This window comes from Narcine bancroftii, chromosome 2 (assembly GCF_036971445.1).
Source record: "Narcine bancroftii isolate sNarBan1 chromosome 2, sNarBan1.hap1, whole genome shotgun sequence".
Classification (NCBI taxonomy): domain Eukaryota; kingdom Metazoa; phylum Chordata; class Chondrichthyes; order Torpediniformes; family Narcinidae; genus Narcine; species Narcine bancroftii.
The window spans coordinates 42451390-42575014 of record NC_091470.1 but is presented as its reverse complement, the minus strand read 5'-3'; the positions used below and the strand labels follow the sequence as shown (position 1 = coordinate 42575014).

Sequence of the window (123625 nt, the reverse complement as noted above, 5' to 3'; positions counted from 1 at the left end):
ACAACCGATGAAGCGAGCATGGTGTCAGGGTCCCCTGGAAAATAAAGGAGCTTGTCTTTAGAGCCAACAATACTTCCTGAGGGTTTGCAGATTGTCCCAAGGTTAACAAAGCAGAAGGCCTTCCCCAGTTGCCAAGACCAATACTCTGTGCATCAATTCAGTGATTGTGTATTTTGATTAAATTTAATTGCTTGACACAAAAATATTCCGTTACACAGATAAATTTTGAAGCATGCAGGATGGAAATTTGTTATCCCTAGCAGATAGCATTTTTCTTAAGTGACATCTAAAAGAAAGTGGTGTCTTATAAATCTGACCCCAGAGGCTGACGGTTTGAAAACTGTCATACAAATAAAGAACTTTTCAAAAACAATGAATTTAAGTACCTTTTAAGAATAAATATACAGTATCTGGCACCAACGGGGATTAGAATATGCTGGATAAGTATTTTCCGGTTGCTTGAGATTTACTCTTTGAAAGCTTAACTGATATACCTGCATTAACAATAAACATTTTGAAAGACAAAAAAAACTATTCTGTACTTACACTGAACAAAATTCACTTTCATGAATATACTGTATAAACTTTAAGGTTTACTTTATATGACATTAATTTTTAAAATTTAGACATATAGCATGGTAACAGGCCCTTTTGGTCCACGAGCCCATGCTGCCCATTTACACCCAATTGACCTACACCTCTGGAACATTTTTGAACAGTGGAAGGAAATGCATGGAGGCACGGGGAGAATGTACAAACTCCTCACAGACAGTGCAGGATTCAAACCCCATTCCCGGATGATAACGCTGTAACAGCATACTGTTAAACACTACGCTACTGGGCCGCCATTTTCAGTCACATTCTTTGAAAATATTTAATTGTTGCCACATTTGCAGATTCCTCCCCCTCCATGGAACTGCCCAAAAGATGAACATAACATTATAGATAATTAACCCCACCCACCCCCAAGTCTATCCAGGGCGACTCTTACAGAGCAGGGATAAGGAGACACTTTAAGAGAGTCATCCCAATGGTGAGTGACATCAACCAGCTCTTCATCCTGGGCGACGCCACTGCTGTTTCACACAACTTTATTCGAACAGCTGCTACGAGCAAAACACGACCACAGCAGTCTGCCAGCTGAATATTTGCTTCCATCTTCAAAGGTTTATGTGTTACTTCAGAGAACATTTACTTTTACTATTTTAAACTTGCATATTTTTTATCTATTATATTATTCTTATTTATTTTAATTTTAAAAATTTATTCTCGTTTTTTTTTGCCAGTTGCTCGAGGCTGTCAATTGCTTGAATTTTGGACACCAGGGATTTTATTATATTTTCATTCTGGGAACTTTTGACTTTGCTGTTTTTTTTTAAAGATTAGGCCATTGGAGTGACTTCATCACCAATATCGAAGTACTCGAGCTGGCAGAGTCCACAAGCATCGAATCCATGCTGCTGAAGACCCAACTGCACTGGGTGGGTCACGTCTCCAGAATGGAGGACCATCGCCTTCCCAAGATCGTGTTCTATGGTGAGCTCTCCACTGGCCACCGAGACAGAGGTGCACGAAAGAAGAGGTACAAGGACTGCTTAAAGAAATCTCTTGGTGCCTGCCATATTGACCACCGCCAATGGGGTGATATCGCCTCCAACCGTGCATCTTGGCGCCTCACAGTTTGGCGGGCAGCAACCTCCTTTGAAGAAGACCGCAGAGCCCACCTCACTGACAAAAGACAAAGGAGGAAAAACCCAACACCCAACCCACCAATTTTCTCCTGCAACCGCTGCAACCGTGCCTGCCTGTCCCGCATCGGACTTGTCAGCCACAAACGAGCCTGCAGCAGACGTGGACATACCCCTCCATAAATCTTCGTCCGCGAAGCCAAGCCAAAGAAAAAAAAATAAAAAGGCCGAAGACTAGCTATGATACTCACAGTTCTTAATTATAAAACATGAAAAAAAAAAGTTATGTGATTTTTTTTGAATTAGCAGTAAGTGCAAATTGTTAAAAGGGCTTAGACGAAATCACATCATGTTGTACTATCTTTCACAAGAGTGATTAAACACAATTATCTCTACTCCTCTGGAAATAATAATTATAACTTAGTGACATTTATTATGTTCTGAATCATGTGTATCATCATGTTACACATAATTCCATTATGTTAACATTTTTATGAATAAAATCTGACAGGATTCTCCATTATGCAATGTGAATTCCAAAACAAGTCATTAAAAGTCATATGCCAGCTTCCGAGGAGTCATGAACTGTCGTACCACTTCATTAGTCACCTGCTTGCGTCGTGCTTGGTGTTCTGCTATGATAGGTTGTAGTGTTTCAATGAGAATTTTCTTTAGTTCTCCTGTGAGAAGTTTTCCACTTGAATAGTCCTAAAGATGAGAATTCTTAGATGTAATTTGGTTGATTACATATCAGGCCAATTTGTAAATCACTAAAATAATTATACATGATGTAGACCTGAAATCTCACTTCAATTATTAATTCAGAAAAATCACGAGATCCATTTATTGTATTATCCAATTGTTTCTTAAATCCAGAATTCTTTACCTCCAATGCTTACTTAAAAATTATTTCTCCAATGCCTGTTTCATAAAATTGCCAACTCTCTCTGCAACAATGTATGCTGTCACAAAAGACATATCACAACACAAACTATTGAAGCAGAGACTTTTTCTGCATTGCCCCTGCAAATAATTAACCAGAAATGGAAGTAGCATTTAAGGAATGCTCTGAACACATTAATCTGACAAGATTTTAACCTGCAACACTGTAGGTGAAGAACTTGACCAATTACAGCCTTAAAATAGCATTATTAAAATATACAATTTACTTGGTCACTCCCACATTGCAGCAGGTGTGAGCTTGTTCTGGGTGTCTTGGCTGCTACTTTTCCTGCATTACCACAGAGAATAATTTTCAAAGCCATTTGTTGGCAGAAAAACTCCTGGGGTTTCTTGAAGTTTTTGATATGTAGGGCTTTTTGCAAGTAATTCATTTAGTGCACTGACCAGGACCTTCTCTGATGTATATTGTACCACGTTGGTAAGATAGTGCAATTAAAACAAGCTGTAAATGTTCTACTGGCATTTCAAGTTGCTACTCCTATTGTATTTTAAGATGATGGTATGACTGCAAAAGAGACAGAAGCATTTAGGTAACAAGATTTAGCTAGGTTGAGTGACTGGGCACAAAGTTAGTAAATAGAGAGTCGATGCGTGCATTTTGGAAAGATGAATTAAAAGGCAAACTATTACCTAAATAGAGGGTGGCTGTAAATGATTGGAGTTCAGGAATCTAGATGTCCTTGAGCATGAAACACAAGTAGCCTGTAGTGTATCAATTACCGGTAATTAAGGCAAATGGCAAAGGGTATGGAATTGGGGAAATATTTTGATGTTTTACTGTGTATTGATGGTTCACTTGGAATACCAGGTACAATTTTGCTCTTTGTATTTAAGAAAGGATTGTAGTGGGCCGAGTGGCCGCATAGCGCAGTGGGCTGAACCATAGCCCGTGCTGAGCAGCTGCGTGGCACCGTGGGCCTGGTCGCCACTCACTCTCCTGGCTGGGAGGCCGTGCGCAGCACTGCAGGCTGGGTCGCGGCACACTGAGGAGTTGAGTACTCTCCTTCAAGATGGCACAGGGTTTCACCGTCTTTACATTAAGATGTGCGCCTGCAGGTGAGTTGTAGGCACGGGATAATGTCACTTCCAGTCCTGGGAGTCCAGGGGCCAGAAGGGATTTAAAAGAGGAGGCAAATTTAAATAGAGGTGTTTTTGCTGACTAACTACTGGAGTAGTCGCTACAGGATATACAAATACTGGAGCAATCCAAAAGAAACTCATTAGGCTAATTTCTGGATTCTACTATCATAACAGTTATAAGATTAGATTGGCAATTTTTGATGTTTGGAAAAGGGGATCTAATTGAAACATAAAAAATCCGAAGGGAACATGACAGGGCAGATATTGAGATGTTCTAACTTGTGGGTGAGTCTTGAATGAAGAGACAAAATTATAACCAGTCATTCAAAATTGAGGTGGATAAGAATTTCTCATTCAGGGTGGTGAATCTCTGGAGTTGGTATTTAAAGAGTAGATACATACTCTTGGTGCCTGCCACATTGACCACCGCCAGTGGGCTGATCTCGCCTCCAACCGTGCATCTTGGCGCCTCACAGTTCGGCGGGCAGCCACCTCCTTTGAAGAAGACTGCAGAGCCCAGCTCACTGACAAAAGACAAAGGAGGAAAAACCTAACACCCAACCCCAACCCACCAATTTTCTCCTGCAACCGCTGCAACCGTGCCTGCCTGTCCCGCATTGGACGTCAGCAAAAAACGAGCCTGCAGCTGATGTGGACATTTACCCCTCCATAAATCTTCGTCCGCGAAGCCAAGCCAAAGAGAGAGATACATTTTTGAAAGATTAAGGAACTGAGGACTATGTGGAACTGGCACAGAAAAATCGAGGCCTGTAGTAGTTCAGCCCTGATCACATTGAATGGTGAGCACGCCTGAGGGCTCAGCTGTCTTGCATTTATTTCTCTTTTTTGTGATGCTATACTGTATCTCAGTGAAAATTAGTCCTAGAGATACAGTAGAGGAACAGACCCTTCAGTCCAAGCCAATCATCAACACTTCATTAACAGGGCAAATGGATACAGATTCAAACTGCAATTACCCGCTTTATCTTGTCCAGTGTCTCATCATCTTCTAGGAAAAAGCTCAAGTACATACAAGACACATCCACTTCACAGTTGCCACCAAAGCGTTGATGTTCTTCAATAGTATCTTTACCCCCTGAAAATGCATGCTTGTTGATCTGAGGAAATATCATTAAAATTAAATTAAGGACATTAATGTTGTACATTTGTATATTTTGAATTCCTAACTTCAAAGAAATGTAACACTATGTATATTTCTACTAAATCTTACTTGTATGCAAGGTAAATATACACACCCCAGATCGACCAGCAAATATGGGAATGAATTATTACGTATACATGATGTACATTACCTTTGTTTTTATCTGCTTTGGGGTATCTGTGAGGAAGATGGAAGAGTTAGGGTCACTAGCACTCATCTTTGTCTGTGCTCCTTGCAGAGCAGGAAAGAAGACCGAATGTAACAATGCTGGTTTTGGGTAACCAATTCTTGGAGCAACATCCCTTGTCATCCTAAAATAAGGGTCCTATGAAAAAGTCATACATACAAATGATAAAACTTAAGTATATTTCCCAAAAATTGATTTGATAGAGTCAAATGTAAACAATTAGAAGTTTAACTATACAGTAAGAGAAATTACCAATAAAAGCATAGATTTTACATAGCTTATTTACAATTATTTATGTACCTATATTTAACTAATTAGGAACTATTACAACTAATTTGATTTTACATGTAGCAATATTTACGGTTTAAGTGCAAATTGAGAACAATATATTCAATCCTGCTGTATCTAAATTATTAGTCTCAGCTGTGTAACTGAACATTTGTGGCCTTACTGTATGTAATTTCTAAATGGTGAGATAGAATCCATAGATGATACCATTTACAAACTTGAGCTCAGGTGCTTTTCTTTGGATTTGTTAAGAATCTGGCAGGTTCTTCAATGTGAAGAGCTCCAAAACAAAGAGCAACTGCCAAACTGATCTTCAAACAAATTTTAATGAAAGGCCATGCATTTATATGGATGTAAATACAAATCTCTTCTCTATGATGTTTGGAACATCAGCCTTTTTGTGGTCAGTTGGTATTACAGCATGTTTTATGGCCAATTACTTACTCTGAACAACAAATATTTTGTTTCCTGAACATTTTCGGACGTATTTTATGGATTTTGAGCTGCTAATTATGAAAATCACCTTAAAGTTTTCCTATCATGTACTTTTTAAAAAAGATATAACATATTTTGTGATTTCCTTTCATATTTTGACTACTAGTATAATCCCCACAAAACAAGCCATTTTGGTTGGTCCTGGGCATGCACACAGTGCAGATGCTATGCAAATGTTGTCTTAGGCCTGGATATGCTTAGTCAAATAGGCTATAAAAGCAGCTCACATATACAGATGCTGTGGTCTAGATTGAACACATGTTGATGCACATGCTCTTCAGGCAATAGCATAGTGAGTGTACGTAACAATAGCATTTATTGTTTTCAAGAAGAATCAGTACACCAAAAATGTCTTGTCAATGTTGCAACTGTTGCAATACATTATTTTACATTTGCGGTGAGTAAACGATCAAGGCTCAAAGATACAGCATGACTGCACTTAATAAGAAAGCCTATAAGCTCTACTTTGGTTGTAAAATTGGTGACCAAGACAAATGCTGGGCTCATTAGTGCAAAACATTTTTAGATCAGTTGAACTAAAGTAATGTGTCAGTATCATTATGCAATTAAACATGTTAAATTTAATAAAAGTTAATTTAATGTTTCTTCAACTTCCTACGTGATTCAGCAAATTTGAAATTATCCTTGTGTTCAGCTTAAAGTTGTCCATCATAATCCCCAATTTAATTTCCGAAAGTAAACCTTTTGAAAATAATTGTGATCCAGTATTATTTTTGAAATGCACTTAAATATGTAATAAAGTGCAACAGCCAACCCTTTTAGAGAAAAATCCCACAAACAAAATTGGCAGCAAGACTAAAGGCAAAATAATTCTGTTTTATTTGTGTTAGCTTAGAAATAATTAGTCCTGGGCAAAGGGACTCTCTATTCCCCTTAAAAGAAACATTTTAGTTGACACTTACTCAGGTTGTGGAACAACAATCGCTCTGCTTTTTTAGCTGACAATAGTGTACAAAAGTGACATAGAGAAAACAAAATCACATTCCATACAGGCTAAAATGAAATACCGTGGCAATCTCTGCAATTTATAATTTTTAAAAATTGGTACTTTTCAAGCATGTGTTTTTTTTTGATGATACTGTACTTAGCTCTGACCTGGTCAATGGCACAAGGAATAAGACACTGAATATCCTTTCGGCCGCTGAAGATTTGTGGAAATGAGGAGCTGAATGATGGAGCAGCCTGTATTGCAGGGAAACTGATCTTTCCTGCCAATTAAAAATAACGTGAAGAATTTTAAATGTTTCTTAAAGAGAGCAGGCAAATATCTAAAAGATTTTAAAATAGTACAGTATAGCTGTTGGAAAAAATATCTTGTATAATAGTTTTCCATTGTTCCCTCAAATGTTGTCAGAACATTCTCACTGAAATGCACTCAGTTTTCCTCTCTCAGCCTCTTATCTGCTTATCCTTTGGTTTAAATCCCACTTCAGGTACTTTTATACAGCCACTGACATGCAGAAAATTTCCCGTAAAAATGTCAAGATGGATTTTTTTGGAAATATTTTATTTTGATTTTATCAACAAACAGCACCATGATTACCATCACAAATAGATAGAATAAATGTGAATTAATCATTGATTCATGTCTCCAAATATAACCCCTATTCCCCCCTCCCCCAAACTGAATAAGAGGATAAAAAGAAAAAGACAGAAAAGAGAAAAAAGAGAAAAAAGGAAGAAGAGAGGAGCTGTCAAGATCAGGAATCTGATTAAAAAAAGCCCAATTACTTTTGTCTAAATCTCAATAAAGTGAAGAAAAATAAATAGAATAAATGTCTTATTTATTAACTATTACACTTTATCCTTAAATTGTAAGTAATCTTTTCCAGGGGAACACAACTATGCATTTCAGTATTCCATTGGGAATTCCAGAAGGGAATCAGATTTCCAGGTAACTGCAATAGATTTCCTGGCCACTGCCAATGCAATTTTAAGAAATTCTAATTGGTACGAAGACAGCCTCATTTTTGAGACAGAATTTATTATGCAAATTCCATCCCATAATTTTTCAACTGGAATCCCTATACCTTTTAACGAAACGGATGCAGTGTAAAATGACCACAGCCACTCCGTAAGAAACAGGTCTAATGAATAAGATGTTCCCCCTCCAACAACTCCTCAACATAGGGAAGCTGTGTAAAAGTGCCCCTACATAAACGACCATATATAGACATCTCAGAGGTAAGTGTGCTAATTTTTTGCGGGAATAATTCCAAAGTTCCTGTGTAAAAATGCCAAGTAATTCACTTTGCCCTCTGCCTGAATTCATTCCTCTTCCATACTCTCTTATTCTCTCTCTCCATATAATGCAGTCAAACCTAACAAAGTGTGGCAGCCCACAACCACAATTGGTTGCGAGACAGAGGGCCAGAAATCCACTTTTGGCGGTGCTAACTTAGTAGCAAAGGGAAATTCTTGTACCCTCCAAGATTTTGGTTGTTACCTTCACTTATGCAATGGATCAGGCTGATCCCTTCTCTGTGTACTTTCGATGAAAACAGTACACATGTGGTGAGGTTTCAAGTTGATCACCTTTCATTAGAACCAATTCTTTGGCTAGTATTTCATAGATGGTACCTGGCCTGCTGCACATATCCAGCAATTTGTATTTTTCTCTCAAATTTTTCAGGATCTAAAGCTCTTTTACTTTTCCACTTGAAACATTAACGTAGTACAAGAAACAATAAACGATCAAGCCACTATTCTTGTGGCGCACTACTGGTTCAGGTCTCCAATCTGAAAAGCAACCCTTCACTACCACCTATCACCAAGAAAAAATTCTGACTCGCTAATTCTTCCTTAATGATGGCTTCAACCACTTTCCCAACGACAGATGTTAAGCTTACTGGCCAATAGTTATTTACATTTTGCCTACATGCTTTTTTTAAAATATAAATAGTGGCAATGACATTTGCCACCTTCCAATCTGCTGAGAGTCCAGAGAATATTTGTAAATGATCACAAACGCCTCTATTGAAATGTCCACCATTTCTTTCAGTATCCTGGGATGCATTCCATCAAGTCCAGGGACCTTCAGACACACTAGTTTGCTCAGCCATACCCCTTTAGCAATTGCACTGAGATCATCACTTCCCAAACGACATTTTTCATATGTTAGATTATCTTTCACGACAAAGATGGACACATAATAGTGGTTCAAAGCTTCAGCTTTGTTATCCAATGTTATCTCATCTTCCAAGGATTCACTTTGACCACCCTGAATCTCAACATGGACAAGACAAAGGAGATGACTATGGACTTCAGGAGGACCAGGGTCGACCACCCTCCACTACACATTAATAGCTGGGTAGTGGAGAGAGTAGAGTTCCTCGGAGTCTATTTAAGATGTGACCTATCAATGGCATATCTCATCTCTTGTCAGAAAGGCGCAACAATGAATGCACTTCCTGAAAAGACTAAAGCAGGCCAGGCTACCAGCCACCATGATGTTAATTTTCTACAGGAGATCTATCGAAAGTGTCCTGGCCAGCTACATCACAGTGTGGTACAATTGCTGTAGAGAATCAGATAGGAAGTCAATCTATAGGACCATAAAAGCAGTAGAGGATCACTGGTTCCCCCCCCCCCCCCCACCCCCCCACCTTCCCCACGCCACCAATGGGATTTATTGGGATCATTGTCTAAAGAGGGCTCGCAAATAATGAGGATCCCTATCACCCTGTACATAGTATCTTTCAGCTACTCCCTTTGGAAAAGAGACACTGGCGTATCAGAGGCAGAACTACCAGGCTAAGGAACAGCTTCTTCCCACAGGCAGAGAGACTGCTGAATGACCAATGAACTGTTCATACAAACCTGCTGTGACTCAACTATTTATTCAACAATAATATTTATTTATTTTAATATCTGCATGCACAAGTACTGTGCATATGTATCATTGGTCTGTCTGTGTGTTATGTCTCTGTGTGTTTGCAGTGTGTTGCACCTAAGAATGCTATTTCATCGGTTGTACTTGGATGATGAACTTTTCCATTAAAAAAATGTACTATGTTTTTCATATTTTGTGCTAGTCTACATTTATAATGTCTTTCCTTTCTTTACTGCTTACTTTGTGGTTCTTTGATGCTTTTTAAAGTTTCCCCAATCTCTTAGTTTCCCCGCTGCTCTTGGCAACTTTGTATGCATGAGCTTTTACTTCGATGTCTTCCTTTATTTCCTCAGTTATCCAAAGGCCAGAAACTCTAGGTTCAAGAACAGTTTATTTCCAACAGAACTCTACCCCGCCCTCTCCCCTGTAACGCTAATTATGGAGGGCTTTGACACTTTTAAAAGTACAGTTTACACTATTGTCATACCACTTTTTTTGGATTACTATAGTAACTAGGAATATTTATTAACTTTTATATTTAATATCTCTTTTTAATTTAACAGCAGATGTACCATTGTATTTTTTTTAAGTACCTGCAGCAAGCAAGAATTTTGATCCACATGCACATTGTAGAATGAACATAATAATAAACTCATTGTCGTCTAAAATGTCACCTCCTCCTTTGGTACATTCAAAAGCTTCCTTGTTCAATTCTCTGCAAACCTGAGGCCATCCAAAACTACTGCTCACGCGCTAAGTTTCATCAAGTCCCTCACTAACCCGGAAGGGCGTGGCAAGATGGCGTAGAGTCTAGGCGTGTAATCTCGACCTCTCTGGCCAGACTTTTAAGAACCCGTTTTTAACTTTTTGTTTTTAAGTTTAAACTTTTTAAAAACTTAGTTTAAAGTATCAAGGAACTGTTATGGCCATTAATGGTAAAAAGATTAAACTTCAAGTGCAGAAAAAAATACATTTTCGGAGTGTTGAAGATTTAAAGCCTAAAAAAACCTGCTACAGCTTCAGATTTATTGCCTGTGGGAGCTGGAAAAAAAATGACCACTACTCATCAGGAGAAGGATATTCTCCTAGAATTACTCGCTGGAATTACTCGTTCTCAAGAGGAGGGTGCGTGTTCCCAAAAAGTGGATTCTGATTCTGGCAGCCTGCCAACTTTAACAGAGAGAATTCGTAGGAAAATGACTCCATTGTTTGAAACCACTCAGGCAGTACTCCAACCTGAAGACTTAAACTTGTCCGTGAGTTCTTGAAACAACTGCGATTTGTGGGGGGAGATCAGCATCAACCTCCTGAGGAGGCCGGGGTGCCATCGCTGGGGGTTCAAACGCAGTAAATCTGTTAAAAAATCTGTTGGAATGCCTGCTGTTGAGCTGCAGCAGGAGGTGCAGTTATCTGGTTTTGACACTACATTAAAGAAAACAGGGTTGAGTCTTTCTGAACTACAAGTTAACCTGTTAAATATTGTTACTCAGCCGATTATGCAAGAATTGGCTCAAATGAAAGAGTACGAGGTCAGAATTCACTACAGTTAATGCACGTGTGGAAGTATTTTCTGAAGATTTAAAAAAATTTCAGTCTGCTTTTTTGGAATGTAAACAGCAAGTGGCCTCTAATACAGAAAAAGTGATGGAGGTGGAAAAATCAGTTAAAGAATTGCGAGAATGTGAGAAGGAGTTAGAGAGGAAAATAGATTATTTGGAGAATCAAAGTAGAAGGAACAATGTGAAGATTGTTGGTTTGCCAGAAGGTATGGAAGAACAAGATCCTCTTCGTTTTTTTACAGAATGGATCCCACAAATATTGGGGCAAGAATTTTTCTTCGGAGGCTTGGTATTGGAAAGAGCTCATCGAGCCTTAAGAAGAAGGCCTCTGCCTGGTCAATCACCGAGACCCGTGATAATTCGATGCTTGAATTATTTGGTCAGAGATACAATACTTCGTCTAGCAGTGCAAAATGCGAGACAACGACAAGCTTCGTTATTGATTCAGAATAGTAGAGTTTTTTTTAATCCTGATTTGAGTCAAGAGGTTATTCAGCGTCGGTGTCGATTTAATTCAGTTAAAGAAGTTTTGTGGCGTAAAAGCTATAAGTCTACTTTTCGCTAACCGGCAGTGTTGAAGGTGTTTTGTGGAGACTTTCAATCTCGGTTTTTTGAGAATGAGCGTGAAGCAATGATTTTTGCTGATTCGTTGCCAGATGTACGAGGACAAAGACAGTCAACCATTGTCTCCTAAAGAAAAATCTGGTTGTTCTGGAAATGGTAGAAATGGGAATGGAAAGAGTCTAATTTCTCCTGAAATGGGGTCGCCGAGTTTGGAATCTCTTGGATGAATAGAAGAACTTTCTTATTCTTACTTTATTTTTATGTTATTATGATATTTTGATGTTATTCTTTGTTAGGCTGGGGAGGGAGAGATTTGCTCTATGTTCTATTAGTCATCAGCCACTGGTGGGTGATCCACACCCAAGATTGGTTTAGGGATTTTGGTAGTTTTTTTTAGGGTTTTTTTTTAAACTTTTTTTTTCATTTTTATTTTATTTAGCCTTTAATTTGTGGTTTCTTTTTCTCCTATTGGAGGGCCTATTTAGATTGTTTTGAGTTTTTATACATAGATATTATTAGTTCTTAGTGATATTAGTAGATATGTCAAAGTTGAGGTTTGCTACTTTTAATGTTCGAGGTTTAAATACATCAGTTTTTGTTTAGATAGAATGTAAATTTGTTACAGCAATATAATGTGCCTATATTAAAACATTTAATGAAGTTATGGACAAATAAAAAGAAAATTATAGATATTAGTGGTGAATTGTCGGCCTTGACTCCGTTGTATAATAATCAACTTATTTCTTTCTCAATACATAATCGAAGTTTATTACATTGGAGATTTAAAGGTGTGGAAAATTTGGGAGATTGTTTTAAAGAAGGTAATTTTTTTATCTTTTGATCAGATGAGGGACAATTATGATATTGATAAGAATTCTTTGTTTCTTTATTATCAAATTTGATTTTGGTAAAGCATGTGTTTGGTAGAGATATGATTTTACCTGAAGGGTTATATTTCAGTTATGTATTAAATATTACAGGATATAAATTTAAACTTGCTTTTGTACATTTAGCATTATCTGTAGTGAAAAAATGTATTGCTAGTACGTGGAAAGATACGAATATGATTGATATTAATAGATGGCATAATGAGATGAAATATTGTTTAATAATGAAAAAAAATCACCAATGTTTTGCGTGATAATTATAGTTTTTTTTATCAATAAGTGGTTGTTATATTCAGAATATTTACATTTTGATTTACATTGACTAGATCTTAATATGTATGCTTAATTTTTCTTTATTTTTTCTTTTTTTTATGGCTCTCCTTAGGAGAGTTGGCTGTAGGGGGGGGGGGTTCTCTTTTTTATCTTCTTTCTTTTTTTTCCTTTCTTTTTTCTTTTATATATAAAATATATCGTTCATGTTTATGTTTATTGTTATGTATGTTACTTATTATTTGTATTTTGAACGAATAAAAAAAGTTTAAAAAAAAAAGTCCCTCACTAACCCATTGTTTGTTGACCTGAAAACCTGCAGTTGCAGCCAAACCACATTTTCATACTATTTTTCAAATTTCTCCAAGGTCTTTCTCCATCCTATCACAGTAATCACAGTCATACATCCCTCTGATACAACTTTAACAAAGGTACCACCAGCTGACACGTTTCTTCACCCCTCCCCTTCCAGCATTCCAAAGGGACCATTCTCTTTGTGAATCTATGATTGGCACAAATCACTCTCATTACATTGCACTTTACTATTCAACTGTAGGAGATACAACACATCCTTTTACCTTTTCCTTTCCTACCAACCACTGACTTATTTGATGAAGCAGAGATTCACTTGTACCTTTTTCAATCTAATGTACAGCATTCATTGCTCACAATATGGTCTCCTTTACTTCGGATAAACTAAACACATATTGCGTGAGTTACTTGCCCTGCACATTGTCTAACTGGGAAGATTCAAGATAAGGTAGGAATCCCGAGCTTCCAATTCTATCTCACTTTAATTCTTTGCTCCACTTGCACTATGTACATCTGTATGTGGCTTTCTGCATTGTGCTAACAAGGCTCAAGACAAGTTTAAGGAGAGCCCATCATCTTGCATACCCCAGGCACATTGCAGATTTCGTGACTCAATATTGAATACAACATATTTTTTTCCCGGGGGGGTGGAGAAATGGCCAATACCAGAGGACATCTGGACAAGGTGAGAGGAGGAAAATTGAGAGGAGACATTAGAGACAAGTTTAAAAAAAAAAGAGTGGTGGGTGCCTGGAATGCATTTCTGGGGTGGTGGGGAAGCTGGTGAAATAGGACATTTAAAAGACTCTTAGATGGGCACATAGATGTAAAAAAAAAAGAGGGTTATGGCTTTGAGGTTGGGAATAGGTTAAATTAATGGTAGAGTAGTTTTATATAGGTCAGCACAACATAATAGCTGAAGGGCCCATACAGTGCATTACTCTTCTATGTTCAGAAAATTTGTTTTTCGTTTATACCCAAAACTGGCCAGTTCTATTAGAAATTATCATCTGGAATTTTAACTTTGACTTTCTTTCTCCAATAACATTATCTGGTCTGATGGGCATCTCCCAAGACTCTGATCTGCATGGCACAGCTTTTACGTTCTTTTGTTTGTTTGCTTTTTCCCTCTCACTCAATGTTTGGAATGGTTAGTGGAGATCAAATGAGAATCAATCATGATGTAAACTGTCCATTTGGGATGCTGGAAGAGGAGGGGAGAAGTAGTTTGTCAGTTGCTGGAATCTCTTTAAAGTTATGTAAATTGGAAAGAAAGGCTATAAATGATAATAATGGTGATCAAAGCCTCAATCGATCAGTGATTCTCATTGTCCTATCATCCCTTCTTCACCCATTCCACAACTCATCTCTTACGCTGCTCTGACAAAGAGCCTTCAACCTGAATATGTTAACTTTGATGCTTCCCTCAGATGTTGTCTGACTTGCTGAGTGTTTCCAGCATTTTCTGATTTTAAACCATTAGAAACAATATTTACATGAACATTAAATGAAAATTATGGACTCGATCCTCTTATCAATCTTTCACCTTTGAAAGTAGGCAATGTTAATCTTACCTATACAATCACTATCTCCAAATCCGAAGATTCCCTTCACTTGATTAAAAGTAACATGTTTCTGGATTTTAACCACATTTTGGTAGAAACCTGGGGTCTGTCTGCAGCCAAAACAGGAATTAAAATAATAAATGTTATCTCTTTGGAGGAAAAGAGTGATTTATAATTAATGAGTATTCTCCTAAATTTCCTCCACAATAATTTCATAATTTACCTGACGATATCAATTGATGATGTTATCTTCCAAGCTGTGTCATAAGCGCAATAGACAGTTATTAAAGGCAAATAGAATGTTAACATTCATTGCACGAGTACATAAATATAGAGGAGAGGTCATCTTGCTACAGCTGTGTAGGGTCTTGCTGAGAATCCAAATATGTGGTGTCATTATTTGAGGGATGTTCTCTTTCCATAAACCCAGAACTTATTTTTATTGTCATGATGAGAATGCACAGAAAAGGAAACTAGATTGTGCTGACTACTTCCAAAAGCTAAAGTGGGTGAAAGAAAGACTGGAGAAAAGGACCATTTCAGCAGCGTCACAGATGTGGGGTGCCAAATTCATTGAACAAACTAAAAGGCACAATGGTACATACTGCTGCTGTCTTAGTCTCCAGAAATTTGGGTTTGACCTTAACCTCCCCTTTTGGCTGTGTGGAATTTGCTAATCTCCCTACGATGACGTGATTTCCCCCCCAGGTGCTCTGACTTCCCCCCAGGTGCTCTGACTTCCCCCCCAGGTGCTCTGACTTCCCCCCCAGGTGCTCTGACTTCCCCCCAGGTGCTCTGACTTCCCCCCAGGTGCTCTGACTTCCCCCCAGGTGCTCTGACTTCCCCCCAGGTGCTCTGACTTCCCCCCCAGGTGCTCTGACTTCCCCCCAGGTGCTCTGACTTCCCCCCAGGTGCTCTGACTTCCCCCCAGGTGCTCTGACTTCCCCCCAGGTGCTCTGACTTCCCCCCAGGTGCTCTGACTTCCCCCCAGGTGCTCTGACTTCCCCCCCAGGTGCTCTGACTTCCCCCCAGGTGCTCTGACTTCCCCCCAGGTGCTCTGACTTCCCCCCAGGTGCTCTGACTTCCCCCCAGGTGCTCTGACTTCCCCCCAGGTGCTCTGACTTCCCCCCCAGGTGCTCTGACTTCCCCCCAGGTGCTCTGACTTCCCCCCAGGTGCTCTGACTTCCCCCCAGGTGCTCTGACTTCCCCCCCAGGTGCTCTGACTTCCCCCCCAGGTGCTCTGACTTCCCCCCCAGGTGCTCTGACTTCCCCCCCAGGTGCTCTGACTTCCCCCCAGGTGCTCTGACTTCCCCCCAGGTGCTCTGACTTCCCCCCAGGTGCTCTGACTTCCCCCCAGGTGCTCTGACTTCCCCCCAGGTGCACTGACTTCCCCCCACAACCCAAGTATGCTGACTGGCAAGTTAAAAGGCAGCTGAAAATTGCTCCTAAAGTATGTGGCAGTATGGAGAATTAGGGAAGAGTTAATGAGCATGTGAGAGAGAAAAGGTTATAGGGAGAATGAAGCTTAGGCACCATGAGCTCTGTGGCCTCCTTGTGATCCATAAAAAATAAGATTTGTGAGACACATTAGAATTTACAGCAGGTAGAGCATGTCTTCCCACTACTGCTCTTGCTCAATGAATCATGAAAAGTAACGTGTCCAGCTTATAGCCACATATTTATTAGAATTAATTTTAATATTAACAGGACCACATATGGAAGTTTTGATCATTAACAAATCACTTTCATAAATAAATGATCTTTTGCATTTGGCCTATTGAGTCAGAACTGGCTTTATGGAAGAGCAATCCAATCATGTTTAGTCCCCTGATTGCAATAGTGGATCTGCAGTTAGAAGAAAAAGAAATCACTTCAGTGATTTTTTTTGAGTGAATCATCCTTCCATATTTTTTTCAGTTTACCAAATTACAAATAACAAGTTTTTAGACCAAATTCCCCCTCTGCAGTGACTTGTTAGTCTGTTGCAGGAAATGCTGTCTGATCATTTCTACTCCTGGATGCTGTATGACCTGCTGAGATTCTGCAGCAATTCTTTGTCTGCTCAAGATTTCAGTACAGTATCTACAACCTTTGTATTGCCCTATTCAATCGTCTACTTATCAGTTTGATCAATGACTGCAACATTTTAGTGGAAGAAACTCAGTTGAAATCCAATTATACTTCCCATTATGTTTCTATCACAGGTGCCTAACCTTTTATATGGAATCATCAGGATTGGACACCTGCTGTTGTTCAGAAACTTCTGGATTTTGGAATCATTTTGATTTTGGTCCCTTTAAGTAAATGCCTCAGACCTAGCCTCCGCCGACTGCTGCCCCACTGGCTGTCCATCACGCCCCCCTCCCCCCCCCCCGCCCCCAACCCTGGCAGTCAGTCTGTCGATCCCCACAGGGCCGATGCCAGACTATTTTGCTCCTTAGGCCAGGCTAAGCATGGTGGGGGGTAATGCTGGCTGAGCTGAACAGTGGTCCAACATACACCATACAAGAGGCTCTCAACCAGCACGTTGGTGGAGCACGACCAGGCGGAGGTCGGAGGTGACGGGATGACCCGGGAGCTCAGCCAAAAGGCGGATAGCATTGGCTGCTCGGAGCTGGTGGCAAAACAGAACAGCAGGCTGGACATAAGGTGCATAGCTTCAGGAGGAGCGGGCCATTCGGGAGGTGGAGCTGAGCACTGACGGCTTTAAGGGCCAGCCCTCATGCACACTCCAGCAGCTCAGTGCCATCCATCGCCCCTCTCCCCCAACCAAATCTAACTCCTTACACTGCAGCAGGGGTGAAGTGCCAGAGTGGTTCCAGTTGCGTGGGGGATTATGGGCAAGGAAGACTGCCATTGCTCCCACATTGAGCCAGCCTCCACCTGCTTCTCTCTCACTGGGTGTTGAGGGCCAAGAGTCACCTTTCTATCGGGGACGATGGGGACTGGGACTATGGTGAATGGTGGGGACCTCCCTCTGAAAACAAAATTTATTACAGGAAATTAATGTTACTTATAAAAGTGCCGGTTTTTGGAGGTTGCTTGTTTTTGGAATTCCGGATAAAGGTTAGGCACCTGCATTACAACTTTTTTTTATACAAAGGCCAGACATCATCATATGTACCTGTTAAACACAAAAAAATCTGCAGATGTTGGGTTCTAGTGCAAACACAAATGTGCTGGAGAAACTCAGCAGATCATGTAGAATCCATAGGAAGTAAAAGGAAATCAATATTTCAAGCCCTTCATTGGGAATGTAGAAAAATAGGTAGAGCATTTGTAGGACTCTGACCCCAAACATTGATTGCCTTTCACTTCGCATGGATGCTGTGTGACCTGGTGATTTTTGTGTATCACACGTACTTGTATATTTAGATTAAAGCTATTGTTCCTAAGAAAAATATCAATAAAGTCACGGTTGCAATAGTGCTATGAACATACCCCATGTAATCCAGATCGGAGAAAATAAAGGTCTTATTCACATCAAAGCCGCAAGCAATAATATCTTTAGCATTCTCAACAGCATATTTATAGGCTTGTTCTAGTGTTATGTCTTTCCACAGGTATTTCTCATCATCGGTCAATTGAATTACAAGAGGTACGTTGAAAACATCTTGTAGCCACCTATTTAACAGAAATAGCTGGTATGAATAAGCTATATGCTTTCAATTGAAAATGTGATACATATTGAAAAGGCAATGGATAAATTGTAGAACAGTGTGGAAATACTTGCAAGTATTGAGAACAAAAAGCAAACATTTAAAATAACACACACCTTACACACCATAAAAATGGAAATGTCGATTCCACAATGTTTCATAAAATTATGTGTACGATGCACTCAATTAAATAAAGGATTTCACCCATACAACGTGCATATTTTCTGACTTTTGGATAAAATTTAATGGGCAACAGTTATAACGTTGCCTTTCAATTTCTGGAATCAGAATAGTATGCAAGTAATGATTTTAACTGGGAGACACTAGGCGACACTAGGTATTATTCTATTTAGGAGAATCCTAGTGAAGATTTTGCCTGCAATGGAGAGCAGCGTGATTCCCCTGTAGTTTGAGCAGTCTGATTTCTCGCCTTTGTTTTTGTACAGGGTGATGATGATGGCATCACGAAGGTCCTGAGGCAGGTTTCCTTGGTCCCAGCAGAGCTTGAAAAACTCATGCAGTTTGGCATGCAGAGTAAAACTACTGACATGGTCTTTGCCCTCAGACAGCTCCAAGAAAAGTGCAGAGAACAAAACAAAGGACTCTACATCACCTTTGTTGACCTCACCAAAGCCTTCGACACCGTGAGCAGGAAAGGACTTTGGCAAATACTAGAGCGCCTCGGATGCCCCCCAAAGTTCCTCAACATGGTTATCCAACTGCACGAAAACCAACAAGGTCGGGTCAGATACAGCAATGAGCTCTCTGAAACCTTCTCCATTAACAATGGCGTGAAGCAAGGCTGCATTCTCGCACCAACCCTCTTTTCAATCTTCTTCAGCATGATGCTGAAACAAGCCATGAAAGACCTCAAAAATGAAGACGCTGTTTACATCCGGTACCGCACGGATGGCAGTCTCTTCAATCTGAGGTGCCTGCAAGCTCACACCAAGACACAAGAGCAACTTGTCCTTGCTGCTTTAGTTGTCCATTCAGAGCCAGCTCTTCAGCGCTTGACGTCCTGTTTTGCGGAAACTGCCAAAATGTTTGGCCTGGAAGTCAGTCTGAAGAAAACTGAGGTCCTCCATCAGCCAGCTCCCCACCATGACTACCAGCACCCCCACATCTCCATCGGGCACACAAAACTCAAAACGGTCAACCAGTTTACCTATCTCGGCTGCACCATTTCATCGGATGCAAGGATCGACAACGAGGTAGACAACAGACTCGCCAAGGCAAATAGCGCCTTTGGAAGACTACACAAAAGAGTCTGGGAAAACAACCAACTGAAAAACCTCACAAAGATTAGCGTCTACAGAGCCGTTGTCATACCCACACTCTTGTTTGGCTCCGAATCATGGTTCTGTACCGGCATCACCTACAGCTCCTAGAACGCTTCCACCAGTGTTGTCTCCGCTCCATCCTCAACATTTATTGGAGCGACTTCATCCCTAACATCGAAGTACTCGAGATGGCAGAGGCCGACAGCATCGAATCCACGCTGCTGAAGATCCAACTGCACTGGTTGCGCTGGGTAGGTCACGTCTCCAGAATGGAGGACCATCACCTTCCCAAGATCGTGTTATATGGCGAGCTCTCCACTGGCCACCATGACAGAGGTGCACCAAAGAAGAGGTACAAGGACTGCCTAAAGAAATCTCTTGGTGCCTGCCACATTGACCACCGCCAGTGGGCTGATATCGCCTCAAACCGTGCATCTTGGCGCCACACAGTTCGGCGGGCAGCAACCTCCTTTGAAGAAGACCGCAGAGCCCACCTCACTGACAAAAGACAAAGGAGGAAAAACCCAACACCCAACCCCAACCCACCAATTTTCCCTTGCAACCACTGCAACCGTGTCTGCCTGTCCCGCATCGGACTTGTCAGCCACAAACGAGCCTGCAGCTGACGTGGACATTACCCCTCCATAAATCTTCGTCCGCGAAGCCAAGCCAAAGAGATAAAGAGATTTTAACTTCTGTCTCATTCTCTAGCTGAGTGCACCAGTAACACCAGTTCCAACAGCTAAGAGGATAGTTATTCTGAGGTCTTGATTTAAATTGAACAGAACCAGAGGAATGGCAAATAAGCACCTGACCTGTATGGGTGACCATATTCAGACCACGCAACATAGCAGATCTCGTTTCTCCAGATCACACTAAAATAAGGTAAATTGAACCTTGTGTACGTATTCAGTTGAATCTAGTCAGCAGCATTGCTTGCCAAGTCACAAGAGTACAAATTTAAATTTCATCCCAGAGTCTCCAGCACAAAAAATCTAGGATGTTACTCTGGTGTAGGGCTGGGAGTGTATCGCTGTGCCAGAGGATGCAGGTTTCAGATGTTAAACCAATGGCCTGCACATGTCCCAGCTTGAATCAGTCTTATTCAATAATGATCTCCAACTGAACATTTCTGAAACCTATTTTTGGTCGTTATCACAGTGCTCATTCTAATATCTTGCTGAGGACATACTGACATCTGCATTTCCTACATTGTAAAAGTGATTGCACCTCCAAATTATTTAACGGTTGTTGAAAAAAAAACACACACACACATTGGGTTTGAAAGGATTATGAGTGGTGCAACATAGATGCAAATGTTTTTTTACATGCAACCACTTGAAAAACTGGCTTTAAAGCCGATGGTGGACACTCTCACTAATTTGGCACAAGCTCTTATGGCAAAAAGTCAAATGTTTTGCTGCCTTTTGATAGATCTGTAAAGGTGTCACCAAGGTGAGCATTGGAGTTAATGCTGCTTCCAAGTTAATTCAAGTCAAAATAGAATGCAATAAGGTTAAGAAGCATACTCGGGGGTTATTATCTCACATACTTACTTTGTGAAGATGAATGGGATAAGATGACCCATATGCATAGCCTCTGATGAAGGACCACGCCCTGTATACAGGTAAAAGGATTTCTTTGTTTCAAATGCATCAAGGATTTGCTGCATATCCCTTTAAAACAGATAATCAAAAGAATATCAAAAATACAACTGACACAGCTTTGCAACACAGGTTTACAAGTGTTTGGGATATTTGAGAACCAATTTTATTGGAATGGAAATATCTAGATAAGCCCACTTTTAAATTGATTCACGTCACATCGTAAATATTTCAATTAACAATTAGGACTCAATAAAGCACAACAAATTTGAATAAGATTTTACTAATCAATTCTTCAAAAATTGATTTTTAGAATCATCATTATCTTATGAAATCTCCATTGTTTTTCATTCCTTGTTTTGATATAAATATTCACTACAAAACAAAGATTCAGCAGTGATTATCTACAAAAATATGCACAATCTTTAAATAAATCTTAACTTTAGAAATGTAGCAACTGTGTCACAGTGCACAATGAGAAAATGATCAGACGTAGTCAAGTCAAAGTTCAGTAAAAGTTGTTTACTCAGTCACACGCAGCTTTTTAAAACCCTGCGTGTTCCAAATGACGTCATCACATCGTGACGTCATGATGTCACTCGGAACCTCCCGAGCCGGTTCGATTAAACCTTCGGTGAGCTGCTACAAAAGCATAATATATGGTGAGAGAAATAGTTAGCCTGCACAAGAACAATTACATTTCATAGATGTTGCCCAATCTGGTTTTAAATCTGGAAATATAGTTCAGTATTTATAAAATCTACTGTATGTACCAAGCTTAGAAAATGTAATTTCAATATATTTCTATATTTGAAGAAAATCCAAACTTTTGAAAAATAATTTACAATGAATACAGAAAGTTTAAAATTTTGCCAACCGATGAGAGAAGAAGATTCCTCTGTGAAGAAAGTGATGAGCCTTTTGCCCAGTGAGCTGTTCTAATCGATCAATCAATGTCTGATCAATTTTGCTGCTTCCAAACCGAACTGAAAACAATGAAGTTCTCACAATTAGTATGCTGGAGCAATGCAGCATTCCTGAGTTATGACATAATAGAGATATTAAATCATTCAATTACTAATCCAAATAAAAGTGAAATGCGGTTTATCTATAAATGCCTACAATGAAGTTGCACATCGTCACCAAAAAAGATCCCCCAAAACAATCTCAGATTCCCATTAGAATGAAATATTTAACCGTATTGCCATAACTTCAAGTGCTTTGAGATAGTTTTGCTTTCTTTCCATGGAGTACTTTCTATTTATCAAAGGACATTTCATACAAAAGCAATGTGTTCCTGTTACACACCATTGTTCATTCTAACCTATCCAATTATTTCTACAAATATTTAGTCCAGGTAATCAGGTACTTTGGGAAAAAAAACATTCTTGGGTTGCAATTGCTATTTGAGTCGCATTTTAGCCAATCCATTGCTGTCCTGACAATTTAGTTAGGCACCAACTTGTCTGTGTGGTGGTGAAGCACTGCAATATTTACTATGATAAAATGTAGTAGTTTGATGAAACTCAATGGTTTGTTAGGCCAATTCAAATGCTAGTTAAGAATCAAAAATTCAGTTTGACTCTAAGGGTGGCAAGTTTCCTTCACACAAGCACAGCAGTTGTAATTTTCCAATTATCAGTAATTTCATGCTACCTAATTTTAAATATTCTTATAATAAAATGCTTTTTTTGGGCTACATTTTTAATTTCAAGTAATGCAAAATATTTCTCTAATCTTTATTCTACTAAACGGAAATAGGCAAATTTGTATATTACATTTAAGATTAAAAAAAAAAGGGATATTCACCAATCAACTTGTCATAGTCCACCCCTTTGGCACTGGACGTCTGCACTGTCCATGGATCAACATAGTCTCCATCTTCTGCAACAGCTTGGCTATTACTATTAATCGTTGTGCAGTTAGTGGGTGGGTTGCCAACCTTGTATTCCTGACCTGTCAATGTTTTATAATTCAGCTTCAGTGCCAACAGTTCCTTTACTGCAGCATCAATTTCCTCCTGAATAAAAAAAAAGTGGTAGCTTGTAAAAGGACTACTCTTTTATGAATATAAATCACAAAATTCTGTAGACACCGTGATTAAAGTAAAAAACACCCAATGCTGGAAACATTCAGCAGGTCAAACAATAGCCTTTATGTAGCAAAGGCAAAGATACAAAATTGACGTTTTGGGCTTGAGTGCTTCGTCAAAGTATGAGAAAATGCAGGCAAGCGTCCAAACAAAAAGTGTCAGGGGGCAGGTGGCAAAGGCAGGAGATGATAGGTGGAGAAAGGAGGGAGGGGACAGCAGCAATGAGGGGGAGAAGGGATGACTGGATGGATGGAGGAACTTGAAAGCAGGAAAAGGAGGAGGGGAAAGAAAAGGCAGGCAGGTTTAGTGGAAGGCAGTAATTCAATGTTAATGCCATCTGGCTGAGGATGCCCAGACAGAAAATAAGGTCTTGTTCCTCCCATCTGTGGTTATCAGGGTGGGATAGTACACAAGGCCAGGGACAGACATGTGAGCATGGGAGTGTGACTTACAATTTAAGTGATTGGTCACTGTGGTTGCAAATGGAGCGGAGGTACTGAGCGAAGTGATCTCCCAGTCTGTGACCAGTCTCTCCGATGTAGAGAATCCCACAATGGGTGCACTGAATGCAGAAAATAAATCCTCTGTATGTACAAGTGTTGCTTCATGTGAAAGGCCTGTTTGGGGCCCCCGGACCGTGGTGAGGGAGGAGGTGTGGGCACAAGTGTTGCACCTCCTTCGGGCACAGGGGAAGGTGCTAGGGGTGTGATGGGTGGGGAGGGATGAGTGCTCAAGAGAATCGGAGAGGGAGCAGTCCCTGCGGAAGGCCAAGAGGGGAGGAGAAGGAAAAATGTGTCTGGTGGTGGGATCCTATAGAAAGTGCCAACATTTTCTCATACTTTGATGAAGGGCTCAAGCCCAAAACATTGGTTATGTACATAAAAGACACTGTTTGACCTTCTGAGCTTCTCCAGCATGGTGTGTCTTCTACTCTTTTATGAATGACTGAAATGAAGGAAAGAGTCAGATTTAATTATTTTTCTCCATTTCTCCCTATTCAATGCTGCATACTATTGTCTAGTAAGGTGGTTATTCTGCAACTTTATAGAATATTCATAAAATATTTTAATACAAATTAATTGCAATGTAATAACTTTAATTTTGAAAAGTTAACTGATAAAATTTCAGAATAATGATGCCCACTGTGGAATAAATCTTAAAATATTGTTTAAAATAATGTAAACTCGGTCAACATTCAGTTTTAATTCCATTAAAAATCAGTTTCAGTCCCCAACAATTTTACAATAAAGCTAAATTATGACTCGTGCCATGCAAGCAACGAAAAACTGAAAAGAAGTTTCAGATGACTCTGTAACATAGTATTTCTACTCAACTCTGCAGATACCACAAGATGCACAATTTATAAACAGTTCAATATCTTTAACTATGGGCCTCCAATATTCTTAATGTGAAATCTTGAGTATTATGCTGCAGCACAAATGTCACACGATCTGGAAATTGGTTAATCCTGTTCCAAAACTACCGTGGGAATCAGACAAATATGTGTGATATTCCAAGTATTACCAGTTGACCTGTAAAAGGCAGCATTGGTCTTATTAGAAGTTAGAGCAAGTACAAACAAAGTTATTAAATACCATGGTGGTGGACTGAAAATACAAAATATTTTAAAAAAAATTATAACACATTTAAAAAAAACATATTAACCCGAGGTTATAAACACCTTAAACATGTAATTGAACAGACTTGGATAGCAATAGTTTTATAATCTGTTCAACAAATCAAAGTTATATACAGGTAGTCAACTTACAATGTATATTATATGTATCTGAATCCATCAGAAGACCAGTCAGTACAAATCGGAAACAAAGTCTCCTCCTCACTGATTATCAACACAGGCGCACCCCAAGGATGAGCGCTTAGCTCACTGCTCTACTCGTTATACACCCACGACTGTGTGGTCAGGCACAATTCCAATGCTATCTACAAGACTGCCGATGACACTATAGTTGTCGGCAGAATCGCAAGCGGCATCGAGGAAGCATATAGGAGGGAGATAGATCAGCTCGTTGAAAGGTGTAACGACAACAACCTTGCACTCAAAGTCAGCACAACCAAGGAGATGATTGTGAACTTCAGGAGGAAGTCAGGGGAATACACCCAGTCCTCAACAAGGGTTAAGAACGTCAAATTCCTGGGTGTCAACATCTCCGAGGAACTGTCCTGGAGCCTCCACATCAATGCAATCACAAAGAAGGCTTGCGAGCTGCCATATTTTGTGAGGTGCCATGCCAGCTGCTATATTTTGTGAGGTGCCTGAAGAGATTCGGTATGTCACCGAAGATTCTCATAAACTTCTACAGGTGTACCGCGGAGAGCATTCTGGCAGGTTGCATCACTGCCTGGTATGGAGGCAGCAACTCTCAGGATATGAATAAATTCCAGAGGGTCGTGAACTCAGCCTGCGACATCACAGACACCAGATTTCGCTCTAGAGGACACCTACATGAGGCGGTGTCTTAAAAAAGCAGCCTCTATCCTCAGAGACCCCCACCACCCAGGCCATGCCCTCTTCGCTCTGCTACCATCAGGAAAAAGGTACAGGTGCCGAAAGGTGAGCAATCAGCGGCATAAGGACAGCTTCTTCCCCACTGCCATCAGATTCCTGAATAATCAATGAACCAAAGACACGGCCTCACCTTTCGTGCACTATTATTATTTTATTTTTTGTAATGTTGTAAGATGGTTATTATATGTATGTTTACATTGTAATGCTGCCATAAAACACTGAATTTCATAACTTGTTTATGACAATAATTATCATAATATAGAATGTATTATAGAAATCTATTGCTCGCTAAAAGACTGCTGCATTTCTGTCATAATAATGCATAGACTAACATAATATTAAACCGAAATGTGAAGGTTTCTAGAAATATGGTTAAAACATCTTTGTTATGTTATAAAAATTTCAAGGGTACAAATAATTAGATTTGGAACAGAGTTGGATGAGAAATAATAAAGATTCTTGTTTTTAAATAATTTGGGAAAAAAAGATAACGGAAGCATTAAAGATAATGAATCTAAAATACTCAAAGTGAAGAAAGATTCTACAAAATGTGGTCAAGTTAAAAATCATTACAAGATAACCAAGAAATATCACCCAGAAATATTACCTTTGGTGCTTTGTTTGACTTTAGCAATCTGACAGTGTCTCCTTGCACAATCACTTTTGCATACAAATCCGACGGAGATGTGGATATTTCGCAGTTACTAGATGACATTTTTAATGACAGTTGTTCACCTGTAAATAAACCAGATATAAACTCGCCGCAGGATGCCGGTGCCTAGAACATTAGTCGCCCTCGCGGAGCCGGATCCATGTCCACGATAAAACTCGTTCTCCAGTCTTTAAGCCCTCTGGAATACGATGCTCATCCGCGACTTTTTCCTCTTCTCCTCCTCCTCCACCACCCTTCGGGCCCTCAGGTTAGCCTCGCCCCTTCTTCTTTCCTGTTCTCTCCCTTCCTGGGCCTCGAGGGGTGGAAGGAGGTGGATGCAGCCAGCCGGCCTCCTTTCTTCCCCAGGATCTCATGCAGCCCAATTCCTGCCTCTCGCCGCGTCCTAGTCCCCATCCTCCGCCCTCCCCGCCCTCAGCCAGGCCAGTTCTCGCCCCTCACCTTCCCTTCCCGACCGGTTGCATCAGCAACGCGCTGTCGCCCGCAGGCTCTGCAGAGCCAACAGCTGCGGCGTTCCCCCCACCCCACCTTCTCCCTCTCTTCCTCCTCACCCCCAACCCCTTCCCTTTCTCTGTCTTCGAGTAAACGGAACGTTTCTCTGTTTTCTTCAACCTCAGAGCGGACACGTAACGATGGAAACTCCACTAACCCGAGAGCACGGATGAACCCGCGGCCGGAACGAAACGCAAGCCGCCTTGTGGTGGGGGAGCCCGAATAGTGCGGACCCGGGAGGGGGGGGGAAGGGAGGAGAGCCCGAATAGTGCGGACCTGGGGGGACCCGAATAGTGCGGACCCGGGAGGGGGGGGGGAAGGGAGGAGAGCCCGAATAGTGCGGACCCGGGAGGGGGGGGGGAAGGGAGGAGAGCCCGAATAGTGCGGACCTGGGGGGACCCGAATAGTGCGGACCCGGGGGAACCCGAATAATGAGGACCCGGGGGGAGGGGAGCCCGAATAGTGCGGACCCGGGGGGAGGGGAGCCCGAATAGTGCGGACCCGGGGTGGGGGGGGACCCGAATAGTGCGGACCCGTGGGGAGGGGAGCCCGAATAGTGCGGACCCGGGGGAGGGGAGCCCGAATAGTGCGGACCCGGGGTGGGGGGGACCCGAATAGTGCGGACCTGGGGGACCCGAATAGTGCGGACCTGGGGGGAGGGGAGCCCAAATAGTGCGGACCCGGGGTGGGGGGGACCCGAATAGTGCGGACCCGGGGGGAGGGGAGCCCGAATATTGCGGACCCGGGGGGAGGGGAGCCCGAATAGTGCGGACCCGGGGGGAGGGGAGCCCGAATAGTGCGGACCCGGGGGGAGGGGAGCCCGAATATTGCGGACCCTGGGGGAGGGGAGCCCGAATAGTGCGGACCTGGGGGACCCGAATAGTGCGGACCTGGGGGGACCCGAATAGTGCGGACCCGGGGGGAGCCCGAAGCTGGTGAATCCGCCTCGGAGTGAGGGCAGTGAGAAAGGAGATGCTTTTGTTCATAGCGTAGCTTGAGAGGAGGTCTATTCTATTTCTGTCAACAGGTAAGTGAGTTTCCATGGCCAATGGGCGGGTAATTTGTTTTGTCGAAGTGCTGCGTATGTTGTAAAATTGCTCTCCCTTCACCGACTGTCCTACAGAGTTTGCTGCTCTTCCGCAAATATTGCTTCTTCAGTGAAAGATTCCCCTAGTTCCGGACAGAGATGTAGCAAATTTACTTAGATGGAAGCCTTGATCATTAATCTACTTTCTTGTTTGTCCTTGTCTGATCGCCAGGAAAATATTGTATTTACTCTTTAAAAACCACATAGATTTATTTTTAATCCCATGTTTCTGGAAGCCCTTGCAGTTAAAAAATTAATTCTTAATTTTCTTCATTTTGGGGATAAATGTATGCATATGTTACCAATTTTTGTTGGTGTGATCAGTATTTTGCCTAGTGTGTGTTTATTATTGAATGACAAATTAAGCATCATGAGCAATTTTACACAAAATCTTAAGCATTGACCCCATGGGTAAACTACCCTCATAATGGCACATTAGACCAACCATTCATTGGTTTAATGAATTTGTATTTATGTAAAATGATCAATTTTAAAAGTGGGATGTACTTGTAATATAAGCATAATTTGTCCTTTTCTATTGGCTCAAAACATATAATCAATTTTTTTTTGTCTCTGTCATGAGGCAGCCAGTTTACAAACTCCACTTTTTCAATTCTTTTCACATACTTGTTATCCAGCTGTATCCCCAAATCTAAATAGTATCAGTAGCTTTAACAATGTTCATTTAATTTGCACATGACAAGTTATGACTTGTTGAATATTATCTTCAGATAAAGTAAAACAAGGAGGATAATTAGCTAGGTTAAAATTACAGATGTCATTTATAATCTTGTCACAATTGGAGAAGGGTGAATTGCAGGATTTAGGTTTCATCTTAAATATAAAAATCAAGTTTACCATTACTAAAATGTAAGTGTGCACAACTAAAATATTTTTGCTAGGAGTTATAGTGTGGGTCTGATGCCTCTCTATTGTGTTTTTTCTCCAATTAAATTGTTTCTCTCATTATCCCCCTTGGGTGAATATTTTTATGCTTATTGGAAGGAAAGATTAAGTTTTGTATACTATGATGTAAATAGTGAATTATTATTTTTACATGCAGACACACTAATCTCTCTGACATGACCTAAACATTTTCAAAATTGTATAAGAATCCTCTTCTATTTTATCAAGCCATGTTTTGGAAAACTATATTTGTAATGTCCACAGTATTTCGTTTAGCAGGGCTCTTGAAATATTTATTTTTCAAAATTATTTAAGAAACATATTGTGGTATTTCATCGTTATATTTCCTTTATCAATGTACTTTAAAAATTGTTATAGAAGAAATATTTTTTCTCGTTTGTTAAATCAATAACATTTTCCAGGTGAATATTAATTTTATCTATATTTTTGCCCCCAAAGCTTCCCTATAATGGAGTTGGACAGAAGCCAATTTTCATGTGGATTTTTCCAATCTCTCTTTTTGGAATATATTTAAATAAGAGATCTGCAAATATTTTAATATAGCCATGTCTTTCTTTGATCCTATAACAACTCAGCAATTGAGTATTGTTTCAGGGGGGACATTCTGATTGCTGAACCATAATTGCTTGATATTGCAAATATTTTTTGGCCTTCAATTAACTTCAGATATTTTTTTACATTGGGGAGAAGAATTCATATTTTAAAACTGCATGATAACATTTTGGAGAATAACGACTGAATACAGTTGAGGAAAAATAAATTGAAGTAGAAATTTGCTTGGGTTTCCTTCAGGTGCTCTGGTTTCCTCCCATCCAAAATATACTGGAGGGGAGGGGGGTTGAAAGTCAATTCGGTGTAATTGGGTGGCAATGGGCTCGAGGGCCGAAAAGAGTCTGTTAACAGTTTGTATGTCTAAATTCATAATTTAAAAAAATAAAGTTTAATTTAAATTTATATCTAAGGGTATAATTTAATTCTTTTAATTTATAAACGTGTTGCAGGAACTTCCAACACATTCACAGCCAGAAGCAGGATGCAGACGCTGGTTTCCTATGATCCCTCTGATTCTGAGACAGAGAATGACAAAAATGAGGAAATTAAGTGTATTCGGAGAAAAGATGATTTTGCTAGTTCTAACTTTAAACTTCAATCTGTATTTCAATCTACGACAAGACTGGAATCATCTGTATGTGGTCTTAAGGTCAAAAATGCTGCTTCTGGTAGCAATATGGAATACAATTTGAACAGTACACCAAATTGTGCACAGAAACATTCCAGCCCTCCAGTGATGACTTTCAATGATGAGACATTGTTTAAATTTTCGAAAGATGACCTTGAAAATCCATTGTCTCTGGTGCAGAAATCTGGCAGGACTGGAAAGATGGTTACTTCAGCTCATAAAAGATTGTTTCAAGACTCAATGACTGCTTCTCAAAATATTAAACCTTATATACCCAAAAGATTGAGGCCAAAAGAGGCTAAAAATAATCAAAGCAAAGAGCTTCAAGAAAGCACAGGAATTTTAAACACCGAAATAGATTGCACAGCACAAGGAGGTCTCCTAAACAAAGTTTCGGACTTCATAAAGCCCTATTTGGAAAACCAGCACAGGACCTCAAACATTCCAAAGCGTTTGGTGTTTCAGATGTCTCAGCACAAAGGACCAGTAACCACAATACATTGGTGCCCTGTGGAGCAACACAGCCATTTACTGCTCTCTGCCTCCATGGATAAGTCCATAAAGGTAGAGCATTGCCTGATGCATTTAGAAATAGATGTTTAGTATTACAGGTACAGTACCCCATATCCAAAATGCCTGGGACCAGAAGTGTTTTGGATTTCAGATTTTTTGGGATTTTGGAACACCATTTAAAAAAAATGCACTAATTCACTAAGACATAAAGATGCATGTATTCACAATACAATAATATGCACAAATTAACTGAAGTAGATGTACAGTACAACTCCTTTTATCCAAAATGGTTGGGACCGGGCCTATTTTGAATAAACTTTTTTTTGGAGAACTGGTCATTTTTAAAAAATCGGTCAGTAGCAACAACAAATCACTTGTATCAATGTTGAAACAACAACAAGAGAAGGCTTTTTAAGCATTAAAATAATGTTTAATTCTCACCAGAAAAATGCTGGCCCCCACTGATCACCGAGACCTCCCAACCATAGCCGATCCCCAACAAGTGCACACCGCTGCCACTGACCCCCAGGAAGGCTTCTCAGGCTGGTGGAACACTTGCTGGTGAATCAATATGTTCCTGTCTTCCTAGTCATCAGAGCTCCCTCTGGTGTGCCAGGGAGGGAACACCACTGAACCTGAACTCTTGCCCGGGTGGTGGTTCTTGATGATGCCCACTGGGAGAAGGGATGCTTCTGACCACTTGCAGCTGGGAGACAGTGCAGTTTGAGAAGGAGAGTTGGAGAGAAAAAGTAAATAGGGGAAGGTACTGTAGTGAAACTGATGCTTCCCACTGCAAAGAACACAGCACACAGAACCTGTACAGTTAACTGGGAGAACCCCTCCTACTTTCTGCCTTGAAAGCAGTCTCCTGGGGTCTCCTCCTAAACAAAAGGATGCATCAAATTTTATACACTCGAATAAACAAATTGAATTAAAATATTACATCATTATTCTACATATAAGTTAAGTTACACCCCTTGTTTCCCCTCCCCTATATTAAGGTTGTTACAGAACACTGAATTACATTTACTCCACATTGAGCAAAAACACAAATCCTTTATCTACTGCCTACATTTCAAAGCCATCTGCTGATTCCTCCTGAAGGCTGTACCAGTCTGTAACACTCTTGTGTGCACCCTTAATCTTTCAAGCATCAGGCTTCCATTTTGTATTTTAATTCACTTTAATTCTAAATCATTTTAATATTCACTTTAATGTTTCAAAGGTAAAGAAGAAATGGAATGAGAGAGGAGAGGGAGAAACAAGAACTATCTAATTTCATGTTGGGTGAATTTTTTTTTTTCAATCTGCGAGGTCAGTTGGGTCCTGAAAAAAATTTCAGATAAATGAGGATTTCTGATGTGTTTTGGATATCCTCATTTATATGAAATTAAAAAAAATTTTGGATAAGTTAAGAATTTGGAGAATCTGATTTCGGATAATAATGCACTACTTATGTCCGCTATGTCCTGTTCTCTGATCGGGATTTCTGAACTCTATTATGTATCACCTTAAAGGTTGACAGATGAAAAAAATTTTCTGTTTTCGGATAAGGGTTACTGTACCTATATTAGGTGATATAAGTTATTAAGATCTTTTTTGACCAAATTCAAATGCGCGTCAATGGAAATACAGCCTTTATAAATATTTCATTAATGTTTATTTATTATTTTCCTTCTTTGAATTCCTCTATTACTGAAGTATTAGTAAAACATTGGTATTGCCAATCGCATTGTCTTTAAATTTTATACTTCTAGTTACAGGATAGGTATATTATTTAGTGATTGTTCATCAATATAATTATTAAAGCAGATGTTTTAATTGTTCATATTTATGGTGCAGGGATTGCTTTACACATATCTATTTATATAGTGAACTAGAGAGACTACAGATGCTTTTTTTAAAAAAAACTGGAGAAACATGCAAAATGCTGGAGGAAATCAGGTCAGGCAGGATCCGTGGAGGGCAAAAAAATAGTTTTGAGATAAGCCCCCTTCATGAGGAATTCAAAATGTCGACCCATCTTTTGCCTTTTAATAGAAGCTTAATCCAAGTAAAAAATGAGCATGAGGTGGGAACATTAATTTTTTTTTTAAAAAGTACAATGAACCAGATATTTTTTTTGTTGGAGTGCAAATGATGTCATTTGTATTCCTGCATGTCTAGTACCTGTAATTTTAATTGTAATACAGTAAAACCCCGGGTATCTGGAATTCAAACAACCAGCAGTCTCAAGTAACTGGCAATAAAATTGAGGAAAATAAATTAAAAACAAAAATGAGATTAAAATAAGAGGTAAAAATATGTATGTTTAACATTATGAAAGTAAACACTTTCTGAAGTAACCAGTAAAGATGGGAGAAAATATTGTCAGCGGAATGCCTTGGTCCTGTTTTGCTTGTAGCAGTTGTTTGAATAAAGTTATATGAAACAGCAATGATGTCACCCAGGATGAAGAGCTGGCTGATGCTGCTTGCCATTGGGGTGACTCTATTAAAGTGTCTCCTTACCCCTGGTTAGTAAGAGTTGTCATAGTTAGGGGCTTTATCTGTAAATTTGGGGGAAGAGGATTTAATATCTATAATCATCTTTTGGGCGGCTCCATGAAGGGAGAGGAACCTGTAGATGCAGCAATGGTTAAAAGTTTCAAAGAATGTGACTGAAAAAAATAAAGTAAAATGCTTTAAGATTTATACATTCATGCAAGTGAAGTTTGATCAGTGTAAGTATAGTATTTTTGTCTTTTGTTTTTCAACTGTTTATTCTTTATGCAGATGCATTGGTTAGGTATTGTAAGAGTAAGTCTCAACCAACCAGAAAATACATTTACCCGGCATCTCCCTATCCCCATAGGTGCCAGATACCAGGGGTTTTACTGTATAGTATTGTTAACGACTTGTTAAATATGCAGGGAAGATGGGAGAAAATATTGCCAGTGGAATGCCTTGGTGTTCTTTTGGTTGTAGCAGTTGTTTGAATAAAGCTATATGAAACAGCAATGATGTCACCCAGGATGAAGAGCTGGCTGATGCTGCTTGCCATTGGGGTGACTCTATTAAAGTGTCTCCTTATCCCTGGTTAGTAAGAGTTGTCATAATTAGAGGCTTTATCTGTAAATTTGGAGGAAGAGGATTTAATATCTATAATCATCTTTTGTCACTTCTATGACTGGGCTTATTAAAAATGCAACCCTTACTCTTCTCTCCTCTTGCCTGTTCTTTTCTCACACCTATAGCATCCGTAGCCTGGAATGATGAACTGCTAGTCTTGCCCTCCTCTCAGCCAGTTTCCTGAACCAATCCATGTTCAAGTTCATCTGTCCTCTATGCATTGAAATAAATGCACTTCAAACTATAGGGCTTTGCTCTCACTTTGCCATACTCTTGCCTATCCTGTCTACCAGACTTGCTCTCATTGAGTACATATTAGCTCCTATCTCTGCTCAGAACTCCAGCTTGCCCATCTAATTTAGCCCTTCTGAAGAAGCACAAAAAGGAAATGTAATGTACAGATGCACCAAAATTCTTCCTTGATGCAGCCACAGATACATAAACACCATGAGCAAACTAAATTGCTGCAATATGCCATAGAGAGAAAAAGAGATAATATAAATGAATAGATAAATGTTTACAGTTGCTGTGACTAAATACTGTGAAATAAATAATAACATTGTATCGGAACAGTATTCTTTGTATATATCGGCCAAATTTCTGGAATAGAATTGGTGTGACACAGAAGGGGACCTTGTAGCCAATCAAGTTCTTGTTGGTCTTGTACAGTGTGGTCTGATCAGTCCCAATCTCTTGCTTTTCCTCATTGTTGTCTAAATTTAGACATATAGCATGGCAATAGGCCATTTCCTTCAAATGTATATCTAACTCTTCTTGGAAGTCTAGATTGACTCTATTCCTTGAAACACTGAAGGCACTAAGTTTCCAAAAGCAATTATTTAATTCTCTTTTGTTCAGTATCTTTTGCCCATCACTTTAAACATGACCCATTTGCTTATTTCTATTTGCCCTTTCTAACGCTATCACATTCTTGTTAACATGTATTGAGATTCCCTCAGTTTTTTTTGTACTAGGGAAATCAATCAGAGCTACTTAAACCCTAACCTTGTAGTTGAAATCCTTCAACCTAGGACCTTTTGGGTAAACCTCCTTGCCCTTTCACGTTGTTCCTAAAGTGATCAGAAATGGATGCTGTACTCTGATTGAGATCTAACCACTGTTTTATAGTTCTTCAACATAATCTCTCCACTTCTCTATTTCTCTCTGGGAAATATTGGATCTCTTTATTTATTAACAATTCTCTCAATATGTCCAATTACTTTTAAAGAATAATGCACTGAAACATAAAAGTTATTTTGTTTTTGTGCAACCATTGTGCCATTCAGTCTATATTGTATCTCCTTGTTCTTTCTATCAACATGCATCACCTAACACTTCCCTGTAGGGTCTCGCACCAGATCTCATTTATGTTCATTCTGGTGCTAGCATGGGTTGTAGTAAGCAGGGCTTTGATGTTAAAATGACTCATTGTTGTTGCTGCTGAGGCAAATGACTCTTGTGTCATCAAGTTTGCAGATGACACAACAGTGGTTGGCCTCATCAGCAACAATGATGAGTTTCGTGGCAGAGAAGAGATGGAAAATCTTGTGATATGTTGTGATAGTAACAACCTGAGTCTCAATGTGGACAAGATGAAAGAGATGATTGTGCACATCTGGAGGATCAGGAATGACTACACACTACTACAGATCAACATCTCTGGAGTGGAGAGTTCCAGGTTCCTTGGTGTTCATCTAACTAGTGACCTATCATGGACATTCAACATCTCAAAATGTCAGGAAGGTGCAACAGCGACTCACTTCCAGAGAAAACTAAAGCCACCATTATGTCAACCTTTTACAGGAGTTCAATGGAGAGCATCCTGGCCAACTGGTTCACAGTGTGGTATGGTTGCTGCAGAGAAATAAATTAGAGGTCAATCCACAGGACCACAAGAATGGCAGAGAGGATCACTGGAGTCTACCAGTATTGTTGTCTGAAGAGGGTGGTGTTTCAACCTAGACCAGCAGCAATAGAAATTCACCAAGACAGTGGTATCTTCAAAACAATCATTTTTTTAATTAATAATATAAAATCTTACTTAACTCTAAACTTAAACCCACTCCATATGTGTGTGTGTGTGTGGCAAATCCATAAACCATTACAGTTCAGACATAATGCTGAAAAGATCATTTTAAAGCTCAATCCTCAAATCTTTTGTGTTGAAACTCAATAAGTTTACTGTTGTTCTCAAAATTTACAACTTCTTGTAGAGATGTTTTTCTTCATATGAATGATTTTCCACATATCCCCCTCTCTTGCATGGAGGTTTGGAACTTGTTTTACATGATGACTAAAAAAAAACCAGGCAAGGATTACATGAAATGACCATTTAAAAATGGATATGAGAGAACTGCCCTCTTGATAAAGAGTTAGTGAAGTGGCTTTTCTTCATGACTACTGATTCCATGTATCTCCCATGATGATGAGAGCATCACAATAGGACATCTTTTGCTGAAGGGTACAGGATTTCTTTCTGACTTCAGATGAAACTAGGCAATATTAAAGATGCCTTCCTGCTGTCATAATCACATTACATCACTGCTGGATTCTGTTTCATTTCTCCAAAAGCATGAATCATGGTAGATGGCCTCCTGCTTGTTTATACAGATTATACAAGTCTCTCTCTCTCTCTCTCTCTCTCTCTCTCTCTGAATGTTTGAAGTTTCAACTTTTCTAAAAGTTAACGAAAAAGTGCTTCTGCCCAGACCAACCAACAGCATGGCTGTGTGTATACAGGTTCTTCTCTGAGTAAATATCATTGTCTTCAACAGTTCAATGGACGATCACTCCAGTTTTTATGGCTATTTACACAGCTTCCACTGAATAATGCATTTTGACTTTCAAAATGGTGTTCTGTGTTTAAGTGTCTTTGTCCCTGTCCACCCACATAATTTTCCTAAAGATTAATAATAACACAATTCTGTCACACCTTGAGGTTTTGAGGTTTTTAAAGATCAAAATTTTAAACTGCTCTCTACCATGTCTTGTAGATATTACATCTTACAGACATACTGGGTTTATGCCGACCTCCTGCTCTACTGCCTTAGAACAAATCTTGATTAAATGCAAACCCTTCTAGCTACCCTGAGAGATCTCATCAGAATCTCTCACCAGAGTTTGTATCCCTCCTGATTACAAACAGGCATTTGCGGAGCTGCATGATGTAGTCAGTAAACAAGAGATGGTCCGTCCTGACGCGCACCTCAAATCTTAGAGATTTTAATCAGGCCTGTCTCAAGAAAACCCTGTCCAACTAACATCAGCATGTAACCTGCTATACCAGAGGTCCCAGCACACTCAATGACTGCTAAACTAAGGTAAGGAAAGCCTACAATTCTTTATCGAGACTTCATTTTGGCAAGTCAGATCATCTGGCTGTTCTTCTGCCTTCAAACAGACAGTACCTAAAAAGAGAGGCTATGGAGATCAGGACAGCTAGAAGGTACTTGCAGGAGGCTGAAAAAATCGTTGCAGGACTTCCTTGATTCAATGGATTGGGCTGTGTTCAATGATTCAGCAGAAGATCTGAATGAATACACCAGGGCTGTCACAGACTTTATCAAAACAGCTGTGGACGAGTGTATCCCCACCAAATTGTTCAGGGTTTTCCCCAACCCAGAAACCCTGGATGAACAATTAAATCAAGAACCCGCTGAAAGGCAGATCAAAGGCAGTTAAGTCTGGAGATCCAGATCACTAAAGAAGGAGCAAGTATGACCTGCAGAAAGCCAGTTTTTGGGCAAAAATGGAAATCACGAGGAATATCCAACAGCTGCAGTGGGACCTAAATGACATAACCTGCTACAAAACAAAATCCGGTGCAGTAGGAGATAACAAAGCTTCAATTCCTGACAAACTCTATGCCTTCTATGCCTGATTCGACCATAAACTCAAGGAAAAACCACTGCGCATCCCCATGTCCCCTGATGATCCTCTCCTGTCTGTATCCAAGGATGACATGCGGGCTGCCTTCAGGAGATTGAATCTGAGGAAGCTACCAGTCCGGATGGGTTACCAGCCGAGTATTAAAACTGACCAACTTACCAACATATTCATGGATATCTTCAACTTCTCATTCTAGCAGGCAGTGGTACCCACCTGTTTCAAACTGGCATCGATCGTACCGGTGTCCAAGAAGAATGTGGTAATCTGCCTAAATGACTATTGATCAGTGGCACTCACATCAACAGGGATGAAGTGTTTTGAAAGGCGGGTGTTGAAGGATATCAGCTCCTGTCTGAGCAGTGACATGGATCTGTTCCAATTCACTTATCGTAGCACAGGTTGATGCTATCTCACTGAGTCTGCACAAAGCCCTGGTGGAACGCCTGGACAGCAAAGATGCATTCATCAGGATGTACTTTATCAACTGCATTTCACCATTTAACATCATCATCCCATCAAAACTGATCAGCAAACTCCAAGACCTGGGACTCAACACACTACTGTGTAATTGGATCCTTTATTTTCTCCCTACCAGGCCAAAATAGTGAGGATTGGTAAGAACATCTCCTCCACAATCTCCATCAGTACCGGAGCACTCCAGGGCTGTAGCCCCATGCCCTACTTGCTTTACATCTATGACTCTGGCTCAGTATGACAACCACAGCATCTACAAATTCGCTGAAGATACCACGGTTGTGGGTTTTATAAAAAGAATGATGCGTCAGCATACAAGAGGGAGATTGAAAACTTGGCCAAACAATGCTCCAACAATAATCCCCGCACTCAATGTCACCAAAACCAAGGAGTTGATTATTGACTTCAGGAAGGGAAAACCAGAGGTGTATGATGATCATGGGGGAATCATAGTTGGAGAGGATGATCAAATTTAAGTTCTTTGGTGTCACTATCTCGGAGATCTTTCCTGGACCCAACACACTAATGTCATCGCAAAGAAACCATGTCAGTGCCTATACTTTCTCAGGAGCTTGTGGAGGTTTGGAATGATGTTGTAAACCCTGGCATATTTCTACAGATGTGTGGTGAAAATGTGATGACCTGGTATGGGGACACTAATGCCCTGAGCGTAAAGCCCTGTAAAAGGTAGTGGACACAGGATAGGACATCACAGGCAAACCCCTTCCCACCATTGAGAACATCTATGGGGAAAGATGCCATCGGAGAGCAGCAGCAATAATCAAGGATCCACACCACCCACCACACACTGCTGCTACCATCAGGAAAGAGGTACAAGTACCACAAGACTCACACCACCAGGTTCAGGAACAGCTGCTGTCCCTCCACCAGACTCCTCAACAACAAATTCAATCAGGGACTCATTTGTGGATTCTTACATTTGCACTTTATGCTTTTTTCCTCTCCATATTGTACAGACAGTTGTTTACATATGTTTTATTTGTTTACATGTATGCATTATGTGCAGTTATTTTTTTTGCACTACCAGTAAGTGGTAATTCTGCCTGGCCCAAAGGAAAAAGAATCTCAGGGTTGTATGTGATGTCAGTCTAACAATAAATCTGAAATCTTTCTAAGCATCTGTACCTGTATCAATTGTGGTTTCTGGTCACTAGATGGCTCTGTGGCATTAATTTTGAGATCGATCACCAAATTTCAAATATGTATCCATTTTTTTCTGGCTGTGCAACAAAATGGATAATTTATTCATTGCTTCCTTAAAATTATCAAGTTAGCTAAAATCTCAAAATATGTTTAAAGTCTTTTTTTAAAAAACTTGTGCTTATTTAAATGCTGCCCTGTTTCTGGTTGGATAAATTATTAAAGTTGATTGTAAATGTGAAAAGTGAGGCTGATTAACTAAAATTTGTATTTCTCAACCACAGTATTCGTTTTTTAAATAGCTGATGTTCCTTCATAAAAAGGTGAGTTACATCAAGAGCTTCTTATAGTTCCGGTTGCCTTGAATCTTAGTATATGATATTTCACAAGATAAATTTAGATTGGGTATTAAGCACGTACAATAAAGAATCTGTGCTACCTGTCATCTGAATCAGAAAATCTATTGTAGAATGCTATACGGTTATAGGATCCTAGATTCCTATTGGGTGGAAACAGGTCTGAAGGCCCAATTTGCCCATGCTGACCAAAATGTCCTACTCACCTGCTGGGTGTAGCCCATTGGTTTTCAAACTGGACCCACCCCCATCCCCCCCCCCCCCCCCCACCACAACTCCTGTGATTAGAAAGGGATTGCTTAAGGTGGTATCTGAGTGGAGAGAAAAGGGTTTGAAAACCAATGTTTTAATCATACCAAATGGGGCAAATGGGAATTTTTCTCAAGTAGAATATTTTAGTAATAATTGGGTCTAGAGCCTTCCCTTCCCACTCACATACCACCTTAATCAATCCCTTATCAATCACAGAGCACTTATTGCATAGGGATTGCTTAAGGTGGAATATGCGTTTAGGGGAGCAGTATGAAAACAACTGCTCTAAACCAATCCTATCCATGCATCCATCCAAACATTTCTTATTTGTTGCAATAGTATCTGCCTTGAGCATCTCCTCTGCCAGCCTGTTCCATATGTTCACCATTCTCTGTGTGTTTATGTGTATATTTATGTATATTAAAAAATGCCCTTCGAGTTCCTGTTAAATCTCACAGCCCTCACCTTAAACCAATGTCCTCTGTTTCTTGATTATCCTACTCTGGGTAATGTGGTCTAGTCTAATATGCCTATATGAATTCACTTGAACTATAGAGTTAAAAGGAAGAAAATGTTTATACATATTAATTAACTTAAAGCAACAATTATGTTTTACAAGAAATGCATATTCGTGGTCATGATAATCCTCATCTTATGATAAGGTGGAGAGGGCAGGATTTTCATTTCAGACTAAACCTAGAGGGGTGTTGATTCTTATTAATTATAATATTCCTTTTGTCCATCATAGTGTTGTATTTGATACAAATGGTCGCTATATTATTGATTCAGAAAAATTATGTAATAAAATGGTAGTTTTTGCTAATGTTTACACCCAAAATGTTGATGATGTGGGATTTTTTTGAATGCTTTTTTTTCTTCTCTTCTGGACTTGAGTTTATACTTTCTAGTGCTGGGTGGGGATTTTAATTGTTGGTTAGATCCTGCTTCAATTCTTTTTAACAGTCATGCCTTTTGATCTCCAGTGAGGAATCCATCAAGGGTGTCCTTTAAGTCCATTACTTTTGATTTGGCCATACAGCCGTTAGCGATTGCATTTTGAGAGTATGAGGCTATTTAAGGGATTTGTAGGAAGGGAATTGAACATAAAGCTTTCCTTTATGTGGATGACTTTTTGCCCTGACCCTTTCTTACTTTTAAATTTAGTTAGTTTTCAGGATATGAATTAAATTTGCATAAAAGTTCACTTTTTCCTTTGACTGTTTCTATGTCAGGTGATCACTAGTCTCCCTTTTAAGATTGTGAGAAATCATTTAGCTATCTTGGTATTTCAGTTACAAAGAATTATAAGCATCTTTCTAAAGAAAATTTCCTTGCTTTATTAAAATGTGAAACTGTCTCTAACGCGATGGTCACCCCTGTCTATATCTTTTATTGGTCATATTAATTCTATTAAAATGAATATTTATCAAATTTTTTTTTCATCTATACCAATTTTCATTCCCAAATCGTTTTTTGATTCATTTGATTCGGCTATATCATCTTGTATATGGAAGGGTAATTGCCCTCATCTAAATAAAGTTAATCTTCAAAAATCCAAAGTAATAGAGGTATGGCATAACTTAATTTCAGATTTTATTATTGGTCAATATACATAACCTAATATTTTTATTTCCTTTTCATATTCGAATGCATCAACCAGTTTGGGAAACAATGGAGTTGAATTCTGCTAAAACCTTTTTTATCTCAGCATTTCTTGGATCCTCATTTCCTTTTTCCTTAAATAAATCAATTGATAATCTGGTTGTCAGGCAGACCCTGAGAGTTTGGGTGCAGTTCATAAAACATTTTGGATTTCATGGTTTATCTCTTTCAAGTCCTATTCTGTGCAATCATCTTTTTTTAACCTTCTTTCCATGATTTTGCTTTTCTATTTTAACATTTTGGTTTAAAGCAATTATTCTCTTTTATTTTGTAGGTAAAGCAGTTTTTAATTATGTTTTCATTTTAACATCATTGTGGGAGCACATCACAAAGATTGCAGTGATTTAAGGGATGGATCAAGTTGATGAAATTAAATGCAGTCTTGTCAGTGCCACCCACACAAAAGAACTAAATTACATAAAAACTTCAATCCATTTTAATATTTAAGCACTTGTTTTATTTGTTTCAAAGGGGTCTTTGTTTAAGACCAAATCAAGAGCAATCATATATACATCAAAGCTGCCTACCAGGTTCCATTCGAGTGTGGAGCTGTATTGAAGGGTGGCTCTTGAAATGATTAGGCAGAACTTTTTTTATCAAAGATGAAATAAGCTTAGTAACATTGTTCACTTAACAGTTGGTTTCACCTAAATTGATTAACCATTCTGATTATGCTGACACCATATTTGTTACTTTTTTTTGGTGAAGGTGTGGGGAGAGATTGCATTCCTGCCCTTCTGGGATGAGGGATCTTGTTGCCTGAGATTTCTTTTTGATACCCAGTACCTATATCAGTCGTCAATGTTTCATTTTGTGTCAATCAGATACAATGAGAAGTATTTTATAAATCGTGTGCTTTATTATAAAATGCTGTTTCAGTGGGCAAAAACATCAATTGCCACATACATTTAAAATAAAATTACTGAAACTGTCATCAACATGAAATTTTACTTCTGTTTTGCTTTCTCTAACAGATATTACCTGGCCTGTTGAATATTTAATTCATTTTTTTTAATTTTAGACTTCTAGCATCTGCAATATTGTAATATCCCATGTAAATTGCAGCATGTAGGATTTGAACTGAAAATCTGAACTAGTAGAAATGAGTTGTCTTTTTTTAGTGAAATAAGTGTGTCAACTGACACAGGCAGCATTTATTGAGAAGATGGCAGTCCTTTGTGTTATTTGGCAAAGGTACCCCACCTCAGTCAGAAGTTCCAAGATTTTGATCTGATGGCAATAAAGGTACCGCAAAACATTTCCAAGACTAGATGTTATGTGACTTGGAGAGGAACTTCCATAAAGTTCCCTTGTGATGTTAAGAAAATTTTGGTGAGTAACTGTGAAGCACGTTGTAGATAGTGAGCACACTATGGTGCTTTAATAGTGGTGGAAATGTTTAAGATGATGGAAAATATACCTAACATACTTTATCCTAGAAGCTATTGAATTTCTTAAATGTTTTTGGCATTTAGGCAGATGGTCAATATTCCATCCTTCTCCTGAAAGGTGTTGAACATGCTTTCAAAGTTTGAGGAGTGGAAAGGTGAGAGACACTCCATAAAATTCATTCTTTGATCTGTTCATGTATTTATGTGGTCAATCTAATTGTATTTTTGGAACGTGATATTCCCAGAATGTTGATAATGAGGAAATCAGTGATGTAATGCTCTTGAATGTCAAGGAGAGGTGGTAAGTCACTCTTATTGGAGATATCATTGCTTGCCACTGATCTGTTGCCAATGTTACTTGCTCTTTGTTGCATCTTTGAGGGAAGATAGACATCAGGGATGAAGCTCACCACCATGGTGTTCCAGCAGAGCCTTTAGCTATCTCAGAAAAAGGTTGAAGTTTCAGTCCTCAAGACCAGTATAAAACTGCAGGTTTTAATAAGCAACAATGATCTCTGCCCTCTTGTACGGTTCAGAGGCATGTTATTTATAGCTGGCAGCTCAGAGCACTGGAAAACTACCACCAATGCTACCTCCATTAAATCCTCCAATCCACTGAGAGGACAAATGAATCGATCCCAGTCCTCTCTTCCAAGCTAATATCCCTAGCACTGAGGCTTTGATTATACCCAGTTGGCTTTGATGAGTAGGCCAGTTTGTTTGAACACTCAACAGCAGACTATGGAAATTCTTCAAGGACGATCTCAAAGGTTCACTGAAAATAGATAACCTCACTAACTTGAGGGAGTCATCAATGTGTGCCCAACCACAAATGGGGAAGGAGCATCTAGGGATGTTGTAAGAGCCACAAGAGCCTTAATATGATCACACAGAAGGGGTAGAAATAGCTCAGCCCCTTCTTCAAAAATATTTTGCTTCCCCTCTACCACCATCAACTCAGCCCTTACCATTTCCAGCACATCTTCCCTGGCCCCCTCTACCCCTAGATGCAACAGAAACAGGATTCCCATTGTCCATACCTACCAGCCTACGCACCCAACATATTATCCTCCACAATTTCTGCCATTCACAACATGATCCCAGCACCGCTCACATTGTCCCCTCTCCACCTTCTGTTGGGAATTCTTCCTCCATGACTCCCTTGTCCACTCATCCCTTCCCACTAATCGTCTCATTGGCACCTACCCCTGTGATCGCAGGAAGTGCCACACTTGCGTCCATACCTCCACCCTCTCCACCATTTGGGGCCCAAACAGTCCTTCCAAGTGAAGCAACACTTCACTTGTTAATCTGTGGGAGTCATCTACTGCATCTGGTGCTCCCATTGTGGCCTTCTATACATCAGAGAGACTGGATGCAGACTGGGAGATCACTTTGCTGCCAAGGATCTCCCAGTGGCCAATCATTTCAGTTCTGCGCTGACATATCTGTCCATGGCCTCATGCACTGCCAAACCAGGGGCACCTGTAAGTGGAAGAGCAATACCTAATATTCCGTCTGGGCACTGATCAACTGGATGGCCATTAACATTGACCTCCAGTTTTCGCTAGACCATTCTGCATTCTCCCTCTCTTCCCTATCTGTCTCCTTTCCTCCAGCTCTCCACCCTCTGCCCTCTCCATTCACAGTTATCCCCCTCTCCCTGTTGTGCCCTCCTTCCTTTATCCACCTCTTGCCTTTGGGCGTGTGCTCTTCCCCCTGCCACTCACCCCCACCCTTTTGTTCAGACACCTGCCTACATTTTGCTTATACCTTGATGAAGGGCTCAATCTCAAAACGTTGGTTATGCATCTTTATCTTTGCTATTAAAGTACGTGGTTTGACCTGTTGAAAATCTCCAGCATTATGTTTTTACCCCACCGTTTGAGTTCTGTCCCACTTGCATTGGAATCTGTTATCCCATGTCACCCTTTGGGAATTGGAGTAAAAATTTTGATCCCAAGGGAGTACCTAAGAAGAAAAAGAAAATTTAAATGAGTAGCTGGTTGCTTTTTTTTTCCTTCTTTATTCAGAGAAGCCAAGCTAAAGCTCAGAGATCACTTTTCCAGCTTAATGAGATCCTTCTTATAGCTAGGTGAATAGAACTCCGTGAGGTCTAACTAACATCTTGTACAGCTATTACATAATTTCTCATCTCTTGCACTCAATGTCCTGTCCAAACCCCTTCTTCACTCCTGTTGCTGCTTTCAGTGAACTAGACACTTGTACCTCTAGGTGTCTCTGCTCTGCAACATTCTTTAGGGCACTGCCATTTCTTGCATTGGTTAACTTCCTAAAACGCAGCACCTTATCTAAGTTAAATTCCACCATGGCACCCTTTCCCTGTTGATTTAAATTCTGTTGTTATCTTAGATCATCTTCACTGTGTAGTATACCACCATCTTTAGTGTGATGTGAAAACTTACCATTATGCCAATTGCATTGGCATCCAAATCATTAATATGCAAGTTCCAGAGAAAAGTACTTTTGATTAATTAGTTAAGGATCATCTGACAAGGTATAGAGTTATGTAATGGAAAAGTTAGCCATTCAGGCTTTCATACTTGTGCTAACTCCATGAAAGCTGTTTAATATGCCCCATTCCATAATTTACATCATATAATTTTAGCCTTTTTTCACCTTTGTCTATCTTGAGGTGTGATGAAAACCATTTTAAGGTTATAGCGGTCCAGATTTTGCTGGGAGGTGCTGGCTATTCAGTGCTGAATTACCAACTCTATGTACCATAACTGTCAGCAAGTTCAAGATTCGCAGGGATATTTTTGTGAACACCCAAGTCCAAAACTTGGTTGTTAGCTGATGTTTCGTGACTGGGCACCTTTGCTGGAGCAACAGACCACAAAGTTGTAACAATTCACCACTGCCTACTATGGAGATCGCTGTGTTGTTGCAGGTACTGTATAACTGCTCCATGCAGATGAATGGGAAAAAGGGCATTTGTAAGGAACTGAATATTAGTAAATTTGAATGGATGACATGGAAATCTTTTGAATATTGTGGAATAAACATGGTTTATTTTCATAAAGAACGAGAAATGACCTTAGTTTAATTAAAGAGGAGCAAAATAAAAGTTGGAAAATGGTTAATATTGGTGCAAGTGAACTGTTGCATTATGGAAGTGTGAACATGTAAAGCTTACTTTATTAAGCTGAACATCTTTCTAACTGAGAGTAGTACCAGATAATATATAATCCAGGGAAAGAAATGTAATTTATTCAGCATGCAAAAAATGTGATGGACGAATTGTCTGATTTCTCACTTCAAATAACATTTTGCACCTTCCCAATATGTTGCCTTATATCATCAGATATATCATCTGTTGCTTTATGACCATGCCGAAATCTTGATGAAGCTACTGACCATATTATTTTAATTCAAAACATCAATAGAAGTGATTAAAATAATGTAATTTTTACAATATAATAAATCTGGCAAGTTGCTGTAATTGACAGGAACTGTCAGGCCATCATAACAATGCAAAGCAATTTCTGCACTGAGTTGAGGGAAGAAACAACCTATTAGTCCCTCCCTCAGCTGAAAATAGTGTAGATGAATGATATATGTTTGGATTTAAATGCTTTTTTTTAAGGTTGGACCATTGAAGGCAAACACTTTGAATTACTAATGATTGAAACATCTTGGGAAATAATCATTCACAGAAAACCCATCTGGTGTATTGGACCATAAGTTCCCCTCTTGTATATTTAATCATATTTTTTGAAATGCATGTTAATACATTATTAGAATATTTCTTTGGTATTGAACCATTTGAAATTGGTTGCAAGCATCAAATCAATGGTGTACACTTTTCTGAGAAACTTGTGTTCAAATTGTATGTAGAGATAAAACTGAGGTATTAAATGTCAGAGCAATGCAGCACAACATACGGCTGATTAAAAAATGTGATGTACATTGCTGATACCCTTCTGGAATTTTCACCATTTTTGGAATGTTTTATAATGTGTGATTGATGTAGTCTGAAATCTTTATGTGCTATATTGCAGCAAATTATTTATGGGTTGGGTATCAAACTGACAGGAAATGCTGTTGGTTTGATTGATGTGAATAGAACAGTAAAACCGCCCCTCTGGTATCTGGCACCTGTGGAGATTGGTAGATGCCAGATAAGTGTATTTTATGGTTGCTTGAAATTTATTCTTACAATGTTTAATACACGTGCATTAAGAACAGTTTAAAAGACAAAAATACTAGACTTGCTCTGAATAAACTTCACTTGCATGAATATATGAATGTGACTGAAAATAATGTAAAATGTTTTAAAGCTTATATCAGATTTCAGAGCCTCTGACAGGATGTACTCTTATTAAGCATGGACAAGGAGATACTTTAAGAAAGTTACCCCAACTAGCTCTTCATTCTGGGCGATGCCATTGCTGTTTCGCACAACTTTATTTAAATAGTTTCTAGGAGCAAAGCACGACCAAGGCACTCTGTTCATTGAATATTTGTTCCCATTTTCACCAAAGGTTTATGTGTTATTTCAGAAAATATTTACTTTTACAATTTTAAATTTGTGCATTTTTTACCTATTTTAATTTTATTGATTTTAATATTTAAAAATGTATTTTCCTCAATTTTCCTTTTTGCCAGTTGCTTGAATTGTGGATACCAGGGATTTTGCCTATTTCGTGCAATCATTGGTTACTGACAAATGTTGAAGCTGTGAATTTGTGTGGCTCATTTTTTAATACAGATTGAAACTCTCTGGGCAAAAGATGATTTTGTGTACCTCTAGGATTTTTGTTTCAGATTTTTTTTCAGATACATATGTGACATTACATAAAACCCTGAGATTCCTTTTTCCTGCATTAATTGGTAGTGCAAAAAATAAACTGTACACAGCATAAACATGTAAACAAACAAAGAACTGTAAACAGATAACAAATGTAAACAAACGAACTGTGCAATACAGAGAGAACAAAAAAGAAAATTCTTAAATGAGTCTCTGATTGAGTTTGTTGCTGAAGAGTCTGATGGTGGAGGGGTAGCAGCTGTTCCTGAACCTAGTGGTGCGAATCTTGTGGCACCTAGACCTCTTTCCTGATGACAGTAGTGATGGTGGGTGGTGTGGATCCTTGATGATTGCTACTGCGCTGCGACGGCAGCGTTTCCTGTAGATGTATGCAGTAGCAGGGAGGGTTTTGCTTGTGATGTCCTGGGCTGTGTCCACTATCTTGGAGGGCTTTACGCTCAGGGGTTTTGGTGTTCTCATCCCAGACCATAATGCAGCCATTCAGCACACTTTCCTCCACACCTCTGTGGAAATTTGCCAAAGTTTCTGTTGTCATTTCAAACCTCCACAAACTCCTGAGAAAGTAGAGGTGCTGATGTGCTTAATTCACAATACCATTAGTGTGCTGGGTCCATGATCGATCCTCTGAGGTAGTGACTCACAAGAACTGAAATTTTTTTCACCCTCTCCACCTCTGGTTCCCCCCAATAATCACTGGATTGTGCACCTCTGGCTTTCCTGAAATGAACAATCAGTTCCTTAGTTTGGTGACATTGAGTGCATGGTTGTTGTTGGTGCACCATTCAGCCAAGTTTTCAATCTCCATCGTGTATGCTGATTCATCCCCTTACTTTATACAACCTACTACTGTGATATTGTCATAAAATTTGTAGATGTTATTGTTGTACCAAGCCACACAGTAGTAGGTGTAAAGTGAGTAGAGCAGGGGGCTAAGAACACAGCTCTATGGTTCTCCGATACTGATGGAAATTGTGGAGGAGAAGTTCTTACCAATCTTCCACTGATGGTGGTCTGGAGGTGAGGAAATCCATGATCCAATTACACAGTGGGATGTTGAATCCCAGGTCTTCGAGTTTGCTGATCACTTTTGAGGAAATGATGGTGTTAGAAACAGGGTGAGCCTGATCGAGTGGGGTATTAAAGATATCTGTGAATACCTTGGTAAGTTGGTCAGCACAGATATTTAATATTTGGCTAGGTACTCCATCCAGGCCAGATGCTTTCTTTGGATTCACTCTCCTGAAGGCAGCAGCAAGTCATCCTCAGATATGGATAGGATAGGATCATCAGGAGATGTGGGGGTGCGGAGGGGTAGTTCTTCGCTGTTATTGTCGTCAAATTAGGTGTAGAAGGCATTGAGTTCCTCTGGGAGAGAAGCTTTGCCTCTGCTATTTTACCAGATTTGACTTTGTAGCCGGTTATGGCATTTAGGCCCTGCCACAGCTGTTGGGTGTGTCTTGTTTCCATTTTCATCTAGAATCTCCATTTTGCTCAGGAGATAGCTTTCCATAGGTCATACCTGTTCCTGCTGTACTGATTTGGATCTCCGGACAAATGCCTGTGATCTGGCTCTCAGAAAGTTCTGGATTTCATAGTTCATCTGGGGTTTCTGGTTGGGGAAAATGCTGAATGATTTGGTGGGGACACACTCGTCCACAGCTGATTTGATAAATTATGTGACAGCCCTGGTGTACTTATTCAGATTCTCAGCAGAATTCTCCTTGAACACCGCCCAATCTGCTGACTCGAGGAAGTCCTCTGACCACCTTCTAACTGTCCTGACCTCCGGAGCCTCTCCTTTTAAGCTCTGTCTGCAAGCCTTCCTTATCTTGGTGTAGGAGATCACCCCTCATCTTCCTGCCATTCAAAGTGTAAAACCCTAGCATTCTCGACCTCTTCCTATAGGTCAGCCCCCTGAGTACTTGGAACATCTTTATAAATCTCTGCACTCTCTCTGGCATGACACCATCATCTTTCCTGCAGCTGGTGACCAAAACTGAACACAATACTCCAAATGGGGCTTTGCCAACAACTTGTACACTGCAATCAGTACTCTGATTGATGAAGGGCAACATGCTGAAAGCTTTTTTGACAACTCCATCCACCTGTGCTGGTACTTTTATGTACTGTATACCTGTATTGCTAGATCTTATGCTCCAACTGAGATTAGAACTCCCAAAATGCAACACCTCTCATTTCTCTGTTTAAAAATGTTCAAATTATGGAGCCTAAGGTATTTTTGGCTAAATTGTGCAAATGAGTACATATTCATGTAATGTATGGCTAATAAAAGCAACTATCAGTATGTGTTTATGTGATCATGTTACAGTTCACTTCAGCATGCAAAGATGCTTGAAGTTCTTCGAACATAATTTTCTTTAAGAAAATTAGTTTACTACAATCATACATTATAAACAAGCAAGAAGCTCCCTTTTGTATTACCTTCACTTTTTAAAACGTCTAATGCTGTATTTATTCAGATGTCAAGATCCAATTCAAAAACACTTGCATCAATGCGTCTGAGGATGTGCACTAAGCAGTAAAGGTAATTACAGTGCACACGTTATGCCTACATTTTCCAGAAATCTTGTTGGCTTATGTATTGCTGAGTTCCATTTTTAAAGTTTAAAAAAAAATCTTCTGGGTCCTGCCACATTATTTTTGATGAGTTCACAAGAACCACCAAAATTAACTTTTGATACAACTTTGAGAAATAAGATGAATGTATACCATTAAAATGAAATAATGTTAGATTGAACTTTAAAAGAAGTTAGGATATTTGCACTTCAACATTATTTAGTTTTCCTCTTTTTTAAAATTTGCTTTTGTGAGGAAGATTTTGTATATCATTTTCAACTCTGTTCTCACCCAGATCAAATGAGAAACTTTAACCACAGAAAAAGTAGGACCGTGAAGAAGCAGATCTGATGTTCAAATATGTGATTATCAGACAAATTAATCTGATTTATTGTTTTGTTAATTATAGATTACTTGTCTCTTTCTACTCAATACTAATTTTGCTTTACATGCTTTTACAATCATTGATCATATTACCAAGCCATTCTTGATCATTCATGTTATGTATGTTTCCCTACCTGTAGATTCTGTGCCCTTGACCCTCTTAGTACCTCTTCCAGATAGCATTCAATATGTAAGGCGTTATGAACAAACAACCTTTGCAATTTTTGGTTCTAAAGGGACTTTGTTAGCACTAACACAGGAATAGCAATGGAAAATTCAAAATAATAGTTTTTTAAATATACTATTAACAATATAAAATTTCTTACTTATCTCTAAACTTTCTTAACTTTAAACTTCCTACCATTATCCACAAATGTAAATGTGTGTGTATATAAAATTAAAGTCCCACTCTAAAAAGTCAATCTTTAAAAGTTCAGCATCATGCTAGACTTGCTCGAAGGACTTAAATTCTCAGTTCAGAAATAATTATAAAGAGCTTTTAAACATGATATCTTCAGACCTTTTTACTCATAAGGAGGTTATTTTCTTCCACAATGAATTCACAAACCCAGACAAGAGTTAAACAAATGTGGTTATCTTCTTCCACAATGAAGTCACAAACCAGACAAGGGTTAAATGAAGTGGCCACACAAAAATAGACCCAGGAGAAATCTGTCTTCTTTTCCAAAGAGATGGTGAAACAATTTTCCTTATTTCAAAAGCCACTGATTCTGTGTTCCCTTTCCCCAGGAGTAACACAAAACAACAGCACCAATTCTGGTTATGGTAACTCAACTCTGGCTTTCACAAAGTTTCAACCCGTGTGCCATAGGGGTTTTGCTTTCCATACTCTCCAAACTGAACTCAGAATGTATGAATTCAGTAATATGGTTCTCCAAATCATGTGAACATGACATCATCAATGAGGTGAGACCCAATTCTTAGAAACCACATGGCCATCAGTTTTATTTCTACAAAAATTCTGTTCCTTTTTCAAAACCATTCCATATTCATAACAAACATTGACCTCATCTCTGTTCAAGAGGCTTAAGTGACTTTGATACAAATAGATGGCTTCCTCAGCAGTTCTTGAATAATTAAGACCCTCCATTAGCTCTGTCTGTCCAAGGCACCAACTCCAAGAATGAACACTCTTCTCAGAAATCGATGGTTCTTTATAAATGTGACCTGTGTGTGACTCCATACCAACCCATAGCTAACAGATACAATAATTTACTTTACTAAGGCATTTTTATTTAAAAAAAAATATAGTTTAACATTAAATTAAAGGTTAACATTAATCCATTATTAAGGGTACTGCTTCAAAAGCCAAAGAAGAATGGTTAACGGTAATCAGCACAAGCTTATCGTGCCCTTTTTTTTGTCACAATGCTGTAAAAATCATGGGGTCCAGAATCAATGCTGAAGGACTTCTTCCTGACTTGCCACACTAATGAATCCGTATAATTGACAGGATGGACAATTTCCTAGGATTGGCGCCTAAAATGTTATGATAACAGTTGTAGCATATTAGTTCTTGGTTAGTGTGCAATACACAAATGTATTGGAGAAACTCAACAGGTCATGCAGCACCCATAGGATGTAAAAGGTAGCCAACGTTTTGTATCTGAGCCCTCTATTATGTAGTTACCTGAATAAAAAGACAAGGGAGGAACACAGACTAACAGATATGAGGTAATAGATAGATACAAATAGAAGGGTTGAAGAGAAAGAAGTGGAGAAGTGATGGGGGGAGGGCAAAGAAAAAAAAGTGATTTTTACTCTCTATGGATGCTGTGTTTCTCCGGCATATTTGTGTATTGAATCCAGCCCCAACATCTACAGATTTTCCTTTTTATCTGCTTTGTGGTTAGTCTGTGGATTTTGCATCTAGGGCTCTGGATTATTAATTAAAGTCTCCATATAAGTCCATGAATGTATTCATTAATGGTGGAGTTCCTTTTAACAGTCATTTCTTCTGGTCAAAAAAAAACACACCATAATTGGTTTTCATCAACAAGTGATTTAAGACAACACCAATATTCTTTTGTTAAACTCCCCGGGCGAAGATAGGTAAAACAAAAAGTTAACCTTATCTGAAGACATCGACAAGTGCTTGCAATTATATCACATCTCCGCAGTGGAAAATGTTCCCAGATGTTTAATTGAGCTGTATTCCAATGTAAAATTCAATTTAAAAATGTGATCATATTTATTCCATCTTTTATAAAGTATTTTATTGACAGTAGTTTTCAGACTGATTTATTCTTCCTAGGCTTTGGTTCTTTGCAACCTCATTCATCTTTAGTATGATATCTTTAGTATGATATGGCTGTATAATATACAGGGGGAAGATTACCTTTTTATTAATTTAGCCAATATTATGTTTATAAATTGTATGAATGGATTAAACATTTGCCAAGAGGTGTTTTTGATCTCATTCTTATGTTGCATGTTAGCACAGTACATTAGTAGTCAGGCACCATTTTAACAAATGGAAGAACACAAGATTAAAGCATTTTTTTCAGTCTTCGGAGCAATGGAATTTTTTTTCTTTTGGCTGATGGTGAGGAAGGATGCCTCATTTTTTTGGTCATCTATGTGTGCTGTGGGTTTGATTTTAGTACATTTCTGTACCATGTACTTTTTTTAGTGCAACAGAATAAATGGAACAAAATATTTGGTCTTTTAGCAGAAATGCAAATTGAAATCAGTTTATAAAATGCTGTCTCCTTTAGCAAATATGAATATTTTATTTATTGTGTGATGAAGGTCCGATATACTGGCGTCATTGAAAGTTGAAGTCACTATATTAGGATTTCTTTTGATAAGTGATAATAAGTTCTTTTTATGTTGTTAAATTGGAAATGTTCCCTGCAGATGAAATCACATTCTGCAATTTTTGTTGAAGAAACTCCTCTATTTCTCCGATGTGCAGGAAATCGCAGCATCCAGTTTTTCATTTTTTAAAAGTAAGCACTGGAGATTACTGATGAGGTTGGCATCTATTGTCTAGCTTGAAAAGATTGTGATGAGGCTCAATTACTGGAGTCAGGAATACACAACCTGAGTAGACGGTGGAAGCAGATAGTCTCACTTGAGTGAAGACATAGCTAGGCAAACACTTGAATTGGCAAAGCATAAAAGGTTATAGACCAAGTGCTGGTAAATGAATTAGTGTACATCAGTATATAATGGCATGGACACAGAGGGGTAAAGGGCCTATTTAAGTGGTTCTATGACATCCATTATCTCTGCAGCCATTTCCTTTGAGGCTCATTGGCCCTAATGCAGCAAATATTTGCAGTGAAGGATTAATTTTCTTCATAAAATATAGAACATTTTAGCACAAAACACACCATTTGGCCCACAATGTTGTGCTGACTTAAATAAACCTACTCAACAAAGGAAACCTTCCCCGCCTCACAACCGTGACCCTATATTTTTTTCTTGTATCCATGTGCCTGTTTAAGAGTCTTTATGTCCCTATTGTACCAATTTCCACTACCACCCTGGAAATACATTCCAGGCACCCTTTATATTTTTTTAAAATACCCTAGAAGTCTCCCTTAAACTTTCCTCCGATCACCTTGTACAGATGTCTTCTGTTGTTGGCTAGTCTCACCCTGGGAAAAAAGGTGCTGGTTGTCCACCCTATATAACCATATTACCATATAACCACTTACAGCACAGAACAGGCCAGTTCGGCCCTACTAGTCCATGCCGTAGCAAATCCCCACCCTCCTAGTCCCACTGACCAGCACCCGGTCCATACCCCTCTAGTCCCCTCCTATCCATGTAACGATCCAGTCTTTCCTTAAATGTAACCAATGATCCCGCCTCGACCACGTCCCCAATTAACCGCACCAATGGATACAATCCATTCAGAGTTTAAAAGTATTGAAACAGGCCCTCACAGCCATCAATACCAATCTCACCTGCCTGCATTACTGTATTTCCATCCTCCTCTACACTCACTCAAGTATCTGTCCAAATGCTTCTTGCATGATGCCTCAATCACCTCTGACAACTCATTCCATGAGGCACACCTCAGAATCATAAATAAGATGACATTTGGTGTTTTGTGACAGCATCATAGAGCAAACATTCATGTGATAGCTATCTTACAACATTACTGTTAAAAAAATTAAAATAATGGTGCACGAAAAGTAAGGCATTGATTCGTTAGGAATCTGATGGCAATGGGGAAGAGGCTGTCCTTGTGCCACTGAGTGCTCGTCTTTAGGCTCCTGTACTTTTCCCCCCGATAGTAGCAGAGTGAAGAAGGTGGTGGGGGTCTTTGATGATAGAGGCTGTTTTTTTTTAAAATGTAGATGTTCTCGGAGTGAAGACTAGTGCCTGTGATGTCGCAAGCCAAGTTAACAACCCTTTGGAATTTATTCTTGTCCTGAAAGTTTGCGCCTCCATGCCATACACCTGCACCAATAGTCACTACTGCAGACATCAGATTGGCCTTCGGAAGAAATGGAGGAAAGCAATTAGGCCAGATGGAGTTCCAAAAGGTAGTATTCAGATAGCTCCAACCTCTCCACCTCCTTTGAGAAGCCACTATTATCCTGATGCCAAAGAAAACAAAGTGACAGGTCTAAATGCCAGTGGCTCTGATGTCTCACATCACAAAGTGCTTTGAGAGTTTGGTCATGGCTCACATCAACTCCAACCTCTCAGTGAGCCCCAACCCACTCCAATTCACCTACTGCCGCAAAATACCCACAGCAGATGCAATCTCCCTGGCCCTGGAACATCTGGACAAGGACATCCATGTTAAGAGTATTATTTCTCGACTACAACTCCATCTTCAAAACAATAGCATCAAATAAACACATCCTTAAGCTCTGTCCTTAGCCTCAGCACATCCTCTTGCAATTGAATCCATGACATTCAGCCTGGCAGGCTATAATCAGTGAGGTTTGGTAACAACACCAATTTAATGATCATCCTCAACACCTACTCAGCCCCTACTGTACACCTATGACTACCTAGCCAAACACTGTTCCAATTCAATTTATAAATTTGCAGATGACACAATGGTGGTAGGCAGGATTTCACTCCGACCCCGAGTCTGACCTGACTGAGCCCAAGTCCCTCTCATAATCTTGTAAACCTCTATTGTCACCTTTCATCCTTCTTCACTCCAAAGAGAAAAGCCCAAGCTCTTGTTACTCTTGCCCTACAAGGCACGTTCTCCAATCCAAGGAACATCTGGTAAATCTCTCCGTAGCTTCCACATCCTTCCTCCAATGAGGTGACCAGAATTTCAAATTGTATAAAAGCAATCACCAAGTTACCTTTGGAAGTAAGTAAATAAATAGATAAATAGGTGTGAAATGTCACTTTAGCCATGATATTGCTTTACACTGTGAATTGTTGACTTCACACATTTATTCTTTGCACTGCACTTTTTGAAAGTAGCTGAGTGCACAATTACATGCAACAACAGATGGCTAAGAAAGCATTATGATTCAGATAAAATTGTTAATCACACCAGCATCACAGTTTGACATCACATTGCTGCGAACCCATTAAAGCTTTTATTCATTATATCATTCAACAGCTTCAGAACTCATGCTTTTCTTTCTTTACCCCTCTTCAACCATTAAAATATATAAGCGAAACAGTGTAAACTTTAAGAACTGATTGATGTTCAGAACCAATTCCATTCTCCTTTTGTAGTAAATAAAAACTTCTTTTATGTAAGTGGAACATATATTACCAATGTTTTTTTTTTGCTGTCACCAAGTAGCCTTCACATAGAATGAGTTCGATCATGAAATAGGAAAGACACAAAATAGCCCAGCTCAGATGATATTTTGTCTCAAATATTTTCACTTCGTATGTTAAATGTTTGTATGGATTTATAATGAATGTAGATGGCTAAAATTTAATTAATGGTATATTATTTGCACAGACACGTGGCCACAAGAGAGAATCTAAATGAACTGAACCTGAATGGCTTTGTGGGAATTGGCACATTGAAAATTTAATTCTGTCTGTAATTGAGTTCTTGTGCCAGGTTATTTTAGAATGCTCATCAGTGTTTTACAATGAAGTGTATTCCATTTATTATCTGCTTGCTGATATGAATTGCTATTCTCCTGCATATTGCTCCTTATCTTGGTATGAAGGAAATATAATGTGGTTTACTACGATCATATCAGTATTTAATTTTCACATGCCTGCTCCAGAGAAAAATAACAGATATATAAATTTGTTACTAGAACACAAACCAAAAGTTGCGATATCCAGCGGAAATCATTCAACTGATGGACTAAAACTATAAAATGATATGATCATTATTTCAGAAGGGAACAACACTGATAACAGTATTTAAAGGTTTATCGCTGTTTTATAACCTTTTGAAGAGTTAAATGTTTTAAAAGCTCTGCGGTTTTTTAAAAAATATTTTATTTGAGAATTTTCAATCAATGTGCAGTCAAAACGAAAAATAATCAAAAAGAAAAACATCAATAATAATAAAAAAAATACAAATATCGATCTGCTTGTCAATATTAAAGAAAGTAAGAAAAAAGAAGAGTCAACATGTGATTCAATTATTATAACAAAAGAAAAACATTACAATACTACAAAAATGCAAATCCAAAGGGAAAAAAAGATAATAGAGAGAAAGAAGAACAAAATCAGAGGAATCCTCCCAGCCTCCAAGAAACAAAAAGTAAGAAAAGAGAAAGAATAAGAAAAAGAAAAGATTGCCTTCACCTTGGATCAACTCCACTCACATCAAGGGACAAATAACCTGACTTATTTAGGGTCTGCGAGCACTGGGGGAAGAGACAGGAAGGGGGGGGGGGGAATTGTTAAAGATTTATCCCGATGTACCTTGTGTATGAATTCCATATTTTTGAAAATTCATCATCCCTCCCTGTTTCTGAGGTTATTGGTGATCTTCTCCAGGGGAACACAGTTATGCATTTCTGTTTTCCAGCGGGCTAAACTTAGTTGGGAATCAGATTTCAAAGTAACTGCTATGTATTTCCTGTCCACTGCTAAAGCGAACTTAACAAATTGTAATTGATATTTTGACAGCCTCATTTTAGGTCTTAAGTTTTCTAAATTCCCCAATAAAAATAATTCAGGTGCCTGAAGATATCGAATTCCAGTAATTTTTTACAGATTACCCAAATTTTCCCAGAAAGCCCTCACTTTAGGGTATGACCAGGTTGAATGGAAGAAAGTACCTATTTCTTGATCGCGTTGAAAACATTAGTCTGATATTTCCGATTTTAATTTATGTAACTTTCGTGGAGTAAGTTATAGCTGATGCAAGAAGTTAATTATGCTGTCCCAACATATTGGACCAGAAAAATGATTAAAAGCTCTGCATTGTTGCTGTATCATTGAAACTTAGATTACTACTGAGGTTGAAATTGTATTGAACACTACATTCAGCAAAGCTAGTTCATTGAGTAACAGGTTTGGAGCTAAAGAAGAATGATATTTAATGGACTCCTGCATATCTATCTATCAAAATTTGAAACTTTGCCATTCTGCAAATTGACTTTTTTTTCTTCTACCTTTTCCTTTAATTATGTTTTCATTCAATAAGTAGCATAAGCCAAATCTGACTATCCATTGGAAGTTGAGCTTTTTTTTTGTCATATGGCTTACCAGTTGATTAATTGTTTTGAGGCCCTGTTTTCCTGTAAGTTTGCTGCAACAAATGTTTGAAATTAAATGCAGTTTATGAGAAATTAAAGTTATTTAGTTACCATGCAGCAATAAATTTGGTTGTAGCCCAATGTAGTATATTTATTTCCCTATTTTTCTGTCATGTCTTGTCTAATTCTTGCCTCTGAGCATCCTTGAACTTAATCACAACATTGATGCCTTTCGGTACCAAGAACCTAAACTTTGAAATCCTTTCCCCTACACCTTTCTCACATTATTTCCTCTTCCTAAGCCAGTTTTTAAATGTTATGTCTTTATCAAGTTATCTCTCCTCATACTTCCTTGTTTTAGTTGGTGTCAAATTTTGTTCATATTACTTACCTGTAGGATTTTGGTACATTGTTATATTGTAAAACAAATGTGATGAGTTTTCATCCACTATTTGGGCCTATTTTAGCCTTTTTTGAAGTGGTCTCAATTGTACAAATTTTTGATGTTGTTTAGAATGAGTCTTCCAATACAATTCTAATCCATCTCGCGCCTATAGAACATTATCAGAATAATGCTAGTTCACATTACCTTTGCAGAACACCATAATTTGTCCATGAGAGGTTAAATTATTGCTTTCTCACAATGCAAGTTTCCAAATTATGATTTCTTAACGGAGCTAAAGTTATCAGTATTTCACATACAAATTATTTGAAAGCATTTACTAAAATTGTCTTGTGGTTCTTCAGACAATCTGGAATTATAATTGCAGTTGCTTCACCGCATTTACTTTAAGATTGACTTTATCCTGCAATAATATAAAGATTCTCCATGAAAATTAATTTTAAGAGTGTTTAAAGCTGACTGAAATGAGGTGTTAACTTTACACACTATTTCTAATCATCTTGAATGTCATTTGTATAGATATGGGATGCTATGGAAACGGGCAGGTGCTTAAAGAACTACTTCAGCCATTCAGAGGCAGTTCGTGATGCTCATTGGTCTTTATGTGGAAGACAGATTCTCAGTGGTGGATTTGATTCGATGCTCCATCTCACGGATATTGAAACAGGTACAGCTTTGTGATGGAGATAAACTGGAAAGTCTACAGATGCTGGGATTGTGGTGTAAGCACAAAAGTGCTGGAGAAACTCAGCAGTCATGCAGCATCCACAAGTCTCAAAGTTGGAAAACCAACATTCAGGTTTGAGTCTTCATCAAGATATAAGCAAAAACAGGCAGGTGCCAGGATTACAAAGGTGTAAAGGCAAGGGAAGAAGAGGCAGGGGGAGGAGCACCGGCTAACATAGGTGGATATGGGTGGGAGAGCAGAAGAGTAAAAAGCTGAGAAATGATAGGGGAGGGGGTAATTCTCTCAATGGAGTGGGCAGGGAGAGGGGAACTGGGTGAGGGAAAGAGAGAAAGACAAGGTAGGGGCCTAGCGGAAATGAGGTTGATGTTAATGCCATCTGATTGGAGAGTGCCCAGAAAGGATATTAGAATGTGTTCCTGCAATTTATAGGGGACCTTGATTCATCAGTACATGAGGCAATGGACAGCACATTGGTGTGGGAATGGGGTGTGGAATTGAGGTTCCGGTTATTTCAGTGGACAGAGCAAAAGAGCTCAACAAATGTTCTCCAAGTCTGTGTCCAGTCTCTTTGATATAGAGGAAGCCACAGTGGAAGCACTGGATGCAGAACATGTCTTCTTGCTTCACTTGAAAGGACTGTTTGGGTCCCTGAATGTTGGCGTGGGCTCAAATGTAGCATTTCCTGCAGTCACGGGGAGGATACAAGGGGCCATTAGTGGGAAGGAATGAGTGGATGAGGAAGTCAAGGAGGAAGCAGAGCCTGTGGAAAATGGAGAGGGGAAGATGTGTCTGGTGATAGGAACACGAGGGTCTGGAAATTGCAGAGCATAATATGTTGAATGTGGAGACTGATGGAGTGATGGGTGAGGACAAGGGGAATCTTGCCTTTGTGTCTAGGGGCAGAGAGGGCGAGGACAGATGTACGTGAAATAGAGATGCATGTAAGGGCTAAGTAGATGGCAGTGGAGGGGAAGCCACATTAATTGAAGAAGGAGGACATCTCGAATATTCTGGAATGGAGGACATCATCCTGGAAACAGGTACAACTGAGACAGAGGAATTGAGAGAAAGCAGACAGGTTGTGAAGAGGTAACTGACTATAGTGAATTTGTCTTCTGAGGTGGAAACAAGTGAATTTGAGGTTGGGGTGAAAGTTGGCAGCAAAGATAATGAGATCATTATGTATACATGAGGCAGCAGCAATTTAGTCCTCAATGTAGTGGAGGAAGAGTTGAGTAGCCTTGCCTGTATAGGCTTGAAGCATGGATCTTTCCATATAACCAACAAAGCTTGGACCCATGCAGGTACCTATGACTAATGTTTTGACTAGGAAAAAGTGGAATAAGTTATTTCCTCTGTGAGGAAGGACAGGGGCTCCCTCTATGATTGCCTCACGCACTCATCCCTTCCCAATAATTGCTCCTCGGTACCTACTCCTTGGACTGCAGGAAATTCTACACTTGCACTGACACCTCCTTCCTCACCACCATTCAGGGCCCCAAATATCAGAATCAGAATTTATTGTCATGAACAAGTGACGAAATTCAGTGTTTTATAGCAGCATCACAGTACAAACATTCATATTATGCATCACCTTAGTGTAGTGGTCCCTCGCAGCCCCCCTCGGGGTGCCTCACAAAATGAAGGATGAACACGACATTCCAGCAGGCTGTACGAGACCCGCAGCACTGCCCTCCAACTGGCCTATCAAGGGAAGCAGATCACAAATGCACCAATCAGCGCTGAGGGGGGCTTTGACCATGCCCCTCAGCTTGAGAATAAAAGCAGGGCTGTGAGCCCAATAAAGCTCAGTGTTAACTACATTCAACTGGGGTTTGTGTCATTCTTTCTGGGAACAGTGTGCTCTTTCTGAGCTAACCTGCATATAGCTATAACCTCTCCTGCGCTATAGGCTCCACAGAGCCATAGCTTGTAGCAGCTAGCCACATTACAGCAATAATCTAAAAATAAAAGTAGTGCATGAAAAGTGAGGCAGTGTCTTTGGTTCATTGATCATTCAGGAATCTGATGGCAGTGGGGAAGAAGCTGTCCTTGTGCCGCTGAGTGCTCGTCTTTAGGCTCCTGTACCTCCTTCCCAATGATACCAGAGTGATGGGGGTCTTTAAGGTTAGAGGATATTTTTTTATGACACTGCCTCGTGTAGATGTCTGCGATGGAATGAAGTCTGGTGTCTGTGATGTTGGAAGCTGAGTTAACAATCCTGTGGAGTTTTTTCTTATCCTGAGATTTGGAGCCTCCATACCTGGTAGTGATGCCACCAGCCAGAATGCTCTCCACAGTACACCTGTAGAAGTTTTTGAGAGACTTCAGTGACGTACTGAATCTCCTCAAGCACCTCAAAGTATAACTGCTGGTGGGCTGCCTTCGTGATTGCATCAACATGGAGGCTCCAAGACAGATCCTCAGAGATGTTGACATCCAGAAATTTGAAGTTCTTGACCCTCTCCACTACTGAGCCATTGATGCAGACTGGGTCGTGTTCCCCTGACTCCCTCCTGAAGTTTACAATCATCTTGATTTTTTGCTAATGTTGAGCGCGATTGTTGATGTGACGCCACTCAAAGAGCTGATCTATCTCCTTCCTGTACACTTCCTCATTCCCATTTGGATTCTGCTGACAACTGTGGTGTCATTAGCATTGGAATTGTTTCTGGCCACACATTTGGTGTATAATGAATAGAACAGTAGGCTAAGCACACATCCTTGGGGTGTGCCTGTGTTGATAATCAGTGAGAAGGAGATGTTGCTTCCAATTCATACTGACTGTGGTCTTCCAATGAGCAAGTCAAGCTTCTTGACCAGCACTGAGGGAATAATGGTATTGAAGGCTGAGCTGTAGTCAGTGAAGAGCAGCCGCATGCTTTCAAATGAAGCAACACTTATGAATCTTAAGGGGTCAACTACTGCATCCTGTACTCCCATTTTAGCCTTCTCCATGTCAGAGAGACTAGGTGCAGACTGGGAGATCATTACGTTGAGCACCTTCACTCTGCTTGCTGTAATAACAATGACAGCCTAGAGGCCATCCATTTCAATTGCACACCCCATTTCCACACCGACATATATGTCCATGCACTGCCAAACCGAGGCCACCCATAAATTGGAGGAACAACACCTACTATTCTTTCTGGGCACTTTCCAACCAGATGCCATTAACATAGCCCTTCTGTCTGTCTGTCTATCTCTCCCCCCCTCTCTCTCTCTCTCTCTCTCTCTCTTTCCTTCCCTATCCCTCTGTCTTCTTTCCTCCAGCTTTCCACCTCCTACTCTCTCCATTAGAGAGCTACTGCCCTCTCCTATCACTTCTCAGCCATTTTCTCTTGCCTTCCCACCCATTTCTACCCCTTCCTCTCTCCTCCCCCCACCTTTTTACTGAGGTGTCTGCCTTGATACCTTGATGAAGGGCTCAGGTTGGAAATGTTGGCTATATATCTGCTTTCAGTGGGCATTGTGACTGCAGAGTTCCTTCAGCACTTTTGTGTATTACATGGTTTTTTTCTAATTTTCAGATAATTTTATGATAATTGTAGATATAGTTGCTATGAACCAAATGAATTCAGCAAAAGAAAGGAGGTCATAGATAAATATTTTCCAGCCAAACATTTTTTCCTCAACCTTGAAACTGCTCCTATCCCTGACATTTGAGATTTATGATTTGAGGTATGTAATTTTAAAACTGTTATTAACGGTCAAATGTCATGTGTGTCAGGCAGATTTTTATCAAACTGGTATCCTTTCTCAACGTTTGTGTAAAAGGAAAATCCCACTTCAGGATGACTTAATTTTTAAACAAATGGACATCCTTTCTGATATCAATTAGCCTAAAGGCATAGTGTTCTTGTTCACATGCTGTCCTAGTAAATGAAAGTCATTTATGTTGGATACCCAGCCAATCTACTACTGTTATGGTGGATCCATTATTGATAACCCTCAGTGTATTGATGGTAGAGGACTTGAGCTTAGTATTGCCACGGAAAGTTAAATGTATTTTGCTGCAATAGCGCACTCGTGGAATGAATATTAACTTGTGGTATGAATGTAACACCCCTGCCCGTGCTTGAATAGTGTCTAAATCTTATTTCCTGATAAGTTGAAAGTGGAATTAAAAATTATAAAATCATCCCTGAACATTGCTACTTTTGGTATTTTAATAGAAGGGAAATTGTTGGAGCTGGGTCATGGAGGACTTTCTGCTTTCCAACCCTACCATTGATTGTAAATTGCTTTTCTTGGATTCTGGTCGTGATTGGTCCACCTTCGACAAATAGATATTTTCTAAAACACATCTGGCAGTTCAATAGCAGTATTTGTACTTTTATTTTCCAATTTTTTATTGGTTTTAACATATGCAAAATGCATAGGTACATATGTTAATAATAATAGAGTAAATTAATATTGAGTTACAGTATCAAATAACAAGGAACCCATGTTATTAAATGGAAAAAGAGGAAAAGGTTACGGAGCATCTGAAGGTGTATGACAAGATAGGCCAAAGTCAACATGGTTTCCTTAAAAGAAAATGCTGCCTGACAAACCTACTGCACTTTGCTTAGTATTATTGCATCACCAAAGTTACAGTGCAGTGAAGAGAGAAGCACATTTAACTTTAGTCAAAATGTAATATTTAATTAATATCTATTTGGAGGTTTAGTTTGATACAGGCCTCATCAAACCAGCTTGCACAATGACAAATTAGTTATTTTTAAAAGTCATTAATCAATGGAGCATGTTTACTCTCAATTACTTAAATCTTCCCACTTCAATCCAGGTCATGTGGAAAAACATATCTATTTCAGGCCATCGCCTTAAAATCCAGGAAGAGAGAGAGATCAGGGACAAAGGGAACAAGGAGGTGTTTCCTATGTTCCCAGCCTATGCTTCGTGTTTGCTCTGTACGTTATGTGCAAGGAGCAGGAACTGAATATATTAAGCTGATAGTGTTATCACAGGATTACGTTTCTACTGAGAAGAAAAAATAATTTCAAGTCATGAAGAAGTGCATTAATAAACTTTGATTTGTGTTTCAGTCACAGACATGACTTGGATTTCACAGCTTTAACTTTTGTTGTCTCGCTATTCCTTACCCTGATAAAGAAGATGGAATCAACTTTAATTACATGATTGATGATCCTCTTTTCCTCCTACAAAGACTCTCAGCCAAAATAAAGTGCAAGAAATCACCCTGAGGGACATTGCAAGCTCAAAACCTAATGTACAGGAAAGCTTTGACAAATTTGCAAGTGCCTGTATCAATTTTGACCACACAGGCGGGGGGCTGGGGGGTGGGGGAGTGGAGTGGGGTGGGGAACCAAAGTTTTGCACCCGCTTGTACCCAACACTCCATACACAGAACTCAAATCCTTGTGAAAGGTCAACAGCTTTCCATAATAGACAAGTTCACATTACCTTGACAATACTCTCTCAACACAGTCAACACAGTGATATGGTCCACTTGCAGGATGTGGGAAATCGGGGAGAGCATAAGTGTCCCTGATGCTTATACCTGAACGAAATGCATCCCGCTGCAGCTTCTTGCAGACTGTGTTAGGGAACTGGGTGAACTCTGGATCATTCAGGAGGGAGAGAGGATGATAGACAGTCAAACCCTGGAGGCAAGCGGTAGGTAAATGAGTGATTGGAAGAGGGAATAGGAATAGGCAATCAGCACAGAGCACCCTTCTGACCATTCCGCTCAACAATAAGAATACTGTTGAAGCGGGGGTGGGGGGAGGGGGGAGGGTATCTACCAGTGACATCATAGTTGTTAGGTCTCAGGCTCAGAAGGAAAGGGGGAGAAGAGGAGGGGTGTGGTGATTGGGAATTCAATAGTAAGGGGAACAGACAAGAGGTTCTGTGAAAATGATCGAGACTTCTGGATGGTATGTTGTCTCCCAGGTGCCAGGGTCAGGGATGTCTCAGATCAAGTCCACATCTTTTTTAAGCAGGAAGGTGAGCAGCCAGATGTCATGGTCCACGCTTCTACTAATGACATAGGTAGGAAAAGGGATGAGGTCCTGAAGAGCAAATATAGGGAATTAGGAAGGAAGCTAAAAGGCAGAACTTCAAGGGTGGTCATCTCTGGATTGCTACCTATGCCACGCACCAGTGAGGGGAGGAATAGGAAGTTATGGCTGATGAATGTGAAGTTTCGGGACTGGGCTCAGATTTGTGTATCATTAGAATCTCTTTTGGGGAAGGTATGACCTGTACAAAAAGGTCAGGCTGCACCTGAACGGGAAGGGGACCAATATGCTGTGGACAGGTTTGTTAGATGTGTTGGGGATAGTTCAAATTAGGGGGTGAGGAACCATAATGAGAGGATAGCGAATAGGCCAGAAGACACACTGTGTAGCGAGATTGTGAGGAAGGATGAACAGTCAATAGAGAAAAATTGGAAGCATAAGATTAGGGATTTAACTTAGTTGGACAGGTCTATGGATGAGAAGAAGATGGAGGGTTATGGGCATTGTGCAGGGAGGTGGGACTAGAAAGGGGTGTTTGGTTCGGTGCGGACTAGAAGGGCCTAATGGCCTGTTTCTGTGCTGTAATTGTTATATGTTATATATGTTACTTTGGAGCCAAAATTGAAATTGAGATGAATATGGCTCTGAAGATCTTGTATTTAATGCCCATAGCATAAGATTGATGATCGAGTCAGGCAACTGGAAGTTGGCAGGTATGACATTGTGGGAAAAATATACAGAAATGCTGGAGGAATTTAGCAGGCCTCACAGTGTCCATAGGAGTTAAAGATATATTCCTGACATTTCGGGCCCGAGTCTTTCTTCAAGGTATGAGTAAAAAAAGCCAGGTAGACATCTGAATTAAAAGTCTGGGGAGAAGTAAAGAAAGACAGGGGAGGACCTCAGAGAGCTAGAGGAGAGGAGTCATGGGGGGGCGGGGGGGCCCTAATGGTCAGAAACGAAAGAATTCTGTGTTAATGGAGGACACCCTGTCAGAATGTGAAGTGTTGTTCCTCCAATTTGCAGGTGGTTTCAGGGAGCAGTGGTCCAGATTCAAGGATCATTTGGATCTCATGGCAGTGTATGAGACAGTGGACAGATCTATCAGCAAGCGAATGTGGCCATCATCGAGTAATGACTGAAAGCTGGGAACTAAATATCTGTGGATGCACAGTGTAACAGAAGGACAGGAAGGTAGGCAGAGGGGAGCGATGGTTCTGCTGCTTAATAACAGAATTAAATATTTGGAGAGAGGAGACATTGGATATAGAATCTTTTTGGGATTCATTAAGGAACTATTAGGGAAAAAGGCCCTGATGGAAGTTGAATAAAGGCATATGGCATGCAAACTACAGAGGGAGATAAAGACATGCAAAAAAGGCAATAATGTTACCGTAGTCATGAAGGATTTCAATATACAGGTTGATGGGAAAGCAAGATTGGTGCTGATCCCAAGAGAAGGAATTCATTGACTGCTTTTAGGGTGGCTTCCTGGAACAGCTTGTGACAAAGCCAACCAGGGAAATAGCAATTCTGGATTGGGCATTGTGTAATGAACCAGAGTTGATAAAGGGGGCTGAAGGGAAGGGAACTCTTGGGAGGCAGTTATCATAATATGATAGAATTCATCCTGCAGTTTGAGATGGAGAAACTAAAATTAAATGGGTCTGTATACCAGTAGAATAAAGAGGATTACAGAGGTACAAGAGAGGAACTGGCCAAAGTTGATTGGAAAGACACACTAGCAGGGAGGAAGGCAGAGCAGCAATGGCTGGAGTTCCTTTGAGAAATAAGGAAAGTGCAGGCAGGACCAGTACATTCCAAAAAAGAAATATTTGAATGAAAAAATGACAAACTATTGCTAACAAGAGAAATCAAAGCCAAAAAGAGGGCATACAAGGAAGCAAAAATTAGTGGGAAGAGACAGGACTGAAAAATTTTTAAGAAGCTTACAGAAGGCAACTAAGAAGGTCATTAGGAAGGAAAAGATCATCTTTGAAAGGAAACTGGGATATAATATCTAAAAGAATGGCAAAAGCTTCTTTTTACATGTATTAAGAGGAAAAAAGGTGAGAGTAGATATAGGACTAATAGAAAATGACATCAGAGAAATTGTAATGGGAGACAAGGAGATGGCAGAGGAACTGAATGAGTATTTTGTATATCTTCATTGTTAAAGATGTTAACATTATACTGGACATTCAAGGGTGTTGGGGAAGTGAGGTGAATGCAGTCACGATTACCAGAGAGTAGGTGCTTGGGAAGCTGAATGGCCTAAAGGTAGACAGGACTCCTGGAATAAGTGCAATGCACCATCAGGTTCTCAAAGAAGTAGCTATAGAGATTGTGGAAGCAGTAGTAAAGATCTTCCAGGAATCATTAGATTCTGGCATGGTTCTGGAAGACTGGAAAATTGTAACAATCACTCTGCGATTTTTAAAAAAAAAGATGAGGGAGGCAGCAGAGAGGAAATTATAGATCTGTTAGCCTAACATCAGTGGTTAGAAAGTTGTTTGAGTCTATTGTCAAGGATGAGGTGCTGGCAAAGGAGAAAGTTCAGAGAAGATTCACAAGTATGATTCCTGGAACATTTGATGGCTCTTGGACTACTCCTTGGAGTTTAGACAAATGAGGGGGGACTGAGAAGAAGCATTTTGCATATTGAAAGGCCTGGACAATGTAGATTTGGCAAAGATGTTTCCGTGGTAGGGCAGTTGAGGATAAGTCAGCGCAACATCAGGATTGAATGGCACCCGTTTAAAATAGAAATGAGGAGGAATTTCTTTAGCCAGGGAGTGGTGAACCTCTGGAACTTGCTATTTTGTCTGGCTGTGGACGTCAAGTTGCTGGGCATATTCAAAGCAAAGATTGATAGGTTTCTGAATAGTCTAGCACCAAAGGTTATGGGGGAAGGCAGGGGAGTGTGGGTGTTGGAGAATGGATCAGCTTATGATGGAATGGTGGAGTTGACTCAGTGGGCCGAGTGGTCTACTTCTGCTCCTATATCTTATGGTCTTATTGTTTTTATGGAGAATAACTGAGGAAAAGTGATTATCTGAGGGGACAATAACAGATTCAAATAATATGCAAATAAAATTCAATTCAGGTTCAAATTTAAGTTAATGGGAGTCTCTATCTTGGAGGATCTTTCCTGGACCCAACACACTAATGACATTGTGAAGAAAGCACGTCAGCGCCTCTACTTCCTCAGGAGCTTGCAGAGGTTTGGTATGACACCAGACCTTGGCAAATTTCAACAGATGTATGGTGGAAAGTGTGATAACTGGCTACATCAGTCTGGTATGGGGACACCAATTCCCTGAGCATAAAGCCCTGCAAAGGGTAATGGACACAGCCTAAGACACACATGTCAAACTCTGGCCCGCGGGCCAAATTTGGCCTGCGATATAATTATATTTGGCCCGCAAGATCATTTCAAAAATGTATTAGAGGTGGCCCGCCTTGCAGCGAGAGCCGATGCTGTTTTTTGGTAATGTCACCCCCACCATCCTCCCACTTCATTGTACATCCTTCCCTATTGTAACACGAGAAATTGTAACACGAGAAGTCTGTCGATGTTATCAGCCGGCAAGCCAGTTGGAAGGCTCCCCGCACAACCAGTCACTTCTCCCACCTGTCGAGCGGTGCGGCGGATGGGGGAGCGCCTGTGATTTCCTGTCGGCGCGACGGGCATGGCAGGCTGCGCACGGCCCCCGGGCAGCGCGAGCCCCGCACGACTGGCACCGGACGGCCCTTCCACAGCGTGAGCGCACTTCTCCCGGTCGCCATGGCCTTCAGCGCTTGCACCCGCGCGGACCCCAGGGACGGCTGGTTCGGCCCTGCACGTGAAGAGAGAGATGGTGGCTGTCCGCAAAGGCTGATCGGTAGCGCGCTGGGCCTGAGTGGGTGGGTAAGCAGGGGTGGGCAGAGGGTGTAGGTGAGGAGTAATGGGCAGGGAAAGTTATGGTGGTGCGAGGGGCAGTTAGAGGGAGGGATGAGTAGAAGGAGGGGTGGATAGAGAAGAGGTAAAAGGGGAGGGGCAGGGCAAGTAGGGGAGGGGTGATTAGAGGGTAAGAGACGGGTAGAGGGAGGAACAGGTTGAGGGGAGAGGCAGTGGAGGGGCGTGTATAGGATGGGGTGGGTAGAGGCAGAGCGAATGGAGTGAGGGGTGAGTAGAGGTTGGGTAAAGGACTGGTCAGGTAGAGGGATGGTGGGTCAAGGGTGAATAGAGGCCTAGAGCCTGAGGAGTGAGCAGGAAATGCTGAGTCCTGATGCAGGCCAAAATGGACACAGCCTGTGAATGCTGTCTACATCTCCACAGGGACCAAATATGTTTCCCTCAGGTCAAGCAAAGGGTGAACTTGAGCTACCTACTCCTGACCTGTAACATTATCCTCCTAAAGTTATATCCTAAAGTTTAACATTACATATGTTGAAAGAAGAGAAAACATGCAGATGTTGTTGAAAATTTTCAATAAATATTTAGTTTGGCCCTCGACTTAGTCCAAGTTTTTAATTTTGGCCCTCCGTGAATTTGAGTTTGACACCCCTGGCCTAAGACATCACAGGCAAAACCCTCCCCACTATTGAGAACATCTACAGGGATAGCTGTCAATGGAGAGCAGCAGAAATCATCATGGATCCACACCACCCAGCACACCCTCTGTTCTTGCTGCTGCCGCCATCAGGAAAGAGGTCTCGGTGCCACAAGTCTCGCACCACCAGGTACAGGAACAGCTGCTATCCCTCCACCATCAGACTCCTCAACAACGAACTTAATCAGGGACTCATTTAAGGGCTCTCGTGCATTTTATTGATTTATAAAAATACTCTCTCTATATTTGCACAACTCAGTTTGTTTACAGTTCTTTATTTGTTTACATGTGTATGTTGTGTTAAGTCTTTTTTTTGCATTACCAATAAGTGGTAATTCTGCCTCATCTGCAGGGGAAAAAAATATCTCGGGGTTATATCTGATTTTTGTTATATACTCTGACAATAAATCTGGATCTGAAGAGCTTCAATGTTGGCACACACTACAGGTAACAACCAGCATTTGAACAGCCTGTTTTTGTGCACTCATATAAAAAGCAGTACTCATCCATGTGAGGAAAGCAGAATGGAGGAATTAAAGAGAAAAAGAAAATCTCATATCAAGAACCATACTTACACCTACCTACTTACACCTCTGTTACCGATATGAAAGAAATGTTCAATCTCAGATTAGTCTAATCGGCCACCTTTGGTCACATTGCAATACTAAAGACAAACTTCAAGGTCTTACTTGAGAACGAATGATAAACAACAGTAACCAGACAGCTCGGTAAACAAGGGGTTTAATTTGAGTAAATCTCAGCCTAACAGATATATTTATTGCCTCTGTCGACTTCACCCTTCACCATCCACTTTGTAACTTAAAATAGTTTTCTCACTTTCCCAATACTGATGAAGTATCTTTGACCTGAAAAGTTGAGGTTTTTTTTCTCTTTCTGCAGATAATGCTTAACCTGCTAATGGGTCCCAGAACTTTCTGATTAACCCATTGTTCTAGAAATTCTCGGTGACTTGTTTGATAGATTTGGGCAGGGCCTCTATTTGTCTTTGTGAGCATCAACCCTAATTATTCAAAGAATAATCAGTTATTCCTAAGCCTCCACATCTGCACTTGGCAACATAGATGATCAAATGATGAGAGCAAGTCTTGGTGTGTTTTTTCCCCTGTTTTTGTAAACACTAATGAATTCTACCCAATAACTTTAGTTAAGCCAATTCAATACAGACTCATTACTTATACCATACTACCCAATTTTGTTCAGTACCAGGCAACAGGGAACATATTTACCTATTCAATTATGAGGAAAGATTTTAATAAAATAAAATCTTTGTTAACCTAAATGCACTGCATTGTACTCTTTATGGTTTCAACACAATAAGATTTCAGATCTCTGACTTCAGATTTCTTGTCAGAGTACATACATGACATCACATACAACCCTGAGATTCTTTTTCCTGTGGGTGAGATAGGATCACTACTTATTGGTAATGCCAAAAAAACTATACAGCATAGACATGTAAACAGATAAAGAAAGGTAAACAACTGTGCAATACAGAGAGAATAAAAAGAAACAATAAAGTGCAAAAGTAAGAGTCTTTAAATGAGCCCTTGATTGAGTTTATTGTTGAGGAGTCTGATGGTGGAGGGGTAGCAACTGTTCCTGAACCTGGTGGTTCGAGTCTTGTGGTACCTACACCTCCTTCCTGATTGTAGCAGCGAGAACAGAGCGTGTGCTGGATGGTGTGGATCCTTGATGATTGCCGCTGCTTACTGAATGCAGTGTTCCCTGAAGATATTCACGATAGTGGGTTGGGTTTTGCCTGTGATGTCCTGGCTGTGCCCACTACCTTTTTCAGGGCTTTATGCTCAGGGGTATTGGTGTCCCAAAACCAGACCGGGATGCCGTCAAACCTCCGCAAACTCCTGAGGAAGTAAAGGTGCAGACGTGCTTTCTTCATGATGGCATTAGTGTGTTGGGTCCAGGATAGATCCTCTGAGGTAGTGACTTCCAAGAACTTAAATTTGCTCACGCTCTCCACCTCTGATTTCCCCCAATGATCACTGGATCGTATACCTCTGGTTTTTCCTTCCTGAAGTCAACAATCAGATCCTTGGTTTTGGTGACATTGAGTGCAAGGTTGTTGTTGGTGCATCATTCAGCCAAGTTTTCAATCTCCCTCCTGTGTGCTAACTCATCATCTTTTTTTTACAACCCACTACCATGGTATCATTGGTAAATTAATAGATGGTGTTATTGTCGTACTGAGCCACACAGTCATAGGTGTAAAGTGAATAGAGCAAGGGGCGAAGAACACAGCCCTGTGGTGCTCCAGTACTGAAGGAGATGTTCTTACTAATCCTCACTGTTTATGGTCTGGAGGTGAGGAAATCCAGGATCCAATTACACAGTAGGGTGTTGAGTTCCAGGTCTTGGAGTTTGCTGATCACTTCTGAGGAGCTGTAATTGATGAATCCTGATGAATGCATCTTCCAATAATGCATTCCAATAAAACTGGAACATTAAATCAGATAGGTTTTTTAATTCCTTATTTGTACTAAAATCTAATTTTTGTTAATACAGGTAAACAGATCATCAGTGTTTGTAATCATTTCCAAATCACTTGCTTGGCATTCAGTCCTACGAATCAAAATATCTTCTTGAGCGGAGGGTTCAGTCCAACTGTGAAAGCGTGGGATACAAGAAGCTGCAAGGTTCGGTAATACTTTATTATTGATGTGTATTTTTAGCCTGAAGTAAGTTCGATCAGAACAAAGGCATTCACTGGATAGTAATGTATAATTTATTAGCCAAAATAGAGAAAACAGTATTTTTCAGCCTTTATCCCATTATAAATCTCAAATTAGTTTGAAATCTTGGTTGATTTATTTGTTCTGCGTACAGTGCTTTACATTTGGAAACTGCCTTTGGATTCAGTTAAGAATGAAATGATTGGAGTCGACTGCTACAAAGAAACACAGACACTTGCAGTGTGGGAGGTTATGCTCTGAGATTTATTGAGGCTGGCAAGGCACTTTTTATACAGTTGGAGTTCCTGCCATTTGTTTGATTGGCTGACGTCAGCTGCATGAATAATAATAGTGGACGGGAACATTCTTGCATGGGAATAGCTGTTATTGATCTGTTAGCTGGGCAGCTTGGCCAGCACCATTTTAGGGCTGCTGGTCTTGTACTGCTCCAGCTTTCAACCGTTCTGGTTTGCTGCGTTAAGGGACTTGTTACAGTGTGTTATGTTTACTACCGCATATGCTGCACAATGAGCTGGCTCGATCTCCACGGTGGCGGGCCGCCACATGATCAACATCCTAAAATTATTTATTTCAAAATTTATGATTGTTCCTTGCAAAGAAAGAAATATTTTGTCAAAATTCTTGTGTGTGGGATAAATGGAAAAAAATACAGTTGATGTAGCAGTTAGCGCAACTCTGTTATAGCACCAGTGAATGAGGTTCAAAATCTGGTGCTGTCTGTATGGAGTTTGTACGTTCTCCTCATGCCACATGGGTTTCCTCCAGGCTCCGGTTTCCTCTGACATTCCAAGGACGAATGGAGTTTGTAGGTTAATCGTTCACATGGGTGTAATTAGAAAGGCGTGGGCTTGAGGGCGGGAAGAATCTCTTACCATTGCTATATCTCTAAATTAAAAAAAATTAAAACATTTTTGTCACTGTAAATTATATTTCTATTTTATTCCAGGTGGTGAGCGAATATAATGCTGGAATACAGCAAACCCTCGACATTATTTTTCTTCCAGGAGGAAATGAATTTCTTACCAGTACAGATGCTGTCAGCAGAGACTCTGCAGACCGCACAATTATTGCCTGGGATTTCCAGACTTCTGCAAAAATATCCAATCAAATATTCCATGTAAGTCTGACAGATGAACATTTTCATTTATATTTTAAGATCGTGGTGTTGTGTTTTCAGTTCAAACACATTGTATGTTCAAAAGGCGCATTGTTCCCCTTTTTAATTGTCTAACACTGCTTTTTATATGATGGCAACATTTTCCTATATGAACCAGTCATTTGGGGACCCTGAAATGCACTACTTCAGTCATTCTTTCCAGTACTGCATTGGAAAACATAAGTTCTTTTTATTGTAAAACAATGCTCTTTTAGTGTAGGTTGTCCAGTATATTATGACAAAGAGCTACCTTGTGAATTGTCTATCATTACAAGGTGCTGGATGGTTTGTGTAGCTTGCTGTAAAAACAAAACCTTGCCACTTTCTAACTCCTGACTGTTAGTGTCAATAAATTGCTCATTTTTCACATTAGACAGTTAAGTACTTGACCTGCTACGTCTATGTGTCAAAAAGTATATCTGCTAAAATGTTCTATCTAAGCTTTGCTGATTTGTTGGAATGAGACCTGTGATGATGCCTGACAGTGATGTTGATTGTTAATAGGAAATAAATGACAAAGTTCCATAAACTATTACATTGCTAAAGCATTTTGAGACATCTCTGTTGTGAATTTTCACAGGAAATCTTGTATCTTTCTTCCCCATAGGAAAGATACACCATCCCATGCATGGCTGTCCATCCTGGAGAACCTGTATTTGTTGCTCAAACTAATGGGAACTACATGGTGCTATTTTCTACTCAGAGACCTTACAGGATGAACAGAAGGAAGCGATATGAAGGGCACAAGGTATTTTAATAGATTATTTTACTACTGAAGTAAACATATTGAAATAAATGTTTGTCTTCATCCATAAGGTCTTTCTTTCTGATTTCTCTAGAGTTGCAAGAAGCCAAGAGTTAGCAGATCATCTAACAGTTACAGTGTTGAATTAATTTACAGAATATCCAACTGATTGCTGTTCAAATATTTTATTGCATTTAATAGCACAATTGCAATGCCCACAAATGTATATGGAGTGTGGTCATTAATTAAGAGGGGACCTTAGTGAGAAAGGGGCAGTGGAAAAGCTTTTTATTTAAACAATTAAATGAAGTAAACTATTGTGGCTTCCACTTTATGAGCTGATCCAAGTGGAAAGAGGCAAGCAGGAAGAAAGTAAGTAAAACAGCCTGTGTATTGTAGAAATCCATTGTGCTTCTTGTGTTCTGGACCATCACAGATTAATTAAATATCTTAAGATAGAGGACCTTAAGTTTTGTGTTCTGAGCAACAGCTGACATCACCTCTATTCACCTGTGAGACCACGTGTGTAATGGATAAAACATTTCAGCAAGAGGTCACCCTTCAGTTTTTGAGGGAATGTGTGCAGAGGTACAAGTATTTAAATTTCAGTCATTCAAGTTTATCACTGGTATGGTCATTTCACATAATGTCATCAGTTTGCTGGTACTAGCTCATACTGGCTGAATGGGTAACTGCCAGATAATGAAAAAGCAGAGAAATGCAAGAACTGGTGATGCTGGAATCTCAAGGAGAAAAAAATTAAGTTCAAGAGGTGAATTCAGAAGTCTATAAATGAAACTTGTACAGTTTTCAGTATTTGATTCTGAATGTTAATGAGGGAGAAAATTCCCCTGGGAATGCAGCCAAAGTCAAGACAATAGCAGCATAGGTAGCTCAGCTGTACTGGAAGAGGTAACAGTAATAATGGCTGGAGTAAACAGGGATTTCTGAGGGCAGAGAAGATTTCTTCGCTATATGTTGTCTCTTTGATACTAGTCAAAAACGCTGAGTGACTGCATCTATTCAGGAGGAAGAGAATAAAAAGGACATGGTCCATATTCGTTGTAACAGCAAAGAAGAAAAGGTCCTGCAGACAGGTTTTAGGGATTTGGAAGCATATTGCAATGGTGGTAATCCCTGGATTACTCCCAGTGCTGTTTGGGCGTTAATGGACCAGATGGGTTTTATGACAATCTTTTAGTTTTGTGCAACAATTGATATTTAATTTCAAGATTGTCAGTCTTGATTTGAAATCCACAGCTATCAGCATTTGAACTCTGGTCTCTGGATTGTTCATCCAGACCTCTGGGCTCCCAAGTTTCAACATCTGTGGTTTCAATGTACCCATGTTCTTATCCCAGCACATATGGACTGCTTCATTACTGGAGGAATTGCGAAAGGCATTTGCAGTTTAACATGGATGTGTTTATCTGAGCAAATGGGACTAGCTCGGCCGGCATGGACAAAGTATGCCGAAGTGTCTGTTTCTGTGCTGTAGAACTTTATCACTCTATGGCTCTATGAATGATGATGATTGGTAAAAAGCAAGGCCCAACAAGTCCTGGGTGTCCTTGTGCCCTCGTCACTGAAAGCAAGCATTCAGATGCAATAAGCTGTTAGAAAGACCAAAGGCATGTTGCTTTCCATTATAAAAAGATTTGAGAATACCGGTAGGAGCAGAAATGTCTTGTTGCATCTGTAGGGCCTTTCTAAGACCCCATCTGGACATTTGTGTGCAGCTTTGTACTCCTTATCTGAGAGAGTTTTCTTGCCATGGAAATTTAATAGGCTGATTAAATAAAAAAGGTCTTCATCCCTAAACATTATCTGCGTATCCATTTCCATGGATTATACCTGATCTATTAAGCATTTTCAGCATTTTCTGATTTGATTTCCAGGTTCTGCAGATTTAAAAAAATCTTTTAATAAACTATTCCTGGGATGGCAGAAGTGATGTATGAAGTTAAGCCTATCTACTCTGGAGTGTGAATGAATGAGAGGGAATCTCATTTTAAAAATTCCTCTAAAATTCTAACAGGACGAGATACAGTGATGTTCCTGAAGAGTCCAGAGAAAGGGGTTACAGCTTCAAGATATGGACTATATCATTTAGATCCAGGTTTAGGAGTCATTTTTTTCACCCAGACTCTGGAATTCTCAACAACAGAAGGCAGAAGAGGCTAAGACATTAAATATCTTCCAAGAATGTCGAGGGAAAAGGAATCAATGGATTTTTTTTTCTCTCTCTCTCTGTATTTGTTTACATGTGTGCCTTGGGTACAGCTTTTTTTGCATATGAATAAGTGGTAATTCTGCCTTGCCCGCGGGAAAAAGAATCTCAGGCTTGTATGTGATGTCATGTATGTACTCGGACAATAAATCTGAAAAGGAAAGAGGATGAAATGCTATGATCATGTGCACGGTGAAACACTCCAGCCCCTATTTTCTGTTTCTATTGACTGAAATTATTTAATGATTAGGATGTAGTCTTATTTCTTACCTTATTAGGAGAAGGACAATGATAAAGTACTTAAAATGTTCTGAATTTAATTATTTCAACGACTTATAATTTTGACCTTCCAGAGTTTTTATTTTCTGATCTAAATTGAAGTTTGCCACAGAGGAAGATCTAGCATCTTAAATGATTGTGCACGTTTCCAAATTGAGCAAAACTGCATTATTTGCTTCAATATGAGGTCTCATTGTGAGAGCATCTGTATTATCCTAGTATGCGGTAAATTCATTTTCATATTTTACAGGTGGAAGGTTATGCAGTGGGCTGCAAATTCTCACGGGATGGAACGCTAATTGCTTCAGGAAGTTCAGATGGGAGAGTATACTTTTACAACTACCTGAATGCAAAACTGGTTCATACTATTCCTGCCCACAAGCAAGCCTGTGTTGATGTTTCATTTCATCCTGTGCACCCATCTGTTATTGCAACTTCCGATTGGAGTGGAGAAATCAAATTGTGGCAGTAAATGAGACATTGAGTGTGAGTGAGTAATATTGTTCTAGAATCAGCAAATAGTTGCCCTTTCCCAGAAAATGTGGAAAGTTAACCTCAATTTATTTAATAGAATATTCTATTGGTTAACTCAGTCATGTATTTTGTATTTAATAATTCATAATAAATAGAAATAAGAGGGTTAAACAAGACCAAGAACCTAAGTGCTATGTTCTTTGTTTGATGCTGTTAAGTTATGCTCATGATGAACTACTTGTACCGCTGCAACCGTGTCTGCCTGTCCCGCATCGGACTTGTCAGCCACAAACGAGCCTGCAGCTGACGTGGACTTTTTACCCCCTCCATAAATCTTCGTCCGCGAAGCCAAGCCAAAGAAGAAAATACCCACCTCACTGACAAAAGGCAAAGGAGGAAAAACCCAACACCCAACCCCAACCCACCAATTTTCCCTTGCAACCGCTGCAATCGTGTCTGCCTGTCCCGCATCGGACTTGTCAGCCACAAACGAGCCTGCAGCTGACGTGGACTTTTTACCCCCTCCATAAATCTTCGTCCGCGAAGCCAAGCCAAAGAAGAAAGAAAGAAGGAGAAAGTGTCTCAATGAAGGGTTCTGACTCAAAACTTCAGCCATTCTTTATTTTTCCCCCACTGATGCTGCTCAACCTACTGAGTTTCTCCAGCAGGTTATTTTTTGCCATGAATTTCCCTGAGCATACTTTAGAAGATCATTTCATTACCAATGAATATGGTTTTACATTTCTCTGCAATCTGTCAGCATTATCAGACATTACTGAATAACAATGGTTAATTATTCAGGAAAATTAAAAAACCATTTCTGTGGGGCTCTGGTATTTCTCTAAGGACAACTAACTAATTGATTTATGGGAAAAGTGTTACACAAGGGACAGGTCAGGTAGAATGATCCAATTAAAATAAATGTTTCAAAGTGACAAGGACAATCCTTTCTTTACCATTGATAGAACTTTGGATGTTGGGACTTTAGTATTTATGCATCCAGGGCTTAGTCACAAAGATAGCTGTCAGAGTGAGGGTCATGTTAGGTGGAATTTTTTCTGGAGCCTGCTACATCAAGGCTATGCAAACCCAATCTACTTTTGAGCTCCAAACAAACTGGAGAAGTTTTGAGTGATTGTAGCAGCACATTTGTGGAGAATGGGTCCCACCTGTGCCAAGAACGGTTTCTTGCATCTGATGTCTGGTCTTTTTACTAGTCATTGAGAAGGAATGCAGTTTATTTGACCTTGATTTGCTTCACCTAATCATGATACAACCCTGAGCTTCTTCAACTATATTCCCCCACTCTCAAATAAAGTTTTGTTTTGTCTAAAGAGAGAAGTTTGCTATCCTTTGTATTGCATTTGTACAATTGAAACCTCAAAATAGAAATTTTGATTTTAGTCATTTAGTCACAGGAGGAAGTCAGTGAAACATGACCCAGTCCTCATCGAGGGCTCAATAGTGGAGAGGGTCAAGAACTTCAAATTCCTGGGTGTCAACATGTCCGAGGATCTGTCCTGGTGCCTCCACGTTAATGCAATCACAAAGAAGGCTCGCTAGCAACTATACTTTGTGAGGTGTCTGAGGAGATTCAGTATGTCATCAAAGACTCTCGTAAACTTCTACAGATGTACCGTGCAGAGCATTCTGGCTGGTTGCATCACTGCCTGGTATGGAGGCACCAACTCTCAGGACAAGGATAAACTCCACAGGGGTTGTTAACTCGGCCTGCAACATGACAGGCACCAGTCTTGAGGCATGAGGCAATGACTTAAAAAAGCACTCTCTGTCCTCAAAGACCCCCACCACCCAGGCCATGCCCTCTTCACTCTGCTACCATCAGGGGAAAAGTACAGGACCCTAAAGATAAGCACTCAGCGACACAAGGACAGCTTCTTCCCCGCTGCCATCAGATTCCTGAATAATCAATGAACCAAAGATACTGCCTGGCTTTTCATGCTCTATTATTGGTATTATTTATTTTTAGAGTAATGTTGTAAGATGGTTATAATATGAATGTTTGCACTGTGAAGCTGCCATAAAACACTGAATTTCATGACTTGTTCATGACAATAAATCCTGATTTTATACCAAAACTTAGTACGAGAATTTGTTTTGGTTAATACAGGCTTTGTTGAAGTTTTAAAATCCTAATTTGCAAGCATTATTTAAACTGTAAATTATAATTGTTAAGAATGAAGCAGTCATGACATAGCTAATACTGCCAGTTAATTTGGAAGATAATTGTGGATGTCGAAACTTGAGCTGGGAGAGAGAAAGCATAGGCAACCTCCATGTTCGGGCCATGGAGATTTACCCTTGGAGAATTCACAAATTACTCCCAAAATTTTGAGATATGGAATAAATACACTCTCATGGTATTTATGTGCAAAAAGTAATCAAATGAGCACAAAACTTTTTTTAAACTTGTGTTTCTTGACACATGTACAAATGATGTGGTTTCACATAATGAAAAATTGTGATCCACAGTTTTCTAGGAATGCATCTACCCTATACTGTAATATGGGGTGGGGTGGGGGGGGGGGGTAGGTCGTCTATAGATTGTATCTTTGTTGGGAATGCTTCTTGTGAAAAAACGTAGAAGCTACTAGTGGGCAAGATTATATTTCCAGGTTTATTTTTACTTTACTGCATCATTGTGTGAATAGTCCATGAGAAAATGCCTTTTGTTAAAAAATTGGTGATCATTAAAATTGTCAGCTACATAAAATGTAATAAAATTTGCTGTAATACTGCCTATTATTTTAATCTTTGGTATTTATAAAAACATTTTTAATGATTCATGTACATATTATATAACTAGGAAATGGGGCAAAGTTCCATTTGACATGTAATCAACATACATTCATATTCTCAGAGATATACAAGCATGAGTCAGGAATTTCAGCGAACAGTCAAAAATTGAAAGCAACAATAAAAAAGCTATTAAGTCTGCATTATGCAGTGAATTCAACAAATTGATTGGTTAAATTTAGGGCAGCTTCTTACAAACAAAAAAATGGATTATTACTGTCTATATATTCCTGATATAAGCAAATTCCAGCTGATGGTAGACTCATTGTAGTACCCTTGTCTCCTTTATAGTCAAATGCTTATTGGTATGTTTGTATAAAATTGCATTGTATACACTATAGCAAAAGATTCTTGGTTGGTTCTTTGACTGAAAATAATGTATATTTGCACAATGTCAGTAAATCAGCCTTAAATGCACTTTTTGAAATATAGGCTCCGTAGAAAATAACAAATTTGGTTGATTTGTGAGTTTGCAATTTATTTTTAATGACCTATTGTTTCTCGTCTGTGGACCTCTTTTGTTCCCATTCACTAATAGATCCAAATGGTATTTGTATGAGAAATAAAAAAAATCTCACATTTTAAAACTCCACGTGGTAGAGGAGTGAAGATGATAATTTGAGTTTCGCTCATTTTCAATCAGAAAAATAATTTGTATTGCATTTTATAAAATGTCCATACTATTTTTAAATGAAAGAATACCACACAAAGAGAGGAAATTTGGTTGAGAAAAAGAGTTCTCCGACTTAAAGACAGGACAAATTTCCTCCTCGGAAGCTTGTGACTCTTTCAGAATTCACAACCCAGGGATAATCAAGGCTGAATCATTGAATATATTCAAGGCTGAAATGTATTTTTGCTCTATATGGGAGTCAAGTGGCTTGGAAAACAAGCAGATAAATGGAGCCGAGACCGAAATCAAAACCACCGTGATTGTATTGAATTGTGGAGCTGGCATGAAGGCCTTATATTTACTCATATTCTTAAAAAGTAGGAAAAAAAAACCTCACTGCCATAAATGGAAAGATGTATGTTATTAGCAGGTTCTTAAAGGCAGGGTACTGACAAGTCAAAACCATTTTTGAAATAAAATTCTTGAGAGGAAAAAAAAACATGAACTGAGAAATAGCAAGGTTAATACCTGTAAGAATAGTAGGGAAATAAAACTTTTGCATCCATCACTGTGACTATGGCACAATATTCCTTTGGGCTTCTGGCTAGGCTAGTTAAACTCAAGTCAGGAGATAGAACCCCAACTAACATTCCCTTTTGTGAATGTGCACTTGTCAAATTATACCAGCTGGCATCCCTGACCAGCAGCATTCCAAAAGTCGACTGCACATTTACTTGTGAGATTAATTCAGAAATAAAATATTTGGCAAAGCACTTTACAGATACAACAGAATAAAGAGTTAAAGAAAAAACGGATTGCATGGTAAGTACAAAAAGAGTAACACCAAGAAAGAATATTCTGAAAACAATCAGGTGACTTGAAGTCAAATCCAGAAAAGTAAAAGCATAAAATGGACAGAATTGAGTGAGACCTGCTGCAGCTGATGTAATGCTTTTTCTAAGCATATTAACAATTGAGTTAACCTCTTGATTTTGACCTCAGGGAGTTCTCTTGATCAATCACTTTAAATATACTTCCCAATTTTTCCAATCTGTATCAGAAATAAATAAGCACAGATCAATTTGACCTTATAGGTCAGAAATTGAAAATGGTGTAGTAAAATAAAAATGCTGAGGAATTACTTGTTAACGTTTTTGCAAGAATCTAACATTTTAGTTAAATTGTTTGAAAGCCTGCAATTTCATATGCAATTCTCAGTATATTTTTGTGGGAATATATATTTGAGCATTTTCTACCTTTGCATAGAATTTGGGATTGTTAGTTGAGCAAGTTTCCATAAAGCTGTGCCTTGGTAAGGCTGTCCTTCCTGTAAAGGCCATTTATCTTGGAGGATTTATCTTTACTATTCAAAGCACCATTATCCAAGGGAACATTATGGACCACAAATAACGTAAAGGGATATTGCAATGAAGAATCCACTGAAGTTGTTGGAGCAACATCAACACGTTTTTGAATGTTAGCTATACTATTTACATTTTTGATACACGTTTGATTTGAGTTATTTTCACTTGGCAAAGTTTTGGGATTGTTTTCAGTATCTTTTAACATTGACATTTGAAAAATCTGGTTTCCAACATTATTGCCATCATTTTCTGAAGTTGCTCTGAAAGTTGAATCAATAAAATTATTGTGGTCAAGATCAAGGAAGTTATCTTCTCTGGAAGTAGGACACAACAGGTTGACTTGGTTGGTTATTCTCTTCAACAGACTAGTATCAGTGCAGCTACGAGATGAATTCTTCTTAGGAATCCTGTCTGAATAATGCGTGTTTATTTTTCTGCATTGGCCTACTGTGATTTTATCTAATTTGCATATATCTCTCTGATCATTGTACAGTTTAGAGGCCCTCCTCTGCTGTGTACTTATTGTAGATAAGTTCAGTGAATTATTAAAGAGTGTTGGAAGAGTTGCACAAGTGTGCTGAGTGTCATCATGTGTAATATCTTTAAATTGTCGTGGCCCTGTATGATCTGGGATAGATTTGTTGTTTCTATACCCTTGTGAAATGCTGCACTTTCTTTCATAAATATTGCCTCTTGTATCACAACACTGAAAGTTTTGAGTAGGGTTCATGGTGGTTTGTTCGATTCCTTTCTTAGCTTTTGTGGTGCAGTTTAAATAGTTGGAGAAAGTTGACGTTGATGGGGAATAATTGGGAGGGGGCTCACTTAATGGACTTGTACTGAAGTCCTCTACTTCCATAACACTATCTGAAAAGCTCTGTGATCGAAAAAATCCAGCACTTCTACCTTGCACATCTCTAACTTTACTTCTTCCTCTCCTTTGTTCTGCAGGTCTATAAAGGGCGGTGTCACTACAGAATAAATTAGTCTTGAATTGAGAACCTTGATCAATTTTGTCAGTGTACTTCAGAAAGACATGTCCTGAGGATGAGCCTGGGGTGGGTGATCCTGGCAAACAGATTGGTTCAGGATTTTCTAATATGTGAGTTTGGATCTCAGAGATGGGTAACTCGCATTCAGTTCCACAAAGACCACATCCAAATTTCTTCGTATATTCTCCAACATGTTGAGTTTCTTCTGGTACCTGTGGCTAGTAAACAAATAAGTAAACAATGAGACAAACTAGTCGCAGATAAATAGTGAATTCGGTGCAATAAATGCAATTTGTTAACTTCCATGTGATTCCTAAGTGAATGCAAGAAAAGATGAATTTAAGGAGATGTAAAAATAGACAAGATGTAAAAATAGATGGAATGGAATTTTGATAGCAGCTTGAGATGGGTGAAACTCGCATTGCTGACGGGAGGAAATGTAGTGGCATGCTTAATGCAGTGAAAGTGGAAATAGTTTGCATCCATTTCAAAAATTATTCTATGCGTTTACATAATATTAGGCAATTGTTTACTTTTGCTAAATGGTACATTCCTATCCAAATTCTATTTATGCTCATGTAATAGTTGAGTTTTGGGCACCAATTTTTAGGGTTAAAATTTGGAGTTCGACTATTACACACATACTACTTTTGACCACAATAAGTACCTGCATCATTCGAGACATCTGGAGCTCGGATGGCCAGGACTGGGTGGTAAGTCTGCGGTCAGGGCGTCAGGAGATTAGATAGACGGGCAGCCAGGACAAAGATCCGCAGTCGGGGCATCGGGAGCTCGTATGAACGGCCTAGGCAAGGATCCACGGTTGGGGTGTTGGGAACTCTGGTGGGTGGACAGCCAGTGCCAAAAACAGAGGTTTTGACTTTTATGTTACCAATGGTATATACGGTTATCAATTTTCCCAGCATTACCTGTGTTCTTAGAACTTTTGTTTGGACCTGACTGGCATCTCATAGAGTATACCGTTCTCATCTGCAGCTTCCATTGTGCTCATTAGAAGCAAGTTTGGCAACTTGAAAAGCATTCACTTTACAGAATGAGTGGTTGTCTCATCCTCTGCAATAAAGTATAGATGGCAGATCAAATAACAGCAGGGAACAGTATAATTCTTCTGCCTTCACAAATCAGAATGCTGAATGCATTCTGCATTCAACAGGTTAGAATACCATTCGTGAGGAGAGAGAATTAATATTTCAGATCAAAATACCTTCATTCAGAGGTAGATAAGTGAGAAAAACTGTTTTATGCAAGCAGAGAGGCTGGAATAGAATTTCTAAGGTGGGTGCAGACCTAAGTTTCCACGGTTATAGTTACTTTAAAATTGATCAGTTGAAAGAAGTGTGGAGAAACAGAAAAGTACATCCATTTTTATGATAATATGGGAGGAGGTGGAATCTGGATGACCTTTCAGGCTCTACAGAGGCATTATGCAAAATCTGCATTGGACTTCTCTAGTGTAGATGAGGCCACATTGTAATGCCTAAATACAATATAGTTAATGCATTTCTGATTCACATAGAAGAGCTTTCTGTGTCCTGAGATGATGAAAATAGGATGTAAAAGGGTAAAATTTACATCTTTTGCACTTCCATGGAAAAGTGTAATATGAAGATGGAGGGGGGTGGGTGAGATGGTTGGTGGAGATGTAAGAATGAAATGGTCCCTTTGGAATACTGAAAGGGGAACGGATGTGTCTTCATGGCAGAAATTATAATCTGTTGAAATGGAAACTGGTAGAGTGGAAAGTGTAGTCTTACCCTTGCCCCATCTGAGAAGAGAAGGGTGAGAATGGGAGTTGAGGAAACAAAGATGCTGCTTCTAAAACCAATGTTTTGCCTTCATGTTCCTCTGGCCTGATTACAGGACTTGTAATCTGGTAGCAGGCTCAATGCCAGCTCATCTGATCCTGAACACAATAGAATGGAGATGATTGGAGACAACTGCCAAAATACTACAGAGTGGTAGATAATCTGCCTCTGTCTCAGTTGCATGAATTAAATACATAAGAAGCAAAAACTGGAGTAGTTCCTTCCCAGCACCAAGTTTATCTGAAGAAGGGAGCTTCCTCAGTTATCTGAGTCATTATCCCAACAGAACTAGCGACTTCCTTTTAGCCAAACAGACTACTAAGCTGGATTTGGGAAATGCACAAAAGAAATGAAAGAAAACCATGTTAAGAAACTGATTGGAGCATATTATGAAGAATTAGGATTCCAAAAATAACACAAGTTCTAATAAAAATAAGGAAAAATAGAATCATCCAGCACTTAAACATGAAAGAGGCCTTTATGGCCCCTATATACGTTTTTACCACATCCTGTTTTGATGGGACAGTATACAGTAAAGCCCCTGGTATCTGAGTTCAAGTAACCAAAAATTAAAATAACTGAGTAAAATAACCTAAGTTTAAAATTTGTAAAAGTAAACATACTCTGAAGTAACACACAAACATTTGGTGAAGATGGGAGCAGGGCCTTGCTTGCGCTTTGCTTGTAGCAGCTGTTCAAATAAAGTTGTGTGAAACAGCAATGGTGTCACCCAGGATGAAGAACTGGTTGATGCCACTTGCAGTTGGGGTGACTCTCTTATCCCTTATCTCCTGTAAGTGTCTCCTTATTCCCTGCTTAGTAAGTCACCATGGTCAGATAGATGCTTTATTTGTAAACTTGGGGAAGAGCGGATTAACTAGATGTTATTGTTTTCTTTTGGGCGGCTCCGTGGAGGGGGAGGAACTGCAGATGCAGTGATGGTTATATTTTCAAAGAATGTGCCTGAAAATAAATAAAATGCTTTAAGGTTTATATATTTATATGTGAATTTTGTTCAGAGTAGGAGCAGTATAGTATTCTCAATGCAGGAGTATTAGGGTATTGTAAAAGTAAGTCTCAAGCATATCAATCCTCAGGGGTGCTGGATACCAGGGGCTTTACTGTACTTTATCATCCTGTATTCCTTCAAATCGATTAAAATCAACCCAATTCCCATTCAAAAAGTCGTGTAACTGTATCAAACCTCACTTATTAGACTGATGGGAACATTTAGCAGAGTTGCACCATTTTGTCAAGATGCTTTCGGACACAATCTGCCCAAAACTTTGTTTCAAGCTTCTGAAATTACTTTTAAAAGTTTTGCTTAGCAATGCACCAAAATCTTTCTCGTCAGCTTCAAGTAATCGTGGTTCTAGCCATTTTGTTTACTTTCTTAATGGTGGCAGATCAAGGGAAATAGGAGAGGGGCAATCATGTTAGCCTTCATGCATGTCCAAGGTCCATGTCCTTGGGATGTACATTTAGCATTAACAAGTTGGATCCAAATTTATGGAACTCAGGATGTGAAATCATTCCAGGACAAAATGTGCATTGTGCATGATAATTAAATCAGTGCTGCATTGGTTTGATAAGTAATGATACCCCAAGGATGTGTTTGTTTATTTGCACTTACATTGTCTCCTGTTAATTTTTCTATGGTAATCTTGGCTTCCATTAGATGACTGCTTAAAATATTTACTTTGTGGTTGAAATTCCTCTTTTCTTTTTCATGTAGTTGTGTCTGTGTGCACAGAATTAAATCCAAAATAAAATTAATCAGATGGAACTTTTGAACTTGGAATATTTCATGATATCAGATTAAATAAAATATCTTGTATATTAGTCTCTGCTTACATTGTGATAAAATGTTAAGTCAAGAGATTAACTTTCAGATCAGTTTATCAAAAGATTATGGAAAATCAGTTGCATTTATTATAAAGATCATGGATTTCTTGAAAATATGGTCAACAAATTCAAATACATTTAATTGATGTACTGATTTAAATATAGCAAGCTAGAAACTCTTAAAATAAAATAATGTTTTGCTTTTTCTATTTGCTAGTTTAAAAAGCTTTTGTTTAACTATTCTTCTAAGAATGTGAAGGAACTCCCTTTTGAAACCAAAAAATTTAATTTCTCACTGATATACAGACATCAATTTTTTCTTTCTGCGCCAAGACATATTTTATCTTACCTTTTTTCCTGTAAGCCTTCTCTATAACTAGAATATTATTAGTTAAAATACTCTATAATACTCTATTTTACTAATAATACTCTAGACTGATGATTGTTCAAAAGGAATGACCAAGGTGTTTTATGGAATGGAAAGGTAGCCAGGGACTCTATAGAAAAATTGACCTGGGATTACAGTCTGGGTGGATTATGAATGCCAGACTTCAAGAAGTACTATTAGGCAGCCCAGTCAAGATATATCGCCTCACTCTTTGAAGGGGGAAGTGTACCATCCTGAGCACAAATTGATCTCCATGGGGTAGATGAGAAGGTAGCAGAGGACTTTATTTATAAATGGAACATTACATTGTTATCTGGGAAAACAGGCAGCCCTATACTAATCTTCATTTGGAATAAAATTAAACAATGTCTATGAATCAAAGTGGGGCTCCAAAAAAACCCCAACTCCAAATAGATTAATACAATTGAAGGTAGGTAACAAGATCCTGGACACCTGGCATTGTAATGGCATCAGGTATGTGGAGGAATGTTACGAGTGGGGGAAACTAATGTAGTTTGAACAACTTAGGTATAAGTATGATTTATCAAATAAGATGTTCTACTGCTACCTTCAGATAAGATCTTTCCTGCAGGACAAATTTGGTCCAACTATGCAGTGACATAGAGGCCATGATTTGAAGGGGGAGCACACGGAAGTTCATCTCAGCAATGTATTTCTTGCTCCAAGCAGAAGGACCTATACCAGGCCTTCACAAATCAAGGCAGAGGTGGGAGTTGGACCTAGGAATAACAAGTGATGAGCAGTGCTGGTCCTATGTATATCAGATCAGCATGACTGCAATCATTAATGCGCGGTACAGTCTGGTATAACTTCCTACACCAGCTGTACCTGACGCCGCAAAAATTGAACAGATCTAAACCAGAATTGTCAGACCAATGCTTTAGATATGGCATTGAGACAGGAACCTTTGTGCACGCAACCTGGACATGTACCAAGGTGTTGAGGAGGGAGGGAGATAAAAGAGCTTGAAATCTGCATAAAATTGTATAAAATGGATAATTGTAAATTGTGATACTATTAACATTGACACTGATAATGTGATAACTGAGTTTAAATTTGGAAAATCATAAATAAATTATTTTCTAAAAAAAAGGAATGACCAAGGTGAAATTTGAACCTATGATGTGTGATTGCAAAGCTGCACAAGTGCCCAATTGATGTCTGGTGACAACTTTTCTCCCTCATTTAATATACCATCTTGCATCTGTTTCTCATCTGATCCTTGTTTGAAAGGAAAATAAACAATCAATTTATTTCCATTTGTTTATGATGTTGTATACTTTCCAGTTCCATTCTTTAATATAGTTTATTAGAGTCTCCAGTTCATCCTTGAATCCTCACACCAAGGCATTTGACAAATTTAGATTCAAAACTAGCTTTATCTTGGGAAATACTGAGTGGATGTTGATTGTAGATTGTTATTGTGATTGGAAGGAATTAGTAAGTTTGGAGACCAATGGCAAATGGAATTTTACCTTGCAAAATATGAAGTGTTGCAATTTGGGAGAACTAATACAATTTCACAAAATATATGGTAAAATAGATTTTTATCTAACCAAACCATGTTTATACTTTTATCCATGGGAGTTGTGATATAATTTAATGTTTGATGAAACATGTTATCTGGATGTGAAGAAAATATGGAGGTGGTACAATATTAATTTGTTCTAGATTAAATGTTCAACTATAAGTCAAAACATTTTACTATGAAAGTAGAGTTTCTACATTTTGACTGACTGCAAAGTTTTCATCTGCCAAATCCAGAACCGTACTATACACAGAATCTGCTACAATTCAGACATTGTAAATTCCTAATACAATTTCCCTCAACTGTGCAGAGATCCCAAATTTTTCTGACATTCAGTAAATTGCTTGGAATTACATTAGGAACTTCTGGTTCTCAGGAAAATCCAAAAAATGGAGATGCCTGAAATCCAGCCCACCCAAGAATCTGGACTTCTGAAAAACTCTCAAAAAGTCAGGGAAATGCATGAAAAATATTTTTTGTCTTTTTGTATTTTATTTGAAAAAAATGTTTCATTAATAAACTACCAACATTTAACTGTTTATCCTCGTTAATTTTAAGTTTTAAAGTACTGCCTGAGAATCCAGAATATCTCAAATTTGACCGACCCAATCCCTGAGCATTCCAGATTTTAGGACTTTTCTTGTAATTCGCCTCAGATGCAAACCAGGATGCTAAATATTTCCGATTTTCCATATTCAGTGTACTTTCCTTTTACAAGACTGCTTTTCTCTACCTTAACCAAGAAATAGGAGCAGGTGTAGGCCATCTGGCCATTGAACTTGCACCACCATTCAATACGATCATGCCTGATCTGGCCATGGACTCAGCTCCACTGACCTGCCTGTTCCCCTTAACCTTTAATTCCCCTGCTATTCAAAAATCTGACTCTGAACTAAATACGCCTAATAAGACTTTGTAAGAACCCTGAGATGTTTCAAAATATTAAAGGTGCTATGTTAAGAAAAGTTATTGTATATATGACAGCTGAAATAATGTGTAAAGTTCTTTAAAAATGATCACCAAGTTGGCATGAAGGATAGCAATTAGTGTTCCTGCCTCACGACTGAAATCTTGGTTAAATCCTGACCTTGTGAACCACCTGTGCCAAGTTTGCTTATTCTGATTCTCTCCATGACCCCGTTCATATCCTCCAGGTGCTCTAGTTTTCACTCATTCCAAAGAAGTGCTGGTAGAAACTGTATCACATTCTATTCACATAAAAAGAAACTACAATAGATTTTGAGCCTATTCCACTGTTAGAGATGATCACGGTTTGATAATCCAAAGTCAGACCCTGTTCAAACCAGGCTACTTGGTTGTTGCAAAATGTCCCTTTACTATTGACAAAAAGAATTGAGGAGGAATTGACAAACACTTGTGACAAATACCCTGCTTTATAAAAGTAGAGCATTCCTATGAAACCTTTCTTAAGATGAAATAGCATAAAGGGAAGATCCATTCACTACAATTGAAGGCTATTTCTGTAAAAGCCAAGACCCATTCAAATTTCTTTTGGATAGAAAACAAAAGATTTCTTCATAAAAGTGAATTTGAGTAAAGCGAGTATTTGTAAAGTGGGGTATACCTGTAATAAGGAGGGGGGAATGAAACTAATGGGAATGAGGCTCTTGGACCTACATGGACCCACTGGAAGGCAAATAGTCTTTTAAATGTAATAAGCTTAATATCAAAAAATGGAAAATAAGTCCGAAGAAATTTTCACTAGTTTATCTATTACTTGGAATGCTGTAGATAGAGATGGTTATAAACAAATGTCCAAAAATTGAACGTTATTTTAACAAGATGTACACTTCACTTACCATCCTGTGCAGCTTAGTTTCAAGGTCCTGGTTAACTCTTTGCAACATTGTATGATTATTTTGCATCCTAGAGAAATATTAGACCATTGAATAATTAGCATGGAATGGATAACTTTATACTTAAAGTTATCTAAAACTACAAATAGAAGTAAAAGAATAATGATATTTTCTGGGGTCATGTGAAATATGGGGATTGATTTGAATTCCTGCTTGAATTTTGGAAAGAAGTTCAATTTACATCAGTGCTGCAGTCATTGTATTAAGGCAGTCCTAATGCAGTTTGAGATCTAAAGCCTGACATGGTAAAACCAGCCAAGTGATTCACCCTATAGGAGATTGTTGAGCTCATTTCACCTTGCAGTCAATTGAGTGTATATTTGAGCAACATGATTTTTATTGCAAATTTAGGGTTGGTGTGGAATGTGAATGTGTTTTAGAAGGAATATATCTGCACAACTTTAATTGAGGAAAGGAAAGGAATATATAGTACATGCACATGGTGACTGAAAATTTATATTTCATTGAATGGGCAACAGGCTCATTCAAATAGATCAGCTATTTTGGCCACAGTGAAAACTATTTACTCAAGTAAATGATTATGCCTGTAACATAATTGGTTTATTTTGTACATTAAGATTACATTCAATGTACTGTATATTTTGCCATGTAAATAGATTCTTGAAACCCTCAAAAATATCTCAAAAAATGGGAGTCGATTTATATGCTAGATATACTTTTGAGACCTTAAATTCAACTCAAATAACCACTGGATGCCGATTTGGAAAATAAGTTTAACATAACATAACATAACAATTTCAGCACGGAAACAGGCCATTAGGCCCTTCTAGTCCGCACCGAACCAAACACCCCTTTCTAGTCTCACCTCCAATTGACTCCGCCGCCACTATTTCTCCCGGAAGATCATTCCACACGGCTACCACTCTCTGAGTAAAGAAGTTCCCCCTCATGTTACCTCTAAACCTCTGCCCCTTAATTCTTAACTCATGTCCTCTTGTTTTAATCTTTCCTCCTCTTAACGGAAATAGTCTATCCACATCCATTCTGTCTATCCCTTTCATAATCTTAAATACTTCTATCAAATCCCCTCTCAACCTTCTACGCTCCAAAGAATAAAGACCCAATCTGTCCAATCTTTCCCCATACTCCAGATGCTTAAACCCAGGCAACATTCTGGTAAACCTTCTCTGCACTCTCTCCACTCTGTTTATATCCTTCCTATAATTAGGCGACCAGAACTGCACACAGAACTCCAAATTAGGCCGCACCAACGTCTTATACAATCTCAACATCACCTCCCAACTCCTATATTCCATGCAATGATTGATAAAGGCCAGCATACTAAAAGCCTTCTTCACCACCCTATTCACGTGAGTTTCTACCTTCAGGGAACGATGTACCGTTACTCCTAAATCTTTCTGCTCTTCTGTATTCCTCAATGCTCTCCCATTTACCACGTATGTCCTATTCTGATTCTTCTTACCAAAATGAAGCACCTCACACTTATCAGCATTAAATTCCATCTGCCATTTTTCAGCCCACTTTTCTAAGCAGCCCAAATCCCTCTGCAATCCTTGAAAACCTTCTTCATTATCCACTATTCCACCTATCTTAGTATCGTCTGCATATTTACTAATCCAATTCACCACCCCATCATCTAGATCATTAATGTATATAACGAACAACAATGGGCCCAATACAGATCCTTGAGGCACACCACTGGTCACCGGCCTCCAACCTGACAGACAATTATCCACTACCACTCTCTGGCCTCTCCCTTTCAGCCAATGTTCAATCCATTTGACTATCTTAAAATTTATCCCTAAAGACTGCACCTTCCTAACTAACCTTCCATGTGGTACCTTATCGAAGGCCTTATTGAAGTCCATATAGACAACATCCACTGCGCTACCCTCATCCACATTCCTAGTCACCTCTTCAAAAAATTAAATCAGATTGGTCAAACATGACCTTCCTCCCACAAATCCATGTTGAGTGCTCCTGATCAGACCCTGTCTATCCAGATGTTTATAAGTACTATCTCTAAGAATTTTCTCCATTAATTTACCTACCACAGACGTCAAACTTACAAGCCGATAGTTGCCAGGCTTCCTCCTTGAACCCTTTTTAAATAACGGAACCACATGCGCAATGCGCCAATCCTCCGGCACTATCCCCATATCTAATGACATTTGGAAAATTACCGCCAGAGCCTCTGCTATTTCCTCCTTCACTTCTCTCAATGTCCTGGGGAAGATCCCGTCTGGTCCCGGAGACTTATCCACCTTTATATTCTTCAAAAGCCTTAAAACTACACCTTTTGTAATATCTATATTCCCCATATTTACCCAATTTGCTTTTTTTATCCCACATCTCCCAATATCCTTCTCCTTAGTGAATACCGAAGAAAAGAAACTGTTCAATATCTCCCCCATTTCTCTAGGCTCCACACACAGTTTTCCGCTCTGATTTTCTAAGGGACTAATTTTGTCTCTAGCTTTCCTCTTACCATTAACATATTTGTAGAACTCTTTTGGATTAGTTTTCACCCTGCTTGCCATAGTTTTCTCGTACCTTCTTTTAGCTTTCCTAATTCCTCTCTTAAGATTCCTCTTACATTCAATGTATCTTTCAAACATCTCCTTAACTCCATGCTTCTTATATCTAATGTACGCCTCCCTTTTTCTTCGAACCAAGTTTCCAATATTCCTTGAAAACCACGGCTCTCTCAAACCTTTTGCTCCTCCTTTTAACCTAACAGGAACATAAAGCTTTTGCACTCTCAAAATCTGATCTTTAAAAGACTTCCATCTCCCTACTACATCCTGCCCATAAAACAAATTGACTCTTGAAAAACCAAAAAAAACCAGCTACAACAAATTTTCATTGAAAATTTTATTGAAAAAAAAAACACATTTAGAATCCTTCAAAATCACAGCAAGCACATCCATACTCTCGCTATTTACAGTCATCATATGGGTCCCAGTCTGATGAGGTGGTTTCAGCTTCACCATCAGCGTCCTACAAAAAGTCCTCTTCCATAACATCAATTGCATAATAGGTACTGCCCTTTTTAAATGATTTTATTACAATCTTTATTTTCACTTTAACCCATGCTTTGAGTACGAAGTCACACAACTCATCGAGTGATGCAGCCCACATATCCCTGCCTTTTGTAAATGATTATTCTGCACTCATCATTCATGCATTCCATTCTTCATGCACGTGGCCTTTGAATGGCTTTTTCAAGTAGACATCAAGAGGTTACAATAGAGACGTCAAACTACTCAGGATAACCGCCAAGTATTATTTAGTGCTGAGCTACTTTTAGTCTTCTCAGTTAAGTGACTACGAAACATATCCTAGACCAACAAACTCAGTTTGCATAAACTGCCTGTTCTACACATTGTCTATCCATAGTTTTACACCATTTTCATCCATCCATTCTTTTTCATGAAAATGTACAAAAATGCTTGCTTGGAAGTTTATTTTAGGTTTAAGTTTGTGCTTAAAGATTACCAAGGGTCTTAACTTTGTCCCACTGGCCATGCACAATAGCACACTTTAAACATGATCCTTTCATGGCCTGTACTTCTGGTTTGCAGTTTTCACACCTTTACATTAAACTGTTCTATTGCCTTTCATGTCAAAATTCATGGGGGTTTTGTCCATGTTTCCAATATTTTCCAAGGCAACTGATGTTTTTGCCAGTTATGTATAATCTTTGGCTTGGCTTCGCGGACAAAGATTTATGGAGGGGGTAAATGTCCACGTCAGCTGCAGGCTTGTTTGTGGCTGACAAGTCCGATGCGGGACAGGCAGACACGGTTGCAGCAGTTGCAGGTGAAAATTGGTTGGTTGGGGTTGGGTGTTGGGTTTTTCCTCCTTTGTCTTTTGTCAGTGAGGTGGTGAAACTTACAACTTTATGATCAAGATCTTTTGATAGTTTCTGAGCAATTTTTGTTTTTTTTCTGTTGTAATACCAGATTTTTCCTGTTCATGAAATGTTTGCACAAGCCTTCTGTAGCTTCAAAATCTTTACTGAAGTTTGGGTGTGACTTTGCCCACTTCATTGCAAATGCTCTTATTTTATTTCAGATGACTATGTAGCAACCTTGCCTCTGTTCGCGTATGCGACTTGATTTTCAAATTCTTGCCAATGAGTAATTCTTCTTCTCATTAAACATTGCCTTTTTGGTATTTTTCTTCGAGTCTCTTCTTTCTTTCTCTCTCTCACCAACTTCTCATATCTATGCAGCAGCACAGATGTTGATTTTCTTGGCCATTTCTATTGCCTTTAATTTAAAACTCACTTCATACTTTTGTCGTTTTGCTGGAACTTCCATGATAATAACCACCTTCAGCCAATGGCCAATAGCTCAGTCATCGTGATTTTTGGGTGGTCGATCCATACGCCAGTCAACATCCAACAACTCAGTCAACACAATTTTTAGGGATTGACCTATACACCTGATATATAATAAAATCATTAAAATGAGGCTTGAAGTGGGGGGGGGGGGGGTTTGATTTAACTGCCAAAATATGTGGTAATTATTTATCCTGATTAGCTTTTTGTACCAATCTTACAGTGTTAAACCTAACCCTAACACTATATTAACATTCTGGACCATATATACACCAGCAAGCGTATGTACAATTCAACTTGTATTCAAAGCTATTTGACTCATTTTCATTGCTTCTCATGAGTCACAGAGCAGGTGGCATTTGAAGATTCATTTTGAGGAATTGTGGTCTGTCCATTAGCCCCAAGGTGAGGATTGGAAACCTGGAAGAGTGAGGCAAATAATTGTAGAAATGCATTTAACTCTTTACCTGATGGGTACAGGAAACTCAACTAGATTTTGTTAAATCTAATGTGGTTCATTTTGGGACATGCAGTCTCATAACATCTAGACATACAGCACAGTAACAGACCCACAAACCTGTACTGACTAATTATACCCAATTGACCTATTACCTCTGTCTATTTTGAAGGGTGGAAGGAAACTGGAGCATCCAGATAAAACCCACGCGAACATGGAGAGAACTGATAAACTCCTTACAGACACACTGAATTCAGACCCTAGTCACTGGTGCTGTTCCAGTGTTGCGCTAACTGATACACTAATCATGCCACATTTACATCCTATCCCCAAAAACACATTTTTGGGGCTAAACAAAATTACCTTTCTGTAAGTTGTCCAAACTTCTCTATATTTTGATTCACTTAAAGTTGATTGATTATGATTCATTCTGCAATTGCTTTCAAAAGATATTTCAAGAAGGTGATCGTAGCATTACATTTGTGCCCTTCTAAGAAGTTGGGAAACATCATGCTTTGGCAGAACTCCAGAGGGTTAAGCCAATGAATAACCTTGAGGAACTGAAAGGCTGAAACACAGAGAGCCATTAGGAAGATATGAAAGGGTGTTAAAATCTAATGGCTGCGATGAAAATAATTTCACCAGTGGAGGTGAATCAATATATGCACAGTTCATGCTTCAAGTAAATGAAGGAATAGTTGAAGTCAGTTACCAGCTTGCCATTGGAATGAATTTTGAAGGCCTACAATAAGGGCTAAATTCAACAAAAATTTCAGATTTTTTGTTTTATATACACTTTTGTAAAACCTTCAACACAATGTTTTGCAAGCCTTTTCCCTGACACTCTCAAGAATAGTGTTGTAATAAGGCAGATGACTAAATGATAGATTAATATTGACTAACCCCATGGCTTTATTTTCATTTATTACTCTGTTAATCATTATTTTAAATTTTGGCCAAGAAATTCATTGAATATAATGGGTAGCATCCATCCATCCTAGTCTTGTAGTATATGATGCAAGCAGGAAAAATGGTACCCATGGCATGAGTTTGACTTTGTCTCCCATATTTGTATATGCAATATTTGAAGCCTCCCAACATTGGCTACAGGAGAACCCCTGTCAGGAATTTGTTTTTGCATGTGGTTTACCCAACATAAAATAAATCTGCTTACTATATCCTCCTTCCAGCTCTCCTGTAATTTCAAAGATTGTTTTTAGCTGTTGCTTATTTCTTCCTCGGGCCCTCTTTTCATTTTATTGAAGGCTATCCACCACTCTCCGAACAATACTGCAACATTAACCAATCTGTGGATTGGTGTGTGCTCTTGTGCTCCTTTTCAAACAAAATTAAAGACAATAAAAGTAACAAAAAGGAGTCAACTTACCGTATATACATGTATAATAGTCGATACTATGTAAAAGTCAACCCCCTACCCAATTTTTGGCCCCTACTTCCTGCCTACCAGAGTTCACGATGCATTGAATGTAGACTCCTGTCTTACCCATTTGAGCTCCAGATGCCTTGACTGTGGACTTACCACCCGGTCCCATCCACCCATCTGAGATCCCGACGCCCCGAACGAGGAGTTACCAGCCAATCTTGGTGCCTGACCGCCCATCCAATATCTTACTGCGGTCAAAATGAGTATGCGTGTAATAGCCCCCTAAATTTTACCCTAAAACTTAGTTCACAAAATTTGACTGTTACACACATATAATACTTTTATCATTACCACAGGATAACACTGACAAACTGATCGTTTATGTCAGATACATTAAGAACATTATAAAATATTGAAAAGATTATAAAATAAGTCAAAATTGAACATAGGTTGCTGCTAGATAGGAAACACCAGCCATTTAATTTTAACCTAAGAGGTAAAAACAATTTATTCTTTGTGGAATATATGTATTATTGGCTTAGATGTAAATATATTGTGAAATTGAAACAGTAAATTTTGATCTTTGGAGATGAACCTGTGTAATTTTTCTCCCAGCAGTTTCAGCTCCTTCTGGGCATGTTGCAACTCCAGGTACAAGTGAGTTGTTTCAAATTCTGACTCCCGCTGCTCCAGTTGGTGCTCCTGTAGCTGCTCGTTTGGTTTTTGTGAAGAACTGAAATAACAATTTATTTTTATCATTTGTTTGTCAAGTGTCTCTTTCTCATCAGAGTTTGGCATTTCTCACCACACAAGAATTAACTAGTCCCATAACATTAAATGTGAGAATGAAAACACATCATCTCTACAATTTTGTTTACTTCAATTTTATTGGCAGTCTTTCAAGTAGGATCTCAGTTGGTAATATGCCAGCGCTGTATCTCCAGTTATATTGTACTTATCTCTCATTTGTTCAAAGGATAAGAATCTACTTCCTGAAAAACAATTTTCTATTCTTTTAATCCCTTTTTTTTCCCATTCTCTAAAGGAAAGGTTATCTATTGTAAAAGGGAGTAGCTTATTTTGCGTCAATATTAGTTTTGGTAATTGATAATTTGTTTTATTTCTTTCTACATGAATCTTCTTCCAAATATTGAGGAGATGATGTAATACTGGAGAAGTTCTATGTTGTACCAATTTTTCGTCCCATTTATATAATATGTGTTCAGGTATCTTTTCCCCTATTTTATCTAATTCTAATCTCGTCCAGTCTGGTTTTTCCCTTGTTTGATAAAAATCTGATAGGTATCTTAATTGTGCGGCTCTAAAGATAAATTAGGAAGCAATTTGAGTTTACCAGAGGGAAGTAACCTTGAATATGTGATTACAGATACAATGTTAATCAAAAGATTTATAACAAATATGTATATTAAACTGCAAGAAAAGGAGAATGAGGAAACAAATGGTAAAGCTAAACAAAAATGGGAACAAGATTTAAATATAAAGATAAAAAAGGAAACATGGGAGAAGTTATGTTCTGGAACGATGAGAAATACAATAAATACGAGGCTACGTATGATACAATATAATTGGTTACACATTACACCGCAAAAGTTAAATAAATGGGACCCAACAGTATCTGATAGATGTTTTCGATGTAAAAAAGAAAGGGGAACAACAATTCATGCAATCTGGACATGTGAGAGAGTAGAAAAATTTTGGGATGATCTCAATCAGATATTAAGTAAAATAACAGAAAACAATATACCAAAGAATCCAGAGATCTTTCTCCTAAGTAACATAAAAAACAAAGAATTTGGTATTGATTTGGAGGATGCACAAAAAAGATTTGTTAAGATAGCCCTAGCCGTAGCAAAAAAATGTATTATGTCAACCTGGAAATTGGAAGATAATTTGAAAATACAACAATGGTATATAGAAATGAATAAATGTATTCCATTTAAAAAATAACATATAGTTTAAGAAATAATATTGAAATATTCAAACAAGTATGGGAGCCTTACATTAAATACAATAGCGAAAACCTACCGGGGACAAACATTACCTAAGTTGATGGAAGGAGAAGGAAAGAAAAGAATGGACTCAGTAGAATTTCTGGTGTATTTTTGTTGAATGACAACATTGTCTGACTGGTTTAATGCAACCTAGATTGTATACCTAAAATGGATGAGAGGGGGGGGTGGGGGGGGTGGCTTGGGAGGAGGGAGGGGGGGGAGAAAAAGTCACTGTATATGTGTGAAAAAGAAAAAGTGTATATCATGGCTAATGTGATTTATGGTGTGAAGAAAAAAAAAAATTATTGGCAGTAAATTCCAATCACCTTTAATGTTTCCACAGTAAACAATGTTAAGTAATTTAGGAGGTAAACTTTTAAATGTGTGATTTGCATCAGGATCCAGGGAAAGCACCAGATTAATACAGTCCAAAAAATGTGGTCTGTATCATTATAGTCTATCGAGCTGAAATTTTGTTTCTCCGCAAATGTTGCCTGATCTGCTGAATTCTTGCAGAATTCCTGTTTTTCCATTTCTAATTTCCAGTATCCATAGTTTGTTTATATTGATATGCTTTACTGCAGCAGTTAGTGTTTTTAATTCTGTTACTTCCTGAGTCTCATGCCAATCTATAATTAGAATGACCTTTATAGAAATTAAATCTTTTATTGTATCATCTTTATATATGCACTGCATTTCATGCATAGAGCAAACTACAGACACTCCACAAGTTGTGGAATGGTTTGTAAGAAACATTTGAACAGGTACATGGATGGAAGAGGTATGGAAGGATATGGTCTGGGTGCAGGTCAGTGGGAGTAGGTAGAATAATAGATCAACACAGAATGGAAGGGCTGAAGGGCCTGTTTCTGTGCTACAGCGTTCTATGGTAGAGTATTTTGAGTGATCATACTCTTGATATGACTAGCCATTGCCATTTGTCACAAATCCTGTAAAATACACATGATCAGTTTAACTTTTCTAAGGCACATGCATGCAAACAATACAGGACCTCTAGTTTCAGGCTGAATCTTCCTGCAGTATCTTGAAACGCATGGATTCTTCATAACATTATAATATTGAAAAGAGATGATACTTGCAAATTAATTTAGCATTGACATTTAACTAAAATAAATTATCTAAATTTAAATCAGTAGATTTTCCTACACACTACTGCAACATTTTCCTAATTCCAAAGTAATTTTTAAATCATTTGCAAGTTGTACAGAAGGAACAGAATTTTTAATTATTACCTAAATATATTTGTGCCAGAATTCTGTCCTGAAGTGATGCACACAGACTATGCTAATTGACTTTAGACTACTACAACCAGGTATCATCTTGTTCTCACCTTTCCTTTTTTGTTCTATAATTAACAACGCTGTCTAAAATGGTTGTTTATTTTCAAAGGTGACATGGTTGGGGTAGCAGTTAGCACAATACGTTTACAGTGCCATCAATCAGGACTGGGGTTCGAATCCAACACTGTCTGTAAAGAGTTTGTACGTTCTCCCCATGTCTGCATGGGATTTTCCTGGGGGCTCCTGTTTCCTCCCACTGTTTGAAATGTATTGGGGGGGTGTAGGTTAATTGGGTGTAAAATGGCCTGTTACCATGCTGTATGTCTAAATTAAATTCAAGTGACCTCCACAGGAATTATAATTATGAAATGTTACAAAAGTTTAGTGAAAGAGAATTTTTTGGCATTACTCAATAAGATTAAACTACTATTATTAGGTTGGTCACCCTTATCTATTACAATGATCGGTCATATTAATTCAATTAAAATGAACATTTTACTTAAATTTCTGTATCTTTTTCAAGCTTTACCAATTTTTATTCCTAAATCCTTTTTTAGCTCATTAGATTCAGTTATAAATAAAGTCCATCTTCAAAAGACTACAAGGAATGGAGGTTCATCACTTCTAGATTTTAGATTTTACTATTGGGCGGTTACCATACATAATTTACTTTTATTATTAAATTTGGGAATCGCCCCTTTTGGGTAGAAATGGAACTGCAGTTTTTTTTTTTAAAAAACTATGTTGACAATTTTAGGAATTATTTTACCATTTTCCTTTTCTAAATTGACACATTTCTTTATCTTTGGCTTGGCTTCGCGGACGAAGATTTATGGAGGGGTAAAGTCCACGTCAACTGCAGGCTCGTTTGTGGCTGACAAGTCCGATGCGGGACAGGCAGACACGGTTGCAGCGGTTGCAAGGGAAAATTGGTGGGTTGGGGTTGGGTGTTGGGTTTTTCCTCCTTTGCCTTTTGTCAGTGAGGTGGGCTCTGCGGTCTTCTTCAAAGGAGGTTGCTGCCCGCCGAACTGTGAGGCACCAAGATGGACGGTTTGAGGCGATATCAGCCCACTGGCGGTGGTCAATGTAGCAGGCACCAAGAGCTTTCTTTAGGCAGTCCTTGTACCTCTTCTTTGGTGCACCTCTGTCTTGGTGGCCAGTGGAGAGCTCGCCATATAACACGATCTTGGGAAGGCGATGGTCCTCCATTCTAGAGATGTGACCTACCCAGCGCAGTTGGATCTTCAGCAGCGTGGATTCGATGCTGTCGGCCTCTGCCATCTCAAGTACTTCGATGTTAGGGATGAAGTCGCTCCAATGAATGTTGAGGATGGAGCAGAGACAACGCTGGTGGACGCGTTCTAGGAGCCGTAGGTGATGCCGGTAAAGGACCCATGATTCGGAGCCGAACAGGAGTGTGGGTATGACAACGGCTCTGTATAAGCTAATCTTTGTGAGGTTTTTCAGTTGGTTGTTTTTTCAGACTCTTTTGTGTAGTCTTCCAAAGGCGCTATTTGCCTTGGCGAGTCTGTTGTCTATCTCATTGTCGATCCTTGCATCCGATGAAATGGTGCAGCCGAGATAGGTAAACTGGTTGACCGTTTTGAGTTTTGTGTGCCCGATGAAGATGTGGGGGGGCTGGTAGTCATGGTGGGGAGCTGGCTGATGGAGGACCTCAGTTTTCTTCAGGCTGACTTCCAGGCCAAACATTTTGGCAGTTTCCGCAAAACAGGATGTCAAGCGCTGAAGAGCTGGCTCTGAAAGGGCAACTAAAGCGGCATCGTTTGCAAAGAGTAGTTCACGGACAAGTTGCTCTTGTGTCTTGGTGTGAGCTTGCAGGCGCCTCAGATTGAAGAGACTGCTATCCGTGCGGTATTGGATGTATACAGCGTCTTCATTGTTGAGGTCTTTCATGGCTTGTTTTAGCATCATGCTGAAGAAGATTGAAAAGAGGGTTGGTGCGAGAAGGCAGCCTTGCTTCACGCCATTGTTAATGGAGAAGGGTTCAGAGGGCTCATTGCTGTATCTGACCCGACCTTGTTGGTTTTCATGCAGTTGGATTATTAGCCAAATTTAATCTTTCTAACAGACATTTTTGTAGATATTTACAAGTTAGACATTTTGTTCAGTCCAAGCTTTCTGATTTTCCGTGAATCTCAAATTCTAATATTCTTGATGTATTTTTTAACCTATGTTTTTTTTTCATGGTGGATTAATATATTTATAATGATTTATTAGATTTAAGATCAGCCTCAATGGCTGGCATTAAGAATGACTGGGAATGAGATTTGAATGTAACATTTTCATTTTGTCAAGATAGGGATGTACACAGAACTCATATGTCCAAACTTAAATGATCTAATTTTTAATGCAGATATTGATCCACTATATGAGAAGTGTCATGTGCAATTAGGGCAGACCGACGTTCAGGTCGGTGGCTGTCAGCCTTGTCTAGCATGGTTCTGATGTTCCAGCATGCTAGCTTGAGTTTGTGAGCATCTTTTGAGGGGGAGGACGTGGAGGGGGAGGACGTGGAGGGGGAGGACGTGGACCTGTCCTCGGGCCTGCGCAAAGGAGCTTTTAGGTGGAGTGCAGTGCACGCAGTACTGGCACCACCCTTTACACCCATGGTTCGTGTGCCGTGGCCAAGCAAGCTGGGACGTGGCAGCGAGGTCCTTGGGTCGTAGGTTTTATATCGGAGTGGCCTTCTCCTATGCAGGTTTCTTACCCGGGTTGGAGCTCTGCGCGGAACAGCGGCTTGTCATTACAAACACCCTTTTTCAGCAGAGGGACAGCCTTAAGACTACCTGGATGCATGCCCGATCCAAACACTGGCACCTCCTGGACTACATCCTGCTGCGAGAAAGTGACAAATGAGATGTGCTCCACACCAGGGTCATGCCCAGCGCAGAATGCCACACTGACCACCGGCTGGTTCGCTGCATGCTCAAACTTCACTTCAAGCCAAAGCCCAGGAACAGTAAAGCCCCCAGAAAGAGGTACAATGTTGGAAACCTGCAGTCAGACGAAGCGAGAGGAAACTTCCAGGCAAACCTCAAAGCAAAGTTCGACGATGCAATCCGTCTCACGAACCCGTCCCCTGAAACCCTCTGGGATCAGTTGAAGACTACCATACTGCAATCCACTGAAGAGGTACTGGGCTTCTCCTCCAGGAAAAACAAGGACTGGTTCAACGAAAACAGCCAGGAAATCCAGGAGCTGCTGGCAAAGAAGCGAGCTGCTCACCTTACAAAGCCGTCCTGTCCAGAGAAGAAACAAGCCTTCCGTCGCGCATGCAGCCATCTTCAGCGCAAACTCCGGGAGATCACAAATGAGTGGTGGACTAGCCTCGCCAAGCGAACCCAGCTCAGCGCGGACATTGGCGACTTCAGGGGTTTCTACGAGGCTCTAAAGGCTGTGTACGGCCCCTCACCCCAAGTCCAAAGCCCACTGCGCAGCTCAGACGGCAAAGTCCTCCTCAGCGACAAGATCTCCATCCTCAACCGATGGTCAGAACACTTCCAATCTCTTTTCAGTGCCAACCGCTCAGTCCAATATTCCGCCCTGCTCCAGCTCCCTCAACAGCCCCTAAGGCTAGAGCTGGATGAGGTCCTCACCCAGGATGAGACATATAAGGCAATCGAACAACTGAAAAGTGGCAAAGCAGCAGGTATGGATGGAATCCCCCCAGAGGTCTGGAAGGCTGGCGGCAAAACTCTGCATGTCAAACTGCATGAGTTTTTCAAGCTTTGTTGGGACCAAGGAAAACTGCCTCAGGACCTTCGTGATGCCACCATCATCACCCTGTACAAAAACAAAGACGAGAAATCAGACTGCTCAAACTACAGGAGAATCACGTTGCTCTCCATTGCAGGCAAAATCTTCGCTAGGATTCTCCTAAATAGAATAATACCTAGTGTCGCCGAGAATATTCTCCCAGAATCACAGTGCGGCTTTCGCGCAAACAGAGGAACTACTGACATGGTCTTTGCCCTCAGACAGCTCCAAGAAAAGTGCAGAGAACAAAACAAAGGACTCTACATCACCTTTGTTGACCTCACCAAAGCCTTCGACACCGTGAACAGGAAAGGGCTTTGGCAAATACTAGAGAGCATCGGATGCCCCCCAAAGTTCCTCAACATGATTATCCAACTGCACGAAAACCAACAAGGTCGGGTCAGATACAGCAATGAGCTCTCTGAACCCTTCTCCATTAACAATGGCATGAAGCAAGGCTGTGTTCTCGCACCAACCCTCTTTTCAATCTTCTTCAGCATGATGCTGAACCAAGCCATGAAAGACCTCAACAATGAAGACGCTGTTTACATCCGGTACCGCACGGATGGCAGTCTCTTCAATCTGAGGTGCCTGCAAGCTCACACCAAGACACAAGAGAAACTTATCCGTGAACTACTCTTTGCAGATGATGCCGCTTCAGTTGCCCATTCAGAGCCAGCTCTTCAGCGCTTGACGTCCTGTTTTGCGGAAACTGCCAAAATGTTTGGCCTGGAAGTCAGCCTGAAGAAAACTGAGGTCCTCCATCAGCCAGCTCCCCACCATGACTACCAGCCCCCCCACATCTCCATCGGGTACACAAAACTCAAAACGGTCAACCAGTTTACCTATCTCGGCTGCACCATTTCATCAGATGCAAGGATCGACAACGAGATAGACAACAGACTCACCAAGGCAAATAGTGCCTTTGGAAGACTACACAAAAGTGTCTGGAAAAACAACCAACTGAAAAACCTCACAAAGATAAGCGTATACAGAGCCGTTGTCATACCCACACTCCTATTCAGCTCCGAATCATGGGTCCTCTACCGGCATCACCTACGGCTCCTAGAACGCTTCCACCAGCGTTGTCTCCGCTCCATCCTCAACATTCATTGGAGCGCTTTCATCCCTAACGTCGAAGTACTCGAGATGGCAGAGGTCGACAGCATCGAGTCCACGCTGCTGAAGATCCAGCTGCGCTGGGTGGGTCACGTCTCCAGAATGGAGGACCATCGCCTTCCCAAGATCGTGTTATATGGTGAGCTCTCCACTGGCCACCGTGACAGAGGTGCACCAAAGAAAAGATACAAGGAGTGCCTAAAGAAATCTCTTGGTGCCTGCCACATTGACCACCGCCAGTGGGCTGATATCACCTCAAACCGCGCATCTTGGCGCCTCACAGTTTGGCAGGCAGCAACCTCCTTTGAAGAAGATCGCAGAGCCCACCTCACTGACAAAAAGCAAAGGAGGAAAAACCCAACACCCAACCCCAACCAACCAATTTTCCCCTGCAACCGCTGCAACCGTGTCTGCCTGTCCCGCATCGGACTTGTCAGCCACAAACGAGCCTGCAGCTGACATGGACATTTACCTCCTCCATAAATCTTCGTCCGCGAAGCCAAGCCAAAGAAAAGATATAAGAAGTGTAAAATTTTTGAAGCTTCGCTGGTTCATGTTGTGGGAGTGCCCAAATTTAGAGAGATTTTGGAAAGACATTTTCCAAACTTTATCAACAATTCTTAAGATTGATATAAAAGCTTTTCCATTAATTGTTTTGTTTGGTTTTCACATGAGCTAGATGTACTTCTGCCTACATCTCAGGAAACAGTTTTGGCCTTTACCACATTGATAGCCAGATGAACTATCATATTAAAATGGAAAGATGATTTTTCACCTACCCATACACAGTGGTTATTTGATGTAATGTCCAATTTAAGTTTGGACAAAATTAGATACAATATTAAAGATAGAAAGTTTCAATTTATAAAGATATGGAACCCATTCATGGAATACTATAATGATTGGAAGAATTAAGAATTTTGAATGTTTTGGGGATTCTCTGTCCAATGTCTGGAGGTTGCCATCAGATCCATAATTTCCTTATATACACACAAGATTACCTTGATTAGAGGGAGGGGGTAGATTAAATTTAGTGTTTAGTTTTTTTGGGTTTTTTTTCTTATATTTAAAGAAATTATTTGGCTTAACTTTGCAAATATGGGTTTAATATGGTTATCATTGATTAATTCAATAACCAGTACTTGTTTCTTATGTGGATCAAGGAAGAGTAAATTTAGTTCCATCAATTTTTTTTTCTTCTTTTTTGTACTTGGATGTATACGAGATCATTTGTTATGTGCTTTTCTTAAAAAATTGTATGCAAGTTTATATGTTAAACTCACTAAAAATATTTTAAAAAGAAAAAACTCCACAAAAATACAGAGACTGTATTGACTGTGCTTGCTTCTTTTGTAAAAGTACCATTATTGTCACGTGATACTACAATGTATGAAATTCTTCACTTGTGTCTACTGTAAGGCAGACAGAGAGTTTCCACTTTGTCCAGTGCCCCTCACAGAAACCTATAGTTTCTGGTGTTACTAGGTCGTCTCTACTCTAAGTACTGAAAATTCCTGAGCTTCGCTTCTGAGATCAGTCAATCTCTGGCATATACAGGCTATTGCTATTAGGTGCTGTTATTAACTTGGTTAATTAATAATTTGACAAATAACTTTTTTTAAATGCACTGACGTTATTGGATCTTAGAACATTACAGGTGCTTTGGCTCACAATGTGGTGCTGACCTATGTATACAAGGCTGAATAATTTATTTTATTGAATTAATTTCCAAAAATGAAGTATTATAAAAATAATAATGATTGGACAGATTTAGAAAAATTTAGATAATAACAAATAGAAAAAAGGCAGTTAAAAAAAATCTATAATCTTAATTATCTGCCGAACATCTATATATCTGTCTGTAAAAGGTCACGATATAAAAATTGGGTATAATGCATAAATAACACATTGAGTAGATCTATACTGCTTAGTATTTTGTACAATTGGGAGAGTGATTAAATAATTTGAAAAATATCAGAACTTCTTGTTTGGATTGAGTAAATAGAGTTGGTGCTACATTCCATTAAATGAGATGTTCTAATCTAGTTAGATAATATTCCTTATTGTAAATTATTTAATTTAATTCAGAATCAGGTGTAAGAAATTAATGATGTTATTTGCTGATTGCTTTTTAAAATTCAGGAACATAATATGCTCATCTTCTCTAGGGAACTGTTCAAAGACCAATTAAAATTGATTTAATCACTTAAGGAATATCCTCCATTTTAATGTATTTTTAGAAAATATTTTCAAAGCTGAAATTAAGTAGTTTTCATAATTATGCATGTCAAGTGGCTGTGGTATTCCAAGTTAGAAATTTCATTAGCGCTAGAGAGTCACAGCACGACTGTTTTCATCAACCCACATTTTCAATCCCTGTTTATGTTGCATTCCTTGAACATTAATATTGTATATTATCAAATAATAAATATCTCAAATCACAATCACTTTGCTTTGATGTAAAAGAAAGTTAAAATCAGATGAACTTCCACATACCTTATTTTCTCCATCTATGCAGCTGTGACCTGAATGGAAATTAAATGAATAAATAATAAAAATATTAATTTTTTAAAACTCTGGAAAGTTGGGTTAGAAAAGATGAAGAATGATGAATCTTTCTAAAATCCTGAGGTATTCCAACCAACATTATTTATATATACGCATGCAGAAAGCACAGTTTACTTTTTGGATCTGCTGTAACATAGACAAGTAAATCACATGTAGTCTATGAACTATCAAGTTTCTAGACATTGATCATGAGTCCCTAGAAATGTATTCTTTGAAATGCAGTAAGTAGTAGTTAAATATGGAAAACTTTATTGAGACTGTTGGAAAAGCAGGAAGAAACAAACTATCGTGAAGTATAATTGGGACATAGAAAAATAACCTTTTAAAATAATAATTAAATGTACTTAATTTTGACATGTATAATTTCATTGGAATTCATCTAATATGTAAACAGTAGAAAAGGAAGTGAGAAGGATTAGGTAATGAGGATAGATTTGCCACTGACTTTCAAATTTGTATCATTTCAGTCTAGTGTCAATTTTAACTCTAGAACTGCATGACTACCAATTCAGTCAGGCCTCATTAACAGACCCATCAAGCCACCTGTACTGAAGATGTCGCATCATATTTTGCATCGTAATGGCGATGTCAGGGAAGTTGCAATTGCAGTTGCGATTGCATCAGGTGCTTAAGGCAATTCTGTCTTAAAATAGCAACTGGTAGATATATGGATGTCAGAAAGCTCCAATTTAGATAATAAAAATAGCTTTTTAATTAAACTGTGAAGAATATAGATCAATCTTTGAAACAAGTAATTGTCACTATGTATATATTTTTTTTAAAAATGCCAAGCATTAAAATTGGACCACTTTAAGGACAGTACCATCATTGCATGAACACTTCATAGAACATTTAAAAATTGCTACTCTGGCATTAAATTTTTAAAAAACTTACCGTATGAATATTGCTGGATGAGGATGAGGGTGCAATTTAAGATAGTTTAAGGAGATTACATCAGTATGGGATTACATCAATGTCCTAGTTTCTTTGGAATCTTATTTCTTGTCCATACAAGTAGCTGTCCTATCGAATTTCGTAATTTTCTTCTGATGTGTCGATATTTTCTTCAATATCTTCAAACTTAACACTGTTATCTGTTTCTAGATTGGTATTCCCCACAATAAATTTGATAAGGGATTTTTTAAAACCTGCTGGCACTTCAATCTTATTCGACTAAACTATTGGTCTTGTATATTTCAGATATTTTGTGGCTTTACTGCTTCTACTTTTAGGTCTTTCTACTTTTAAATTGCACTTGTTCAAAATAAATTTTAAAAAATCACTGCATCTAAAATATTGACTATATACATTCCAATTAGGCAGTATTGGAAGCAATGTTGCCTTCATATAAAGAATGACACTGAGCATAGGTCGCTTTCTGATGAAAACAAATTTGCAGAAATAGCCACTTTTGCTTCTATCACAGAAAGGAAAGAATAAGGTCAATAGTAGGATCCTTCCACTCCTTGTTGTCTCTGGTCTGCCTGACTAAGGGGAGGATAATTGTGCTTTTATCAGACTGTCTGAGTTACTGAGCACTTTGAAGCAATAACATCTGATTTGCTGTTACTGGAATTGATTATTGAATGAAATCATACCACCAGAATTAATTAAACTGCCATCCAATCAGGAGTTGAAAAATTTGATGTCGATGGGCTGCATTGATTTGGTGTTCTAGGGGATGCAATTCATTGCAAAATACCATTTGTTTAATCTGTGTCCAAAATTTGACCCAAATGCAATCAGGTGAAATACACATATCGATAAAAAAATCAATAGGGAAATCAAATTACTTTTGCAATGATCACCTATGGCTGATCAAATCAGTACCTGATGTATTAAAATATGACAGATTTTCGAGGACGCTGGGATTCAAAGCCAACATTGCATATGAAATTAATAAATAAAGGTCTTGATATTCTGTTAGAGCAGATGTTGAAGTTGAAAGAGAATATTCATCAATGTTGACATTTGGAATTAAAGATTATCATGGTCTATTGTGTATTTTCATCATATGTGACAGGAAGTCATTAGGGTTGATCTATATTCTTCACAGTTTAATTAAAATACTATTTAAAAGCTAATCAGTCTTCTTGTGTAGAACAAGAGACTTAATTCCATCCAACAAAATATCCTGAAAGCACAGATGAGGTCAGCAATCAATTCAGAAATCTCAAGTTTCAATGTTATAATTGTGAACTCACAAGTTGAAGAATTTGCCCAGATCAGGCACATGCGTACAAATAAATGAGCTTGAAGGCTTCTCAAGCAGCCCTATGTATACAGGGTTAATGACCTAATAACTGCTGGGCAGTAGGGAATTCTTTTCTTTTTTTCTTTGGCTTGGCTTCGCGGACGAAGATTTATGGAGGGGGTAAAAGTCCACGTCAGCTGCAGGCTCGTTTGTGGCTTACAAGTCCGATGCGGGACAGGCAGACACGGTTGCAGCGGCTGCAGGGGAAAATTTGTTGGTTGGGGTTGGGTGTTGGGTTTTTCCTCCTTTGCCTTTTGTCAGTGAGGTGGGCTCTGCGGTCTTCTTCAAAGGAGGTTGCTGCCCGCCAAACTGTGAGGCGCCAAGATGCACGGTTTGAGGCGATATCAGCCCACTGGCGGTGGTCAATGTGGCAGGCACCAAGAGATTTCATTAGGCAGTCCTTGTACCTTTTCTTTGGTGCACCTCTGTCACGGTGGCCAGTGGAAAGCTCGCCATATAACACGATCTTGGGAAGGCGATGGTCCTCCATTCTGGAGACGTGACCCACCCAGCGCAGCTGGATCTTCAGCAGCGTGGACTCGATGCTGTCGACCTCTGCCATCTCGAGTACTTCGACGTTAAGGATGAAAGCGCTCCAATGGATGTTGAGGATGGAGCGGAGACAACGCTGGTGGAAGCGTTCTAGGAGCCGTAGGTGATGCCGGTAGAGGACCCATGATTCGGAGCCGAACAGGAGTGTGGGTATGACAACGGCTCTGTATACGCTTATCTTTGTGAGGTTTTTCAGTTGGTTGTTTTTCCAGACACTTTTGTGTAGTCTTCCAAAGGCGCTATTTGCCTTGGCGAGTCTGTTGTCTATCTCATTGTCGATCCTTGCATCTGATGAAATGGTGCAGCCGAGATAGGTAAACTGGTTGACCGTTTTGAGTTTTGTGTGCCCGATGGTGATGTGGGGGGGCTGGTAGTCATGGTGGGGAGCTGGCTGATGGAGGACCTCAGTTTTCTTCAGGCTGACTTCCAGGCCAAACATTTTGGCAGTTTCCGCAAAGCAGGACAAATGTGATGTCGGGCGGTGGTGGCCAGCTGCAAATCATCTGGTATCACAGTAAACAAGTCACCGTATATTTTCATTTATTGGATTCATTTCAATCCTGCTGACCAGTCATTAGAAGATTGGTGAAGAATTGATCAGCCTGAAGACTTTCAAATACAAAGGCCTTTTGACATTGTCAGGAAGAAAATAATTTGTTTTTTTTTTAAAAAAAGCAATTGTATCATTAAACAAAATATGCTAGTTTGGTCAGAATTTTCTATTTTTTAAAATTATATCTCTTCCTATTATTCATAGGGAAACATTTTTCTTATAAATTGAATGAAAGTACTTTTACTTCTGCAGACATTTTCATATTTTAATTATGACAAATTCTTTCACCAGACATTCCACTGAGATCACTATCTCAATAGTGTTAATATAATTTTTAATCATCATCTTGGGAATATAATGACAACTTATTCGTGACGAGAATTTTGTGGAAAGTTAATTTTTTGTCTGTGAATGCGTACCAATTTCATTCCCCATTGATCCCCCCTCATTTATTACATTTAGCATTTAGATCCAAATGTACAGTATTCTTTGAATTATGCTCCCAATGAGGCACAGGACATTAAACACATAGTTCATTGACCTCATCTGTGCTCTCATGATATTTTGTTCTACACAAGAATACTGATTGGCTTTTAAATAGTATACATGATCGAATAATTAATTCTGATTGATCTGCATATTCCACTCTATCTCAGTATTGTCTATTTTGTCTTCAATTACAGTATTTTTAAGACAATAAAATCTAGTAATTTTTTTTGATAAAAACAGATAGTTTAGCTCGCAATGATTTTGTAAAATCATAAATAATAAAGGCATTTTTGGTATAATATCTGAATGTTTTTATTATATTAAAGATCAGATTGATACTTTTACAACATTCTTTTGTTTTATTGAAGTATTATTTTAAGGAGATTAAAGAGCAGTTAAATTCAAAAGTCCCCATAGGTTTGGCAACGATTCTTTAAACCCATGCATGGAGAGCTGATATTTCTGCTCAATTATTCTGTGCAGCATATGGTAATTGCACTATGCATCAGCTGCTTTTTCAGAAAGAATGACAACATTATAATTAGATTTCTCATACAAATAGAGGATGCATTAGTTTGATTAAAACTAGTGAATTTTGCAAGGGAGACTACAATGGGATGTGGGAGGAATTGGCTAATGTAGACTAAGAACACAGTCTAAGTTGTTGGAGAGTTAAAGTAAAATTGAAGCCTTTCACACAGTTCAATCAAAGTATATTCCAGTTAAAAGCAAGAATGTAAGGGTGGGTCATCCAGCCTTGGATAATGAAGGAAAGGAAGGCATCAAATTAAAAACTCAACCACACAAAGTCACCAAGAAAAGTGGACAACTGGAAGACTGCATGCAATAAAAAAGAAAAGGCAGATATATTCAAAATGTGCTTAGCTAAGGATGAGGTGCCAGAGGATTGGAAGGTAGCTCATATTGTCCCATTGCTTAAAAAAGACTTCAAAAATATGACAGATAATTAATTATAGGCCAGTGAGCCTGACATCAGTAGTAGGTGAATTACTGGAAGGATTTCCGAGAGAAAGGAGATATAGGTATTTGGACAATCATGGGCTGATTCAAGACAGTCAGCATGGCTTTGTGTGTATGGTGGGTCATGTTTAACAGTTCTTGTAGAGCTTTTTGAGGAGGTGACCAAGAAGAAAGATGAAGGAAAGGGTGTGGATGTTGTTGACGTGGACTTTAGTAATACCATTGTCAAGGTCCCACATAGGAGGTTAGTTCAGAAGGTATCCATGGAGAGGTTGTAAACTGGATTTGAAATTAGTTGTGTGGGAGAAAACAAAGAGTGGTAGTGAATAGTTGCTTCTCAGGCTGGAGGCCTGTGACTAGTGGTATGCTTCAGGGATCTGTGTTGGGGCCATTGTTGTTTGTTTTCTATATCAACAATCTGGATAATAATGTGGTAAATTGTATCGGCAAGTTTGCTGATGACACAAAGATAGGAAGTGTTGTGGACAGCTTGGAAGATTTTCAAAGCTTGCAGAGGGATCTGGACCAACTGGGAGAATAGGCCAAAAAATAGCAGATGGTTTAATGCAGACAAGTGCAAGGTGTTGCATTTTGGAAGGGCAAACCAAGGTAGTACATACACAGTAAGTGGTAAGCCACTGAGAAGTGTGGAGGAGCAAAGAGATCTGGGAATACAGATACACAATTCCCTGAAGATGGTGTCACAAGTGGACAGGGTTGTCAAGAAAGCTTTTGGCATCTTAGCCTTTATAGATCAAAGTATTGAAAATATGAGTTGGGATGTTATGTTGAAGTTGTTTAAGACATTGTGTGCATTTCTGGTCACCTAACTACATGAAGGATATCAATAAGATTGAAAGAGTGCAGAGAAGATTTACTAGGATGTTGCTGGGTCTTCAGGAGTTGAGTTATAGGGAAAGATTAAACACGTTAGGACTTTATTCCTTGGAGTGAAGAAGAGAGATTTGATAGAGGTTTACAGGATTATGAGGGGTATAGACAGAGTAGATGCGAGTAGGCTTTTTCCACTTAGATTGGGGTGTGATAAATATAAGAGGTCATAGATTTAAACTGAAAGGGGAAATGTTTAAAGGAAAGTTCTTCACTCAGAGAGTGGTGTGAGTGTGAAATGAGCTGCCATCTGATGTGTTGAATGTGGGCTTGATCTTAAGATTTAAGAATAAGTTGGATAAATAAATGGATGGGAGAGGTCTGGAGGGTTATGGAATGGGAGAAGGTCAATGAGACTAGCAGGATGATGGTCAGCACAGACTAGAAGGGTTAAATGGCCTGTTTTCTGTGTCGTACTGTTCTATGGTTCTATAGAATATGGAAGTAAATTACCACAAAATATAAAAACTTAGTAAAAGATATCATAATTATACAAAATGCAAAAGATGGCTAAAGTGAATATATGAAGGGGAATTAATATTGGATAATGCAGAAGTGGCTGAAACTTTGACCGAATATTTTATGTTGGTATTCACAATGGAAGACATCTCTATCATGCCAAAGAGAGATGTTAAGGGAGAGATAGGAAGTGAGACTACAATACAATCGCTATCATTTAAGTGGTAGAGCTAAGCAAAGTCGTGGATCTTAAGTTAGGTAAGTCTCCTGATCCTGAAGGAATGCATCACAGGGTTCTGCAAGAAGTGGTGGCAAGTCAAGAAGATAATACAATAATTATCTGGTAATAGCAGATTGGAAGACAACAAATGTCATGCAACTGTTTAAAAAAAGATATAGGCAAAAGGCAGGTAACTATAGGCCAGTTAGCATCTGAAGTTAGGAAAATGTGTGAAGCTATCATTTAGGAAGAAATATTTCAGATAGAAATTGTTTCATCAAGCAGACACACCATGGATTCAGGAAGGCCATTCATGTTTGACAAATTTACTGGAGTTCTTGAGGATATAATGAGGGAAGTGGACAGAAAGGAACTAGTAGGTATATAGTTGGATTTCCAGAAAGCATTTGGAAGGTACCATATAAAATACTTATCCAGAAGATAACGATGCATGAGGGCAAAAGCTCCCACCTTTTAGATAATGTTTCTGTTTTGTTTTTCCTGCCAGAATGAATAAGTTCACATTTGCTCAAATTATGCTCAATTTTCCACATCTTTTCCCATTCTTTTAAACGCATTTGTAGGTATTTTGTATCTTCTTTGCAAATATGTTTGTACTTGCCTTTATATAATCAACAAATTTACAACTTTACTTTTGGTGCCTTCAATTGTATAAATTATAATAGACTGAGGCCTCACTGATCAGTAGATGTCATCAGTGGGAGCTTTATCAAGAAATCTGAATGTGAATGACCTATGACCAACCAGAGTGTGAAAGGTCACACAGTTGATGATTCTGAGAATGAAAGTTTTAAAATGTTGACTGGGAAAGAGAGAGGGACTAACTGCATTCCATTCTTTTGTTTCAAATTCAACAATGCTAGGCCTGGTAAGGAACTCCATATTTGACGGTAAAAGATTATTAACCATTGGGTAAGGGACACAGTCCTGATTAACAAATCCCAAGAGAATTCTAACAAACATGGTAAAGTCTGTTCAAATGTTCTGGGAAAACTAGAACTGGTGACTCTATAAATATGTGGCATGTAAACCACAAGGCAAACTTTTGGGGGAGACTAGGTGTGCTTCTTGATGTAATGGTGTTCTCACACTTGGCAAATTGATTAAAAAATTGTTTTTGCAACTGTTTTCAAGCAACCTCCAGTCCACTTTAACAGTTCCACAGAGGGCAAAAGTAGCACATATTGAACCAGCAACAGCAGGAAGCAGCAAACAGAAAATGGGAATAAACAATAAAATGCTCTGTGTGTTGAAAGACTATCCAGAAAGAATCTGATACGTGAAGCAGCATTGAGGAGTCTGTCATCAATCTCACTCAGGGATTTGGAGCCCATTCTTCTCAATTTGTACACAATGGCCAGCTCCATTGGACATGCACGAACCAAACCATACTCTATTGCCTAATGACTGATGGTTAAGCTTCCATTGAAGTACACCAATAGTAACTCAATATTCAATGTTAAAATGGATGTTCAGACTGCAATCAGCATGGCTGGAAAACTGGTGTCCATAGAGGTTTCAGGGTGTCACAGTGATTCACTAAAATACTGAATAGGATACTGGGAACGCTGAATTGTTAATTCTAGGAAGAGGCAGAAATACAGAAATATAAATCTTCAGTAATAAATAGTGACCAAACTATGTTCTTAATCTTTAAATGAGTTTGTTGTTCAGGATGGTTGAGAGGTAGCAATTATTGCTGAACCTGGAGGTACAAATTTTGTGAAACCTGTACCTCTTTCCTGATGGCAGCAGCAGGAACAGAGCATGTCCTGGATGGTGTGAATCTTTGATGATTGCTGCTTTTCTCCAAAGAAATGTTTTGATTTTCTCTATAGTGGGGAGAGTTTCACCTGAGCTGTGTCTACTACTTTTGCAGGGCTCTCCCCTCAGAGGTATTAGTGCCCATATACCAGACTGGGATGAAGCTGGTCAGCACCCTGCACATCTATAGAAGTTTGCTAAGGTTTCCGATGACATACAGAACTTTCACACAAACTATTGAGGAAGTAGAGGTGCTGATATGCTTTCTTCATGATGGGATTAATGATCCAGGAAAGGGCCTCCGAGATAGTGACCCCCAGTAATTTCAAGCTCACCGTCTCCACCTCTGATCCCTCAATGATCATTGGATTGTACACCTCTGGTTTTCCTTTCCTTAAGTCTACAATCAGCTCCTTAGTCTTGGTAACATTAAGTGAGAGGTTGTTGTTAGTGAACCATTCAGCCAAGTTTTCAATCTCCCTCCTGTATGCCAACTCATTGCCTCCTTCTATACACCCAGTACAGTGGTATTGAGCACACCATTCCAAACATTCATAATTCTCTGCAAATTAGATTCTGATTCTTTGTCCACTTCTAAGATATACCTCGTGCCCACTCAGTTATCTTAAAAACATATTAATGAGCACCTCAAGCTTTAACATATGGTGAAGGGATTTTAGTGTCTCATCAGGCATCAGCGGGTCAAAGGGGGATCCGGGAGAAACTCAGCAGGTCAAAGGGGGATCCGGGAGAAACTCAGCAGGTCAAAGGGGGGTCCGAGAGAAACTCAGCAGGTCAAGGGGGAGGGGTCCGGGAGAAACTCAGAAGGTCAAGGGGAGGGGTTCTGGGAGAAACTCAGCAGGTCAAGGGGGGTCCGGGAGAAACTCAGCAGGTCAAGGGAGATCCGGGGGAAACTCAGCAGGTCAAGGGGGGTCCGGCAGAAACTCAGGGGGGGCCGGACCTCACCAGGACCGTTGCCCACTCCCCCTCCCTGCCGCAGGCCTACCCGCGACTCACGGTGACGGGGCCGCTGATCCGCCGAGATGCCGCCCTGCAGCGAGAGCCGATGCCCCCGCACTGTCGTTGTCCAACCCGATCGCCCGCAAACCCCGCCCTCCCGCACACAGGCCTGAGTAAGTATTATGAACTTTAATCTCAGGATAAAATGATCTTCCAATAGTTTCATGTCACAGTGATAAATATATTCCACAAAAATTTCATTGGAAATTTTAAACTCTAACCCCACGGAAGGAGTGTGAAGGGTTTACTATTCTAGTATGACCCTTGGGCAAAGAGAAACAGGAAAAAAAGCCTGAAATATGTAGGATAACATGCTTGTGAGTTACATTGTTCAATTGTTAATAAGAGTGAGTGCAATAGAAATTGATAGTCTATATTAGTAGTTCCCAAATCTTTTCCACCCATAGATCAAATTCAGTATTCTCTTTATTCCTGTGGACCATTCTGCAGCACGAATAAAAGCTCTGACGACTGGAGGGAGAATATGCTTTTATTAGCTTTTAACAAAGGGTAGGATCTTACAAGGGTCTTGAGTAGGGCTCTGGGTTTAGGTGGGAAACCTGGGTTATATCTGGGTAGATGGGGGAGAAACCAGCCATCTGCACAACCCATCACCAGTGAATCTCAGTTCACAGCACGCCCCTAACAAATCTGCACGCTGCCAGTTGTGGGGGAAGGGTGGTGTGGGTGGAGGAGTGGTATGGGGGAGGGGTGGCACTGCTGATCTTGAGCCCCCTCCCGGAACACTGATTGAATTTTTGTTTTGCTTTGATGGTAAAATATTTAGAGAATTTAAATTTTTTTATCATCTAATTTGCAACCTGTTTTAGATATCATTTGTTTATTTTATCAGTAATATTTGTCTTTGCCATGCCACCATAAGAAATCCATGGATCTGTGGAAATCAGGTTGAGAACTATTGATCTACAAGATATAATGTAGAGATAGATTGTGAGCATTGAAGTGTGACCAATCTAAATTACCAATGCTGGACTTCCAGGAAGGCTGACTAAAAGCTTCACAATTACTAAGGTACAATGATGTAGAATTGGAATTTTAGGTCAGCAGTATTTTCAAGAAAAATAAATCCAAATATCCATGAGAAACAAGTTTACCACATCAAGACATCATGTAAAGATTGAACTTAATGATTTTAATTTTTTTTAGACATATAGCACTGTAACAGGCCAATTCGGCCCTACGAGTCTGTGTCGCCAATTTTACAGCCCATTAACCAACACCCAGCACTGGGAGGAAACTGGAGCCCCCAGAGAAAAACCCATGCAGACCTGGGGAGAAGACATACCAACTCCTTACAGACGGCGCAGGATTTCAACACAGGTCCAGTTCAGATCGCTGGCACTGTAAAGGCATTGTGAATCCTGAGGCAGGTTCCAGCACCACTAAAAGAAAAGCTCAAGCAGGAACTTGACTGAATGACATCACCTTGGGTCATAAAGAAACTTGGGTTCTTTTAAAACAAACCACAATGGAACCCCATTATAACGTGATAGTTGGGGTCCAAAAGAATTGCATTGTGAAAAAAAAGCAGGGTCATGCTAAATCGGGGTTCACAGAAAACAGTGGTTTAAAAAATAATAAAGAATACACGTATAATACCTGTACCTATACTGCAATCATCTTTTTATTTCCTACAAGGATCATTTTATTTCTTAAAAAAGCAATCGAGTGTTCGTTGCCTCAACTCAGCAGGTCGCTGGCAGCGAGTGAAATCTAAAATGTCTCTGAGTTGGAGGATTTTTATGTGGTCCACATCCTCGGTCTCCAGCCAAAGTAGGCTGGCCTCAAGGTACTCAATGGTTTCAGACACTTCGGGGGTGGGGCTGGAGACTCATCCTTGGAGTATAGGAACAGAGACGCCCTTCTGCAGTTGTACAGGGCCCTAGTGAGGCCCCACCTGGAGTATTGCGTCCAGTTCTGGTCTCCAGTTTTGAGGAAGGACATACTAGATATAGAGGGTGTGCAGCGCAGATTTACAAGGTTAGTTCCAGGGATGGCGGGGTTGACATATGCTGAAAGGCTAGAAAAACTGGACTTGTATCCGATGGAGTTTAGAAGGATGAGGGGGGACATGATTGAGGTATACAAAATTATCAGGGGGATAGACAGTGTGAAGTTGGATTACTTGTTCCCAATGATGGGGGAGACGAGGACTAGAGGGCATAGTTTAAGAATACAGGGTAGGCCCTTTAGGACGGAGATGAGAAAACATTTTTTTTACCCAGAGAAGTGTGAATCTGTGGAATGCTCTGCCACAGAGGGTGGTAGAGGCAGATTCACTGATTATGTTCAAAAGAGAGTTAGATAAGACTCCAGTGGGCAAAGGAGTTAAGGGTTATGGGGATAAGGCTGGAAAGGGGTACTGATGGTAGTGATCAGCCATGATCGGTAAAATGGCGGTGCTGGCTCGACAGGCCGAAGGGCCTACTCCAGCTCCTATTGTCTATTGTCTATTATCTATTGAGTCCATCAGGTGCTCATATGTTGGGCAGTCGTCATTGACAGAGTACCACTGGTGAAAATCCTCTTTGCTAATTTCAAACAGCCTCTCTGCCTCATGCACCTCTTCATCTGCGAAGCCGTAGAATTCTTACTCATCATTGTCATCTTCCTTGGTGGATTGTTGGGATGAAAAGGCTTCAAGAGGGCCAAAGTGCACCATGAGATGTCCTTTGTGAGTAAAATTAAGGAAAATCCCAAGGCATTTTACACATTCATCAAAAAACACGAGGATAGCTAGGAAGAGGGTAGGCCCACTTAAGGACAAAGGAGGAAATTTATGCCTGGAACCAGAGAAAGTAGGTGAGATACTTTGCATCAGCATTCACCAAGGAGAAGGACATGGAGAAGAGTGAGATCAGTGTTGGGATTACTAATATTCTAGGCCATGCTGATACCAAGAAGGAAAAGGTATTGGGCCAATTGAGAACATCATGAGGATAATTCCCCAAGATCTGATGAGATCTATCCCAGGTTGTGGAGAGAGGCAAATGGAGATTGCTAGGGCCTTAAGAGAGGCTTATTTTAGACATACAGCACCATAACAGGCCTATCTAATTTCAACTTCTTAAACCTTGCATGCTTTCTTTTGCTTTTGACTAACTTTACAACATCTCTCATCATCCAAGATGCCTGAACGTCATCCTTATTTTTTTTTCCTCACTGGAGTTGAAGCCACCTTTGGAGTATTATGTGCAGTTCTGGACACCCAAGTTACAGGAAAGTTGTCATGAAGATGGAAAGAATGCAGAAAAAAAATCATGAGGATGTTGCTGGGGTTGGAGGGATTGAGTTATAAGGAAAGACTGGATTAGTTGGGAGTTTTATTGGAAGATGAGGGTGACCCTTTTCCCAGCATTTTTCCACAGATGAGGAGCTGAGTGCTGCCCAGCCTTTCCCACCCAAGTGGTAAACTTCCTTAATGTTCATGCTTTTCAGATAGTTTTCAGTGTTATTGATTCATCTACAATTCTATGAATTAATTCACACCTGTAATTCTACTTGAGTTGATCCCTTGATCTAGAGGCTGGATCTTAGATGTAATTTTCTTTGGGAGATAAGAAACTTGGATCTTTCAATCGTGGCTTACTAGGCTGGCATCTGGTGAGCAAGCAGGTCAGTTGTAAAGCAAAAGAAGAGCTTTGAGTTCTAGCTTTTCATTGCACAAATGAGCATGGATGGATGGCAGGAACAAAAATCTTGTAAAACCAATCTTCAAAGATGACACTGGTCATCCAAGCATTGCTGCGATATGTGTATTCGAATGGTAATGACTTCACATTGACATGGTGGAAACAACGTGGTGAGTGAAATTTGTCAATCGTGAACAGTTTTAACTTGTGTGTTCCAGTATTTTTAACACAAAACAACAATGTTACGTGATCTTTGCATTGTTTGAACCCATCTTGCAAAGACAGCGTGTGGTCTGAGATCATCTTGCAGCAGAGACTTGTTTCAACACAGTTGTACATTTGTTCTTCATCACAGCCACCTTATTTTAAGAGAGTTTTTAGTTCTGCTGGGTATTCACTGTCGGCTGAGTGAATTTCTCCAGACACTCACACTTGAGAGATCCCATGATGGCATTTAAACCAGTCTGTTCCTAGCAATGGTTTCTCCATTGATTAGCTGGTCAAACCTCTCGGCTTGAACTTTGAGAATAGGCCTGAAAATTGGAAAGCCTTCTGAGCACACTTGAATGAACCATTCGTACAGGGAGTCATCAAGGCTGACATCTTTGGCTGTCATCATGCATTTGGGCTTTGGTCCCGCCTCTTCCTCTTTCTAAAGCATCGCACATAACTTATCTTCCTGAGATCTTCAGCCACGAAGTGTTGATTCAGGTATGCCAAAGTCTCGTGCAACTTGGGTTTGACTCTTATTCTTGATCACGTCAAGTGAGTGAAAATGATCTTTCATGGAAAAAGCTTTTAGTTTTCTAATGGTGCATTTCATTTTGAAAAAAAAATTAACTTCTGGAAAGAGTAAGAAAAGGGTCCAATGGCTCATCGTGTGGTATCTGGATTTGTGTTAAATCACGGCATGTTAAATCAGGGTTCCTCTGTGTACTTTAATAGAATTCATTCATGGCTGTGTGGAGGCATCCATCTTGAATCCAACCAGCTGCCACAAACTAGTCTCTGACTCCCTCTAGTGGTCAGGAGGATTTCCTTCTTGGATGTTTAATTTGCTTGACATTAAATTGAAAGCAACTATTAATGAGTACAATAATTCTTGTAATGCATTTCATTGCACACAGACTTTTGCAAATTTAAAGTAAAAACAAGATGAAGTAGTAACATTCAATTTATTTAGAAGACTTGCGAAGTTTTGCAATAAATGACAGATTCTGTTGCAGAGACTGGGTATTGTGGGCACTGAGGCATGAATATTCTGATCTTTCCTGTGCTTGCTTCTATGTCTAGGCAGATGACATCTGTTTTGTTGCTTTATAGAAACAAATTAATTGTGACAAGGATTGAACTGGGTCATTAATTTTAAATGTAATGTACATGGGAATGCATATGGATGTCATTCAATTATCCAACTCTGTCATTCAAGAAATTCATTGCTGAACAGGCTATTTCTTCGATTTGTGTTTTTTATAAACAGCGCAATATCAAATTTAACAAGAACATAGTAAAGAGCAGAAAAAGACCCTCTGGCCCACCATCTATGTGCTGACCATGATGCCAAATTGAACTCACCCCATCTGTTTGTACATGATCTATATCCCTGTATTTAGACAGATGCATGTTTAAGCATCTGTCTGAATGCATCATAAATGTCAATATCATATCTGCTCCACCACCCTCTCCCTCTTCCCTCCATCACCTACCATACTCAGTGTTTAAAAAAAACTTTCCTGGCACACTTCTTTTAAATTTACTCCTCTGACCTTAACGCTATACTCTCTAGTATTCCACATTTCCATTCTGGGAAAAAGACTATCGACTCTCTTAATTTTATAAACTTCAATCAGATTTCCCCTTATCTTTTGTTGCTCCAGATAAAATAATCCTAAGTTGTCCAACCTCTCCTTATGATGAAATCCAGGAAACATCTCAGTGAAGCTCCTCTGTACCCTTCCCAAAGCCCCCACATTTTTCCAGTAATACAATGATATGAACTGCACACAATACTTCAAAGGTGGCTTAACCAGAGCTTTGTACAACTGTAACATAATAGCCTTCATTGATCATGGCTCTAAATTCAACATCACACTGTACATTAATGCTTCTCAGAGACCTAACATTTATTCTATTCTTTCCCTTTACATTTGATCTCTCAAGCTGTAGCACCTCACGCTTGATTGGATTAAATTCTATTTGCCTTTTTTCCATCCAATCTCTAGCTGTTCTATATCCTGCTGAATTTTTAGACAACCACCTTCACTATCCATAAAGGCAATTGTGTCGTCAACAAACTTAAGAATCCGCCATCTACGTTTTCATCCACAATCTGCTGGAGGAACTCAGTGGGCCAACCAGCTTCATTGGGAGAAAAAGTATGGTAAAAGCCAAAGCTCTTTACCGCGTCTCGATAGAGGGCTTCAGCTCGAAATGTTAATTTTTTTTACACTGATGATACTTAACATGCTGTATTATTCCAGTAGATTTTGCTTAGCTTCAGCTTCCAAAATCTGTAGCCTCTGCTATGTCTACATTTTCATCTAAATCATATATTACAAACATCAGATGTTCAAGTCCTGATCCCTTGGGAACGCCATTGTTCACAGACCTCCGGTCAGAGAAACACCTCTCCACCACTACTCCCAGTCTTCTATGGTTAAGTCAACTTAGAATCC

General features: G+C 39.4%; 3 protein-coding genes and 1 long non-coding RNA gene across 7 annotated transcripts; 1 reads left to right on the top strand and 3 right to left on the bottom strand.

The window, feature by feature from the left end:
- Positions 1-2101: 2101 nt before the first annotated feature.
- On the bottom strand, positions 2102-27486 carry wars1 (tryptophanyl-tRNA synthetase 1). 3 transcript variants are annotated; one of them, XM_069916431.1, is made up of 11 exons: positions 27358-27486; positions 26646-26773; positions 23229-23439; positions 22297-22405; positions 21372-21491; positions 18315-18497; positions 14883-14983; positions 6980-7092; positions 5045-5218; positions 4709-4849; positions 2102-2396 (listed from the first exon to the last, which is right to left on the bottom strand). In XM_069916431.1, exons 2-11 carry the CDS (start codon positions 26751-26753, stop codon positions 2238-2240), a joined length of 1419 nt encoding a protein of 472 aa, XP_069772532.1. In that variant the 5' UTR covers positions 26754-26773; positions 27358-27486; the 3' UTR covers positions 2102-2237. The 3 variants fall into 3 exon arrangements, with proteins under 3 accessions (XP_069772532.1, XP_069772534.1, XP_069772533.1); XM_069916433.1 differs by having other exon boundaries at positions 27321-27359; XM_069916432.1 differs by lacking the exon at positions 27358-27486 and adding an exon at positions 27260-27338.
- On the top strand, positions 27270-80388 carry wdr25 (WD repeat domain 25). Of its 2 annotated transcripts, none has more exons than XM_069916435.1 (7): positions 27270-27408; positions 30216-30958; positions 59517-59664; positions 72806-72936; positions 73940-74110; positions 74757-74897; positions 77654-80388. In XM_069916435.1, exons 2-7 carry the CDS (start codon positions 30248-30250, stop codon positions 77873-77875), a joined length of 1524 nt encoding a protein of 507 aa, XP_069772536.1. In that variant the 5' UTR covers positions 27270-27408; positions 30216-30247; the 3' UTR covers positions 77876-80388. The 2 variants fall into 2 exon arrangements, with proteins under 2 accessions (XP_069772536.1, XP_069772535.1); XM_069916434.1 differs by lacking the exon at positions 27270-27408 and adding an exon at positions 28029-28227.
- Positions 80389-80663: 275 nt separating this feature from the next.
- Positions 80664-91157, bottom strand: LOC138752319 (uncharacterized). The gene is made up of 3 exons (XM_069915233.1): positions 91092-91157; positions 87123-87230; positions 80664-83881 (listed from the first exon to the last, which is right to left on the bottom strand). The coding sequence occupies exons 1-3, from the start codon at positions 91155-91157 to the stop codon at positions 82586-82588; spliced, it is 1470 nt and encodes a 489-aa protein (XP_069771334.1). The 3' UTR covers positions 80664-82585.
- Positions 91158-97856: 6699 nt separating this feature from the next.
- On the bottom strand, positions 97857-118660 carry LOC138752318 (uncharacterized). The gene is made up of 3 exons (XR_011350517.1): positions 118587-118660; positions 108022-108050; positions 97857-98049 (listed from the first exon to the last, which is right to left on the bottom strand). It is a non-coding gene; the product is annotated as an uncharacterized lncRNA (long non-coding RNA).
- Between the last annotated feature and the right edge of the window lie 4965 nt (positions 118661-123625).

What these genes read in the sequence shown, in the direction of transcription:
- wars1 (XM_069916431.1), bottom strand. Translation starts at nt 26,753, where the DNA reads ATGTCATCTAGTAACTGCGAAATATCCACATCTCCGTCGGATTTGTAT. An exon ending in ATCCCATTCATCTTCACAAA is followed by an intron (nt 18,498 to 21,371) that starts GTAAGTATGTGA and finishes TCTGTTAAATAG; the next exon opens with GTGGCTACAAGATGTTTTCA. An exon ending in TTCCTTGTGCCATTGACCAG is followed by an intron (nt 5,219 to 6,979) that starts GTCAGAGCTAAG and finishes ACTTTTTCATAG; the next exon opens with GACCCTTATTTTAGGATGAC.
- wdr25 (XM_069916435.1), top strand. Translation starts at nt 30,248, where the DNA reads ATGCAGACGCTGGTTTCCTATGATCCCTCTGATTCTGAGACAGAGAAT. An exon ending in CCATGGATAAGTCCATAAAG is followed by an intron (nt 30,959 to 59,516) that starts GTAGAGCATTGC and finishes TCATTTGTATAG; the next exon opens with ATATGGGATGCTATGGAAAC. An exon ending in TCTCACGGATATTGAAACAG is followed by an intron (nt 59,665 to 72,805) that starts GTACAGCTTTGT and finishes TTGTTAATACAG; the next exon opens with GTAAACAGATCATCAGTGTT.
- LOC138752319 (XM_069915233.1), bottom strand. Translation starts at nt 91,157, where the DNA reads ATGCAAAATAATCATACAATGTTGCAAAGAGTTAACCAGGACCTTGAA. An exon ending in AAACTAAGCTGCACAGGATG is followed by an intron (nt 87,231 to 91,091) that starts GTAAGTGAAGTG and finishes CTGTGCACACAG; the next exon opens with ACACAACTACATGAAAAAGA. An exon ending in AAAAATTAACAGGAGACAAT is followed by an intron (nt 83,882 to 87,122) that starts GTAAGTGCAAAT and finishes TTTGTTTACTAG; the next exon opens with CCACAGGTACCAGAAGAAAC.